Genomic DNA, 144,179 nt, shown 5'->3' with positions numbered 1-144,179 from the left:
GAAAGGTGTTCAAGGCTTGTATTTTCCCTCTAGCTAGTTGAGCCCATTTCTAAGGGTATCGGTTTTGAATGAGGTTGACCTGAGACACGCTATGTTTTTATTTTTCCTTTTTAACCTGATGTTAGTCAGGTGAATGAGGCAATTTCATCAAACAAACAAATATTCAGCTTTCTCCCTTCAGATATCCTCCAGTCAATATGGAGATAAACATGAGCTTGCTATTTTCCTTTCATGGAAATACCCAGTTCTCTCAGCTACCATCAATAGTAGTGGCTGGGAGAAGAATGAAAAGGGGTCTGAGTAACAGAAAATTAAGGTATCCCTACAACAAACTTGCTAGCTGGAAGGCGGTATCACACGTTGAGCAACAAGCAAAGTGGGGGGTTTTCCCCTCTTGAATCTGCAGCCCTAGGAATAGAGTTTAATATCTATCTATCTATCATCTATCTATCTATCTATCTATCTATCTATCTATCTATCTATCTATCTATCTATCTATCTATCTATCTATCATCTATCTATGCTTATATATGTTAAATTATTGTCCATTGGGGTCTTTATCCATTTGGAGTTTTACAGTTCCACTATATCATGTCTATCTTAACAAATTGGCAAGTGGGGAGGAGAAAAAGGGATGCTACTGTGACCTCATAACAAGAAATGTGGTAAGCAAGACCAGCTTTCTTGCCTGCTTCCCAAGAGTCTTTGAAGAAGGAGTCCACGTGTCTTCTGCTCTGCCTCAAGTGTCTTGTGCTAGTCTGCCTCTCACTCCAGGCCTTTGCAGCTAGCTTGTTTGCCATGTTAATTTTATTTATTTATTTGTTATTTTGCCTTTAGTATTTTTACAAATAATGAACATATCCAACATACTTCTTTTTCTATTGTCCTCACAACAGCAACCCTGAGAGGTGGGTTGGGATGAGAGAAAAAGTGACTGCCCAAAGTCACTCAGCTGGCTTTCATGGCTAATGCGGGACTAGAACTCATGATCTCCCACTTTTTAACCTGGTACATTAACCACTAGACCAAACTGGCTCTCTAACGGTTGTAACCACTCATTTTACATCACTTTAAGGCATAAAATAGATTAGCCAAGCTCAGGAAAAACTGATTCAAAGAAATCCCACAATTCATCAAGGATCCTCCATTGTTAAGATGTGATTTATTTATTTTATTTATTGGGTCTATATGGCACTCCAATCGAACAGGATTCTGATCTTCAGAAACTACCAACTATCTGTACCAGATAAGTCTCTAATCCTTTTGCCATATAATTGCTTGCCATTTTGTCACCTCAGGCTATCTCCTTATCTGAAGCCACCAATGACTCTGGTGGGTTGGAAAATTCTGCAGTTGTATGCTTGCTACATGTGAGCCAAAATCCTTCTTTTCTCCCTTCCCAATAGCACAATAAAACCTTAGCTGGACATTAAGAAACCCTCAGACTGGTAGATGTTTAATATTGTCTGCTAAGTGAGTTTTCAGATCCATATCTCATGGCATGAGAGTATATTTTCAATCTGCCACAGATATGGAGGAGGGAAGCAGTAATAAAAATTAACTGCTTATAAATGACAACAGATTGCTTGTAATTTTCATAAAGAACTTACCATTGTATTAAGCTCTAGCTCAAATGACTATTGAGTTAAAAATATATTTCAAATTTGAGAAATGTGATATGTGCTGGAGCACAAAGAATTCTAAAGGAGAGAAATTATCTAAAAAGTAACAAAGAAGTAGGCTCCATTTTTAGCAATGCCCAAGGGAGATCATGTAATTGATGTTACAAAGGCTGCCAGGTACAATTCTTGGACAATTCACTGGAAGCTGCATTTCACATATCTTGTAACATATCAAGGTCCCCAGTGGCTCCGACCAACTCAGTTTCAAAAATGACACATACTCTGTACAAATCAAGTATGTGTTGCTACATAACAAAAATCTACCATGGATAAGTGTAGGTTGAATCCAGATTGTCAATTCTAGAATAGATCTAACTGCCATAAATGCTGAGCAAGTGGAATCCCAACCCATACTAAGTTCTAGCATGTGAAATAAATCATAACTGTCAAAGAATTAAGAGGCTGATGAAAAATAATGTTCGTTCTTTACCAGAATGGCCTTGATTTTACATAATAAAATGGGCTCAGGATAATTTATTTTAATGTCTTAAGAATTTTACTTGAGAATTTTACTTGAGAATTTTAGTTATACATTTAAATGTGAAATGAAATTAATCCCAGACTTTGCATTTGTCCAGCAGACATCTTTCCTATTGCAGGTAAGTATTTTTTTTTAAAAAAATAGTATCTTGTGTTGGTATGAATTCTGTTAAGGGAGTTAAAAAGCTATATAATTGGTACAGTCAGACTATAAATTAAGTTCCACATTTATACAATATTTCCTATTGTTGAGAAACATAAATAGTAATTTATAATTAATATTTATTAATTATCTCCCTCAAAAAAATCATTTTATTATTTCTAGCACTTTTCATTTGATGAAAAAATAGAGATATTTGCTCAAATATTTGTGAGTTGAAACTTCCCAAATAGTTAAAGTGTGTGGGCTTCATTAATTGACAGTAAGACTATGACCACATGGAAAAGCTCCACCCACCGCAATGAGGCTCTCTTTTTTAATGTCTCCAACTCCCTCCAAAGTTCACATCTGGGATGCATAGTATTTATTTAATACTCAATGTACATCTCATATTTTCTCTTGAGACTTCTAAATGGTTCTCCTAATTTTAGCCACATAATGACAGTCTCGTGGTGTAGATTGGACCGAGAGAGAATAGCTGGCCAAACCCTTCACAATAATGCCTTTTTAGACTAGAAGTGGGGAATTAGTAACAGAACAGCCACAACAAAGTAACATCCTGTATTATTATTTTTTGGTCTGTCCCTTCATTTAAGCTTTGGAATGATTTTCCTGAGCCACGCAGGCAGCTTGTTCAAGCTGGACTTGCACTAGAGGAGTCAATTTAAGAGTAGTATTTAGGTTTTTTCAAACATGCCTTTTTTCATAACCCCAGCCTCTGTGCAAAATTACAACAGAGTGAATGCAAAAGTGCTTGTAATGAACTCTATCTAATCTAAGCTTTGGGGTTCATTTAAAAATTTCCAGTCAGATAACCAACTATGCAGGTGTTTCACCTGCAAGCTTCAGCCAGACAAATTGGCTATTGATACTTGTTCACTGGTGAACATTCTTTGAGTCATCTCTATCCTAACATTTAATCTATTAATTGTAGGAAAAAATATCCCCAAATAAAATAGAGGGGTAACCAGTTTGTAATGTATAGGTGGCTATAAAAAGTATTGTGTTTAAAAAAAAATCAGTAGCCAGTTGCCCTGCATTAAGACTTCCAAAATTGCTGCAGATGGACAGTTCCTAGCAGGAGAATTCTGAAGGTATTATGAAGCTGTTTTATCATTGCCTCCTCCAAAGATTTTTCTGTGGAAAAGGAGACGATGAAAGAAGCAATGGGAAAGAAAAGGAGGGTGGCAAATAAAACAGCATGTAATTTGGATTCCTCATTAAAAGTTGTGTTTGAAAAACATAATTGCATGATGAAAATCTGGAAGCATCTTTATCCGCCAAGCCCATTTGAAGAAGGCAAACTGAATGTCTCTGCCTTTCCCAGCTTTTATTTTTCTTAGCGTTCCTGGTCTGGCAGATGAATTCTTATATCTACACAGGAAGAAAAGTGCCTAGGGTAGAAATAAGAAATCTAAGGTGTAATAAACTAGCAACATAAACACTCATTTTCTTCTAAAGCACTTCGAAGGCAACCCTTACTCTGTCTGCCCTGGGAAGAATGGACTTCAGTGGCTTTGTTAGAGATAATAGCTGGAATGTAGCATGTCATGTAGCATGAACAACCTGCCTCCAGAAGTGGTGAATGCTCCAACACTGGAAGTTTTTAAGAAGAGACTGGACAGCCATTTGTCTGAAATGGTATAGGGTTTCCTGCCTTAGCAGGGGGTTGGACTAGATGACCTCCAAGGTCCCTTCCAACTACTTCTTCTTCTTCTTCTTCTTCTTCTTCTTCTTCTTCTTCTTCTTCTTCTTCTTCTTCTTCTTATTATTATTATTATTATTATTATTATTATTATTATTATTATTATTATTATTATTATCTACCCATTAATAGCTGAACTAGGACTTGTCTACCCAGCAGCATGGTCCCTGTTTGCTGAAATAACATGTGGAGATGCAGGGCCAGGAACAAACAACAGGAAAGACTTTGGGATGGGATGGAAATTTTCATATTTCTTTCACAATCACTTCTCTCCTGCGAACATTCCTCCAGGCTGTCTCTCTGCTCCTTCCCGCTGCTTGTCTAATTGCCAGCTCAGAACTCAGCAGGGAAGAAATAATTAAAAGACTGTTCCTGAGGGGATAGCATGAGAAGAATAAAAGTGGAGTCACCATGTCTCTTTTATCACATTAGTTCACCAAGCCAAGCTTGTAAATAGAGGTCTGGCTGGTTGGCTCCACAAGGTTTATCTTCTTATTATGGACCATTGCAAGTGGGTACATCAGTGCAGAAAAGGCTTTGTTAAGGGCTGACCAAAAAATAGGATAGCAAGCAATCTAAAACAAAAGTGTGCTATAATTATATCAAAGGTGAGAACTGGGTGGCCTTCAACCAGATGTTAATAAATGAAGTAATTAGGACATCAGAATAAACTGTGTTGATGGAAGCTTCTGCTGCAACTTCTGGAAGGCTGTAGAGTCCCCATCCTGATTCAGAAAGACCTTGTGTATAAAAAGAAGCTCTAATTTAGAGACTGCTCCAAATTAAAGTGCAAGAAGCCAAAGCTCCCTTAAATATAGCTTAGATCTTCACTGACCCATCCCCCAGGACTTTGGGGAGCTGCTTTCTGAAGTGAGCCTGCTTGCCTCCAAAGAAAAAAAAAGGAGGAGGAGGAGGAGGAGGAGGAGGAGGAGGAGGAGGAGGAGGAGGAGGAGGAGGAGGAGGAGGAGGAGGAAGAAGAAAGAATTCAGGGTCTGTCTTATTGAGTATACTCTAAAAAGCTGAAGATTCATGAAGATTTGTGAGCAGGAATTATCGGAGTGAAAATAAAAACCCATTAAAAAGCAATTATGTGAAATCCAAAACAGAAGGAAGTGTGTCAAGAATTCTAATTAGGAAACGTAATGCAATTCTGTCCATACAAGGTGATATGCTCTTAAGACATAAATATCAAAGTGCTCTAGGCCAGGAAATATAAAGCAGTGACTTCAGCTATCTCTTGTGTATAATACTGTAAATAAAAAGTACATTTAAAGTGAATTCTGTTTATATGTGTTTTTCCAGGCTTGTGCCTGGAAAAACACGTATAAACAGATTTTAAACAGGAAGTTTCATGCTTTGTATACTTTGGGGTGATTTTAATGGATTAGTATGCATGTATATATGCATGAGGTTGATAAGGCTGCCCAATTCTCTCTCTCTCTCTCTCTCCACATACACCATGATAACAAATACAATCATATATATAGTGAGCTTAAATGGACTCCAGAAGATGGAGTCCTACGGGAGAAGGGCGGTATATAAGTCTAATAAAGATAAAGAAAGATTATATATATATATATATATATATATATATATATATATATATATATATATATATATATATATATATATATATATATATATATATATATATATATATATATGCTTCTCCCAGAAGAAGGAAGCAGAAGCCACCAGCCTGATGATGACGGATGGGATTCCGTCGAAACGTCGCCCCTACATCTTTAGTTCTACGCAGGGAAAAACCCGAATAACCAAAGATCCATATATATATATATACATATATAGTCGGAAACAACTAGCACGCATGTGCGGTGGGACCTTTACCTTTATCACACACACACACACACACACACACACACACAGAACCAATCCTAGGCATAATAGATGCTCACTCTCCCAGCAAGGCACGTTCAATTATCATAAGGGATGGGTGTCAGGAAACTTGTTCCAAAAGGCAGGTAGTGCAACAGAGAAAGGCCTAAATATTTAATTAACTTAAGGATCCCAACCAATTTGCATCCAGAGTCTTCCTCTGTGAGTAGAGTCCCAAGCAGACTCTGTCGTGCTCAGTGCTTTTTTTCTAAAAAAAAAAAGGTGCTGGAACTCTCATCTTGGCAGGCGCAGGAGGCGGGAGGGCAGGGGGATGGCGCTGCTGTGGTCATGGGTGCGAGGGGTGTTGGCAGTAGGCTGCCCCCCGGGGCCAGAGCCAGTATGGCTAGTGCTGTGGGAACAGCAGGGCCCACTCTATATGGCGGGGCTCCGCGGGGCGGAGGTGGTGTGGGCCAGGCAATGCAGGGTGGCCACTAAGGCGCGCAGGGCGAGGCGACAGTGGCGCAGGTCCAGCATCAGGTAGGCCACCAGCCTGGCTGACATGGGTGAGCACAAGGAAGGAGTGCACATGGACTCCGCAGAACCCACCTCCCACTCCTTGTCCTCTCTTACTTACCTAGTTGAGATGGTGTAGTTGGGCAGCAGGGAGGGATGCAAACTTCCTGCCAACTCGCCTTTGCTGCAGACAACTTGCCAGTGCAACGTTTGCCGGCCAGGTCTTTTGGCATGCTCAGTAGCAATTCCTCTTGGCTTTTGAAAGCCAATAGGCTTTTGAAAGCCAATAGAGGGAGTAGCATAGCTTGTGCAAAAGCTTTTTTGTGTGTGTGTGCAAAAAAGGGTGCCGGAACGCCATTCAGAGCGTTTGATGAGAAAAAAAGCCCTGCTTTTATGTTTTAATCTTATGATTTTAAAAATATTGTAAGTTGCCCCAAACCTCGCCATGTGGATTGCATACAAATATTATATAATCGGTAAATAAAGGTAGAACATATGTTAAATATACATCAAATGATAATATGCTTCCCAACAAAGTCAATTCTTGCTCAATGACAGACCAAAGAGTTAACTCGGAAAGGCAAGAGGAAAATCTAGAAGAGGTCTGTGCAACTTGTAGAAGGCAAAGGCCCACACTGATAAATTAAAAATCTTTGTGGTCTGAAAAGGAATGCTGGTGGGCTAATCAGTGATTTGGTGACTGTAGAGGAGCATCTACAGTGTTGGAGCTCATGGTCATAGTAAGCCATGGAGGCACTAGGCAACATGACTTTCAGGGCAGTGATGGTGAGTTTATTACTTAAAAAAAAAGTGTGTGCTCTTAGGCTGCATGTACAGGCCTGGTCTAGAATTTATTTTGGAGCATTCAACTATCTAGAGCAGGCATGTCAAACTCATTTTGTTTGAGGCAACTTCTTATAAAAGATTGCCATTAATTTGTTTTAATAAAATAATTTAAATCAATTTTTCACTTGATTTCAAATTAAATGAATTATATTGGTTGACAATGAGATTTTTTTAGTACAATTGCCAAATGCAACAAACTGGTTTTAGGTATATGTGTGCACTAATTATTTCAACACCAATACATTTTAACAACATATTCTATTTGTAAATGAATGCAAATTATACATTTTTTGTGCAAAAAGAAAACAAAATAACAGATTTAAGATCTGTTATCATTAGTTATCCTTAGATAAAAAATAATTCCATCATCCAAAATTTTGTTATACTGCATTTAACGAACAGATGCTTTGGGATTAAAAAAAAAGACTGACTACATTTGATTGTGTATCACCATGGCATTAAAACAAAATTCGAACAGCGTATGAAAAATAAAGGTTCCCTAACATCTGCTGGCTATATCTATACATTTTCCTTGATAGCACTCTATTGCCTTCTTTTTAGACTTTTTTTCAACTTCCCAGCTTAAAAAAGATAAGGCACAGGGAGCTGAAAGTTACAGAGACAAACAGTAACCTGCTAAGCAACCTGTTCACACTCGGCCTTTCTTACCCTCCCACTTTTAAATTAGCCTGTACAGATTGCATTTCCTTCGATTTGAGCCATCTGAAGGCCCGTTACTGTGATGCATTCTGCTGCTCTGCAACCTGGCTGCCTGAGGAGAATTTGGCTCTCCGGAACAGTTTCCTTCAGCTCTGTGTGTGTGTGTGTGTGTGTGTGTGTGTGTGTGTGTGCAAAAAAAAGGTGCCGGAACACCATTCTGAGCGTTCTATGGGGAAAAAAAGCCCTGGATATATCACATATAATTGAAGATTGTAATTAGTTGCGTGCGCACGTTCAGCAAGTGTGATGTATTTGTGCTGGCATTTCTAGGCCTCTTTCCAACCACATCCAGAAAAATTTGTAACAAACATTGCAATTCTTAAGGCCATGTTTGGTATTTCCCAGCAATCTGTTACTGGAAGGAAAAAGCAATCCTTGCTGTGTTACTGATCCCAGAGAAGCATTTGCATGTATGCAGGTATCCTTAGGGTGCCATAGTTATGGATGAGAAATATTGGTTGCAAAGTTGGCATTTCTGGATGTAATACAGGTATTTAGGACTTATTTTTGTTTCTTTGCATGTTTGATATTTTTAAAAAGGCATATGCTACTGACTATGCTTATGCACATATGTAACATCTTTTGCTAGGTAATACATGATCACTACTTGTCCAAAAGTTTAATGTACAGATAATGCCACCAGAAATTATTTTAGCCTTTTTAATAAATGTTGTCATTGATGTTAAGCTCACCATGGAAAACATCATATATTGTTATGTATATACTAGGTCAATTATTTAAAGACTGAAGTGCAACATAACTAGATTCTAAATAATCTATTTTTCAAAACACACAACAGTCCAAACAGTAAAAGTAAAATCCAAATTAAGAATATTTCATTCTTAAGAATTATTTAATTTAAAGTGGTTTAGTTGTAATAAATGGTTAGATTCAAAATAGTTTTCAAAAGTATGTACAAAAGATACTATTTTTTTTCTAGCATCAACTAAATTAGTCATATTACATTGAGAAAAATGTTTCTCATTTCTTTCCTGTTACCTTTATTAATTTCATTGCAGAGATGTTAACATAGAAAATAGATTATTTTGTTATCTAATTTTACCTTCCAAAAGACAGAAGCAGATGAAAAATCTGAGGTTCTTTCCTGTTGGCTTTTTTGAATTAGCTGTTTTAGATTCTAAAAGTTTAGTTCCTAGGGTAGGCAACCTTGGCTCTTTTATGACTCAAGGACTTCACTTTCTAGAATTCCTGAGCCAACATGGCTCAGCTTGGAAACTTCTTCCTTTCCCCTCAGCATGGCTGGCTCAGGATTTCTGGGAGTTGAAGTCCATGAGTCATAAAAAAAGGGCCAAGATTGCCTAGCCCTGCAATAGGCTTTCAGAGGGAGCCTTTTTTTTTTTGCAAAAAAAGGGTGCCGGAATGCCGTTCTGAGCGTTCTATGAGAAAAAAAGCCCTGGTCGTCATCCATCCATCTGGAAGAATCAATTTTGGTGGTGGGTGGGAAAAGACACCTAGAGTTCTGGCAGGAACTGCTTAATGAGATCCAAAAGGAAATTGCATTAACTATTTACCATCTATTGTCTACTGTCTACCTGAGCAAGCCATTCTTATGACTTCTAGTATTGCTTCCTCGGTGTAATGGAATGTGAGAAAAATCTTGGAAAATGTATATGTGTGTATTGGGGGGGGATATCCCTAAGGTAATGATTAGATAAAAGAAGGAGTAGCCTACAAGTGAGTAACTAACTAATCAGTGTGTAAAAAGAAAGGATAGGAGATTTGCACTTTCAGAATTACAAAATTCTGTTAATGTATCCTTCCAATAAAGTAGAATTAACTAAACTTGTGTTTCTTGTCTAGTCTACTTGGGTGGCTGACAATGACTACTCTCAGGTCTCCTCAGTAAAGGGAAGACCACTAGAGCCTCATATGGGCTGCAATAGCAACACTAAATGTCCACAGCAGTAACAATATGAATGTTTGAAGGAGGGGAGAGGGTATAGACTTTTCCCAGAACCCTGTGGTCTGGTAATAGAATAAAACTGAAAAACGAACATTTGCCTAGGGATAAAAAAAACAACTGTGATGGCTTTGTGCTATAAAAACTTTCAAATCTTTCAGTATAATTGACCCTCTTTTTTCCAGGTAAAGAAGTTCATAATTAAGCTAGGTGCATATGGTCAGGCCTAGCCTGGTACTTACCTGTAAAATCTCCAAGGGAACTGAGGAATGCAGAATATGACTTTTTTTTCCACAGGTGAAACTGTGTGAACCTCTTTAGCCACACCTTAAATACCTTTCGGCGGGCTGTGTGGGAGAGCAGATTAAATTGCATAGGAGGAACCCAGGTCTGTGTTGTGGACCCTCCTGGGTTAAATATACAAGGAAATGCTGTCAAGTAAATGTCTGTTTTCCTGGAGACTTATCAACAATGTCTCCTTTATTTATAGTTTTTCTCTGGGCTTCCTCACAAAAGGATGGTGGCTTTATTTTACGCCACACTTTTATGCAACCCTTATTCAGTTTCACACATCCTAAAATTGTGTGGGTCATAAAACGATCCTGTTTCTTCAGGAAGTTTTTTCCCTCCTTGCCCACAACTTTCAAATGGTGTGTGATGAATAAAAACCTGGGCATAAGTTTTAGAAGCTATTTTATTTTTTTGTGGTATTGTTCATCTGGAGCCACATTGGAATCAAAAGAGTGCAATATAAAACCAGGTACACCTGCCAGTTGCAATGTATGGCAGTGAAAGTTGGACCATAAGAAAGTCTGAGCGCAAAAGAATTGAGGCCTTTGAACTCTGGTGCTGGAGAAGACTCCTGCGAGTCCCTTGGACTGCAAGGCGATCAAACCGGTCAGTCCTAGAGGAGATCAACCCTGACTGCTCTTTAGAAGGCCAGATCCTGAAGCTAAAACTCAAATACTTTGGCCACCTAATGAGGAGGAAGGACTCACTGGAGAAGAGCCTAATGCTGGGAAAGATTGGGGGCAATAGAAGAAGGGGACGACAGAGAATGAGGTGGCTGGATGGAGTCACTGAAGCAGTAGGCGTGAGCTTAAATGGACTCCAGAAGATGGTAGAGGACAGGAAAGCCTGGAGGAACATTGTCCATAGGGTCGCGATGGGTCGGACACGACTTCGCAACTAACAACAACAACACACCTGCCTGTCAATTGACCTCATTGGGAAATAATGACTGTTGCTTTAGCTGAGGTAAAAATGTTCAGCGGACATTCAATTTCACTTAATTCAGTATGGGAGAAACATTTAAACAGAACATCCCAGCATCACTGTTACATGCACATTTTATGTGGGATTTCAAAACACTCAAGATAGCAATCATCACTGCTTAATCAAAGTCCGCCTCTTTTTTTTTAACATGCATTGTGATCAGTTTTGATCACATGTTTGTGGCCTTGGTCTTGACTTTTTGATATCTCACTTTTGCCCCTAATTAAATGATCAGAGTTTTGATTTCATCAGGACATTATAAATGTTGTGCATAGATTACTTAAAATTTGATGCAGTTTTCAAAGTTAGACATGGCTACACTCTGCAGTTGTGGCTCTTGCATATGCCAAAATTGATGCATGGCACATTGGGGCTTCTGCTATAGCTGACAGCTTACAAAAGGACCTGTGTAATTTATGAAAAAAAGATATTACATCTGTAGATTTGATTTGATTTTACTTATTTTTTTACATTTTTATTTTGCCTTTATTACTTTATAAGTAACTCAAGGCAGTAAACATACCTAATATTTCCTTCTCCTCTTCCTATTTTTCCCACAGCAACAAACCTGTGACGGGGGATTGGGCTTGAGGGAAGGTGACTGGCCAAAAAGACACCTAGCTGGCTTTCATACCTAATGTCAACGCTGCTAACATTGAATGTTATTGCTTGACAAGAGATGAAGAAGTAGCCATTTCATATGTTAAACTTGTGTATTGCTTTAAAAGATTTAGTTTAAGGTTGGGAGGGGGAACAAGTAGGATTGCACCTTTCAAGGCCATCTCTAACTAGAGAAGATAAGACCTTGGCGATTTTCTAACGGAAGGGAAACTGATTCTTTAAATTAATTGGAGAATATGATTAATGACAAAATTAGAAAGGTGGACAATTGTGTTTTAATATATTGTGCAAGGGGTGGAGATTTCAGATTCCAGCTTCCTTCGAGCAAGCATTTGCCAGTGTATTAGGCTAATAAAGGACTTTTAAGGTAAACAATGCCTCAGAGTCACTTGAAAAGCCCATAGGTCGGAAACCTGACACCTAATATGGGACTAGACTTCACAGTCTCCTAGTTTCCTGCCTGGTGCCTTAACTACTAGATCTGATTTTGGATGTGACATGAAAAACTGGTGTGTGTGTGCAGACACCTACCCACACTGTGTGGTTCTAGGGTCAATTAAACTGAGCAAATAAAGAAAATTAGCTTCTCTGAAACAATCAAGTCATTTTAATAACAAATTCAAGCCCTAAACCACAAACTGAGGCTGCCAAGAAATGGACTGAACACAAACCTAGAACAGCAAACGTCTTGACTATTTAACGACAGCAGATCGTGCTTATTAGCTACAAACGGCTCAATGTCTAAAGGGAAAACTCAGAAACGAGAAAGAGGGACAGAAATGAGCAGTGTGGAGGAAATCAAGATTGGCTATTTATCTTTGGCCGAAAGTAAGAATATAGGTAGTTATCAACTTATGACCACAATTGGGTCATAAGAATGTCAGTCTCTAAGTGATATGATTATTAAACGAGTCACAACTATTTTTTTTAACCGCAGTTGTTAAATGAATCACTGTGGTTGTTAAACAAATAATGTCATGAAGCAAATTTGGCTTCCCCCATTTATTTTGCTTGTTGGAAGCCACCTGGGAAGGTTGCAAGCCGCAACTGTGACTGCAAGAGGTAGCAACAACATCGTGGCTGAATGAGTGGGGGAAAAAAATGACAGGTCGGATTCCTTCTAAGGAAAACCCAGATTCTCTGAAGGAGTCTGGGGCAGCTGTACCATGTGAATTGGATGGATAGTTCACTGGAAAGAACAATTAACCAACGTCTATTAACATTCTCTCATCTCCTGACTCAGTGTAAGTGAATTTTAGTTGTATCTTTAAATCTCTCCAAGCACATTTCTTGCTTATTGGCTTTCAGAATTGGAATCCTTACCTTTGTGAACAGGCTGGGGGAGGGTGTTGTATTTTGCCAATGTGGGTTTTGCTTAGAACAGATGGTATGATGACTGATTTTTAAAAAAAACTTAAATTTGGCTCAACATTCCTTCAGTCGCTCACTCCTCTAATGATTTGCCAGTGATTTCCTCTAGTTCTTCTACCCCTTTTTCCTTTTACATTCTGTATCCAAGAGACAGAATCACATAATGGAAAAAGGTCATCTATGAAAGGAGCTGAAATGATAAGGACAGAAACTGTTCTCAGAAATGTATCACTTGTGTCAAGGTTTTCCCCCCCCCCCATCAAATATTTGCATTTGCCTATGGTTTTTGGCACCTGCCGAAGTAAACTCTTCCTTCTCTCTCCTCTAATCAGATAACATGTTTGAGATTTTAATCTGTACAGAGGCAGGTCTCTTTTTTTTAAAGAAAAAATATTAATTTCCACTTTAGATTTTTTATTAGATTACCTTTTATTTAAAAGGCCAATTACAGACTTCACTGAGATTGAATAAAAGTTATGGCTGCAAACATCACTAGCCTTTATGAAAAGCAAATACAGATAGTTCTTGATTTATGACGTCATTTAATGACCATTCACAGTCACAATGGCCTCACAATGGGTGCTTAACCGCTGAAGTAAATTCTTCCTCTTTTCTTTTTCCAAATCTAATAAAATATTTGAGATCCTAATCTTCATGAAGGTAAGTCTCTTTTTTTAAAGAAAAAGATGAACTTCCTCCTCATAGTTTTTTAAATTAGATTTATTCATTTATTTAATTTCCTATTTCTGAACTGCCCATATCAATTATCCTTTTTTAATATGCCAATTACAGACCACTCAGACTGAATAGAAGTTATGGCTAGAAAACATCACTAATCTTTAGGAAAAACAAATATGGATAGTCCTTGATTTATGGCAAGTTATCTAATGACCATTCATGCTCACAAAGGCCTTACAATGGATATAGGTTCTCCTGCTTGAGCAGGGGGCTGGATTAGAAGACCTCCAAGGTCCCTTCCAGGTCTATTCTATTCTATTCTATTCTATTCTATTCTATTCTATTCTATTCTATTCTATTCTATTCTATTCTATTCTTGCGGAAGTAAACTCTTCCTCTTTTCTCTTTCTAATCTGATCAAATGTTTGAGATCCTGTTCTGCAGGAAAGTATGTCTTTCTTTTTAACCCTTTTTTTAAAAAAAGAAAAGGATTAACTTAACTCTTTAGATTTTTTAAATTAGATTTGTTTCAATGCTAATTATAGACTTCACTGAGATCGAATAGAAGTCCTGGCTGCAAATATCACTTTCTTTAGGAAGAGCAAATAAAGGTAGTCCTTGATTTATGATCAGTCATTTAATAGCCATTCACAGTCACAATGGCCTCAGCATGAGTGCTTTACAGTCTAGAAAGCAATACCGGCCATCCGCCATTGTGAAACCTTACACTGGCCCTACCTCCAGGTTCATTACTGTAGCTTGGATGCTTGTTGACCTGTTTACATTTGTAACTGGTTACCAAGTGCCCTGAGATCTTCTGATAGCTATTTGCAATCTTCTCTGCTAACTTTCCTAGAAAGTCAACATGGAAATCAGCAGGGATGGTTGCAAGCAGAAAGGGACATTGGCTTTAAGGTCCATTTCTCCAACATGTAAAGGGATGTTTTTCTTCCACGTACTGGAGGAAAGGACTTCAGTTCTGGCAAAAATGTTATCAAACACCAGCATCCTGAGCCTTTTCAGAACAAAGGTATTTGCTGGCTTTTCAGCAAGCGCCATGGTATCTCCCGAAGGGAAAATGCTAATGTACCAAATACTAGCATTCTTAGGCTTCCAGAATGATGGCATTCACCAGTTGTTTTTCCAGATCTGAGATCCCTTCCTCCACCATGCTGAGAATTTTCCCGGTGGCAGAGTGGACCTCATATCTGGCAGAGATGATGGCAAACACCATCATTTTCACAATCATTCTCCTACTGCACTAGGGCAGGGATAGAGGTTGGATCTCCTGGGTATGATAAGAGGCCTGGACTCTCTCTCCAGTGTTTCCATTAAGAATGTGTGCAGTTACTTAATAACCACAATTCAGAGAGCCGGGATTGTGGTCATTGAGCAAAGCAATCATGTGGAGTCTCACTTAACAACCGCTTCACCCAATGACCAAGATTATGGGCTCAGTTGTGGTTGTGTAAGTTGGAGGGATACCTGCAACGATATAACTTTCTGTAGTTAGACTGTCACAAAATTCTTGAAAACAATTGTAGATCCTCCACCTGACTTTGTGAGCAATTTGCATTAATGGTATAAATTCAGACAAGTTCCTGGCTGGGTCTGCCCACAATTATTCACTTTATAAGCTGTTCTTATTTTTAATAAAGATAAAATTGTTTTCAGAACTGCTTCAATAGTTCGGAGAAGGTGGGTTCATAAGCTTCACGTGTGTATCTTCTATAAACATCTTTTCATGGATGTACCATAGATTGGAGACTTGTAGAACTAGTTTTTCAGAGTTATCCCTGGAAGCATTAAAGGTCATGTTTGTTCTGAGCATCGTGAAGGCACTTGCCAAATTTCACTAATCTTCTAAATATGTCACTGTTTAACCCAAATTTTTCTTTCCTTTCTTTCCTTATTTCAGCTGTACTGGGATTGAAATCTGTTAATCTGAACAGGAAAGTTTCCAGGTAGCTTGTTTTGAACAAATAAAGATAAGCATCTAATTTGCTACAATGAGTTTCTGTGAAACTTGGTTGGCTTGCATTTCCTTCTTTGACTGACCCACAAGACAATGATTGTCATAGTACCAAAAATGCAAAAAAACACAAACAAACAAATGGTTTCTTTTTCCTGGATTTTGGCACAATGAAACGGCTTTTAGCAGAAATGCTACACTCCATGTTTTCTACTTCCAAACTAACATGGAAAGGGAAATGTTAAAGTCACACATTCGCCAACTGTTGAGATGTATTTAGCCTAAAATGCATAGGTAAGTTACCACAATTGCCTTTAAAAGTGGAATAATGTTTGTGCACCAAGAAACTTGCTCTTTGACATTACATGAATACAAGACATTAAGGATGTTGGAGAATAGCATTGGTGCAGAAGGACTCTTAAAAAAAAAAGAGTGAGCACGGAAGGAAGAAATGCTTTTTGTTTCTTGTGTGACTTGTCTAATCTCAGGCTGCTTCCAGACAAATGTTCTATTGTTCTATTAATTAAGTAACCTCATCTTCTTTTTTTCTAGCTCACTGATATTTCTTAGAATTTCTTCCATCCTCTTTTTTTACTGCAGTCCCTTCTGATCAATAGCAATGATCTATTTGGAAGTATGTGAAAAACGTGTTTTTTTCCTTAAATAGATAAACAAGCACCTTTAACTATAGCTCAACACCTGTGTTGGACAGAGGGCTTGATCAAATGAATGAACAAAACATGCCCAAGGCTTTCTAGTCAAAAAATGTCACATTTTTAGTGCATTAATACATATTTTTTGTTACAAGAATATGGTAGAAAGCAACAGGTAGGCATTCTTATATATCAGGTCTCTATCTCACCACTGCCTTTCATCCATAATAATGAGTAGGACCCTTATTATTTCTTTATTAAGCATTTCACATGCTTTAGAGTATGATTCTAAGAGATGTCTACTCAGATGTAAACTGAATCACATTTAATCCCAGATTAAAACACGTGATTAAAACGGAAACCTTGATGTGCTAGAGAAAATGACACAGGAGCTCCTAGGGAGATAAATTACTTAACAAATTACTTAATACACTGCATAACTCCAGTTTCAGTTCCCTCTTTAAGATTCTCAGGCAATGAGTAATCAATATTCAGAAGGTGTTGAGTAAGTAAGATTGAGCCTGGGGTGAAATATGTGTTTGCAACTGGCTCTAGATTTTTTTCAATGCTTGGTCCAAAGTGCCCAACATCATGCCAGGCTCTTCCAGGTTCACTTTATGCCAGGCCACACTTCCATTTGGAATTGTTCTCTGTGGTGTAGCTATTAGCACACCAAAGTGTTCAATCAAAGTATAGCTAATTTACATCTGTTGGCTCTTTTGCTCTCTAAAGAGTATGTTAAATTGCTAAGAGCAGTGGTGGCCCAGTGGTTAGAAAGCAGTACTGCAGGCTAACTCACTGCTCACGCCAGGTGTTCGATTCTCACCAGCTCAAGGTTGACTCACCCTTCCATCCTTCCCAGGTCAGTAAAATGAGGACTCAGATTGTTGGGTACAATAGGCTGACTCTGTAAACTGCTTAGAGAGGCACTGTAAAGCACTATGAAGAAATGTATAAGTGCTATTGCTATTAGCTATATTGAGGGGCAGGGAAGAGGAGAAACCACATCAGTACTGCAGGCTAACTGCCCACTGTCAGGAGTTCTATCATGACTGGCTCAGGGTTGACTTAGCCTTCCATTCTTCTGAAGTGGGTAAAATGAGGATCTAGATTGTTGGGGGAAACAGGCTGACTCTTGAGAGGGCCCTTAGAGAGGGCTGTAAAACACTATAGCTATTGCTATTGCTTTTTTGCCCCTAACATCGCCATACAGCCTCCCTATAATAGCATAACAAACCCTCCCATCCAAGAAAAAAGGCTTAGGTTTTCTCTTCCATCAATTGCACTCTGTTCCATCACTAGCATAGGGTAAATACCATTAAACTCAGTAACTTACCTCTGAGTAACCTTTGCTAGGCATCTTTCTTCCCATTTCTCACCTACATTTTAAAATTTAAACCCAGTTGGGAGCCAGCACGCAGCCTATTTTGACTGATCAGAGAGAGCTTAGCAGAATTCTTAAAAAGAGGACAATTGGGAAAGCTAGACTGGGAAGTCAAGAAAAACTCCTAGAGGAAGACAGGGGCTAAGGGCTTCCATTCTGCTGCTAAAACAATCTCATGGAGATGTCCTGTGGATCTGAGCTCAGCTCAAGGGAGATTTTATCTTTATTCCATTAAAGCAATAGCAACAGCACTTAGGCTTATATGCCACTTCACAGTGCTTTACAGCCCTCTCTGAGCGGTTTACAGGGTCAGCCTATTGCCCCCAACAATCTGGGTCCTCATTTTACCCACCTCGGAAGGAAGGAAGGCTGAGTCAACTTTGAGCAAGTCAGGATCGAACTGCTAGCAATCGGCAGAGTTAGCCCGCAATAGTGCATTTTAACTACTGCACTGCCACGGCTCTTGAAAATAATATTGATCAAAATCTGGAATGCAAGAGCTCTGTCTCTCACCCACAAGAATTCCACCAAGGCTATCTTTCTTTTTCCCCCAAACACATTGATTTTCTTTCAAACTGAATGAAAAACATTGAGGAAAAAGTGCTGAAGCAATTTCTGGTACAATACGAAAAGAAATTGTCCCACAAACTTTCTCCAGCTACTACGGAGTTGGCTTCTTCAGGTGTATCCAAGGATACAGACGTACAGTAGTTTCACAGCTTATCCCAGGGGATACTTGTTTAGTGATGAATGAATGTATTGTACCTCATACTATTGCTCTGATACCCAGTGAGCAAATGTACATACTGTGAAATGTGAAATGTAATATGTAGTATCATTGTGTTACTGAAGGCCAGTTTTTCAAACGTTATGAAATGGGAAAAACTGATCACAGGATCTTTATTGTTTTATAATATCACTACTGAATCCCACTGATTAGTGGGCAATAACTGGCTTGATCAAAATAAGCTAGACTGGATCATTTGGATATATGATTCTATGCGGCTGACATCAGCAAGGGATTTGGACTTTGAGTTCAGTGGAAGCTGGATTGCATCTGCTTTTCAAAACTCACTTTTTAGTGAGGTATACAAGCCTGAATTTCAATTTCACACACACACACAAACACACACACACACACACACACAAAGAGAGAGAGAGAGAGAGAGAGAGAGAGAGAGAGAGAGAGAGAAAGAGAGAGAGAGAGAGAGAGAGAGAGAGAAATTAGTTGCTCTGATTTCTTGTATTAACTATGTTGAGTTGCTGATATGCCAACGGCATATCTTTCCAGATTTAAAGCTGTTATGTTTTATAGACATTTGAACCATTTTAATTATTGACCAGCATGTGAATAATTAATCATGCAAAAAACATTAGCCTAATGTCTTTTAAAAGAATATTCTTAGTTTGCTCTAGCTAGACATTACAAGGTCAGGGTTGCTTGTAAGAAGAATCTATATTCTTAACCTTATAAAAATTATTGCTCTACATTTTATCCATCTGGTTAGAAAAAGTTCAGAGGAAAGCACTTATTCACCTACAGTTTCCAGTATGGTGTTAATGGCTGTTAAAATAGGTTCTAGTCTACCCTCAGCAGTGGAAATTTCCTGATGACTTTGTCTCAATTACAGACTGTGTAACGTTGGAGGACAGAAGGCTGTTTTTGCAGCCTTGAGTTCCTGAATAAAAGGAGGAATATAACATGCTGACTATTGCAGGGAGAATACTGTCTACAATAGGGGTCTTCAAACTTGGCCCTTTTATGACTTGTGGACTTCAACTCCCAGAATTTCTCAGCCAGGCATGAAAAAACAGACTTGCAGAGGGATTTATGTACTAGTGATGAGCATCTCATTGCCAAAATATATAAACTGTTGTTGAAAATGAATAGGATTAATATATGTCATATGGTATAAGATTAAATGGGGAAAAATTGGATATAACTTTATGCTTGATCAGTGGGAAGATATGTGGATAAATGGAGTGAAATTTTCACTGAACTATAATTTGAAAGAATTTTTTTAGTAGAATGATATATCATTAGTATTTAACTCCTGAAAAATTATCAAAGACATATCAGGGAATATCAAATAAATGTTGGAAATGTAAACAATGTGAAGTCCTCTTTCATCATGTTTGGTGGATATGCTGGTCTGTCAAGAAGTATTGTTTGATTCAGGAAATTTTAAAAATGAATGTAAAATTAAAACCAGAAGTTTTTCTTTTAGGTGTCATGGATAAAGATATTGAAAAAAAACATGGGGTTGTTTTTATATATGATAATGGCAGCAAGACTTTTAAAAGTAATTGGCAAAACTGATTACTTTGATGAAAGACAAAATCTAGCTTTCTTATTAGTTGGAAAACACTTTTGGATATCTTGCTTGAGAAAGATAAAAATTAAGTTTTGATTTTAGGATTTGATTATTGAATCTATTATGATTATAGAAATATGTGTCTTTCATTTTTATTATTAAACATATATATTATATATTTTTAAATGTCTAGGTTTAAACCTAGAGTAAGGTTATTTTGTTACATAATTCTAATGCTATTTTGATTGCCTAATCTGTATTTTTATATGATGGATTTGTTCTTTTGTTTTAATTTAGAGTGTGAGGTTATTCTACTACTGTACATATACAGGTATTTGTATCTATACTGAAGAAAGTTGGAAATCAATCTTTTTTTTGTGTCACTTTTTAACTTTCTCCCTTTTGACCTCCCTTTCACCATTTTTTTGTTATTTGTATTTTATCTGTTTGTGAAACCTAATAAAGTTAATTTTAAAAAGAGATAAGCTCCATCTACAGTTCTTTCAAAAAGCGAAGCAACCAAAGTCAAGAAAAGAAGCAAACAGACCTAAGCACATCCTTTCTCATCGTGCTCCTCTTAACCAACCCCAGATTAGCAGAAACTAGCACCAGATAAACAAGAACAATAAAAGGAGAAACAATCATCCATTCAAAGAGCAATCAAGGAATAAACTTTATCCCAATTAAAGCTGATAAGAGGACACACTACTATATTTAAGCAGTCAGCAAAATTTATTCACATGGGCACTGATGATGTCACCTAGCTCGCTAATGAAATGTCTGCAGGAAGATAAGCAAGCTCAGAAAACAGCTGGAACTCAACAACTCAATCCTGAGCTAAGTATAATATCAGTCTATGGCAATTTCAGTGTTGATTTGCCAAGGAAAGATAAGATTTCTGATATCTCTAGAAGGCATTACCATAGTCTTGACAAGGTCCACTAACTTCAGTAAGCAGTGGTGGTTACTTTTGGCCTGGGTTCAAATAGTATGTTAAGTCTCCATAATTCAAACTGTTTTAGCTTAATATATAATTTGTTGAGCCATGGTGGCTTAGCGGTTAGAAAGCAGTATTGCATCCTTCCAAGGTCAGTAAAATGAGGACCCAGATTGTTGGGGGCAACAGGCTGACTCTAAACTGCTTAGAGAGGACTGTAAAGCACTGTAAAGCAGTATGCAAATCTAAGTGCTATTGCTATATTATGTAAGCCACTGTTGCCTATAAACCATGACTGATAGTTGAACATGCTCTGATAGCTGGCATCTAGAGGATCTTGGATGGTCTCAAAAAGCTAAGCAAGGATGGACAAGGGCAATGTTTGGTTGGTAGCCCACTAGAAAATACCAAAGAACAGACTAGGCGAGGGAGTAGAAAATGCATGCTGGAAGATGATTTAAATCGTTTCTATACCTTGCCAAGGAGATTACATGGATATGTCCATGAAGTCACCTAAAAATAATTTTTGATGGTAATATTATGCAAAACTTTCCAACTGTGCTTAGTTTAAGAAACCATGGTTTACTTTGGTCACTGAGGCAGGTCCCCATAAAAAAAGTTTGGAGACTAAGGTTATTTTAATTATTTATATTTATGGGGATATGCATATTCTTTGTTCTGGTCCTCATGTGGGTCACCTAAGACATCTCACAACCTTGGCTGAAACATAAATAAAGCGTAATTGGAAACAGTTTTCTGACTTCATGGCTAAGGAAGTCTCCTGGTTTCTAACCTGGGTCCTTAACCACTAGTCCAAACTGGCTGAAGGTGATGATGATAATGGATCTTATGTAGAAGTTAGGGGGTGCAGCATCATAATGCATGTTTCGTCATTTTGGTGTGACTATAGTTAGGCGAACTTTCAAAATGTTTACTCTGATATTTTGTAATTGTTGAAATAGAATTTGTTCACACATATTTTTAAATATTTTTTTATCATGTCTTTATGGTTTTTATAAATAACTCAAGGTGTGTACAGACCTAATACTCCTTCCTCTCCTATTTTCCCCACAACAACAACAACAACAACCCTGTGAGGTGAGTTGGGTTGAGAAAGATTGGCTGCTCTAGTTTACTAGATATGAGCTTCTGTACACTCAGTCAAATATACTGAAGTCCTTGGATTGTTGTATCTTGTCCTTAAAGGCAAACAAAAACTTTGGTCTAAAGTCTATTTGTAAGATCACCATAATATTAACTTCATTTTCTTTTTCCTTGGAAAAAAATGGGCAAATTTTACTACTGTAATACTTCAAACACAGTTCAGTATTTCTTCAGCCTTCTCCTTCTTTCTGTTGTTCTGTTGTTTTTTTCAAATGGCTGCTTTATTTTCATATAGTTTTTTGAACAGTCAGTTATACGATAACAGCTTATTATACAACTGAGTGTTGGATTAAAATCAATGAACTATGGTTTTATTAACAAAAATAAGAACAGAGCATATTTAGAAGTAGTAGGACCACTTTCAGCCCCATTAGATGATTGTGTTCTATAAACAACCAGGACCTTTTACATTTAAAATTTCTCTGCCGTGAAGGACAAAGAACTATTTACTTTTTTAAATCTCTGCTGTAGCTGTATTAACAATCCCACCTCCATATAATTATGAATAATGACAAACAAGGCTATTAAAGAAATAGGTAACTGATTGCTGTTCTGCTAATGCAGTTATGAAAGTAATTGAAATTTAATTGGTTGGTCACTATATTTTAATTAATTCAAAGAGAAAGAGAGAGAGAGAGAAAGCTGATCTAGAGAAACGAGGACTTGTATATTTGGGTTTAAAAAGTGTATTCTTCATTAATCAAATGTGGTATTGTTAGGTTCTGTCATTTCTAAAGAATGTGAAATAGGAGATCAAACTACGCATGTGCATTTCCCAGCTTAATATGACTTTCTGTATACTTTTCTTGTACATGTTTATGTTACTACTGTATCATTATAGAAGTGTGTTTTGTTTGTAATCACCTATAATGTACACATTTCTGTGGATTTTCCCATAGAGTGTGCATTTTATGTATACTTTCTAAGCTGAGAACCAAACCAGTATGGACTTTCTCCCAATGTCTCCGCTTGTTCTGTAAGATCTGATAGGGTGGCATTCTTCACATCCCCTCTGTTAAGCAACACCGTCTGAAGCGCCTTCTTGCCTTCTAGAATAGAAATTGCCTGGAAATCCAAACGAGCCAACTCTACTGTCCTTAAATATGCCTTGAAATCTTGCATTTCCCCCCAAACTATAGGTTAGTGGTGGCAAACCTATGGCACGCATGCTAGAGGGAGCACTCAGAGCCCTCTCTATGGGCACATGCACCTCACTCTTTGGCTAAGATTTTGCAGGAAAAAGCCATTTCTCAAGCCCCTTCCTAGCCAAAACAAGCCTCCGGAGAGAGAGAGCTGTTTTCAGCTTTGAATTATATCAAATCTGACACCAGAAACAGACTAATAGATGACCTGAGTGCTGCATGTGTTGCTCTCAAACTTACAAAGTATAAGCCAAGGTTAGACAAATTATCAGCATGCATACAACAGCAAAAATCACATTCATTGTTCAAAAGCATGCCAAATGCAAACTTTTACCTTTCAGTAAAAAGTTGCTTGTGTCATTGAAAGCTTTGTTATTGTGTTTTCTTTGAAGACAAAAGATATTAATGTAGGAGTTGTTTTTTCTAAACTAAAACCTCAGTATTCAGATTCAATTGCCGTGTTGGCACTTTGCGATAAATAAGTGGGTTTTGGGTTGCAGTTTGGGCACTCGATCTCTAAAAGTTTCGCCATCACTGCTCTAGGTTAAGTAGGGTGCATTTGGGGTTTGTCATTTTCTCATAACTATCTCTCTCTCTCTCTCTCTCTCTATCTATCTATCTATCTATCTATCTATCTATCTATCATCTATCCATCCATCCATCCATCCATCCATCCATCCATCCATCCATCCATATCTATCTATCTATCTATCTATCTATCTATCTATCTATCTATCTGAGATAGATTAAACAAACACACACACACACACAAACACATATGCACCCGCGCACGCGCGCGTGCGCGCACACACACACACATTTTGGGTAATGTTTTTAATTTGCATACTGCCCAGATTCATAGTGGGTTGTGTGGACTTATAAATTGATATTATAAATACATAAATAATACAAATACTAATTTTGGCCTATATGCTAATTTATTTTGTGGGATTGTGTATTTTCTTAAAGAAAATCCAATTATGGATTGTTAAAAAATTCAGAAGATGGTAGATCCTATCACCCTACTTGCTATACGGATTGCAGATGACATGCAATGCTGGGAAGGCCCGAGGCTGCATATATTTAATGGAGGAGGCAAAGATTCCTACTGAGGGAGATCCTATTGGTAGAATGTTTCAATTGAAGCATGTCATGGCCTCCAGTCCATATGAGATTTGCTATCTTTTTATGTGCTTTTTGGATTTCCTTCCAGGTGCATTTTATTCTGAGTAAGAAACATGTGGGACTTTTAGTGAAATAAAAAAAATCTCAACAATAAAAAAGAACATTCCAATCCTCCTACTCACTTTTCATAGCCTCAGTCAGATCACCATCACTTTACTCATTATGGAAACCACTATGCCGCAGGGGTAGGCAATCTTGGCTCTTTTATGACTCGTGGACTTCAACTCCCAGAATTCCTGAGCAGCCTTGCTGGCTCAGGAATTCTGGGAGTTGAAGTCCACGAGTCATAAAAGAGCCAAGGTTGCCTACCCCTGCACTATGGAATTCCCCCACCTCCTACCCCAATTCCAGTAAGCATTGCTTCTAGATACCACTGTTTGGTCTGTCCTCACTGGAGGCTCCACAGGAATCTTCCACAAGGGGTAAATTTGTTTCTCCAAATGTTTTTGACTGCAATTTCCTTAATCCCCGATTATTAGTCTTCCGCACTCTGAAGAAGATAAATGCTTGGGGAAAGATTTCTAAAGAACTTTATGGCCAGCAATGTGACTCAGTGCAATGCAGCACAATGAGTTTTATGACTCATTAATAAGACACAGATCTGACTGCATCCAATTTGTTTAGTAGATTTAAAAAGGGCTTTATATAGAAAAGGATGGGTCCTTATTCCAATTCTATGTTGTGCATATGCAATAAAGTAATCTATCAATCCCAATTATGTCTCCTGTGATAGGCATTGGTTCTCAAAACTTCAAGCTAGAATTTTTCCAACTCTACCTGGAGATGGTTGAGCTTGGTTTTATCAACAGTCTAAAGCCCCAAGCCAGTGGGTAGAGCATTCATCCCATTATTGGTATGGGAGTTCTGAAACATTGAGGACTATTGCAAGGGAGTCTTAGTTCCACCTGTTATAAAATGGCTTTTCAGATGACAAAATGTTATTTTTAGTTTTGCTTTAAGGAACCAGAGACCATCATGAATGTTCTCAGCAGAAATGTTATCTGTTTCCTGGTGTGAGCAACCCAAAGAAGACCATTCCAGCTCATTCTTTCACGAGACTTGAGTAGGAGCGGTGTCAGTAAACCAATGTGAAAACAGCCACTGAAGAAAGGAAGTAAGTTGAGATCTTGCCGTCATCAATTGCAGAGTTGTTTTCTCAGCTCAACTCAAATGTCATGGAAAGTTAGGAAATATATTATGAAAAAACATTTCCATTACATGCTTCTTCAGAAAAACTTTGAGTAGCATATCTTAACCTCTCTCTCTCTCTCTCTCTCTCTCTCTCTCTCTCTCTCTCTCTCTCTCTCTCTCTCTCTCTCACTCACTCTCTCTCTCTCTCTCTCTCTCCACACACACACACACACACTGTTTGTGATCTTTGGGCTAATGAGTGTAAAAATAACATGAGTTTCAAGGGAGTCTCCTAACTATCTATCCTAAGCACTATTCTGTATCATACTGCTGTTAAGGCAAGGGTTAGACAGGAAAAGAGAACCAGTTTGGTCTAGTGGTTAAGCTGTTGGCCTAGAAATGAGGAAGCTGTGAGTTCTAATCTCACTTTAGGCTTGAAAGCTGGCTGGGTGACATGGGCCAGTCACTTCCTCTCAGGCCAACTCACCTCATAGGGTTATTGTGGGGAAAATAGGAAGCAGGAATATTATACATGTTTGCCACCTTGAGCTATTTATAAAAATCATAAAGGCGGAATATAAATAAATAGATAAAAAGTAATAGAACTAGCATGCTAGACAGTTCCTTAAAAATCAGAGCTACCCATCTTTTGTTAGGAAAATGACCACTATTATAGGAGATATCTGAAGATATCTGTGGAAGAATAATTTTGAGTAGAAAAAATGTGCTTCTCTCTTCTAAATATCTCGATTGCACATAATATAATCGAGATTCAGGTGTATTTACATATGCTATAGACATAATAGGGACGCGGTGGCTCAGTGGGTTAGGACGCTGAGCTTGTCGATCAGAAGGTTGGCAGTTTGGCGGGTCGAATCCCGAGTGCCGCGTAACAGAGTGAGCGCCTGTTACTCGTCCCAGCTTCTGCCAACCTAGCAGTTTGAAAGCACATAAAAATGCAAGTAGAAAAATAGGGGCCACTACGGTGGGAAGGTAACAGCGTTCCGTGCGCCTTTGGTGTCTAGTCATACCGGCCACATGACCATGGAGACGTCCTTGGACAAGCGCTGGCTCTTCGGCTTTGAAACGGAGATGAGCACTGGCCCCTAGAGTCGGAAACGACTAGCACACATGTCCGGGGGAACCTTTACCTTTACCTTTTTGTAGACATAATAAAAACAGAGACTGAAATTAAGAATCAGTCATTCTGTCTCAGCCCAGCCAGAGTTGTAGCTGTGGGGAAGCCCAGAGGCAGGAAAGCTACATATGCACCTGAACAGAAAAACAGAATAGATATCCAACAAATAAATAAACTTGCCATAGGAACACCATAAACTGGACCGCTGGCCCATATAACTAACCCTAATGATTAGTTTAGCCTCAAACACACCAAGCTGTTGTAGTTAAATAGATAATCTATGATCTATTTATCATCTATCTATCTAATACCTGTCACCTATGTGTCCATTAGCTCTCTCCTCTTCAAGACAAAACAAAAATTCAGCAAAAGAAACGAAAGCACAAAAATAAGGAAGTGACACCATTCCTTGTGAAGGCTAGTAAGACTTAGAAAATGTTCATGTCTCAATGAGTTGGGTCATTATAAATCATCTGCAGCTGCTGGCACATAGACATGACCTTGTAACCAAAGGAGGGAGCAGCTGGTTGAGTCAGCTGTATGATGCAAAGTCAGCCAGATAAAAGAAACAGGTTTTGACTGTCCACCACTTTTGTGTAGGCTGAGGAATTTTCCAGTTGAGATGCTTAAGCTGCTTACCTCTCGTTTTGGGTTGTAGTCCATTAGAATTCCTGATTGAACTTTGAACTGTGATTAACTTGCCCATGAACTTGAAGAATACCAAAAGAAACCCCTTCAATCTTCATTTCCTTTCAAAGGTGTACCATCTGGGACTAAGACGAAGGCTTGGAATTTCTGACAGATCAGTACTTGGTGAACAGAGTAAAAATGTGATTGTGGGTTAGTAGCTAGAAAGTTAAGCTGCAAATTGGAAAAAACAACAACAAAGTTCAAACAATAATTGCTCAGCATGCCGGTAAGAGGTCTTGCAACAATGAGAGAAAATTGTCCTTACCGCATGAGACAATGCAGACACACATGGCCACATTTATGATGCTGACTCTTGTATACTAAAAAAAAAAATCAGCATAGAGGGAACTTCCATACCATCACCATTTCTGTCCTCCTTAACGCTCCCAAGTGCACTATAAAATCCCCAAATCTCATGTCTCAATGAGTTGGGTCATTAGGAATCCATGCTGAGGAATTGCATGGATTGGCCAATACTCCTTCCAACTGGCCAATGGGAGACACCCCCCCCTGCAAAAAAAATCAATGCTCTTTACATTTTCCATCCTTCCTTTCTCTGCTCCTCATTTGATTATGGGAAGAAGAAAAAAATAAGGCAATTGCATGCAGAAACAATAAAATGTCTCCCACCCTGAAATATTTGAATATTTGAAACCAAAAATATTTGAGGAGGGAGAGGAGAATTGCAGAATGCTTTGACCCCCCCTCCCCCAGGAGGAAGGGGAAAGTTTGAGCCAGTCACTCTCTCTCAGCGCAGATCACCTCACAGGGTTGCTGTAGTGGGGAAAATAAGAGAGGAAGCGTTTGGGGTAGGTTCACCACCTTGAGTTATTCATAAAAATAATAAAGATGGGATATAAATAATCAAATAAACAAAAAAATCGCCTTTTATGGAGACTGAATTTCTAGCCCTTTTAACGCTAATAAATATTTTTTTTAAAAAAAAAACTAAAACTAAGTCATTGGATGTGAACAGAATGGATGATTTGGCTGACCATCAATAGAGAGAAATTGTGTCTTTCTTCCCGGTATATGTGCCAATGAGCTTCAGATCCCTTTCTTAAATTTCTTTTTATTTCTTCAAAGTGGGGAGAGAGCAGCGGGGGGCGGGGGGTGGTGGAAAGGGAAAGAAGAAAGGACAATTTTCATGTACAGAGAGAATTTATCTGATCATATCTCAGATCAGCCAAGGCATCTGATTAAATCAACTGCGGCATCCTATTTTTATAATCTTGGGGCATTCTTTTTCTACTGTAAGATGAAAAGAGGTGCTCCTTTGCATTCTAAAAAGAAACTGTGACCTTTCAGCTTGAAGATCCTGCTTTGTGCCCTAGGGGATTGTGATCCCCTTTGCATAAAAACAGAGGCCATTGAGCAAGGCTTTGCCCAACAGCATCTTGGATCAAAGCAGATTGTTTTGTTGGCACCAGTTGACTCAGATTTTATCAAAATTAACTCAAAAGGGGTGGAGAAAGAGGCCACAGAGGAGAATGCTTTTGAAAAAAGAATTAAAAAAACCCATTGCAATGCATCATCGTTCCAATCTCAGAATCAGCGTAGCCTTGTACTTAATCTCCTGAATAAAACAGAATGAGATTTAACGTGAAAGCTTGCATTTGGGGAGAAAAAGTAATTTCTTTAGATCGCTTAATCAGGCCGTGCTAGATTGGCCATCATGAGAGACAGACCCTGGATAATTAGGAAATTTAGTTTCAGTCAATAAATCATAGTTCTTAGGGCCATGGTGAACCATTCAGTTTCTTTTCAGGTCAAGGTTAAAAGATGACCTTTGTAATCTGACATCTCAGGGTTTGTTTATGGTTAAATATTATTGCTTTAATCAAAGAGATTTACTAAGCACTATGTGTTCTGTTTTTTATGACTTTGGTCAAGAAATGGTAATCTTGTATCAGTTGCTTTCTGACAGCACTCATACCATATTCATAAACATCTTTCAGCCACATTGGATAAAAAATGAATTTGTAAAACAAGTAGTTTTTTATTATCAGATGCTGAGTGTGACATCTGTCTGATATCCTCTTTGTGATATTTGAGTGTTACCTTCATTTGGACAGGTATAGAATAGGTGGTTAGGGTTAGCCTAACCTTAATCCTGGATCAATAGTAATGACTGTGAGAGGGATCCTGGAGTCCTAGTGGACAATCGCTTAAATATGAGCCAGCAGTGTGCTGCAGTCACAAAAAAAGCTAACACAGTCCTAGGCTGCATTAACAGAGGGATAGAATCAAAATCACGTGAAGTGTTAGTACCACTTTATAATGCTTTGGTAAGACCGTATTTGGAATATTGCATCCAGTTTTAGTTGTCACGATAAAAAAAAGATGTTGAGATTCTAGAAAGAGTGCCTAGAAGAGCAACAAAGATGACTAGTGGACTGGGAACAAAAACATATGAAGGAGGGTTGCCAGAAGTGGGTATGTCTTGTCTAATGAAAAGAAGGACTAGGGGTGACATGATAGCAGTGTTCAGTGGTGGGATTCAGCCAGTTTGAACCAGTTTGGTAGAACCGGTAGCTAATTTTTTGTTGCCCAGGACCAGAATGGACTTCCGGAAGCAGCATCCACACAGGAATTGATTGTTCACATATTTATTTATTTATTTATTTATTTATTTATTTATTTATTTATTTATCTATACCGCCCTATTCCCGAAGGACTCAAGGCGGTTTACAGGGCAATATTTAAAAGACAATATAAAATTAAGATAAAAAATAGAATTAAAAAGAATTAAATTAATTAATAGCCCGACAATAAAACAATGTTAAAAACTTGAAACTAAAAACCCCCTCAGTCCAGGCCAGATAGATCGAAAAACCAGGTTTTCAGGTCCCAGCGAAACGAGCGCAGGTCGGGGGCAGTCCGGAGTTCCACAGGTAAATCATTCCAAAGGGCAGGCGTGCCCACAGAGAATGCCCTCCCTCTGGGGATCACCCGCCGGCATTCCCTGACCGGCAGCACCCTAAGGATGCCCTCCCTATGGGAGCGCACAGGACGATGGGAAGTTGATGCTGGCAGCAGGTGCTCCCTAAGATAATCTGGGCCCATGCCATTTAGGGCTTTATAGGTCATCACCAGCACCTTGAATCTCACCCAGAGGGCAACTGGAAGCCAATGCAGCTCGCGGAGAAGAGGTGTTACACGGGAGTATCGGGAGACTCCCATCACAACTCGCACAGCCGCATTCTTCACCAGCTGAATCCCACCAGTGGCAGTGTTACAATATCTAAGTTGCTGCCAACAAAGAAGAGAGGGATCAACCTATTCTCCACAGCAGCTGAAGGCAGGACAAGAAACAATGGACTGTAGGAAGAAAAGTCTCCATCATGGTCCTTCCAAGCGGGGAATAAACATGGCAACTGCTTTGGGAAGAAGGTTGTAGTTTATTGCAGAGGAAAGGCAGACAGAAAGATGGATCCAACAGGAAAAGAAGGGCTGAGCACATGTGGGTAGTGGGTTTTTATACCCCCTGGACTCTATTGTCTGGAGTTATTTCCTGTTTCAAGCTTTGTATTTCCTTTGTCACGTATTCTGTCCTGAGCCTAGGTGTGCCACTCTAGGATTCTTGCTGGTTGTCTGTCCCAGCCCACCTCCCTGGGGCAGGGGTATGTAGATTTTACAAGTCTGAAGTCTTCTTAGCTTCAACCTTCCTGAATGGTTTACATCTGCATTTCTATAGAGTTGGTTTCCGGTTGGGGGAGGGAGACTTGGGGCTATTAAGAAAACCTGGGCATGCTTTTTCTGTCTCTTGAAGATCCTTTTAGGAAATATATTTTCCTGCCCTTTTAATATTTCCTTCTCTGGGGAGCTGACTTCCCACAGGATGAAAACTAATCAAGGAGAAAAACAAGGAGAAACTTCCTGACACTTAGAACAATTGATCACTGGAACAGTTTGCCTTCAGAAATTAGGGATGCTCTTTTTAAGATGAGATTGGACAGCCACTTGTCTGAAATCATAACGGTCTCCTGCTTGAGCAGGGGGTTGGACTAGAAGACATTCAAAGTCCCTTCCTTATTCTGTTATTCTATTTCTATCCAGCAAATCAACATGTAATATTAGAGGATATCTTTGGCAATCTCACTCACACTAATATTCATATGCCAGCTCTTGACACCCTCATCTACTATTTATTGTAAGACCTCCAAATAAACGATAAAAGGATACAAAGGAAAAGTGTATAGGAAGATTTTTAACAAAAACATGGAGGATAACAAACTTACATTGTGTAGATCTAATTAAAAAAAGGTACAGTTAATTTCAACCAACTGCAGCTGCATATCCATCTCCTTGGTATGTTGAGCCTTCCTGCCTGGTGATAATAGAATAATCTAACATATTTGAATGACTAAAGATTAGGGCAGGTTTATAGATTGACTGAAGAGCAGGGATCTGGACATTTATTATTTCTTTAAAAAAATTAATTATAATTTTATTGAAAGTTTTTACATAATTAAATAACAAACAAGAACCAATGTAAAAAAATAATAATAGAACAAGTGTTTGAAACAGAGAGAAAAAGAAATAAATAAAGAAGCAGCTTCCAATCTTTAGAAGTTAAAAAAAACTTTTATCTTTTCTCTCCCTTTAGAACTATATTACATAGTTCCCTTCTTCCCATATTAAACCACCCCCAAATCACGTTCATTTTTATCCAATTTCAGCAAAAAGTCCATAACAGGTTTCCAGTCTTTCATGAAAATAATTGTTTTCCCCCCTCTAATTAAACAAGTCAATTTTGCCATCTCTGGAAGTTCTGTTGTGTTCATAATCTATTCCTCCATTTCTGTTTTTTTTTTCACCGTTATGCTTATACATTAAGTAGCCTTGCTACAGTTTCTGTATATGGACATGTTGTCTACAGTAGCCTGTTGTGCTCCATTGCTGACCTGATCCAGTGGGCTTTTCAACCATGAACATCCAACATACAGAGAAGGCATAAATAGAGGAATGGCTGATTTTACCTATTGCAATTTAGGTATTTCTCTACATGATAAGAAACATAAATATTCAATATGAGAAGCTTTATCTATGCATCCCATACCAAAGATTCTAATAATGCAGAATAGTCAATGCCTTTTTCATTCTCTTTTCTTTCTTGGTATCTGCCAACTGTATAGCAGTAAGACTTACCAAATGACTACCTTCCCCCCCCCTCCAATGAAAGAGTCACTACAGTAGAATTTTAACCATTATTTTATTTAATAATTGCAATACTGCTACTATTACTACTAATAAAAATGGTATGTTCTAGTAGAGTGTGAGAAAAAAATGCTTGAAGACCTAATTCCACCCACTCTCTCTTCCTTAACATTTTATGTCCTGAAACGGGGCTGCAGCCTCATAATTCATTAGCATCTTTATAATGTAAATGTGGGCCAACATGGAAATGTGGTATTTGCATAATGAGGTTGCATGGAAGAACCTACAGGTGAAGGTTTAATGAATAGCTTGCCTGGGTGGTAAAAGAGAAAGGAATGGCTGTACACCTTGGTGAGATAAGCTTGTTGATTGCTATGGCTACTAACTCTTGAATCTTGATTCCCAAACTGAAACACATTTACAGCAGCAGCAGCCATTAAAAATACAAAACAACAACCTTCCGCATTCATGGCCTTGAATGAATTAAGCCTGGGGCCAGAGCGGGGATTAATAACACCCCTCATGTGAGAAAAAGAGATAAAATGGGAGGAGGGGTTATACAGTATTATTCTGTTTCCTTTTAATGAAATCCTATATTGTCCAAATGCAAATAGATTACACTTATCCTTCCTTGTGCAGGGCATCCAATAGGTACAATTATTTTTTTTGTTGTTGTGGTGACGGGTGGTTAAAAATCAGATAGATTAAAAATAGGAAGGCTGCTTGACAGGCTTGTGTTTTGAAATGAGTGTTGCCAGATTCCTAACCCTACTTTTTTGGGATCTCTGTTCACAGAGCTGGAACCCTACAGATCAGTTTTAAAATCTAAGTATCCTGACAATGGTTGATACAATCGTTCTTGAATACCCCCTTTAAAAAAATGAAGATACCTCCCCTTCATTTAATCCCAACTGCAGCATTCAGCGATCAATATATATATATATATATATATATATATATATATATATATATATATATATATATATATATATATATATATATATATATATATATATATATATATATATATATATATATATATATATATATAGCTACCTCCAGGTGCAGTGTTAACTAAGTGGAAACTCCAAACTCAGCAGCCTGACCACAGCCTGCCCCCTTCTGGAAATCTGGCTAATTCTACTCTCTTGGAATGTCTGAGCTTTTTCTCCTGCTTTCAAGGAACAAACACAAAATTTTGATTGTGAGGGAAGGCGCAGAGTGGTCACCTCTGACGGCTGATGATTCTGACTGAGGCAACTCCCTCCATTCTCTATGTGGCTCAGAAACATATCTGAAAACATTCTTTTTAATGCCACTAATAAAAAATTTTTTCTAAAAAACTGCAGCAATGTATATGCTCCCTTTGTACATTTCAAACTAATGATCAAAAACCTTCTGAAAGACACAGTTTTATTTGGGCTTGATGTGTTGTATGTATCCTACCTTCACGCAGTAAAACAGGGGTGTCAAACTCAATTTCATTGAGGGCCGCATCAGCATTGCAGTTGCCCTCAAGGGGCCAGGTGGGTGTGGCCTACTGGGTGGGCATGGCTAGAGTGCATATGGCCTACTGGGTGGGCGTGGCCAGCTCTACATCATTCGCATCAAGGGTGCCTATTGGGGCCTGGGCAGGAGTGGGACAGATCTGAGGGTCTCTGACAGGAGGAGGGTCTCTGGGCCAGGGCCAAGGCAGTGGGGGCCGTTCCCTCACTGTTTCCAGGATGGCTTCGCGGGCCACATGAAACCACTTCACGGGCCGGATCTGGCCCCCGGGCCTTGTGTTTGACATGTCTGCAGTAAAACAAACGATGCTTTAGTTTGTGAATCCAGCTAAAAGGAAGCACCCAAAGGATGTGACTTTGAAACCAAATCAGTTGAAGTGAGTGATATGTTTAGCATTTCAGAAATCATTCACTTTACCTGCTGAGTGACTTCTGTCTATGTCCTGGAGAGTCTACACCAGTGGTGGAAAACCTATGGCACGCGCCTCACTCTTTGGTTAAGATTTCACAGGAAAAAGCCATTTCTCAAGACCCTTCCTAGCCAAAACAAGCCTCTGGAGAGAGAGCATTGTTTTCAGCTTTAAATTACCGTATATCGAATCTGACACCAGAAACAGACTAATAGATGACCTGAATGCTGCATGTGTTGCTCTCAAACTTACGAAGTATAAGCCAAGGTTAGACAAATTATCAGCAAGCATACAACAGCAAAAATCACATTCATTGTTCAAAAGCGTGCCAAATGCAAACTTTTACCTTTCAGTAAAAAGTTGCTTGTGTCATTGAAAGCTTTTGTTATTGTGTTTTCTTTTAAGACAAAAGATATTAATGTAGGAGTTGTTTTTTCTAAACTAAAACCTCAGGATTCAGATTCAATTGCCGTGTTGGCACTTTGCGATAAATAAGTGGGCTTTGGGTTGCAGTTTGGGCACTCGGTCTCTAAAAGGTTTGCCAGCACTGGTCTATACACTACAGAGTATATGAACCTCCTAGCCAGGTTTATGGGCTTTTCTTATATGAGATATTTTAATTTAATATTAATAGTTTAAATCCCTTTTTCTAAGATGGAATACAGAAGTGTAATTTTACAGATGAAAAAGTTGATTTTGAACTGATGTGAAGCCTGTGGAAGAAAACCAAGCTAGATGGATTTCTTGATAATGTGTCTATGTATATCTGTAGCAGGAGGAAGGGGTTGAGAAGCAAGAACACATGGCTGTCTCTTTTGAGTGATGAGCTCCATTTCCAGGACCCATTATATTATGTGATTCTTCTAATCAATATATGGTAGCTAATTGTTAGTGCCTTAGTTTTGTTGATTTTCTGGACCCCTCAACCCCAGCCTTTGCCTCATGCAAAATAACCATTTAAATTCTCCCCCCCCCCAGCCTCCAAGATTTTCAGTAAAAAGTAATGGTATCAGTCTGTTGATCCTCTTGACTCCTCCAGCCTTCCCTGATAAGGGAGATCAGTTATTCCGCTTTCTTGTCCTTTAACTAATTATGCAATTTTGCATCTGAAACAAGGGGAAAGGCTGACATGAGGCAAATAAAACTAAGTCAACTTTTACAAGTTACAAAAATTACTTGGTTGTGAATAGAGTACTATAAGGAAAACAAGAGAAGGCAGAATTTCCAAAAAAATCACTCAAATTGGTTATTTTCCCCCCCTCTTGAATAAGATCTTAGGTTTCACCGCAGAAAGGATGATTTGAGAGTGATCGATGTTGGGTCCTCTTGTTTGGAAGTCCACAGATAGGTCCTTTGTCATCTTCTTGCTATTTTATCCTGAACATTTATATTTGGCTGATAATCCCCAGGTTTGGCCTAGTCCAGAGGTCTTCAAACTTGGCCCTTTTATGACTTGTTGACTACAACTCCCAGAATTCCTCAGCCAGCTGGGAGTTGAAGTCCACAAGTCATAAAAGGGCCAAGTTTGAAGACCCCTGGCCTAGTCTAACAGTGCCTCCTAAAGTAGCTGGTAAGTTGATCCCCTGCTAAGAGGCCTGAAAATATGGATTTTTCTTTCCCAGAAAAACATCTCCCATGTAATTTTTATAAAAGAGAATGGACTCTCGTTCTCCCATACTTTCAATGCTCCATCCAGGTTAATTAGGAAGGTGGGTTTAATCCCTGGGTCATTCCTGATTTGTAGGCTAGTCACAACGCATCAGAAAAGAACTACTGCCCTTGACTGGAGAGTCACAATCAATCTCTCCAGAGTCTGGCTTTTTAAAAATCCCCTCATTTAATTAGGCTAGAGTTTGAAGAGCTGAAAGAGGGAGCCAGGTAGATAAAGAAGAACCTTCCTATCAGCAATCAGCCAAAGTCTCAAAATTCTCCCCCAGCCTCCTCTCGGCAATAAATATGCATTTTATTCAAGGAGGTAATTAGTAACTCCTTCTGTTTGTGATTGCTGCCTTCCCTCGGTTTCCCTGTAGTTCTCTTTTCCCAATAAACTCTTTTGAATATTTAGATATTTGACTCCCATTGACTCAAAAAGGGAATTTATTACACTCTTCTCTGGAGGCAAATTATCCCCTGGCTTTCAGAATCTTCCTTTTGACTTTCCTAAGGCTCATCAGGAAAAAGGTCGGGAGGTTCAGCTGCTACAGTACTTATTTTTTGCTGAGTATCCCTTGGGAAAAGATATCAGCCAGAAAGCTTTGAAATCATCTTCCCTCCTGGGTTGAAACACCACCAGTGGGGATCCCCAGGCCCACAATTCCTTGCAGAACTGCATTGCTATCCTTGCAATTTTTTTTGCTGAAGCAGCATTAGAACTGGAGGATAAACAAGGCTGCTGCTTAAGACTCCCCCCCAAAAACCCAAGGAATGGCACCCTGGGAATATGGGCACACTGCAATGGTTGAGAGGGGTCTCTGTTTAAATTCTGAAAATACAAAGCTTTCCTTAAAGGTAAAGGTAAAGCTTCCCCAGCGTGCTAGTCGTTTCCAACTCTAGGGGCCGGTGCTCATCTCCGTTTCAAAGCCGAAGAGCCAGCGCTTGTCCAAGGACGTCTCCGTGGTCTCTATTTTTCTACTTGCATTTTTACGTGCTTTCGAACTGCTAGGTTGGCAGAAGCTGGGACGAGTAACAGGCGCTCACTGTTACGCGGCACTCAGGATTCGACCCGCCAAACTGCCAACCTTCTGATCGACAAGCTCAGCGTCCTAACCCACCGAGCCACCGCATCCCTAAAGCTTTCCTTACCTGTGCTTTATATAAATGTCCTTTGTCCTTTCTGCATTGAGATTAGTGGTGAAAATATTTCATTTTCAAAAAGGAAGTCAAACCCAGTTTCAATATGTTCTAATTAGTTCTCCCATCCATGTGCAGAATTAAGACATCTAGATTAGCTATTTTGAAGAAGAAATATGTTTTTCAGGCCTCTAGGATAATAATGGTTATATGATATTAGGACAAGGCTTACAAATATGATTTTAAAAGACAAATCAGATTACAAAACAGAATCTATGTAGGAAGGGCAAAAATGATCTAGGAAGCAATTAATTTGGTGGAGGGTGTGTGTGCTTTTAGAGTCTTCATTTAAAATTAAGAAAGAAATACAAATAAAGTTATTTTAAACCTGGAACCAATTTGACTAAAGTGCTGTCTTTACATGTATATAGTTTTCTAGTACCTGAGCTACAAAATAAAGTGGAACATACTTATAATTAAATGAAGAACATACAGGCAGACCTCTCCCCATCATCAAAAAAAATCTGAAAGACACCCAGTTTATTTGAAATTCAGCCCCAAAGATGAAAAGACAGGGAACGGAGGCTGACCTGATATTCATACTCAAATTCCTCTTTAAATCTTGCACTTTGGAATAATAAACAGATTGTGAATCTTTTTCACTCACATTAGCAATCATCTGCGAATTTTAACTACTGTATTGTAAAAATCGACTAGGCTTTTATTTAACAGTGCTTTAGAAACTTATCAGTTCTAAACTTGAAAACAGTGTGATTGCTCCATAAATAATCTGGATAATGTAACTCTGTATTTTAGTCTTTAATAGGAAGTGTTTCATTTATACAAAAAAAAAACTACGTTGAAAGCTTTGATACGCTGAGATTTGTAATTTTCTAAATCTTTTTTTAATTATATACATAATAAACTTTCCCATCGTCGTTCATGAAAAAAATGCTGACTTCTCCTGGTGAGATGTGGTGTCAGGAGGATCCATGATTCCTTCCAGGTCTAAGGCAGGGAACTGCACTTGTGTTTCAAACCATCTGGCTACGGTGAGAAGCTGAAGCTCATGAAAAGCACGGCCAATAAACTGCAAACCAATCGGTAAGCCTTTTGCTGAGAGGGCGGAAGGAACACTTACAGCTGGCAACCCTGAAAGACAAACAAACATTTCTTTCTTTCTTTGTATTGCCTGATGAGAACATACAGTACAACAGCAAAACTAAAGCAAAAGCCTCTCTCTCTCTTGAAGGCAAATATTTAATTTAGCTTTGTGGCTTTTCAAATTGTATTTAATTAAGTTAAAAAACAACAATAACAACCATCATTCATTCTTCAAACATTTCTTTTCTTTTATAGGCACAGATAATAAGTACTTATGATTTAGATTATATAATGATTTAACCCTAGATCTCCAGTGTCTGGGGGAAAATGTGGATGATTGATGCAAATTGTCCTTTACTGGGGCATGAACAAGGTTTCATCATTCCAAAGTTCACATATTCTTCCTAACTACTCATCGCTATATCCTTGGATTAGAGTTCCAAATACGCCAAGTTTAATTTCTCACTTATTATCCACTAACTCCTACTTGGATAAACTAATGTGAAAAAAATCACCTGAAAATGTTTGGTTTTTTTCATGTGGATTTTATCACAACAAATTATCACCTTGCTAAATGGGTAAATTCAGCAACCACATATTTATTTGCTTATAATTGCTAATTTAGAAAATTACATACAAATGCTCAAAGACATAATTGATCAAGCTTTGGCAGAGTACTGGTGTAACCAAACTTCACAGTTGTTATTTGTTACAATTACAATATGCCTCCAAAACTCCTTATGGCATAAACATCACTACATTATTTCCTTCCTCTTGTTTTGGATCATTGTTTTGTCTGATCAAGTTGATCTGAAAAAATAAAATCAGACATAATTTTGCAAACTTTCAGTTGACCTAGTATAGAGATATATGCAAACTTGGACAGTGTGCCAATTAGCAATACTTTGAATAGCTACATGTGGAATATTGCAGCATCAAGTAAGCCAAGGTTAATCACTTCTGACTTGCACACTAGAAGTCTGACTTGGCACCAGGTCTTTGCTGCATTTAATGTCTTAATGTCTTTAGTTTTTCAGTTTTAATATGGTTTTATATATTCTTTTAACTTTTCATTGGGAGCTGCCCAGAATTGGCTAGAAAATGGGTGGTGACATAAATGTTTTAAATACCGTATTTATTGGCGTATAACACACACTTTTTCTTCCTGAAAATAGGGGGCAAATGATGTGTGCGTGTTATACGCCGATATAATATTAATGACCCATAGTTATTTATTTGAAATTTAATTTTTTTCCTGAAATTTCCTTTTTAAAATGAGGTGCGTGTTATACGCCGGTGCGTGTTATACGCCGATAAATACGGTAAATAAAAATAAATATTGTGTTGTCACTTGCAATGTTATGATGGGAAACTCTATAGCGGGGGTATCAAACTCACCACCTCACGTGACATATCACAAATTTTTCCCCATTGCCAGAACTAGGGTGGGTGCAGTTTCTGCAGGACGCATCTGGCCCATGGGCTGGCAGTTTGACACCCCTGCTCTATAGTGAATAAGTTTTGTAAAGGACCAGATTTTCCTGAAGGTTGGAAGCTTTTATATATTGAGTAAAACAACTGCTGCCTGGTTTTAATTCACGAAATAAAGAGAATCTATAAACTTCCACTTTTTTTCTCACCAGCCATGTTGGCAGCCTGAGTGAAGATATCATCCTGTGCGCTGCGAGTCCTGTTGTCTTCCTGGATGAATTCTTGATACAACACAGCTTGATTCAAGGTAGTTGGGGTGAGCAGGATATCCACACCAGAACGGAAGAGTTTTGCAAAATCATTAGCTATGAGTCTTCTCACTTTCTGAGCTTTGATGAAATAATTCTCATAATTCCTAAGGGGGAAGGGAGGAAGTCCCATAAGAAACCAAAAAAACGTACAGTGAACCATCCCACCAGGCTCAAGGTTGACTCAGCCTTCCATCCTTCCGAGGTAGGTAAAATGAGGACCCAGATTGTTGGGGGCAATAAGCTGACTTTGTAATAATGCCGCTTGGGGTGTGTGTGAAAGCCCTAATAAGCAGGCATATACATAGAATGAAGGCTACTGCTAAGTTTGTAAAGCCGCCCTGAGTCTTTGGAGAAGGGCAGGATATAAATGGAATTAAAATAAAAAAATAAAATAAAAAATTATTCTAGTTTTCCAGCTGGCTAGGCAATGGGTGGGTGGCTATAAATTGAAGCAGGACCCTGATATTTCTAAAGCTATTAATAAAACAAGACATTACTTCTAAAGCCAAATCAGTAATAATAATAATAATACTGATTTGGAAAGATGAAAAAATCTTGTACCCATGGGTAACTTCTCCCTTATTCGAACAACAAATAAAATGTCGGCTTTGTAACTTTGATCTTTAAAATGGGCAAAACGTACTGTTTTAGCAAGAAGTAGTTCCCTGATAGAATTCTTCCCCTTACAACATCATTAAAGCCTTCCCGGCGTGTGGCTGCAATCAAAGTTTCCGTGGACTGCTCAGCGTTGCTACGATGCCCTAAAAGGAGGAGCAATCAGCAGTTGACAAATACATCCCCACAACATTCAAGGCTGATTAAACTACACAATCCCTTTCAGTATAAAAGGCTATCTAAGGCTGACTTGTTATTGCTGCTAAACCTCTTACGCTTCGTTTACTCATCAACCCCAAAGCTAAACATTTCACATGGGTTTTAAGAGTTAGTAGTAGTAGTAGTAGTAGTAGTAGACGACTTTATTGTCATTTCAACAATATACAGTACAGTACACAGTGAAATGAAACAACATTTCCCCAGGACCAAGGTGCTACATCCTATGACACATATCAAAAAAAGAACAGAACACAAACTACACATAACTCTAAACTAAAAACTTTAAAAAACTACAAATACAAGTATTTATAGTTCCAGTTTCTTCGTGTTGAGAATTCTAATGGCTTGTAGGAAGAAACTGTTACACAATCTGGATGTCCAAGCCCAAATGCTCCTGTACCTCTTTCCAGATGGCAAAAGAGTGAAGAGTGTGTATGAGGGGTGTGTGTAATCAGCCACAATGTTTCTGGCTTTACGGATGCAACGTGTGATGTAAATATCCATGACAGAGGGAAGAGCAACCCCGATGATCTTCTCTGCCATCCTCACTGTTCGCTGTAGGGTTTTGCAATCCGAAACGGTGCAATTTCCAAATCAGGCAGTAATGCAACTGCTCAGGGTGCTCTCAATAGTCCCTCTGTAGAAGATTGTGAGGATGTGTGGTGGAAGCTGTGACTTCCTCAGTTTCCTCAGAAAGGAAAGACACTGGTGGGCCTTCCTTGTTATGGAACAGGTGTTGAGGCACCAAGTGAGATTCTCCGCCAAGTGAACACCAAGCAATTTGGTGCTCCTTACGATCTCCACGAAGGAGCCATCAATGTTCAGTGGAGAGCAGTCATATTTTGTCCTCCTGAAGTCAACAACCATCTCTTTTGTTTTGTCTAGATTCAGAGACAGGTTGTTGGCTTTGCACCAGTCTATTAGCTTCTCCAGCTGATCTAGCAGTTGGAAGGATTGAGCTGAAGCTTCTTCACCAAATATTTCCTGCACAAAAAGGATGGCCATAGGGACGGAAATCCTCCCCAAAGATGTCTACAATTTTTATGTCTCTTTTTCCTGATTCTTGCTGAAGAAGGAAAACAAGAGTGAGTGAGCGAGCTAAAATTAAGTGTGGCTATTGATACCTTACCTAGAATACTTGGATTAACATATTGACACAAGCTAAGATTTATATGCCAACATGAAACCAAGACTGTATTCATTCCTGACTCGAGTACAAGATCACAGTAGAGTTTAAGTGTATGTACTTTTTGTTGCAATCAGATCACTCCTCAAAGGACAAACCTGAGACAATATTTCCTTAAAGATAAAAGCACTCTTCCAAAAACATAATAAAGTTATTTCCACCATTCACCAAGCCTCAACTCAATTCAAGGAGACTTTTCTTGTTTTTTTTTTTAAAAAGCTTTGGTAGGCACAGACTTTGTCACCTATAATTAAACATTTATTTCATTACTGGTTCAAAGTTGGCTCACTCTTTATAAGTCGTTTGTTACTCTGGAATGTATTAGTGGATCCTCATTTAATTATCTCATTCTGTGTGATATGATTCATAGACAGGTGTATATAAAAAGCTCAAATTTTTCTTTTCATGCATGTTGATGAATTTAAAAATATTTGGCTTTAATTTTGAATGCAAAATCTTCTAGTGATGCAGTTTTCTACAGCTGAAGCTTCTCAAGTTAGCTGGGCCTAACTAGATTATCCGCCCAGGTCTAAGTATTTTCTACTTTTATGCCTCGGTGAGATACTCCAAGAAAGGTCAATGTACAGCATTTCTTCTCTAATCCTATTGTATCCTGGTACAGGTTTTCTCTAATTTCTGAGGCCATTATTTCCAATTATGTCTTTCACTGCTAGGTGCCAAATTATCAACAAATCCACAATTACGAGTTGGAATAATTTTTGTACCAGGAAGCAAAAGAATAGAAATACAACTTCCTGGAATGTCTCAGAACATTACTCATATTCATAAAATGCTAAATCCAATTTTTTCTGTTGTTATCTCAAACTTTAGTATAAGATTAAGGAGATATGCCACATATCAGATTCCTCCTGCTAAAATGCTTTAACTTCCTGTATTATCAACCACAATTTCTTTTTATTTAGTGACTTCGACCAAGACTCAACCAGCAAAATGAGGACCCAGATTGTTGGGGGCAATAAGCTGACTTTGTAATAATGCCGCTTGGGGAGTGTATGAAAGCCCTAATAAGCAGGCATATACATAGAATGAAGGCTACTGCTAAGCTTGTAAGCCGCCCTGAGTCTTCGGAGAAGGGCGGGATATAAATGGAATTAAAATAAATAAATAAATAAATAAATAAATTACAAGATCAAACTGGCTCTCTCATATACTATACTAAGCCATGATATAATTGATTTGGCCCTGTTTTACCTGGTTGTTTGTAACTGGTTATTATTATTATTATTATTATTACAAATAACAGTGTAGGGTTTACACATTTTGTGAGTGCAACTCTTTTCACATGGCTGTACCTGCAAGCTTTGTTAGGATTAGGCAGATGAACAAGTTATTAGTAGAACGTTGCAAACCAAGAAATCATATTTTATAGGGCCCCTTTTTGCAAAATAAATTGTCGGTTGAAGAACCAACATTCTTAATAATATACTATCTTTTGTTACCAAGATTTTTACTACAGAGTTTGGTTGCCAATAATTAAAGTTGAATATTGAAGAGACGACTAAATCTTCAGCTGTAAGAAGGCTTACCATATTCCAGACCATCAAATCGAGCCATATTAGAAGCTACCTCTGCTGCACATAACACATGATAACAGACAATGGAATAGGAGGTGTGGGGCAGGCTCACTTCCATCACTTTAGCTCCAGCTCTCTCAAAGAGGTCAGCTGCCTTGGACCACACAGCTAGAGTCTCACTAGATAATCCTGCAGTATGGTATTCCTGGGAGGGAGGAGAAACCAGAACGTTTATGTACAACCGGAAGCATTTCATAGGGTTCATCTGATATGAAGATGTCAAAAATACTCAAGTGAATTGCGGGATGACAATGAAAGGTCCTGTGTTTTGAGAGGGAAATTGCTCTCTGGATTATAAAGGTAAAGGTAAAGGTTTCCCCGCACATGCGTGCTAGTCGTTTCTGTTCTGAACCAGCCCTCTTCTCGCACCCCTAATCAAAGGAAGAGTCTGGAAAGCGTCCAAGATCAAAAGGCTTCTGCCAAGTTTTAATTACACTGTTACAAAAATACAAGAGCTTGACTTCTCAAACGAAAAAGTTGCTTTCAGCAACTAGCCCCTCCCCAAACACTTCTTTTATAGAGAGCTCAGGGCGTGGTCTCCCTGTGCCTCCTCCCGAGGAGTCCCATAGCCTTCCTTTGTTTGTCCCTGCTCGTCTGCCTCCTGCGTCGGGCGTCCTTGAACAGGGCCAGCTGTGGGTCATCATCCTCCGCACTCTCGGGCTCACACAGCTGAGAAGAGGTTCCCGGCTGAGGACTCTGCAAAGTCTCCAAATCATCATCAGCCGGTTCGTTTCCCTCCTCCCCCACATCTGAGTCCTCCGATACATCGGACCCGGCTGTCGGGCCCACAGGCTGGCCCTGAGTCACAACAGTTTCCGACTCTAGGGGCTGGTGCTCATCTCTGTTTCAAAGCCGAAGAGCCAGCGCTTGTCTGAGGACGTCTCCGTGGTCATGTGGCCGGCATGACTAGACGCCAAAGGCACACGGAACGCTGTTACCTTCCCACCGTAGTGGTCCCTATTTTTCTACTTGCATTTTTATCTGCTTTCGAACTGCTAGGTTGGCAGAAGCTGGGATGAGTAACAGGCGCTCACTCTGCTACGTGGTCACCTTATTTTTGGAAAATGCTGGGATAACATGGGCTCTTGCTCAAGAAACAAGAATAATATTAAGTAATGTTAAGTAATAGCAGTAGCCATTCTAAGTATGGAATGAATAACAATGCTAAGAACTTGTTCTAAGACATTTTATAAACCCCAAAGTAGGCTTAAGAAGCTTTGGAAGAGTATACATCTTCTAAATGGGGCTTTACTCAGTTACTCATGCCTTGCTCACCACTAGAATGTGTCAAGCTATGAAGATTACTTGTGTTAGAGATGCCATGCTGCTTCCAGCTTGCCTACAGTTGTGAGGGGAAGGTTTGGAATGCACAGGTGGATTATATCCGGATGGGAACCAAGGTCACCAAAGAGATGTTGTGGCAAACAGAGATCTTCATCTCATAACCACTGCCTGAGGATTAATTGGACAATGTGACCTAAACTGTTAGAGAGGGGAGGGAAAATTTTATCCTTTTCCCACCATATTGCTAGAGCTGATTTTCAACTGTTTAGTGCCGGTATGCTGTACCCAATAAAGATTTGCATTAGAGATGAAGTCCAGAGTCACATTTGTATACATTTGTTAAATAAATACATACTAACTAGACACAAAAGAAATTTACAAAGCAAGGTTTAACATTAAGTTCTTCTGTTACACAATTATCAAACCTAGTGCCATCCTCTTATTTTTTTGTAATAAATAACTCCGAAGCACATTAATCTGTAGAAGTCAATAGCAAAAGGACGCTCCGCGGAAGTAAGCTGCCATTTCAGCCATGTTCTTTATTAAATAAAGAATATATTTTTAACATGTTCCAATGCCATGTTCATTAATTCTACACACTTTTCTTTCTGTAACAGTAGAATTAATTTCTGTTTAACAGCCTCCATTAATCTGAACACTCTCCAGAAGTATGGACTCCAGTTCCCATAAATCTCAAACAGCCATGTGGCTGGAAATTATGGAGGTGAAATTCTCGATGTCTGGAGAGTGCTCTTGGAGAAATTTTATTTATACTTTTTTTTAAAAAAAACCAATTCTCAATTCATTTAAGTAGTGAATGGAAAAATAATAATTCATAGGCCTTGGTCTTATATTCAGAATGTGAACTTCATTATCTAAAAATACAAACATAAGCTTTGAATATCAAGGTTTTGGTTTTGAAATTTAAATTTTTGTAAAGGGAAAAAAAAATCCTGAAAGAAAAACACCACACTTTTCTTTTATATTTTTACTCTGGCACTGGCATATATCTCTTCAGAAGACAAAATAGGTATTTGGAGTTATCACAATACAACCAAAGATTTCACAATCCTCTCTAAAACATGCAATACATACTTTTATTCTTGAAATATGAGATGGCCACATTGCTTTTCATGTGTTGTGAAGTACAACTCCTAGCATCTATCAGCATTACCAGTAGTGCCTGTGGCTGCTGGGAAGATCAGTTTACAAATGAAGGCGAATACACATGTCCTAGGACAGGGGTGTCAAACTCAATTTCATTGAGGGCCGCATCAGCATTGCGGTTGCCCTCAGGGGGCCGGGTGGGCGTGGCCTACTGGGTGGGTGTGGCCTACTGGGTGGGCATGGCCAGCTCTACATCGCTCACATCAAGGGTGCCTATGGGGCCTGGGCAGGAATGGGACAGATCTGAGGGTCTCTGGGCCAGGGCCAAGGCAGTGGGGGCCGTTCCCTCCCTGTTTCCAAGATGGCTTCGCGGGCCGCATGAAACCACTTCGCGGGCCGGATCTGGCCCCCGGGCCTTGTATTTGACATGTCTGTCCTAGGATAATGTTACAGGATCCAATATGGGTAAGGCACCAGGTGGGGCAGACATGTCTCCAGATTTTACTAACTTAATCGATTTTGCAGTATCCAATCTGGCTCGGTCAGCGGGACCGGAGGTTTAGTCTTCTGAACTTTTGGACTTGTGCTGGAGCCCATCTCCAGGGAACTTCTCTCTCGTCCTGGTAACTGACCCAGATTGGATCTGCAAGTTAAGTTTAGTAATATCTGGTGACACGTGATACTGAATCAGTACAATCAATACAAAACTCAATGCCAAAGAATAATACATTCAGTGCTATACTCTTTAAATTAGGAATTAGGGACCTGTGTAAGGGAACACCTATTAAATCCCTCTGATTATTCATCATCCTAAGACTGGCAGAAGCTGTACTCCAGCAAGACTTGGAGAGGCACAGGTTTTTAGTCTTCCATACAGGCTTTATTAATTTTGTAAATTGAAAACATGAATCAAAAGATAGAAGGGTATTAATTTAATTTAATTTATAATTTAATGGTCACTAACTTAAATGCTCACTAATTTCCTGATTTAAGGCAATTTAGTATTACATTTAATGTACCTTAATGCTCACTAATCATATATCCATTTACCTTAGGAACCCCAATGCAAAGATTTTTCATATCTATCAAGTTAGGTAGCTGAAATGGGCAAAAGGGATCTTGTACTGTGGTCGAATCTTTTGGGTCATGCCCACCAAGAACACCTGAAAGAAATGGAATGACACCCATGAGATAACAGGAAAAAGAGAACTGCTAAACAAACTTGGGACAGATACCTAAGGAAGCACATAATTGTTGTACCTAACACAGCAGCTGCATCATCAACACATCTGGTTAAAATGCCTGGGACATCCATTGAGTTCACAAGTGGGATGAGACCATAACGGGAAATGAGGCCATAGCTGGGCTTTAAACCAACAACTCCACAGAGGGAGGCTGGGTTTCTTGTGGAACCTCCTGAATCAGATCCCAGAGCTCTGTAATTGAATGAAAAAACATGGGAATCAGAAGCAAATACAAAACTGTATCCCGTTAGGTTCTCCTTTCACATCTGCTATCTGAAAGCCATTTTTGAATGGATGAACGAATGAATGCACATACAATTACATTTTCTTCTAGTTAACTCCTGAAGACTTCATGGAATTTTCTCAACAACAGGACACAGGTGCTTCACCATTACTTTCTTCTGGGATTTTTTTTTCACCCTATCCTGCTGCCTGAAATTTATTGATGGCCTCCTATCCACGAATTAAGTATGTCTGACCTGACAAGATTGACCAGATATTGTCATCAGCTGAGGCAGAAACAAACAAGTTACACTTAAAATGTGTGCGACCAACCAGTAATTTTTAGCTTATGCACTGGACCTTTTATCTTTCAGCTCTCAGAAGAGGCACGTTTGCATTCCAATGTATCTTTAATTCCATTATAATTTGGAAAGAACTTTAAATGGTACTTGAGCAGGACATAATGCATTGTTGATATTCATCAAGTACTTGTCCCCGGTTAAGGGCAGTCCTCGACCTACGTCCACAATTGAGCCCAAAATTTCTGTAGCTAAGTGAAACGTTTGTCAAATGTGTTTGCCCCATTTTACGACCTTTCATGCCACAGTTGTTCAGCGAATCACTGCAGTTGTTAAGTTAGTAACCTGGTTGTTAAGTGAATCTGGGTTCCCCATTGACTTTGCTTGTAGAAGGTCTCAAAAGGGGATCACATCACACACACACACACACACACACAGGATGCTGCAACTGTCATAAATATGAGTCAATTACCAAGGGTCTGAATTTTGATCACATGATCATAGGGGTGCTATAAGAGTTGTTAAGTGTGAAAACTGGTCATAAGTCACTTTTTTTTCAGTGGTGCCGTTGTAACTTTGAACGGTCACTACACAAACAGTTTGTAAGTGGAGGGCTACCTGTATTACAATGTTCTAAATTCAACGTTGTGAGATCCTCTTACGCAAAGCATGTGAAAGATGATACCGCAGCAGCACTGCCGCCGGAGCTTCCTCCAGTTATCAGCCAGCCAGGATCCTCGTGTTGAGCAGGGGACGTTGGTGCAGATTTTTCTCTGTACTGTCTTGAATAACTCCAGGGGTTCCGCACTGGCCCAAAGGCCCCATCTGTGCTTCCGGACCTGTACTTCCAAGTCAAATGGAAATTTTAAGAATTATGAATGAGTAAGTGGGCTATTTTTTTTTTGCCTTTCAGGAATTTAATTCAACTCACCCCATAGCAAATTCATCTAGGTTTGTTTTTCCAAGCAGTACAGCTCCTTGATCCAGCATTTTCTGAACTACTGTTGCATTGTATGGAGGGATATAACCTGAAAAACAAATGTAAATACTGGATTGGCTAAGACTCTATCTTATAATACTTAAGAGTGTTTTACCTGTGTGACTTATTTTATTAATCTGATATATCTGATTCTCGCTTTTCAGTCAAAAAAAGGTGGTGCGTAATGATACACTGTCATGAGAGAAGTTCAAGCTATAAAAGCAGTGCTGTAGTTTGGACTACATTCACATCACTAGAGCAAATTTCTGCTTTTATAATGCAGCCTTTCTCTTCTCTTTCTGCAAAATACTGATGGGGTGAGGCTGCAAAAGGGGATCCTGTTCTGCTGGTGGAGATATTCCATAAGCAGGAAAATATCACTGGATTTCAACTGCAATTTACAAAGCCTGTAGTAACAACAACGTAACTACATCAAAATTTTGTCTGGAACAAAAAGCATAATAAAAGTGTTGTCTTGTGAAGAGATGGATGAGAAACTAATTTAATAAATAAATAATGCAGAAATAAATAATCAGAGTCTTTCCAAGCAGACTCGATAAATAAGGCACTATGGCTCAGTCTTACAGCATTTATTTATTTATTTATTTATTTATTTTATTAGTTTTCTATACCGCCCTATTCCCAAAGGACTCAGGGCGGTTTACAGGGCAATATTTAAAAGACAATATAAATTAAGATAAAATAGAATTAAAAAGAATTAAATTAATAATAGCCCAACAATAAAACAATGTTAAAACTTAAAACTAAAAATTTGGCATGTGGTTTGCCAAATTTCGGTTTCAATCTGTCATTTGAGACAGGAATAGAAAAATTTGTCTCTAAAGCACAGAGAATTTCTGCCACTGAACATGGTTAATATTTGGTTAGATGAACCCATGATTTGCCTCAATGGCAGGCAGCTATCTATGGTCCCATGCTTCTACATAAAAAAATATTTTACTCTTGAATCCTGTTGCTGTCTTGCCCATAGCATCAGGAAACCAGCAATTTCATCCTGAATTAGCTGGTACTAGGAACTAATTGCTTGGTTTCCTGCTCTTAATGACAGAACTCCATTTCCTGCTCACTTAGTGGCCACATAGATTAGTTGAAGATTAGAAAATTAGTCTGGAATGTCTCAAAATCACAAGGGTTGCATTTTGTGGCTAACAACTGCATTTTCTTATTAATTATATTGGAATTTTTTCCCCTACCTTTTTCCATTACTTTGTAAGAAAATATTATTTTGAATTTGCTGAACTTATGATAAAGCTCTGGCATTGCTATCAAAATGATCAAAGGCTTCGCCATTAAAGCCCTTAGATTAATGTGAGACAATTCAGACACTAAGAATCAGAGATCTAAAGTGTGGACTTGTTTTTTAAAAATTGAACTTTACCTTTCAACATCTTGGATGCGCATGTTGTTTCAATGCCAGCAGTGCTGAAGTTGTCTTTCACAGCAACAGGAATACCATCTAAATCACCCAATGGCTGACCTTCATTATGAAGAATACAAGGTTAATTAAATCAATGTTTTGTCAGAGTTACTTGAGACCATTTTTCTAGTAATAATAAACAAGGATTTTTTAAATACGGTATGACTCCACAATACCATACAGGTAGACCTCAAATTACAACTGTAATTAAGCCCAGAAATATGGTTGCAAGTCACGGCAATCATTAAGCAGATCGCCACATAACTGTGTCTGACTTTACAACCCATTAGGAGAACACAATGGTTGCTAAGCAAACCCAGTGCACCCTAAGGATGTTTGAAACTGCAAGTTTACACTGGTTTACAGCAAAAAATAAATAAAATAATTTGTGGTTATGTCACTGCAGGATGCTGCAAATAGCTGTAAATGAGGGTCGGTTGCCCAGTGTCTAAAATGTGATCACATGGGGTGTGTCTGTGGGCTGCCATTGGAATTTTGAAACTGCGTTTTAAGTAGTCTTGGAGAGGTCCATTGTAACTTTGAAGAATCACTAAACAATCAGTTGTAAGTTGAGGATTACCTGTCTGCACAATATATTGACTAAGCCATAATGCAGAGGTCTCCAACCTTTCCAGGCTCATGGCCCGGAGGGAAGGAGAGTAGTTTTAGAATTGGTGCATGCACATGCATACATGCAAATGGCACCGCACACCCTGGCGTGGCACTAGCAGCCCCATTTGCCAATCCACAAATGGGCTGTGCAACCCGCCTGGGGCTAGCGGCTCCATTCGTGCCTGTGTGCATGTGCAAATGGGGCTGTGGGTGGTAGTGTGAGTGGGGAGGAATGTGCGCGCACACATGCACGCGTCAACCAGCCATTTCCACAGTCCACTGGCCAAGAGGCCATGGCCTAGTAGTGGACCACGGCCCTTAGACTGGGGACCCCTGCCGTAAAGGCTTGATTCATACATCACAGTAAGCCATATTTTTGGGTTTGTATGTCATGCTAAACACAAACAATACATATTATGGCTTATTGTGTGAACTAAGTCCACAACACTAGTTAAAGGGAACAGTTTACATTATTTTGGAATTCCATATTGATACATAGGTTCAACAATAAAATCTCTCTCTTGGATACAGGAATATCTATGAAACCTAATCTAAAAACTACCTGCTCTCACATATTAAGTCCTTTCTGTGGAGGATGACAACATTTAAACCAGCAAATATATGCGGGCCATTTACAACCTCTGAGAAAACCAGAGAAAAATGTTACTTTAATCTCCATAGACAGTTACTTTAAACAAACAGAAGCGAGATTTTTCTGTTGTATAAATAAGTAACTTAGTGGTATATTTCTTATGATAATCCTTAATTATTGCTCTTGAGGGAAAAAAATTAGGCTCAGACGCTAACCATTTTAGAAGAGAGCAACTATTTGGTAGCAGTATCTTACCTTGTCTGTATCTCTCCTCTGACGCCTGAGCTTGTTTTATTGCTGTGTCTTCTGTTACTGTTATGTAAGCATTAAGAAATTTGGTAGTTTTTATTAACGAGAGACATTTCTGACAAAGTTCAATTGAACTAATATGACCTTTCTTTAGTGCTGCAGAAATCTGAAATGGCAATGAAAAAAGAGAAAGAAATACAATAATTTGAACAGAATAAGTACTGTAGTAATTATACAGTGAAGAAAGAGCATGTATAACTTTTGATAATTAAAATACATTAATGCAAAAGAGAGAGAAAGGGGGGGAAAGTAAAAAGAGAAAAACACCCATATAATATCCATTTAGTATTAATAAAGAATTAATTCAATTCTAGGTAACAAATTTGTGTCATGAATCCATTCCACAGTACCAGGAGGATAAATTTCTATTTATGTAAATTATTCTTTTTCACTGAGCCCCAAGATCAGTGTAACCAAAACTCTTCATAAAATATATTTTAAGAATAAAGTTTAACATCACATTTACATCCTTAACCACAACATTTTTTCTAAAGTTGTATTAACATATGCTATATCTGAAACAAAGACAAATGGTAAGAGGAGATCATGAGCCAAAGAACTCTCAATTTTCTTACAATGCTAGCCAAAAAATGAGTTTCAACTCCTTTTAAGAGTTCTTTGAGGACTTCAACAGACATATTTTCTGATGAATTAATTTCTATCAGTTCCCTCCAGGTAAACCAGACAAGAAACTTGATCAGATGAGCCAATTCTGCTTCATTATTATACTACCACATTAACAAAAACTTGTAAATCTGAAAGCACAAATCTCCTGTTGAATATTTTTAATTGCCTGATCCATCACTAAGTTTCTTTCTCTGACCATTTATGCAACTAAAGTCTCTTCCCTCTTGTCGGATAATTTTCTAGGCAGCATCTCTTCCCTTAATCCCGTTGTGGCAAACCTATGGCACACATGCCAGAGGTGGCAGACAGAGCCCTTTCTGTGGGCACACGCGATGTCGCCCCAGTCCTAGGCCTTCAGCTGGGTTTTATAAAACCTTTTCACTTTAGGCCTCTGCCGCCGTGTGCAAAAAAAAAAAAATTCATTCAATCAATCAATTTTAACATCTCACGGGGAAAATAAATCTCGTAAAGTTGGAATTGATTGAACTTTTTAGTCCCAACCAGTCTGCCATTATCACCGCAGCCATGCCCACCCAATTGGCCACACCTACCCAATGGGCCATGCCCACCTGGCATCTGACGATATATAAGTGGGTTTTGGGTTGTAGTTTGGGCACTCAGTCTCTAAAAGGTTCGTCATCACTGCCTTAATCCCTCAAGGACACACACACATACATACATACATACATACACACACATATTTGCCGAGGCAATAGAAATAAGAGATCCACAAATAAATGCATTCCAGAATATTAATGTAATGGTAGAATCCCTATACTTATTTATGTAAGAATGAATGAAATTTTGATATATTCTGCAAAAGAAGGCTCTCTTACAAGAGAGGTATTCAAACATCACCTGGATTATTCTTGATTAGATTTTTAAATTTCTCCTGCTTTTGGCAGATCAAGTCATAGACTCAGTAGGCCCCACTGCTATCTTAGACTGTGCTCCATTTTTAACTACAAATACTAATAAATCTTCTCAATAAAAATCTTATCATCATCAGGACATCGTAATTTCAGGTAGTCAAATAGAGACCCTTGCAACCTCTCCATTTTGTACATACATAGCTGCCTGTGTGCAAATATGAATATATTACTTCATTCATTCATTGGCATCCTTCAGTCTCGAGAGACTATGGTATCGTGCTCTGGAAAGGGGTCCTAAAGCAGCATTGAAAAAAGCATAATATACCTACAAATGAAATGTTAATTTATATTCGTAGCCCATGTATAAGATGCCATATGCTAAGTAAATAAATAACTTACAAGTAGCATAATCCTGTGCCTGAAGGACCTCAATGTGTTCACTGGGCAGGTTACTCTTATACAAACTGTACAGGTTATATTCTTACTTAAATATAAATAGATGGTTTATTTTGTATGGATTTAGTGAGAAAGTCTGGTATTTGTATCATGTTGAGCATAAGTAGCTATTTGAGTGTGTGTGTGTGTGTGTGTGTGTGTGTAAAAGGACTACTGACTTTTTTTTCCTTTTGCACTGCCAAGATTGCAGGCTACATTGCAAAAATCCGGAAGAACTACTATTTGAACTTTTCATATCACTTTGCTGTCATCTACTGGTCATCTGGATTTCTACCACCCACATCTGTTCTCTTAGCCTTACTACAACAGCAATCTAAAAAAAAAAATCCTAGAAATGCGGTACCGTCATGCAATACTGAAAATACTGAATTATGTGGATTTCTACCCTTTCTATATCAAGTATACTTGGAACAAGAGTCTCCCCTAAACGCAGAAAACGAATCCAGATCTTGAGACAGAAATAACTCCCGGAGCAGCCAAAAAAACGACGCACCTCTCGGAGCGAGGCGCGCAGCATCTTGCCTGGCATCCCGGGATCGAAGATTTCAAGGGACCGCGGACCTTCCTCGCTGCACGAACCTCTGTTATTGATACGGCAGGAAGACACCTATGGGGGCATCCATCTTGGTAAGCATTTCTAACATTGAGAGCGCTGATTGGCTCAGCGCTCACAGCATCAAAGCATGCTGGGTTTGTATTGGTCCAGACGCCGGAGCCCGTCAATCGGTGTCTGTGTGCTTGCATAGGTTTTGGGTGACCTGGGGTATCAAGCGCTGATCTGCAGGAGATTTAGGATTAAGACGGTAGATCTTTGCGGGGGTTGAAAGCCATAGGAAGAACATTGTGGAGGGGTGGAGAGAAGTATTTCAATATTTGGGGCCGTTTTTCTGCTGGTGGAAGAGATTAGTTTCAATCGCTTTGAGGACTTGGTGCATGGGTGTTGCATTCTGGAATTGGAAAGGAAAAAAAATAGTTTTACTTCCTGTGAACTTTAGCGTTCTTTTGCTCACCAACCTGGAGGATCAATGAAAGCTATTTCTGTTTTTTCTCCTCCACGGTTTTTTTTTCTTGTCTTGTGAGAAAAAAGAAACTAAGGGCAGATTTTTCACAAATTGTAAAGGAACAAAATGATGATTTTAAGATAAAGATACACTTTTCTAATTCATTACAAGATTTTTCAAAGCAGAACAAAAAAGGCTTAACATTTCTATTGTCTTTTGCAATAATGTTGCTAAAGGGATACACACTTAGCAGGAAAGTAGGTTCTAAATTGTTGGGCTGTCTTAGCCTGGCTGGATTGAGGAAGAGTTTGAGTCTACAGCCGCTGAGTAGAAAGTTCCACGTTTCCTATCAAAGATGCTTAACAATGCCTTCCTGGGTGATTGACCGCTATGGGAAAAACGATGTACTCCGACTCACAAGTAACATGATATTTCCTGCAATTCGCCTCCCTAATGAAGTTATTATTAAAGTTCATGCTGCAAGTTTAAATCCCATAGATGTTAACATGCGAAGTAAGTAGATGTTATACATTGCATATTATAGGTATAGATCATAGATAGATAGATAGATAGATAGATAGATAGATAGATAGATAGATAGATATGAACATCAGTGAACTAACTAAAAGTACAAAAATAAATTGTATGGATGCTTTCTGTACTTTTATTTCAGTCCGGATGGAGTCTGATGTTAATTATCTTTTTTAAAAAACAAATTAGGCATGTGGAACATTGCAGTAGGCATGTAACTGCTCTAATAACCAGTTTTGTGCCAGATGTTTTTATTTTACTGTTAGTATTGTATGAATTTGTCTTGTAGAAAAAAGTTACAGAAAAGCTGATTAATACAGAATTCCCTTGTCACCTTAAACCAGGACTACCAGATTGGAATTGTAAAAATTCAAACAAGTACTAGATGAAAGCAAATCAAAATGTCTCTATTTCTTTGCGACTTTCTACTGGTTGTTAAATATTTGCAGCCAAGATATAATAATCCTGCCTTAGAGATTTTCATAAATAAATTGTGCCTTGAGCTTCTTTGGAGTTAGGTCTCTTAAATGTTTTGAAACCAGTATCCTAATATTATCTACAGAGTGAATATTGTTGGAGACTTAATAATTTTCATGGAGTGCAAGTGACATTTAATAGAATAGGCCTGGATTCTTGCACTGTAACCTTAACTGTGTCTGCTTAAACATTTTCATTAACTTAATTTTCTCTTAATCCAGTCTAAAAGGGCATAGAATTATCTCCATTGACATCTGCTCTTTGACTTTGCTCATTCCTTTGTGTCCTACTTGATTTTACCACTTACAAGGAAATGTGACCTCATTTTCTCTTGCAGTCAGATCATCCTATTAGGATATGCTGAGCCTTGCTGGGGAGATTCCCCTTCTGTTTTCACATTGGGTTATATTTAAGAGTAAATTTAAAAGTGGGAAATGTGCAGTAGGAAGCACCAGCAAAAATAATAGTTCTATTGTTATCTTCTATTAACCACACTTTTGTTTACAAATACACAATTTAAAACTTCATTATATACTAAACTAAACAGATCCAGACAAATCTGACAACCCTTTGGGACAGGCTGATGGGACTGCAGTTTAGAGAAAGAAATTCACTTTTTCTAGTTTAAAAAAGCCAAACTGGATACTGGATTATATCTGTTTATACTGTGGCTAAGACTCTAATCTGATGTCTATCTCAGTCTCAGTTTTCAGTCTGTAAAATGGGAATACTCAGTTTGGAATGAATAAGGTATGGGAATATTGCAAGCAAATAGTGAGGAAAAGAAGTATATAAATCTCATTAAAGGCTCATCAAATTGATTCCTGTTTTTCCATTTCTTTTAATAGATGGCTATGGAGCTCGTGCTCTAAGAGCAAAACGAGATCCGTTACTCATTTCAGAAAAAGGCAATGAATTTCCTCTAGTTCTAGGTCGAGATGTTTCTGGGGTTGTTATGGAATGTGGACAGAATGTTTCCTCTTTCAAACCTGGAGATGAGGTAATGGAAATTTGAAAGTAGAATCGTAGAATTATAGACTGCATAAGTGGAAAGGATCCTAATCCTTCTTCCTCTTTTATACAGGAATTTTTAAACCACCATGGCAAATTATCTAGCTCCCATTTGAAAACCTCCAATGAGGGGATTCGACCACTCTAATTTGTTTCATTTCTTCATTCCTCTCATTATTATGATGTTCCTCTTAATACTGAACCTGAATCTCTTTAATTTCAGCCCATTGTTCCTTGTTTTACCCATGGTTTCAATAAAAATCAGATCTGATCTGACCCGTATGTAAAAGCCATTGACTGCTAAACATGTACTCCTTGACTTATCATGGTTTGTTTAGTGACTGTTCAAAGTTAAAAAAAAAACACTGAAAGAAGTGACTTACGACTGTTTTTCACATGACCGTTGCAGCATCCCCATGGTCACGTGATCAAAATTCAGTCGCTTGGCAACTGGCATGTATTTATGATGGTTGCAGTGTTCCGGGGTCCTGTGATACCTTTCGCCACGTTCTTACAAGCAAAGTCAATGGGGAAGCCAGATTCACTTAACTGTATTGCTAACTTAACAATTGCAGTGATTTACTGAACAGTGTTGCTGAGAAAAAGTCGTAAAATGGGGCAAAATTCACTTAACAACTGTCTTGCTTATCGACAGAAATTTTGGGCGTAATTGTGGTCATAAGTTAAATATTGCTACCTGTAACATTTTCCTTGTGTCTCCTCTTTAGAAAGGTAAGAATGCTAAATTCTTTCAATCATTCCTTGTAAGGTTTGGCTTCCAGACCCTTTTTTATCTTGCTAACTTCATTCTGAACTTCTTAAAACCTGTTAAAAGTCCTTGTTTAAAGCATGGGGTCCAGAACTGGACACAGTTTTAACTTCATTCCGAACTTCTTAAAACCTGTTAAAAATCCTTGTTTAAAGCATGGGGTCCAGAACTGGACACAGTTTTAACTTCATTCCGAACTTCTTAAAACCTGTTAAAAATCCTTGTTTAAAGCATGGGGTCCAGAACTGGACACAGTTTTAACTTCATTCCGAACTTCTTAAAACCTGTTAAAAATCCTTGTTTAAAGCATGGGGTCCAGAACTGGACACAGTTTTAACTTCATTCCGAACTTCTTAAAACCTGTTAAAAATCCTTGTTTAAAGCATGGGGTCCAGAACTGGACACAGTTTTAACTTCATTCCGAACTTCTTAAAACCTGTTAAAAGTCCTTGTTTAAAGCATGGGGTCCAGAACTGGACACAGTTTTAACTTCATTCCGAACTTCTTAAAACCTCTTAAAAATCCTTGTTTAAAGCATGGGGTCCAGAACTGGACACAGTTTTAACTTCATTCCGAACTTCTTAAAACCTCTTAAAAATCCTTGTTTAAAGCATGGGGTCCAGAACTGGACACAGTTTTAACTTCATTCCGAACTTCTTAAAACCTGTTAAAAATCCTTGTTTAAAGCATGGGGTCCAGAACTGGACACAGTTTTAACTTCATTCCGAACTTCTTAAAACCTGTTAAAAGTCCTTGTTTAAAGCATGGGGTCCAGAACTGGACACAGTTTTAACTTCATTCCGAACTTCTTAAAACCTGTTAAAAATCCTTGTTTAAAGCATGGGGTCCAGAACTGGACACAGTTTTAACTTCATTCCGAACTTCTTAAAACCTGTTAAAAGTCCTTGTTTAAAGCATGGGGTCCAGAATTGGACACAGTTTTAACTTCATTCCAAACTTCTTAAAACCTGTTAAAAGTCCTTGTTTAAAGCATGGGGTCCAGAATTGGACACAGTTTTAACTTCATTCCGAACTTCTTAAAACCTGTTAAAAGTCCTTGTTTAAAGCATGGGGTCCAGAACTGGACACAGTTTTAACTTCATTCCGAACTTCTTAAAACCTGTTAAAAGTCCTTGTTTAAAGCATGGGGTCCAGAACTGGACACAGTTTTAACTTCATTCTGAACTTCTTAAAACCTGTTAAAAGTCCTTGTTTAAAGCATGGGGTCCAGAACTGGACACAGTTTTAACTTCATTCCGAACTTCTTAAAACCTGTTAAAAATCCTTGTTAAAGCATGGGGTCCAGAACTGGACACAGTTTTAACTTCATTCCGAACTTCTTAAAACCTGTTAAAAGTCCTTGTTTAAAGCATGGGGTCCAGAACTGGACACAGTTTTAACTTCATTCCGAACTTCTTAAAACCTGTTAAAAATCCTTGTTAAAGCATGGGGTCCAGAACTGGACACAGTTTTAACTTCATTCCGAACTTCTTAAAACCTGTTAAAAATCCTTGTTAAAGCATGGGGTCCAGAACTGGACACAGTTTTAACTTCATTCCGAACTTCTTAAAACCTGTTAAAAATCCTTGTTTAAAGCATGGGGTCCAGAACTGGACACAGTTTTAACTTCATTCCGAACTTCTTAAAACCTGTTAAAAGTCCTTGTTTAAAGCATGGGGTCCAGAACTGGACACAGTTTTAACTTCATTCCGAACTTCTTAAAACCTGTTAAAAATCCTTGTTTAAAGCATGGGGTCCAGAACTGGACACAGTTTTAACTTCATTCCGAACTTCTTAAAACCTGTTAAAAGTCCTTGTTTAAAGCATGGGGTCCAGAATTGGACACAGTTTTAACTTCATTCCAAACTTCTTAAAACCTGTTAAAAGTCCTTGTTTAAAGCATGGGGTCCAGAATTGGACACAGTTTTAACTTCATTCCGAACTTCTTAAAACCTGTTAAAAGTCCTTGTTTAAAGCATGGGGTCCAGAACTGGACACAGTTTTAACTTCATTCCGAACTTCTTAAAACCTGTTAAAAGTCCTTGTTTAAAGCATGGGGTCCAGAACTGGACACAGTTTTAACTTCATTCTGAACTTCTTAAAACCTGTTAAAAGTCCTTGTTTAAAGCATGGGGTCCAGAACTGGACACAGTTTTAACTTCATTCCGAACTTCTTAAAACCTGTTAAAAGTCCTTGTTTAAAGCATGGGGTCCAGAACTGGACACAGTTTTAACTTCATTCCGAACTTCTTAAAACCTGTTAAAAATCCTTGTTAAAGCATGGGGTCCAGAACTGGACACAGTTTTAACTTCATTCCGAACTTCTTAAAACCTGTTAAAAGTCCTTGTTTAAAGCATGGGGTCCAGAACTGGACACAGTTTTAACTTCATTCCGAACTTCTTAAAACCTGTTAAAAGTCCTTGTTTAAAGCATGGGGTCCAGAACTGGACACAGTTTTAACTTCATTCCGAACTTCTTAAAACCTGTTAAAAATCCTTGTTTAAAGCATGGGGTCCAGAACTGGACACAGTTTTAACTTCATTCTGAACTTCTTAAAACCTGTTAAAAATCCTTGTTTAAAGCATGGGGTCCAGAACTGGACACAGTTTTAACTTCATTCCGAACTTCTTAAAACCTGTTAAAAATCCTTGTTAAAGCATGGGGTCCAGAACTGGACACAGTTTTAACTTCATTCCGAACTTCTTAAAACCTGTTAAAAATCCTTGTTTAAAGCATGGGGTCCAGAACTGGACACAGTTTTAACTTCATTCTGAACTTCTTAAAACCTGTTAAAAATCCTTGTTAAAGCATGGGGTCCAGAACTGGACACAGTTTTAACTTCATTCCGAACTTCTTAAAACCTGTTAAAAATCCTTGTTTAAAGCATGGGGTCCAGAACTGGACACAGTTTTAACTTCATTCCGAACTTCTTAAAACCTGTTAAAAATCCTTGTTTAAAGCATGGGGTCCAGAACTGGACACAGTTTTAACTTCATTCCGAACTTCTTAAAACCTGTTAAAAGTCCTTGTTTAAAGAATGGGGTCCAGAACTGGACACAGTTTTAACTTCATTCCGAACTTCTTAAAACCTGTTAAAAGTCCTTGTTTAAAGCATGGGGTCCACAACTGGACACAGTTTTAACTTCATTCCGAACTTCTTAAAACCTGTTAAAAGTCCTTGTTTAAAGCATGGGGTCCAGAACTGGACACAGTTTTAACTTCATTCCGAACTTCTTAAAACCTGTTAAAAATCCTTGTTTAATGCATGGGGTCCAGAACTGGACACAGTTTTAACTTCATTCCGAACTTCTTAAAACCTGTTAAAAATCCTTGTTAAAGCATGGGGTCCAGAACTGGACACAGTTTTAACTTCATTCCGAACTTCTTAAAACCTGTTAAAAATCCTTGTGTAAAGCATGGGGTCCAGAACTGGACACAGTTTTAACTTCATTCCGAACTTCTTAAAACCTGTTAAAAGTCCTTGTTTAAAGCATGGGGTCCAGAACTGGACACAGTTTTAACTTCATTCCGAACTTCTTAAAACCTGTTAAAAGTCCTTGTTTAAAGCATGGGGTCCAGAACTGGACACAGTTTTAACTTCATTCCGAACTTCTTAAAACCTGTTAAAAATCCTTGTTTAAAGCATGGGGTCCAGAACTGGACACAGTTTTAACTTCATTCTGAACTTCTTAAAACCTGTTAAAAATCCTTGTTTAAAGCATGGGGTCCAGAACTGGACACAGTTTTAACTTCATTCCGAACTTCTTAAAACCTGTTAAAAATCCTTGTTAAAGCATGGGGTCCAGAACTGGACACAGTTTTAACTTCATTCCGAACTTCTTAAAACCTGTTAAAAATCCTTGTTTAAAGCATGGGGTCCAGAACTGGACACAGTTTTAACTTCATTCTGAACTTCTTAAAACCTGTTAAAAATCCTTGTTAAAGCATGGGGTCCAGAACTGGACACAGTTTTAACTTCATTCTGAACTTCTTAAAACCTGTTAAAAATCCTTGTTAAAGCATGGGGTCCAGAACTGGACACAGTTTTAACTTCATTCCGAACTTCTTAAAACCTGTTAAAAGTCCTTGTTTAAAGCATGGGGTCCACAACTGGACACAGTTTTAACTTCATTCCGAACTTCTTAAAACCTGTTAAAAGTCCTTGTTTAAAGCATGGGGTCCAGAACTGGACACAGTTTTAACTTCATTCTGAACTTCTTAAAACCTGTTAAAAATCCTTGTTTAAAGCATGGGGTCCAGAACTGGACACAGTTTTAACTTCATTCCGAACTTCTTAAAACCTGTTAAAAATCCTTGTTTAAAGCATGGGGTCCAGAACTGGACACAGTTTTAACTTCATTCCGAACTTCTTAAAACCTGTTAAAAATCCTTGTTAAAGCATGGGGTCCAGAACTGGACACAGTTTTAACTTCATTCCGAACTTCTTAAAACCTGTTAAAAATCCTTGTGTAAAGCATGGGGTCCAGAACTGGACACAGTTTTAACTTCATTCCGAACTTCTTAAAACCTGTTAAAAGTCCTTGTTTAAAGCATGGGGTCCAGAACTGGACACAGTTTTAACTTCATTCCGAACTTCTTAAAACCTGTTAAAAATCCTTGTTTAAAGCATGGGGTCCAGAACTGGACACAGTTTTAACTTCATTCTGAACTTCTTAAAACCTGTTAAAAATCCTTGTTTAAAGCATGGGGTCCAGAACTGGACACAGTTTTAACTTAATTCCGAACTTCTTAAAACCTGTTAAAAATCCTTGTTAAAGCATGGGGTCCAGAACTGGACACAGTTTTAACTTCATTCCGAACTTCTTAAAACCTGTTAAAAATCCTTGTTTAAAGCATGGGGTCCAGAACTGGACACAGTTTTAACTTCATTCTGAACTTCTTAAAACCTGTTAAAAATCCTTGTTAAAGCATGGGGTCCAGAACTGGACACAGTTTTAACTTCATTCCGAACTTCTTAAAACCTGTTAAAAGTCCTTGTTTAAAGCATGGGGTCCAGAACTGGACACAGTTTTAACTTCATTCCGAACTTCTTAAAACCTGTTAAAAGTCCTTGTTTAAAGCATGGGGTCCAGAACTGGACACAGTTTTAACTTCATTCCGAACTTCTTAAAACCTGTTAAAAGTCCTTGTTTAAAGCATGGGGTCCAGAACTGGACACAGTTTTAACTTCATTCCGAACTTCTTAAAACCTGTTAAAAATCCTTGTTTAAAGCATGGGGTCCAGAACTGGACACAGTTTTAACTTCATTCCGAACTTCTTAAAACCTGTTAAAAATCCTTGTTTAAAGCATGGGGTCCAGAACTGGACACAGTTTTAACTTCATTCCGAACTTCTTAAAACCTGTTAAAAATCCTTGTTAAAGCATGGGGTCCAGAACTGGACACAGTTTTAACTTCATTCCGAACTTCTTAAAACCTGTTAAAAATCCTTGTGTAAAGCATGGGGTCCAGAACTGGACACAGTTTTAACTTCATTCCGAACTTCTTAAAACCTGTTAAAAGTCCTTGTTTAAAGCATGGGGTCCAGAACTGGACACAGTTTTAACTTCATTCCGAACTTCTTAAAACCTGTTAAAAGTCCTTGTTTAAAGCATGGGGTCCAGAACTGGACACAGTTTTAACTTCATTCCGAACTTCTTAAAACCTGTTAAAAATCCTTGTTTAAAGCATGGGGTCCAGAACTGGACACAGTTTTAACTTCATTCCGAACTTCTTAAAACCTGTTAAAAATCCTTGTTTAAAGCATGGGGTCCAGAACTGGACACAGTTTTAACTTCATTCCGAACTTCTTAAAACCTGTTAAAAATCCTTGTTAAAGCATGGGGTCCAGAACTGGACACAGTTTTAACTTCATTCCGAACTTCTTAAAACCTGTTAAAAATCCTTGTTTAAAGCATGGGGTCCAGAACTGGACACAGTTTTAACTTCATTCTGAACTTCTTAAAACCTGTTAAAAATCCTTGTTAAAGCATGGGGTCCAGAACTGGACACAGTTTTAACTTCATTCCGAACTTCTTAAAACCTGTTAAAAATCCTTGTTTAAAGCATGGGGTCCAGAACTGGACACAGTTTTAACTTCATTCCGAACTTCTTAAAACCTGTTAAAAATCCTTGTTTAAAGCATGGGGTCCAGAACTGGACACAGTTTTAACTTCATTCCGAACTTCTTAAAACCTGTTAAAAGTCCTTGTTTAAAGAATGGGGTCCAGAACTGGACACAGTTTTAACTTCATTCCGAACTTCTTAAAACCTGTTAAAAGTCCTTGTTTAAAGCATGGGGTCCACAACTGGACACAGTTTTAACTTCATTCCGAACTTCTTAAAACCTGTTAAAAGTCCTTGTTTAAAGCATGGGGTCCAGAACTGGACACAGTTTTAACTTCATTCCGAACTTCTTAAAACCTGTTAAAAATCCTTGTTTAAAGCATGGGGTCCAGAACTGGACACAGTTTTAACTTCATTCCGAACTTCTTAAAACCTGTTAAAAATCCTTGTTTAAAGCATGGGGTCCAGAACTGGACACAGTTTTAACTTCATTCCGAACTTCTTAAAACCTGTTAAAAATCCTTGTTTAAAGCATGGGGTCCAGAACTGGACACAGTTTTAACTTCATTCCGAACTTCTTAAAACCTGTTAAAAGTCCTTGTTTAAAGCATGGGGTCCAGAACTGGACACAGTTTTAACTTCATTCTGAACTTCTTAAAACCTGTTAAAAATCCTTGTTAAAGCATGGGGTCCAGAACTGGACACAGTTTTAACTTCATTCCGAACTTCTTAAAACCTGTTAAAAGTCCTTGTTTAAAGCATGGGGTCCAGAACTGGACACAGTTTTAACTTCATTCCGAACTTCTTAAAACCTGTTAAAAGTCCTTGTTTAAAGCATGGGGTCCACAACTGGACACAGTTTTAACTTCATTCCGAACTTCTTAAAACCTGTTAAAAGTCCTTGTTTAAAGCATGGGGTCCAGAACTGGACACAGTTTTAACTTCATTCCGAACTTCTTAAAACCTGTTAAAAATCCTTGTTTAAAGCATGGGGTCCAGAACTGGACACAGTTTTAACTTCATTCCGAACTTCTTAAAACCTGTTAAAAATCCTTGTTTAAAGCATGGGGTCCAGAACTGGACACAGTTTTAACTTCATTCCGAACTTCTTAAAACCTGTTAAAAATCCTTGTTAAAGCATGGGGTCCAGAACTGGACACAGTTTTAACTTCATTCCGAACTTCTTAAAACCTGTTAAAAATCCTTGTGTAAAGCATGGGGTCCAGAACTGGACACAGTTTTAACTTCATTCCGAACTTCTTAAAACCTGTTAAAAGTCCTTGTTTAAAGCATGGGGTCCAGAACTGGACACAGTTTTAACTTCATTCCGAACTTCTTAAAACCTGTTAAAAGTCCTTGTTTAAAGCATGGGGTCCAGAACTGGACACAGTTTTAACTTCATTCCGAACTTCTTAAAACCTGTTAAAAATCCTTGTTTAAAGCATGGGGTCCAGAACTGGACACAGTTTTAACTTCATTCCGAACTTCTTAAAACCTGTTAAAAATCCTTGTTTAAAGAATGGGGTCCAGAACTGGACACAGTTTTAACTTCATTCCGAACTTCTTAAAACCTGTTAAAAATCCTTGTTAAAGCATGGGGTCCAGAACTGGACACAGTTTTAACTTCATTCCGAACTTCTTAAAACCTGTTAAAAATCCTTGTTTAAAGCATGGGGTCCAGAACTGGACACAGTTTTAACTTCATTCTGAACTTCTTAAAACCTGTTAAAAATCCTTGTTAAAGCATGGGGTCCAGAACTGGACACAGTTTTAACTTCATTCCGAACTTCTTAAAACCTGTTAAAAGTCCTTGTTTAAAGCATGGGGTCCAGAACTGGACACAGTTTTAACTTCATTCCGAACTTCTTAAAACCTGTTAAAAGTCCTTGTTTAAAGCATGGGGTCCAGAACTGGACACAGTTTTAACTTCATTCCGAACTTCTTAAAACCTGTTAAAAGTCCTTGTTTAAAGCATGGGGTCCAGAACTGGACACAGTTTTAACTTCATTCCGAACTTCTTAAAACCTGTTAAAAATCCTTGTTTAAAGCATGGGGTCCAGAACTGGACACAGTTTTAACTTCATTCCGAACTTCTTAAAACCTGTTAAAAATCCTTGTTTAAAGCATGGGGTCCAGAACTGGACACAGTTTTAACTTCATTCCGAACTTCTTAAAACCTGTTAAAAATCCTTGTTAAAGCATGGGGTCCAGAACTGGACACAGTTTTAACTTCATTCCGAACTTCTTAAAACCTGTTAAAAATCCTTGTGTAAAGCATGGGGTCCAGAACTGGACACAGTTTTAACTTCATTCCGAACTTCTTAAAACCTGTTAAAAGTCCTTGTTTAAAGCATGGGGTCCAGAACTGGACACAGTTTTAACTTCATTCCGAACTTCTTAAAACCTGTTAAAAGTCCTTGTTTAAAGCATGGGGTCCAGAACTGGACACAGTTTTAACTTCATTCCGAACTTCTTAAAACCTGTTAAAAATCCTTGTTTAAAGCATGGGGTCCAGAACTGGACACAGTTTTAACTTCATTCCGAACTTCTTAAAACCTGTTAAAAATCCTTGTTTAAAGCATGGGGTCCAGAACTGGACACAGTTTTAACTTCATTCCGAACTTCTTAAAACCTGTTAAAAATCCTTGTTAAAGCATGGGGTCCAGAACTGGACACAGTTTTAACTTCATTCCGAACTTCTTAAAACCTGTTAAAAATCCTTGTTTAAAGCATGGGGTCCAGAACTGGACACAGTTTTAACTTCATTCTGAACTTCTTAAAACCTGTTAAAAATCCTTGTTAAAGCATGGGGTCCAGAACTGGACACAGTTTTAACTTCATTCCGAACTTCTTAAAACCTGTTAAAAATCCTTGTTTAAAGCATGGGGTCCAGAACTGGACACAGTTTTAACTTCATTCCGAACTTCTTAAAACCTGTTAAAAATCCTTGTTTAAAGCATGGGGTCCAGAACTGGACACAGTTTTAACTTCATTCCGAACTTCTTAAAACCTGTTAAAAGTCCTTGTTTAAAGAATGGGGTCCAGAACTGGACACAGTTTTAACTTCATTCCGAACTTCTTAAAACCTGTTAAAAGTCCTTGTTTAAAGCATGGGGTCCACAACTGGACACAGTTTTAACTTCATTCCGAACTTCTTAAAACCTGTTAAAAGTCCTTGTTTAAAGCATGGGGTCCAGAACTGGACACAGTTTTAACTTCATTCCGAACTTCTTAAAACCTGTTAAAAATCCTTGTTTAAAGCATGGGGTCCAGAACTGGACACAGTTTTAACTTCATTCCGAACTTCTTAAAACCTGTTAAAAATCCTTGTTTAAAGCATGGGGTCCAGAACTGGACACAGTTTTAACTTCATTCCGAACTTCTTAAAACCTGTTAAAAATCCTTGTTTAAAGCATGGGGTCCAGAACTGGACACAGTTTTAACTTCATTCCGAACTTCTTAAAACCTGTTAAAAGTCCTTGTTTAAAGCATGGGGTCCAGAACTGGACACAGTTTTAACTTCATTCTGAACTTCTTAAAACCTGTTAAAAATCCTTGTTAAAGCATGGGGTCCAGAACTGGACACAGTTTTAACTTCATTCCGAACTTCTTAAAACCTGTTAAAAGTCCTTGTTTAAAGCATGGGGTCCAGAACTGGACACAGTTTTAACTTCATTCCGAACTTCTTAAAACCTGTTAAAAGTCCTTGTTTAAAGCATGGGGTCCACAACTGGACACAGTTTTAACTTCATTCCGAACTTCTTAAAACCTGTTAAAAGTCCTTGTTTAAAGCATGGGGTCCAGAACTGGACACAGTTTTAACTTCATTCCGAACTTCTTAAAACCTGTTAAAAATCCTTGTTTAAAGCATGGGGTCCAGAACTGGACACAGTTTTAACTTCATTCCGAACTTCTTAAAACCTGTTAAAAATCCTTGTTTAAAGCATGGGGTCCAGAACTGGACACAGTTTTAACTTCATTCCGAACTTCTTAAAACCTGTTAAAAATCCTTGTTAAAGCATGGGGTCCAGAACTGGACACAGTTTTAACTTCATTCCGAACTTCTTAAAACCTGTTAAAAATCCTTGTGTAAAGCATGGGGTCCAGAACTGGACACAGTTTTAACTTCATTCCGAACTTCTTAAAACCTGTTAAAAGTCCTTGTTTAAAGCATGGGGTCCAGAACTGGACACAGTTTTAACTTCATTCCGAACTTCTTAAAACCTGTTAAAAGTCCTTGTTTAAAGCATGGGGTCCAGAACTGGACACAGTTTTAACTTCATTCCGAACTTCTTAAAACCTGTTAAAAATCCTTGTTTAAAGCATGGGGTCCAGAACTGGACACAGTTTTAACTTCATTCCGAACTTCTTAAAACCTGTTAAAAATCCTTGTTTAAAGAATGGGGTCCAGAACTGGACACAGTTTTAACTTCATTCTTAACTTCTTAAAACCTGTTAAAAGTCCTTGTTTAAAACATGGGGTCCAGAACTGGACACAGTTTTAACTTCATTCTGAACTTCTTAAAACCTGTTAAAAGTCCTTGTTTAAAGCATGGGGTCCAGAACTGGACACAGTTTTAACTTCATTCCGAACTTCTTAAAACCTGTTAAAAATCCTTGTTTAAAGCATGGGGTCCAGAACTGGACACAGTTTTAACTTCATTCCGAACTTCTTAAAACCTGTTAAAAATCCTTGTTAAAGCATGGGGTCCAGAACTGGACACAGTTTTAACTTCATTCCGAACTTCTTAAAACCTGTTAAAAATCCTTGTGTAAAGCATGGGGTCCAGAACTGGACACAGTTTTAACTTCATTCCGAACTTCTTAAAACCTGTTAAAAGTCCTTGTTTAAAGCATGGGGTCCAGAACTGGACACAGTTTTAACTTCATTCCGAACTTCTTAAAACCTGTTAAAAGTCCTTGTTTAAAGCATGGGGTCCAGAACTGGACACAGTTTTAACTTCATTCCGAACTTCTTAAAACCTGTTAAAAATCCTTGTTTAAAGCATGGGGTCCAGAACTGGACACAGTTTTAACTTCATTCTGAACTTCTTAAAACCTGTTAAAAATCCTTGTTTAAAGCATGGGGTCCAGAACTGGACACAGTTTTAACTTCATTCCGAACTTCTTAAAACCTGTTAAAAATCCTTGTTAAAGCATGGGGTCCAGAACTGGACACAGTTTTAACTTCATTCCGAACTTCTTAAAACCTGTTAAAAATCCTTGTTTAAAGCATGGGGTCCAGAACTGGACACAGTTTTAACTTCATTCCGAACTTCTTAAAACCTGTTAAAAATCCTTGTTAAAGCATGGGGTCCAGAACTGGACACAGTTTTAACTTCATTCCGAACTTCTTAAAACCTGTTAAAAATCCTTGTGTAAAGCATGGGGTCCAGAACTGGACACAGTTTTAACTTCATTCCGAACTTCTTAAAACCTGTTAAAAGTCCTTGTTTAAAGCATGGGGTCCAGAACTGGACACAGTTTTAACTTCATTCCGAACTTCTTAAAACCTGTTAAAAATCCTTGTTTAAAGCATGGGGTCCAGAACTGGACACAGTTTTAACTTCATTCCGAACTTCTTAAAACCTGTTAAAAATCCTTGTTTAAAGCATGGGGTCCAGAACTGGACACAGTTTTAACTTCATTCCGAACTTCTTAAAACCTGTTAAAAATCCTTGTTAAAGCATGGGGTCCAGAACTGGACATAGTTTTAACTTCATTCCGAACTTCTTAAAACCTGTTAAAAATCCTTGTTTAAAGCATGGGGTCCAGAACTGGACACAGTTTTAACTTCATTCTGAACTTCTTAAAACCTGTTAAAAATCCTTGTTAAAGCATGGGGTCCAGAACTGGACACAGTTTTAACTTCATTCCGAACTTCTTAAAACCTGTTAAAAGTCCTTGTTTAAAGAATGGGGTCCAGAACTGGACACAGTTTTAACTTCATTCCGAACTTCTTAAAACCTGTTAAAAGTCCTTGTTTAAAGCATGGGGTCCAGAACTGGACACAGTTTTAACTTCATTCCGAACTTCTTAAAACCTGTTAAAAATCCTTGTTTAAAGCATGGGGTCCAGAACTGGACACAGTTTTAACTTCATTCCGAACTTCTTAAAACCTGTTAAAAATCCTTGTTTAAAGCATGGGGTCCAGAACTGGACACAGTTTTAACTTCATTCCGAACTTCTTAAAACCTGTTAAAAATCCTTGTTAAAGCATGGGGTCCAGAACTGGACATAGTTTTAACTTCATTCCGAACTTCTTAAAACCTGTTAAAAATCCTTGTTTAAAGCATGGGGTCCAGAACTGGACACAGTTTTAACTTCATTCTGAACTTCTTAAAACCTGTTAAAAATCCTTGTTAAAGCATGGGGTCCAGAACTGGACACAGTTTTAACTTCATTCCGAACTTCTTAAAACCTGTTAAAAGTCCTTGTTTAAAGAATGGGGTCCAGAACTGGACACAGTTTTAACTTCATTCCGAACTTCTTAAAACCTGTTAAAAGTCCTTGTTTAAAGCATGGGGTCCACAACTGGACACAGTTTTAACTTCATTCCGAACTTCTTAAAACCTGTTAAAAGTCCTTGTTTAAAGCATGGGGTCCAGAACTGGACACAGTTTTAACTTCATTCCGAACTTCTTAAAACCTGTTAAAAATCCTTGTTTAAAGCATGGGGTCCAGAACTGGACACAGTTTTAACTTCATTCCGAACTTCTTAAAACCTGTTAAAAATCCTTGTTTAAAGCATGGGGTCCAGAACTGGACACAGTTTTAACTTCATTCCGAACTTCTTAAAACCTGTTAAAAATCCTTGTTAAAGCATGGGGTCCAGAACTGGACACAGTTTTAACTTCATTCCGAACTTCTTAAAACCTGTTAAAAATCCCTGTGTAAAGCATGGGGTCCAGAACTGGACACAGTTTTAACTTCATTCCGAACTTCTTAAAACCTGTTAAAAGTCCTTGTTTAAAGCATGGGGTCCAGAACTGGACACAGTTTTAACTTCATTCCGAACTTCTTAAAACCTGTTAAAAGTCCTTGTTTAAAGCATGGGGTCCAGAACTGGACACAGTTTTAACTTCATTCCGAACTTCTTAAAACCTGTTAAAAATCCTTGTTTAAAGCATGGGGTCCAGAACTGGACACAGTTTTAACTTCATTCCGAACTTCTTAAAACCTGTTAAAAATCCTTGTTTAAAGCATGGGGTCCAGAACTGGACACAGTTTTAACTTCATTCCGAACTTCTTAAAACCTGTTAAAAATCCTTGTTAAAGCATGGGGTCCAGAACTGGACACAGTTTTAACTTCATTCCGAACTTCTTAAAACCTGTTAAAAATCCTTGTTTAAAGCATGGGGTCCAGAACTGGACACAGTTTTAACTTCATTCTGAACTTCTTAAAACCTGTTAAAAATCCTTGTTAAAGCATGGGGTCCAGAACTGGACACAGTTTTAACTTCATTCCGAACTTCTTAAAACCTGTTAAAAATCCTTGTTTAAAGCATGGGGTCCAGAACTGGACACAGTTTTAACTTCATTCCGAACTTCTTAAAACCTGTTAAAAATCCTTGTTTAAAGCATGGGGTCCAGAACTGGACACAGTTTTAACTTCATTCCGAACTTCTTAAAACCTGTTAAAAGTCCTTGTTTAAAGCATGGGGTCCAGAACTGGACACAGTTTTAACTTCATTCCGAACTTCTTAAAACCTGTTAAAAGTCCTTGTTTAAAGCATGGGGTCCAGAACTGGACACAGTTTTAACTTCATTCCGAACTTCTTAAAACCTGTTAAAAGTCCTTGTTTAAAGCATGGGGTCCAGAACTGGACACAGTTTTAACTTCATTCCGAACTTCTTAAAACCTGTTAAAAATCCTTGTTTAAAGCATGGGGTCCAGAACTGGACACAGTTTTAACTTCATTCCGAACTTCTTAAAACCTGTTAAAAATCCTTGTTTAAAGCATGGGGTCCAGAACTGGACACAGTTTTAACTTCATTCCGAACTTCTTAAAACCTGTTAAAAATCCTTGTTTAAAGCATGGGGTCTAGAACTGGACACAGTTTTAACTTCATTCCGAACTTCTTAAAACCTGTTCAAAATCCTTGTTAAAGCATGGGGTCCAGAACTGGACACAGTTTTAACTTCATTCCGAACTTCTTAAAACCTGTTCAAAATCCTTGTTTAAAGCATGGGGTCCAGAACTGGACACAGTTTTAACTTCATTCTGAACTTCTTAAAACCTGTTAAAAATCCTTGTTAAAGCATGGGGTCCAGAACTGGACACAGTTTTAACTTCATTCCGAACTTCTTAAAACCTGTTAAAAATCCTTGTTTAAAGCATGGGGTCCAGAACTGGACACAGTTTTAACTTCATTCCGAACTTCTTAAAACCTGTTAAAAATCCTTGTTTAAAGCATGGGGTCCAGAACTGGACACAGTTTTAACTTCATTCCGAACTTCTTAAAACCTGTTAAAAGTCCTTGTTTAAAGAATGGGGTCCAGAACTGGACACAGTTTTAACTTCATTCCGAACTTCTTAAAACCTGTTAAAAGTCCTTGTTTAAAGCATGGGGTCCACAACTGGACACAGTTTTAACTTCATTCCGAACTTCTTAAAACCTGTTAAAAGTCCTTGTTTAAAGCATGGGGTCCAGAACTGGACACAGTTTTAACTTCATTCCGAACTTCTTAAAACCTGTTAAAAATCCTTGTTTAAAGCATGGGGTCCAGAACTGGACACAGTTTTAACTTCATTCCGAACTTCTTAAAACCTGTTAAAAATCCTTGTTTAAAGCATGGGGTCCAGAACTGGACACAGTTTTAACTTCATTCCGAACTTCTTAAAACCTGTTAAAAGTCCTTGTTTAAAGCATAGGGTCCAGAACTGGACACAGTTTTAACTTCATTCCAAACTTCTTAAAACCTGTTAAAAATCCTTGTTTAAAGCATGGGGTCCAGAACTGGACACAGTTTTAACTTCATTCCGAACTTCTTAAAACCTGTTAAAAGTCCTTGTTTAAAGCATGGGGTCCAGAACTGGACACAGTTTTAACTTCATTCCGAACTTCTTAAAACCTCTTAAAAATCCTTGTTTAAAGCATGGGGTCCAGAACTGGACACAGTTTTAACTTCATTCCGAACTTCTTAAAACCTGTTAAAAATCCTTGTTTAAAGCATGGGGTCCAGAACTGGACACAGTTTTAACTTCATTCCGAACTTCTTAAAACCTGTTAAAAGTCCTTGTTTAAAGCATGGGGTCCAGAACTGGACACAGTTTTAACTTCATTCCGAATTTCTTAAAACCTCTTAAAAATCCTTGTTTAAAGTATGGGGTCCAGAACTGGACACAGTTTTAACTTCATTCCGAACTTCTTAAAACCTCTTAAAAATCCTTGTTTAAAGCATGGGGTCCAGAACTGGACACAGTTTTAACTTCATTCCGAACTTCTTAAAACCTGTTAAAAATCCTTGTTTAAAGCATGGGGTCTAGAACTGGACACAGTTTTAACTTCATTCCGAACTTCTTAAAACCTGTTAAAAATCCTTGTTAAAGCATGGGGTCCAGAACTGGACACAGTTTTAACTTCATTCCGAACTTCTTAAAACCTGTTAAAAATCCTTGTTTAAAGCATGGGGTCCAGAACTGGACACAGTTTTAACTTCATTCTGAACTTCTTAAAACCTGTTAAAAATCCTTGTTAAAGCATGGGGTCCAGAACTGGACACAGTTTTAACTTCATTCCGAACTTCTTAAAACCTGTTAAAAATCCTTGTTTAAAGCATGGGGTCCAGAACTGGACACAGTTTTAACTTCATTCCGAACTTCTTAAAACCTGTTAAAAATCCTTGTTTAAAGCATGGGGTCCAGAACTGGACACAGTTTTAACTTCATTCCGAACTTCTTAAAACCTGTTAAAAGTCCTTGTTTAAAGAATGGGGTCCAGAACTGGACACAGTTTTAACTTCATTCCGAACTTCTTAAAACCTGTTAAAAGTCCTTGTTTAAAGCATGGGGTCCACAACTGGACACAGTTTTAACTTCATTCCGAACTTCTTAAAACCTGTTAAAAGTCCTTGTTTAAAGCATGGGGTCCAGAACTGGACACAGTTTTAACTTCATTCCGAACTTCTTAAAACCTGTTAAAAATCCTTGTTTAAAGCATGGGGTCCAGAACTGGACACAGTTTTAACTTCATTCCGAACTTCTTAAAACCTGTTAAAAATCCTTGTTTAAAGCATGGGGTCCAGAACTGGACACAGTTTTAACTTCATTCCAAACTTCTTAAAACCTGTTAAAAGTCCTTGTTTAAAGCATAGGGTCCAGAACTGGACACAGTTTTAACTTCATTCCAAACTTCTTAAAACCTGTTAAAAATCCTTGTTTAAAGCATGGGGTCCAGAACTGGACACAGTTTTAACTTCATTCCGAACTTCTTAAAACCTGTTAAAAGTCCTTGTTTAAAGCATGGGGTCCAGAACTGGACACAGTTTTAACTTCATTCCGAACTTCTTAAAACCTCTTAAAAATCCTTGTTTAAAGCATGGGGTCCAGAACTGGACACAGTTTTAACTTCATTCCGAACTTCTTAAAACCTGTTAAAAATCCTTGTTTAAAGCATGGGGTCCAGAACTGGACACAGTTTTAACTTCATTCCGAACTTCTTAAAACCTGTTAAAAATCCTTGTTTAAAGAATGGGGTCCAGAACTGGACACAGTTTTAACTTCATTCTGAACTTCTTAAAACCTGTTAAAAGTCCTTGTTTAAAACATGGGGTCCAGAACTGGACACAGTTTTAACTTCATTCTGAACTTCTTAAAACCTGTTAAAAGTCCTTGTTTAAAGCATGGGGTCCAGAACTGGACACAGTTTTAACTTCATTCCGAACTTCTTAAAACCTGTTAAAAGTCCTTGTTTAAAGCATGGGGTCCAGAACTGGACACAGTTTTAACTTCATTCTGAACTTCTTAAAACCTGTTAAAAGTCCTTGTTTAAAGCATTGGGTCCAGAATTGGACACAGTTTTAACTTCATTCTGAACTTCTTAAAACCTGTTAAAAATCCTTGTTTAAAACATGGGGTCCAGAACTGGACACAGTTTTAACTTCATTCTGAACTTCTTAAAACCTGTTAAAAATCCTTGTTTAAAACATGGGGTCCAGAACTGGACACAGTTTTAACTTCATTCTGAACTTCTTAAAACCTGTTAAAAGTCCTTGTTTAAAGCATGGGGTCCAGAACTGGACACAGCTTTCCATGTATGATTTAATTAGTGAAGAGTTCCTTGAGGCTACTACTTCCTGTTCAGAAATCTGGCTTCTATCATTTTGTTAATGCATCTGAAGATTGCATTTTACCTTTTTAGCTGCTGCATCGTGCTGCTTCTTTAAATTCAGCTGGCAGTATATTAGCACTTTCAGAATTTTCTCACATAAGAAAGACAGTCCTGGATAATAAAAGCAGAAAAAAAAGAAAGAAAAAAATCCGTATTTTGAGTGGATTTACAAATCATTAGCACAGAAACCAATGACTTCAACAGAGATTTACATTTAAGATGGAAAGGAGTAGTATTTTTCTCTTTTACTGCATTTTATGGGAACAAAAAACTTGCTGAAAACTTTTCCAGAATGGAGTGAGGAATATGGATTTTAAGTGCTTGCTTTAGATACACCACCTTCTACAAGTAAAAAAAAATGGGTTATTTTGTGGAAACAAAATATTTCATATTCTTTATTTTCCAGGTATGGGCAGCAATTCCACCCTGGAAACAAGGTACCTTGTCAGAGCTTGTTCTAGCAAGTGGAAATGAGGTAAGTCAACAAAGTTTTATTTTCAAATGAAATAAACATATGTGTGAATGCAAAAAAAAGTTGTTTTTTAAAATAGCAGTAGCACTTGGACTTATGTGCCGGTTCAAAGTGCTTTACAGCCCTCTCTATGTGGTTTGCAGAGTCAGCCTATTGCCCCCAACAATCTGGGTCCTCATTTTACCAACCTCAAAAGGATGGAAGGCTGAGTCAACCTTGAGCCCCATCGAGATCCAACTCCAGATTGTGAAAAGAGTTTGCCTGCAATACTTCATTCTGATCACTGTGCCTAATATGTGTTATTTCTATATTTACCCTTCAAATGGTAAAAAAAAAACCCCTTCGAAGTTAAAATATTAAAATAACATAGAATCTCCACTCGGATCCTCATACTGTAGTATTATAAGCATTTCCCTCTTTTCTCTTTGGCTTTGGAAAAGAGAGTGGAAAGGAGGAATCTGACTGGGTGCTGCAAAATTACTGTGCTTTATTTGGCCAGCTAGCAAAACAAAAGCTCTGCAGGATAACCAACCGCAAGACAGATAGAGAATATGCATTCTCTTGCTTGAGTTTATGATAGAATCAGATGTGCGTTCTGTCAGTGCAGTTCATTCGTTGTGGAGACGGAGAAGGTTACAGAAAAGACCCGTCGCTTACTGTCAAGTCTTACTTGCCATAGGTGACCTACAGGTTAGGTCAGGGGTCAGCAACCTGAAACAGTGAAAGAGCCACTCGGAACTGGTTCCCTCACAAAAGGAAAAACTGGGAGCCCCAAAAAATGTGTGCATATGTGTGCATGCGCAGAACTGGATTTGACTGAAGAGTGGAGCCAAGGCGAGATATGCACCTACCCTGTATATTTGAATTGATTGGTTGAACTTTTTTAGTCCCACTTTTTTTTTGGACTGCACATGGCAGAGGACTAGGAGCTGCAGGAGACAGCTGAAAGAGCCGCATGCGGCTCCGGAGCCACAGGTTGCAGACCTGTGGGTTAGGTAGTCCTTGCCTTACAACAGTTCATTTAGTGACCGTTCAAAATTACACCGGCGCCGAAAAAGTAATAATAATAACAACCAGGGCTTTTTTTCTAAAAAAAAAAAAAAAAGGTGCCAGAACTCTCATCTTGGCGGGGGCGGGTGGGGCGGCGCTGCTGCGGTCACGGGCGTGAGGTTTTGGCGGCGGGCTGTCCCCTGGGGCCGGAGCCTGCGCGGCTGGTGCAGTGGGAGCAGTGGGGCCCGCTCTATATGGCGGGGCTGCGCGGGGCGAGCTGCGGAGGCGTGTTGGCCCAGGCGATGCAGGGTGGCCACTTAGGTGCGCAGGGCAAGGCAATGGTGGCACAGGTCCAGCACCAGGTAGGCCACCAGCCTGACTGACACGGGTGTGCACAAGAAAGGAATGCTCATGGACTCCACAGAACCCACCTCCCTTGTCCTCTCTTACTTACCTAGTTGAGATGATATAGTTGGACAGCAGGGAGGGATGCAAACTTCCTGCCAACTCACCTTCGCTGCAGACAACTTGCCGGTGCAATGTTTGCTGGCTGGGTCTTTTGGCGCTTTCAGCAGCAATTCCTATTGGCTTTCAAGTAGCATAGCTTGTGGGAGGGAGGGAGTAGCATAGCTTGTGCAAAAGCTTTTTTTGTGTGTGTGCAAAAAAAAGGTGCCGGAATGCCATTCAGAGCGTTCAATGAGAAAAAAAGCCCTGCTTTTATGTTTTAATCTTATGATTTTAATTTTTTTCTATTGTAAGTTGCCTCAAACCTCGCCGTGTGGATTGCATACAAATATTATATAATCGGTAAATAAAGGTAGAACATACGTTAAATATACATCAAATGATAATATGCTTCTCTACAAAGTCAATTCTTGCTCAATGACAAACCAAGCAAACTTTGCTCAGAAAGGCAAGAGGAAAATCTAGAAGAGGTCTGTGCAACTTGTAGAAGGGAAAGGCCCACACTGATAAATTAAAAATCGTTGTGGTCTGCAAAGAAATGCTGGTGGGCTTATCAATGATTTGGTGACTAGAGGAGCATCTACAGTGTTGGAGCTCGTGGTCATGGTAAGCCATGGAGACACTAGGCAACATGACTTTCAGGGCAGTGGTGGTGATTTTATTACTTTTTTTTTTTTAAAAAAAGTCTGTGCTCTGTCCAAGGGTGCTTGGCAGGCTGCATGTACAGGCCTTGTCTAGAATTTATTTTGGAGCATTCAGCTATCTAGAGCAAGCGTGTCAAACTCATTTTATTTATTTATTTATTTATTTTGAGGCAACTTCTTATAAAAGAATTGCCATTAATTTGTTTTAATAAAATAATTTAAATCGATTTTTCACTTGATTTTAAATTAAATGAATTATATTGGTTGACAATGACATTTTTTTTTAGTACAATTGCCAAATGCAATAAACTGGTTTTAGGTATGTTACTGGAAGGAAAAGGCAATCCCTGCTGCGTTACTGATCCCAGAGAAGCATTTGCATGTATGCAGGTATCCTTAGGGTGCCATAGTTATGGATGAGAAATATTGGTTGCAAAGTTGGCATTTCTGGATGTAATACAGATATTTTGGACTTATTTTTGTTTCTTTGCGTGTTTGATATTTTTAGAAAGGCATATGCGACTGACTACGCTTATGCACATATGTAACATCTTTTGCTAGAATACATGACCACTGCTTTTCCAGAATGTGAAAAGTGAAAGATTGTGACTAAACAAAATTTTAATGTACAGATAATACCACCAGAAATTATTTTAGCCTTTTTAATAAATGTTGTTATTGATGTTAAGCTCACCATGGAAAACATCATATATTGTTATGTACATACTAGGTTAATTATTTTAAGACTGAAGTGCAACATAACTAGATTCTAAATAATCTATTTTTCAAAACACACAACAACACAAAACAAACATTAAAAGTATAGTCCAAATTAAGAATATTTCATTCTTAAGAATTTTTTAATTTAAAGTGGTTTAGTTGTAATAGATGGTTAGATTCAAATTAGTTTTCAATAGTATAAAATAGTACAAAAGATACTATTTTTTTCTAGCATCAGCTAAATTAGACATATTAAATTGAGAAGAATGTTTCTCATTTCTTTCCTGAACTTTATGAAATCATCATTGCAGAGATGTTAACATAGGAAATAGATTATTTTGTTATCTAATTTTACCTTCCAAAAGACAGAAGCAGATGAAAAATCTGAGGTTCTTTCCTGTTGGCTTTTTTGAATTAGCTGCTTTAGATTCTAAAAGTTTAGTTCCAAAAGAAGTAACCCTGTAAATATTTTTAATGTCCTCTAGTGCAGGATAGGCAACCTTGGCTCTTTTATGACTCGTGGACTTCAACTCCCAGAATTCCTGAGCCAGCATGGCTCAGCTTGGAAACCTCTCCCTTTCTCTTCAGCATGGCTGGCTCAGGATTTCTGGGAGTTGAAGTCCACAAGTCATAAAAAAGAGCCAAGATTGCCTAGCCCTGCAATAGGCTTAGGAAAGCCAATAGAGGGAGCTTCTTCTTTTTTTGCAAAAAAAAAAAGGTGCCGGAATGCCGTTCTGAGCGTTCTATGAGAAAAAAAAGCCCTGATAACAACAATATAATGATGATGGTGGTGGTGGTGGTGATGATGATGATGATGTTGTTGGAAGGGACCTTGGAGGTCATCTAGTCCAACCCCCTGTGCAGGCAGGAAACTCCGTACCATTTCAGACAAATGGCTGTCCGGTCTCTTCTTAAAAGCTTCCAGGGTTGGAGCATTCACTGCTTCTGGAGGCAGGTCGTTCCACTGATTAATTGTTCTGTCAGGAAATTTCTCCTTAGTTCTAGGTTGCTTCTCTCTTTGGTTAGTTTCCATCCATTCCTTCTTGTCCTGCCTTCAGGCGCTTTGGAGAATAGCATGAGTCCCTTTTCTTTGTGGCAGCCCCTGAGATATTGGAACACTGCTGTCATGTCACCCCTCGTCCTTCTCTTCATTAAACTAGACATACCCAATTCTATCAACTGTTCCTTATATGTTTTAGCCTCCAGTCCCCTAATCATCTTTGTTGCTCTTCTTTGTACACTTTCTAGAGTCTCAACATCTTTTTTACATCGTCCTTCGGGAGAAGGGCGGTATAGAAATATTAATAAATTAAATTAAATTAAATTAAATCGTGGTATTCCAAGTGTGGCCTTACCAAGGCATTGTAAAGTGGTGTTAACACTTCACGTGATCTTGATTCTATCCCTCTGTTAATGCAGCCTAGCTGTACTGGCTTTTTTGGCAGCTACAGCACACTGCTGGCTCATATTTAAGTGATTGTCCACTAGGACTCAGAGATCTCTCTCACAGTTACTACTATTAAGCAAGATACCCCCTATACTATACCTGTGCATTTGGTTTTTCTTGCCTAAATGTAGAACCTTACTTTTTTCACCATTGAATTTCATTTTGTTAGATAGCATCCGATGTTCAAGTCTGTCAAGATCCTTCTGTACCTTAAGCCTATCTTCTGGAGTGTTGGCTATTCCTGCCTGCTCGGTGTCGTCTGCAAATTTGATGAGTTCCCCATCTATCCCCTCATCCAAATCGTTGATGAAGATGTTCAAGAGCGCTGGGCCCAGAACAGAACCCTGGGGCACCCCACTACACACTTCCCTCCATGTAGATGCAGTTCCATTGAGGACCACATGCTGAGTATAGCCAGTCAGCCAGCTACAAATCCATCCGGTGGTGATGCTGTCTAACCCACATTTTTCCATCTTGTCAAGTAGTAGGTTGTGATCTACTTTATCAAATGCCTTACTGAAGTCCAGGAAATTACATCCACAGCATTCGTCTGGTCCACTAATTTTGTCACTTGGTCAAAGAATGCAATAAGATTTGTCTGGCATGATCTGTTTTTGACAAACCCATGTTAGCTTTTGGTAATGACTTTGTTTGCCTCTAGGTGTTCGCTGATTCGTTGCTTGATTATCTTTTCCAGAATCTTCCCAGGTATTGAGGTCAGGCTGATAGGTCTGTAATTTCCTGGATCCATTTTTTTCCCTTTTTTGAAGATGGGAACTACATCAGCTCTTTTTCAGTCCTCTGGTAGTTCCCCAGTGCTCCAGGAAGTGACACTTATGGCTGCTGTTCACACTTACAACTATTGCAGCATCCCCAGGGTCACATGATCAAAATTCAGATGCTTGGCAACTGGCGTGTATTTATGACGGTTGCAGTGTCCCAAGGTCATATGATCACCTTTTGCAACCTTCTTGACAAGCAAAGTCAGTGGGAAAGCTGGATTCACTTAACAACTGTGTTATTAACTTAAAACTGCAGTGATTCACTTAACGACTGTGTCAAGAATGGTTGAAAAGGGGGGCAAAATTCACTTCACAAATGTCTCACTGAGCAACAGATACTTTGAGCTCAATTGAGGTCGTAAGTCAAGGACGACCTGTACTACCTAAAGGGTTGCTATTCATTTTGTAGAATTAATTATCCTGAGGTGTCTTTCCAAATACAATGTTTTTCTAACTGCTTCACATTGAACGCATAAGAGATACATGTATGAATTTGACAAGTGAGTGTTCATTTGCTTTCTTTGTTTTTTTATTAAAGAGTTTTACAAAAACAAGATTTTACAATATATCCCCAAATCCCCCCCACCCCAAACCCGCCCACTTTTCCCCCCCTCCACTTCCCAGAGCTAAATACAGGATTATTGTTATAATAATCATATTCTAAATAAAAATTATGCATAATATACAATTAACCAAATTCATAATGTGCTTTAACTCCCCTTTAACATATCTACCTACAAAGTACCAATAACAATATCCCACTAAAATCTACTCATAAGCTAAATGGAACTTTTTAGTCCCATATTTGTTCTGAATATAATCTATCCATCTCCTCCAAACTGAAATATATCTTTCCTGTGAATGATCTTTCAAGTAAGCAGAAATCTTAGACATTTCCGCAAGATTCGAAACTTTAAACACCCATTCTTCTATAGTAGGCAAACTATCCTTCTTCCAATATTGTCCCACCAGTAACCGTGCTGCTGTTATCATATTCAACATCAAATTAGTTTCTTTAACCTCACAATCTACAACAATACCCAATAAAAACAATTGCGGAGAAAACTTTATCTTTCTCTTAAAAATCTTTTGAATGTTCCACCAAATTTTAATCCAAAAAGCTTTTATATTTCTACAAGTCCACCACATATGAAAATAGGTGGCTTCTAAACTACCACATCTCCAACATTTAGACTGTAAATTAGGATATATGTTAGACAACTTCTTGGGATCCAGATGCCATCTATAAAAACATTTCTGACCCAAATTATCTCCCAAGTGTCCAATGAAATTGGTTCCTGAATATTTTGTGCCCACTTTATCATACAATCTTTAACTAATTCTGTTTCCGAATCCAATTCAATTAAAGCATTATATATCCTCTTTATATGTGCACAATTTAGATCTCTAATTTGTTTTACTAAATTTTGATCTATAATTGTGATGCCAACCTTTTGATCTAACTTCCACCTAGCTTTCAATTGGGTATATTGAAACCAAGAGTAACTTATGTTTTCTTGTCTTAATTCATCTAATGATTTAAGTTGCCAGTCATTCCTTTGCAATCTAAGTAATTGGTAAATCTGTATTTAAGGAAAAAGTTCTGATTGAGGGAACACAGGACAATGTCTCCATGGGCTTATTTTTGTGCAGATATCAAGGAAACCGAAGTGTCTCACTCACACTGAAGCTGCGTCCTTGCCTTACGTTGGCCTAACAACATGGTCTGCAGTGTCCAATGCTGGGGGACTTGATGCAGAAAATTGTCCTGACAAAAGGTAAACAGCCAGATGATCTATCAGAAGTTGGTCATGGACTCTCTTGTCCAAAGTAAGTCCTCAAGTTTCTTTTGGATGTCTGTGAGTGTGAGTATTTTCCTCCTGATTCAATTTTAGCATCTCTTAAAGCAGAGATTCCCCAACCCTTTTTGCACTAGGGATCCGTGCCATGGAGAAATGTTTTTCCATGGACCAGAGGGGGTGTGGTTTTGAATACTGCCTGTATTCTGAGGATGGAGCTTTGCTTGTTTGTGTGGCCCGCTTGTTGGCATGCTGTGGATCGGTCCCAGTCCACGGACTGCGGGTTGGGGACCCCTGTTTTAAAGAATAACAGATTTCGTGCTTTTGTTAAATAATACTTCTTTGAACATAACTAATTTAAATATCTTATATCAGGCATAGGAATATGCCACAGATAAATTTAAAAAATTCTTCATCTGTATAATTTTTTCAACATTGCTAGATTTTATTCTCTATGCCAGTATTAACAAAGTGTAATCAATTTACCTATTGATTACTCATAATATTTCTACTATGTTGATATATTACCTGCAAAACATTTAAATATTACTGTCTTGTGCTTTAAACTTGCAATATTTTAAATTTAAGGTTACCTGAAATGTAGGTTCCTCTTAATTTATGGTTTCTTAACGCTGCACTATATAAATTGAGTTCCATAAACACAGTTTGCACAATAGGCATTTTTATCAGTTTAATCCTTTTGATTACTAGATATAAAATTACACAGAAGTTAATATTTTCATTATTTGTAATTGTTCTTGCTTCATAGAATATTGATCATAGGTGCATCAGGTGGAGTGGGTACCTTTGCTATACAGGTAAATATGTTAAATCTGAGCATCTTGGCAGAATTTTTCCTTGTTTCTTGAAAGAAACTAGAATAGAGTCTTTTGCAATTGTATGAATAAAAAAATGATGATGATGGTGGTAGAATGGACCTTGGAGGTCATCTTGTCCAGCCCCCTGCGCAGGCAGGAATCCCCATACCATTTCAGACAAATGGCTGTCTGGTCTCTTCTTAAAAACTTCCAGTGTTGGAGCATTCACAACTTCTCGAGGCAGGTTGTTCCACTGATTGTTTTGTCAGGAAATTTCTCCTTAGTTCTAGGTTGCTTCTCTCTTTGATTAGTTTCCATCCATTGCTTCTTGTCCTGACTTCAGGTGCTTTGGAGAATAGCTTGAATTACCCTCTTCTTTATGGCAAGCCCTGAGATATTGGAACACTGCTACCATGTCACCCCTTGTCCTTCTCTTCATTAAACTAGGCATACCCAATTCCAGCAACCGTTCCTTATATGTTTTAGCCTCCATTTTGTTACTTTATTTTCACATTTATAATAGTGGCTACAATAAATACTGTAATACTACCACTAAGAGTATTTGAGCTCTGCAGTCAAACAAATATTGGCAATTGCATTGTAGTGTATAGAGATTCTTAGAAAAACTTCGACAGTGCGTTATGTGAATTTGTACATGTGTTAATTCAGGTTAAGTGTTTCATGAATCCCTGCTCCTCAATCATTCCTTTGTGGGAAATTGCTGCAGAATGAGATAATTATTAGTGCAAAATAGAACATAATTAAAAGCAATGCAGCAATAAGACTCTCTTTGGGAGTTAAAGTTTTTTAAACATCATTTGCAGGTAGTCCTCAACTTGTGACCTTTGTTTAGTGACTATTTGAAGTTGCAACAGACCTCTGCAGGGCTACTTATGACCAGGATTCAAAGTTGGAGGGCTGCCCCTCCAAAAATCACATTTTGGGTGCTCAGCAGTTGCCCTGCCTTTATGGCCATTTGCAGTGCCCTGTGGTCACATGATCACAATATATGACTTTTTTTTCCTGGAAATCAGCATTTACTTTTGGTTTCTGACAAAAAAAAGCTCATTGCGGACAGTGGATTAATTTAACAACTGTAACATTCCCTTAATGTTTGCTCTATGACTGCTGCAAAAAAGATGACCACCTTATGACCGACTTAATGACCGGCATGACTTAACTGCTGTAATTCTGGACACAATTACAGTCATAAGTCAAGGTCTACCTGTATTGTAAAGCACATGAAGAGCTGTCAAGTACATTTTTGGAAGATACTCAAAAGCACATAATTGGAGCAGGGGGGAAAAAACAATTCAAGACACAGTGATGCTGTTGCATTATAAGGCTCTTCTAGTTGGGCCACACCATTTCAGAAATGAGGAAGCAAACTGGAAAAAAATTGCAGAAAGGACAACAAACAAGTTAATCTTCCCCATTCTGCCATCCTGAGGTGTGGTGGGTAAGATGTTAAGGATGAAAGACTGTGGAAAATGCGACACTGCCAAGTATCCCCCAAAACAAAACAGCCCTTGCTGTAAACTTGAGCTAGAATCAGGGAAGTTTCTGTAGCCTTCATAGCAAGTGAGTCGAATCATTTTTGTCTATGTGGATGTAGATTTCTTTTCCTTTTTCGTCTTCTCTCTTAGTTAATGAAAGCTTGGGGTGGTCACGTCACAGCAGTTTGTTCCCAGGATGCCAGCGCATTGGTAAAACGTCTTGGAGCAGATGATGTAATTGATTATCAATCTGGAAATATGGAAGAACAGCTCAAAAGTTTACCCATGTATGTAGTAATGTAATTAAACCCTAACCCTAACCCTATTTATTTTCTGGATACCTTGCAAATCAACATTGCTATTGCTAAGCACATTGATTTGTGCTTTAAATTGTAAGCCGCCCTGAGTCTTCGGAGAAGGGCGGGATATAAATGGGATTAAAAATAAAAATAAAAAAAATAAATATTTTCCACAAACCAGAAATTTACTTTCAGATGGCCCCTGTCCCTAAGGCAGGGGTGGGCAACTATAGCAACTTCGAGACCTGTGGACAAGAATTCCTCAGGAATTCTGGGAGTTGAAGTCCGCAGTTCGTGAAGTCACCATAGTTGCCCACCCCTGTTCAAAGACAACTTCTTCCTCACCTCTTTTGAGTATCTTAATAGGAATTTTATTTGCTTCTAGCATGGTTTGTGCCTCTGTTTCTTTACAGGGGGAAAATACCTGTCATGTTGAGTCACTTACTCTTTGAACATTAATTGGTGCGTGCATTTTTCTTTTTAGGTTTGATTTTATCCTGGATAATGTTGGTGGATCTACTGAAAACTGGGCTCCTAATCTGCTCAGAAAGTGGTCAGGGGCCAGATACGTGTCTTTGGTAACACCCTTTTTAGTGAACATGGACAGACTTGGCGTAGCTGATGGCATGCTACGGACTGGCATCACTATTGGCGCAAAAGTTTTGAAGGTCAGCTAGGAAATAAAAAGTATTTTTTTGCTTCCCCCCCCCCTTTTGCTTACGTAAGTGGCAGCTCACTAAAATGTTTGTAGAAGGTTATGCAGTTTTGCTTCCTTTTTGGTAAGCAAAATTTTCTTTCTTTTTCTTTCCTTTACAGCATCTTTATAACGGGATCCATTACCGATGGTCATTTTTTGCCTCAAGTGGTCCTTATCTGGATGAGATTGCAATGCTTGTTAATGCAGGAAAGGTATGGCTAAGCTAGCAATTTCACTTTTGCTATTTAATGAACCCTTGTTGTTTTGGTTCAAGCTTTTCTGCTAAGTTTAGCAGGATAGCAACGCGCCAGCCAGTGCACTTTCTGCTGAATATCCCTAGTGGTGGGAGGGCTGTCTGATTTCCCATATTGTACTACCTCAGCTTACCAGAAAAGATGTAATTGGCAGAGTGTGGTCCTCTAGCTTTTTAATTCCCTTGGGGTTGACCCCTTCAACCCAATGTCAGAAAGAATTCAAGAGCATTAATGGATGCCTACTGCATCGGGAAAGTCAGGCCTTCCTTTATATAGGCTTTGGTTTTTAATTTTATCCCAGGTTAGGGGTTGTTTTTTGCGGTTTTGAGGGGGAGGAATTGAATTTCTTTCCCCTCCCCTTGAACTATTCTTCTCTTTTCCTTTATTATTGGATACTTTAGAAAAACAATAGGCAATGCATAGTCAACTAAGTTAGCATGCTGACCTAGTAAGAATTGTTAAATAATAAAAGGTCACCCAGATGGGTTTATCTACCACATTCCAACATCATGCTCTAATTTACATTGTGTCTGCCTCTTCCTTTTTTTTTTGTCTTTGAAACTTGGCCAAAGGTATATAAGCTGAGATTCTGCTTTTGTTTGGCAAGCTGCCAGTGCTTTGCTGGGAGCTTGGCGTACCCTACAATTGTTTGCATGCTTAACAAATTCATGTTGTATGTTCAGAGTGATTTGGTTGCTTTAGGTTTTGGTCACACAACAGTCTTGTCTGTCAAGGCCATTCTCTATGCCCTTTATATCCCCCCCCCAACCTGCTAGCTCTTCAGTTTTGATAATCCCTGTTTATCAGCTTGTTTGATAAGAATAGAATTATAATGTTCATGCTATATTTCACAATACTTTGCATATGTTACCTAGCTGTACTCCTTTGAATGACCATGTAGAATTAGGGCCTACTCTTATTTCCCAAAAGCAAATTAGGCATTTTAGTAAAGATGTCATAGTGTGATCATTGTATAGGTAAATTCTTGATAAGCAATTCATCTGCTGTTGCTGTAAATTATATAATGCAGTGGTGGAAAACCTATGGCACGAGTGCCAGAGGTGGCACTCGGAGCCCTTGCTGTGAGCATGCACGCCGTTGCCCCAGCCCTGCCTCCCCTCGAAGCTCCCCAGCAGCCACCCCCGGAGGAGAGTCACCCCCGGGTGCGGCCCATGCAGAGCAGCGCAGCCAAGCACATGGCAGCAGGTGATGCTGCAGGGCGTGGGCGGAGGGCGTGGCCACCATGGTGCTGCAGGGCCACCTGGGTGACCTCTGGGTGGCCCTGAGGGCAGGAGGGGTGAGGGCGGAGTAGGGTGGGGGTGGGTGGAGTGGGGTGGGGCGGGGGCGGGGCAGTTTCGGGCACTAGGTCTCTAAAAGGTTTGCCAACACTGATATAATGTATCTTCAAGGTTGTTTCCTGTCATGTGTGAATTTGCAGATCTAACAACTTTTCCTGTAACAAATTGAAAAAAGAACCCAGTGGATTCTTATTATTTATAGAATGACATACTTCATCTAAGTAGGTCCTTTCAAGCAAAACCAGCAAACTGACCATGGCTGCGAGTAATCCTGGAAATATTACAGATAGAATTTGGCCAAATGGGCAAGTCACATTTCTTTTGTAGTTGGGAAGGTCTTGTCATTGCCTTTGTATATGAAAGAGAGAAAAGGGGTGGCTTTAAAGTCATCCGTTTGCACAAGACCAGAGCACGTGAATGCTCTTACTATTGAAAATGTGGTTGGCATGTTTGTGGATGGCTAGTTTTCTTTTGTCATAAGAATAACAAAGAATAAGTACCGTATATACTTGAGTATAAGCCGAATTTTTCAGCCCACTTTTTGGGCTGAAAAATTCCACTTCGGCTTATACTCCAGTCAACAAAAAAAACTTACCGAGGACTTGTGCGCGGCCGAGGCTTTGGTGCTTCCGGGATCGCGCGCACCTCTCCCAAGCCACCGCCGTCCGCAGACCTGCCGAAGTTTGGGGAGGTTTGGGGAGGTGCGCGCGCACCTCCCCAAACCTCCCCAAACGTCGGCAGGTCTCCGGACCTCCGTGCCCTGCCTGCCTGCTTCTTTCCGCTGCGGAAAGAAGCAGGCAAGCAGGGCGCGGAGGTCTGCTTCTTTCCGCAGCAGAAAGAAGCAGGCAGGCAGGGCACGGAGGTCTGCTTCTTTCCGCTGCGGAAAGAAGCAGGCAAGCAGGGCGCGGAGGTCTGCTTCTTTCCGCTGCGGAAAGAAGCAGACCTCCGCGCCCTGCTTGCCTGCTTCTTTCCGCAGCGGAAAGAAGCAGACCTCCGTGCCCTGCCTGCCTGCTTCTTTCCGCTGCGGAAAGAAGCAGACCTCCGTGCCCTGCTTGCCTGCTTCTTTCCGCTGCGGAAAGAAGCAGACCTCCGCGCCCTGCTTGCCTGCTTCTTTCCGCAGCAGAAAGAAGCAGGCAGGCAGGGCACGGAGGTCCGGAGACCTGCCGACGTTTGGGGAGGTTTGGGGAGGTGCGCGCGCACCTCCCCAAACCTCCCCAAACGTCGGCAGGTCTCCGGACGGCGGCGGCTTGGGAGAGGTGCGCGCGATCCTGGAAGCACCGAAGCAAGTCCTCGGTAAGCTCCGGGCGGTCACTTGCTTCGCGTCTCCTGAGGGAAGGGGGGGCGACTGGAGCGGGCGTGTTTCCTCGCCTGCTGGGCGCCGCGATTTGCCCGGGGAACGCGCGGGCCCCGAATGGCAGCGTGGAGCGAGGAAGCGGACAGCCAGGGCTTCCCCGAGAGCCGCGGCCACACAGGGTATTCCTGTGTATTCAGGCTTGCAAAATGGCGGATCGAGCCTCTGCTGGCAGCAGAGGCTTGCAGAGCGCGGATCCAGCCTCCGCCGGCGGCGGAGGCTTGCAGAACGGCGGATCGGCTTATACTCGAGTCAACAACTTTTCCCAGTTTTTGGGGGTGAAATTGGGGGTCTCGGCTTATACTCGAGTCGGCTTATACTCAAGTATATACGGTATTTGCTTAATCTTTTGTTTGCTTTCTTCACAAGGGGCAGCTTTTAATGTTGTATAGTTTTATGCTTCCTTATTTGGAGAATGATCTTTATTTATACTTATTTATACAGTATCTATCTATCTATCTATCTATCTATCTATCTATCTATCTATCTATCTATCATTTATTTATAGAGTAAATATTTATTTACTGTATGGCATATCATACATGGTATAGCAATATATATTAACATTTCACCTACTAAAAAATAAAATATAAATATAAAAAAGTTCAATGCGCAAATACCAATGTCTAGGCCATCTAACCATTGTAGAGTAAATAGTTTCATATTTGTTCATTGAGAAAGCAATTGTGATGTGAATTTTAACATTTTTGCCATAAGCTAAATAAATAAATATTTGATTATTCATTCAGTCAGTTTCTATAGCCATCCAGCTTAATCAAATGACTCTGGGTGATTTACAATTCTAAAATTATAAACAATTAAAACAGCTAAACAATAATAAAACTAAGAACATTGAAAAAAACCCAATACAAATAGCAGCTGAGATAATTGTTCAACTAATACAGTATACTATAATAAAACTATATTATAAAATGATGGCCAACTTTTAAAATTTAGTTATACAATATGTATTCTTATTTCTGTTTTGGTGTGTTGATGTTGAACTTGAGGAACTGCAAATTTAAATAGGGAAGCCTGAGAATTTTCCTTCAGACTGCAGCATACAAGCATACTGATTGTCCTTGGGAATTGTTTGGAGGAAACATGTAACAAGGTTTTTTTGTGGCAGCATCTGATTACAAAATTTTCCCACCAATGTGGTGAAATCCCTGAATGTTTAAAAGGGAGCAAAAGTAAGTTTATTCTAGTTAGGGCTGAAAAAGAAGATATATCTCAACATAAATATATGATATGAAAAATGTGACAAATAAATGGATAGTCTATTGGTAAACTGTAAAAACATAAAGGTTTTGAAATGGATTACTGTTTGTGCCTAAGTACCGTTGCATCGTATTGCCAATGTTTTTGATGAGACAGTGTAGTTTAATTATGTTTAATTAGTTTAATTCAATGTGGCTATCTTTGCTGTGATCTATGTGCTTTTTCTGTTATTTGTTCAAAAGATGTTGCTCTGAGGGAGAACTTTAGCAGTCTGCCCTCCAGTCTTTTCATTAGGGAAGCTGCAATATGACACTGGCTCCATCCAGAGGGAGAAGGGAGTAAGAGAGCCAAAGAACCAGGATGAAACCAGAATTCTTGCTAGAATGGGGTTATTTATCCACTGTTATTTTTAAGAACAGTATTATGATTCCTTCTGAGCCACAATTCAACCAAATGTTGATTTGCAGGGCAACCAAGAATATCAACATGAGGTAAAAAGAAGTGGCTTTTGAAGTCAGTAATTTCCTCAGTTTGAGTTTCATTACTATCATAAGTCATTAATGGATGTTGTTATATATATATATTGTCTGGGCAACTGTCTTTCCTATCCAAATACACAGAGCTTTTTTATTGACTATGTGCCATTAGGACCCCATAAATAGATTTTCTCCATAACAATCTATACCTAACCTAGTCTTTCAGGTATTCTAATGGTATAAGCCCAGTGCCACTACTGTGTAGCTGAGTTCATTCATCTCGCTGCTGGTTGTCCTCTTCTTTTCACCTTTTGCCAACATGAGACCTTGTTCCAGAAAGTAGGTCTTTTCATAATGTGCTTGAAGTATGAAAAATTGATGGTTTCTCTTTGGGCAGTTTCCATGGCTTATTCTGATATCCAGTTTGTTTTTTTACTTCTTCATCTTTGTTTCCTGTTTTCGCATTCATTCTTAAAGACTTCATTAAGTCCAATCCACAGTTTCTCAGATTCCCTAGCAAGGAGATTCAGCACTTCAGAATAATTCCTCCCTGAAAATGGTGGTAAATGCTCAAAGTTGTATTGTGGAAACTAGTTGGCTTTTTTTCTTCTTCTTTAGCATGGAGTGGAACGTGTATTTTAGCCATTTGTGATCAGCACCTCACCTTGTTTTTGATGCAACGATAGAGTCCATTTGATTTTTATGTATCCCACCTAGTGATGTCCATATACACAGGCCTCACTTTGGCTGTTTGAAAACAGTCTTAGCTGTGAAGAAATCACTGTTTTTTGTGTTGTCATAAAACCTGTTTCCTTGAATTGTCAGTGTTCTCTCCAACATCAGAAATAAGAGTTATCAAGAGTTTCACATGTCCTCATTGTTCTATGGCAAGGCAAGGCAAGGCAAGGCAAAGGAAAGAAAAACCCAAGACGGAAGGGAGAGGAGGGAGATCCTAGTACAGGGGTCTTCAAACGTGTCCCTTTTATGACTTGTGGACTTCAACTCCCAGAATTGCTCAGCCAAGCATGCTGGCTGAGGAATTCTGGGAGTTGAAGTCCACAAGTCATAAAAGGGACACGTTTGAAGACCCCTGTACTAGAGTCTGGAGAACAGTGCTGAAACTCATGGGAAAATATGCTCTAAATCTCTAAAGGGTCTTCAAACTTGGCCCTTTTATGACTTGTGGACTTCAACTCCCAGAATTCCTCAGCCAGGCACGCTGGCTGAGCAATTCTGGGAGTTGAAGTCCAATAGTCATAAAAGGGCCAAGTTTGAAGACCCCCTGCTCTAAAGGAAGCACTACAAAACTCACTATTTCCTGCTTTTTTGAGCCCCACAGTATCACTGGAAGATATAGTGTTTTGACTGTGGAAGGACATGTTCCTTTAGTTTATCAATATGTGTCAGTGGAACCCAGAGTATAAAAGTACAGTTGTACCCTGCCACAACTGCAGGATACATTACTCTTGTCCAACCAAATAAGGTTTCTATTTCAAGGGTCTGTTTTGATTGCCCTCCTGTTCTTTTAAAATCTTGATTTATTTTCTCCATATTTGTGGGTGAACAAAACTGAGGGTTTTGTTAGCGACTCCTAATAATCTTGTTACATCAGGACACTATTTTGCCCAGAGCATGATCAAGATAAGAATTCAGTTTGCTATTAATATATAGAATTGATTACATTAATGAGTGATGGACCAATAATGGACAATTGTGTAGTCAGAATTCAGTAATAGTTCTTTGTGGATGTATACAACCCTTTTCTGCTGGGGAGGCCTTGGTCCTTCTCGGGTTTGGTCATTTGTTTGCAGACATTTCATTACCTGATGAGGTAACGTGATCATGCTGGTGAATCTAGTATTTGCTCTCTAAATATATATAATTGTTTTCCTCGGCCAGTGTTGGTGGCAATCTCCTTGGTAGTACCTTGATTAGGTTATTTTCTACTTGATTGTTTGTCTGCTTCTATGTCGTTGGATTAGGCTATTGTTTTCTGCTTAATTATTTATCTGGTGTTAATCTCTGCTTATCTGGGTGTTGGCTGCTGAAGAGGATGTGTTCTGACCTTTTTTGTTTCCTTCTTAGGGGTTTTTTTTTGGGTGTCTCTTTTGAATGGTGTGTAAATGTAACACAAAGATAGTGTTTTCATTGTCTTGCTAATCTCCTTTTACTGTCACATCACCACCTGCTGACTCGCATGGTTGTGTGTACCGAAAGAAATATTTGTCTTAGTCAGGCTGTTTGGAGTAAACAGTGAATGACATATTATACTAGGTTACACGATCAGCCCTTTTCAGGTTTATTGAAACAATGAGTCTGGATCAACCAGCCAGATAAAGGGCTTAATGTACCAAAGTGCTGTGCTCATCAGTCCCAGCCCTCATTACGCTTCCTGTCAATGTTGAAGGCCAGCAACCCAATCGTATTGTGGTCTGCAATAATATAGCACAAGGGAACTAGTTTGCTGTAGCCTTGAACAAAAATCTGTTTAAGCTGAAAGCAACTTGCTTCTTTGAAATCCCCCTCCCCCCCCCCCCCCGCGCCCAATGTTGTGGGCATCATGGAGTAGTAAAATTGTGCCCTCTAGAGAACAAACCTGAAAATTACATATTTTTTTAAAAAAAATTACATTATATGTAATGTTTTCACATAGTAGTATGAGTATAGCTTCCAAAAGAAAGTGTTTGGAAATTGGAAACCATAGTTTGGGTAGCTTCTTCAGTCTTTTAGCTCTTCTTTAATCTATTTACCCCTTCTTGTGTACTAATTTGCTGTATTGTAGACAAGAAATGAAAAAGTATTTCATTATTCTGAATGAAATCACCTTGAAGTAGCTCTCCCCTAGTAAGTAGACATTGAACTAAGTGGTGATTTTTATGAAGAACCTTATCCCGGCAAGAGATGTATTTGCCCCCTCTGTCATCAGTTTCAATTTGCTTTATTTAGGGTAAAAAAAACATAGCTGCAAACATATGACAAGAATTAATTCATATGTGTGGGGGGTGGGGGTGAACAGATGCTCAGCATTTATTCCATAAAACTCGTGGTTGTTTGGATAACATAAATATTCACAATAAAGAACTTCCTTAAAACTGGTGGGAGGGAGGGTATTGAAAGTATTGCTAAGCACATTGATTTGTGCCTTAGATCAGGGGTGTCAAACTCAATTTCATTGAGGGCCACATCAGCATTGCGGTTGCCCTCAGGGGGCCAGGTGGGTATGGCCAGGGTGGGCGTGGCGTACTGGGTGGGCGTGGCTAGAGTGCGTATGGCATACTGGGTGGGCGTGGCCAGCTCTACATCATTCCCATCAAGGGTGCCTATGGGGGCCTGGGCAGGAGTGGGACAGATCTGATGGTCTCTGGCAGAAGGAGGGTCTCTGGGCCAGGGCCAAGGCAGTGGGGGCCATTCCCTCACTGTTTCCAGGATGGCTTCGTGGGCCACATGAAACCACTTTGTGGGCCGGATCCGGCCCCCGGGCCTTGTGTTTGACATGTCTGCTTTAGATCATAAGCCGCCCTGAGTCTTCGGAGAAGGGCGGGATATAAATGGGATTAAAAACAAAAGTATAACTAGCTTTTGTTGCTTATACTTTTTCACCTCATCTACAGTATTGCTTTCATAATTAGCTTCATGCGCAACAATAGATAAGCAATCAATCATTTGAGAATTTGTTTCATTGCTGTAGAGTTCTGTTGAAAGGCTTTTGAAAGCTTCCGTGACACCTCTTGTGAGACAGGCAGATGTTACAGATCAATTACAAACATACTGAAATTGGTGGCAGTTTTAAATAACGGTATTTTTCTTCCATGTAGATACATCCAGTTATTGACCAAGTCTTTGAATTTTCTGATGTTCCTATGGCCTTTCAGAAGATGGAAAGAGGGCATGCACGTGGAAAAACAGTGATCAACGTAATTAATAAAAAGTATTGAAATCTTTGCTTCTGTGATATTTCTTCGTAAAAATTAATTTTCTTAGAAATTCCTGTGCTACAAATATTCTCTTTAGCCACTTGTAGGAATTCCTACTTCAAAACAGGAACATACTCTTTGGAAGTATTCTACTTTCGTATTAGCCTTTTAACATTTTCCAACTGAAACTCATAGAATGTTTTTGTGCAGTCCCTTGTTATTATTTAATAATAGCGGGGTGGATGGGTGGAGAAATTTTAAAAAACCCGATTATCATGCATTAGTATGAAGTTGTTGGGAAGCTTTAGAAGTTATAGTATTTGTAGAATGGCTACATTGGACCAGAGTTATATGTGGTTGAAAATGTTGGTCGCTTTAGATATAGATATCCGAATTTAGATATATTAGTCTCCTGGTTCTATGAATATTAATTACCCTTACAGGGTGGAATCATGTACATGCAAATATATGTTAGGTTTGTCCATCCTGTTGATCCAGCCATTGGTGGGATTTCTATTCAGAGTTTATGTGGGTGTGTGTAAATGCAGTGATGGTTCTCTATGGTAATTAAAATGTGCTTTTTGTTTATCTAAACCAAGGGCTCTCTATTTCTAATCAATGTTGTGATTACCATGTATATTACCTTTAGAGCAAATGGCTGAAATTCTGCATAGCAGCAGTTGCTACATTGATGTTTCCTGACCATTTTGTCAGAATTCCTATGTATGTAAAACGAAACAGATTCCATCTGAGTAATATTTATTTGTAAAATACATATGTTTATACAAGGGTTTGGACACAAAGACATTTTCTGCAAATACCACACCCTAAGATAGTTTCTTTATCAAAGATATAAGCGGCAGTTTCAAAATGTCACCAGAAAAATATAGCAGCTACATGATTGTTGCAAACAGTTATACAGTAGACTGGGGGGTCAAAGTAAACATTTTAACATTTGGATTGAGTATTATAATTTCCCAATAATGGCAAATTAACACAATACCGGTTTCCAAACAAATCAGTGCAGCACTGTTAAATCCTTATAGATTTTCATGACATTTGACTAAGCAGCCTAAGGGCACTGCTAGTTATGACTTCAGATCTGTGTTGGAAGCTAATTGAGCCCCTACTGATTTCTCTGTGTGGCATAGCCAGGCACTTTCCAAAGCACCAGGCTTGGCTACTTCCTGCTGCAGTGGCAGGTTTTTGTGTGGTATTATTGATTGTGTGTGTGTGTGTGTGTGTGTGTGTGTGTGTGTGTGGGGAGAACACTCAGCTTCCTGCATGGGCTTCAAGCAACATCTGTTAATGCTCCAAGATAGTTACTTGGAAATGCTGCTTTTCAAGTGGTTTGTGTACATGGTAACACAAAGAGCAGAAATAATAGTTACAGATCTGGAAAGAGCAGTGAAGACTATTGATGGAGGAGTTATTTCTAATTTCTCTTGTAAAATGCAGTAGCAGGATTAGACATTCTGAAGAAATGGGGATTTATTAACAGTGTTTTCTATTCAGTAGTATTGTGCAGTTTTGTCATTAGCGATGACAATATTACAAATAAGTTTTGGTGGAATTTTTTTACCTGCCAGAATTGCAACATATAAATCAATTTTTACCTTAAAAGTGGGGTTTGTTTTACTGTAGAAACAATTGGGCTCAAGTAAAGCCAGCCTGAACATTAAAATAACTGTTCTTCAAGAAGCTACTAGGTATAATATTCAGATTAGATTTTTCTGAATTCAAATTTTGAGACCAATTTTCATGTTAATGATCAGTGCAGCATTAGAGGAATGTGGATGCAAATAAGGGGTGTAAAGCAGGAAAAGTTGTACATTGAATATTGAAATTACATGAATACAGAATCAGAAATACACGTAGTGAGCAAAGAAATAGGGAGATATTTCTTAATGCAGCTCATTAAAAAGCAAGAACTGCTATGCAAGTCACATATAGCTCGTTACACAAGTTAAAGTAAATCATTTTAGAATAGAGAAACAGTATACTAGCCATGTACATAGACAGTAAGTGCAAATTGTGTAAAATAAGGCAGCAATGCAGATAATTGGCATTTTTAACCGACGGAAAAACTTAGCAACAAACGTTTGTTAGGCACTAAAGCATTCATCTATGACAATTCATTTATTTTAAAATAACCTGAAATGATTTAGATTTTACATAAATAACTAATTTATTTTTTGATAGCACTGAACTAGTTAGCAATGAGTTATCGCTACAAAATAGTCCAGTGAAATTTTAAAATATTCCAAATTCAGTCTCAGCTCCAAGCATGGAGCACCAAAACATTTACATCTACTTTTAGAATTGCACATTAAAACGTTAGTAGCCTTAGTGATACAAAAGAGCTGCTTGTGATGCATCTTAATGTTTGTAATAAGAAAAGGACAGAAAAGTCTAAGACTATTTCCTTTCAACCCAGAATATTTATACCGTACAAAATTTCATTCATGGCAAAGTATGACTGAGCTTTCCAGACCTGTCATTTTCCTTGTATCCTACCTAAAGAGTTGGAAAAGAGAATCTGAAACGGAGTCCGTTCTAGGCATGTTATAGCTCCATATTTACTAATTTTCTCACTTCTGGTTTGGTCTGCCCCCCTGCAGAGCATGGAGAACAGTGGGCTTGAACAAAAGAATGAAACAAGGCAGAGTCAACAAACATAATAGAAATTAGGTGACGTGACTGCCATATAGGGCTACTCTACTCTTGGATGCAGTGATGGAGTGCAAATATTACAATTTTTGTTTCTTCAAATTATCAAGCTGGTTGGAAAATCACCATTTGTCTAATTCACTTCTCAAGTATTGGGTTGCATCTCAATCTGCCTTTTAAATAATCAATGGTTCCCAGCACTGCGTTGGTTTGTCTTCACAGGCTGTACTGAGAATTAGGTGGTTTTGATCGTAGTGTTGTCCACCTAAAAATGAAAAAAAGAGTTTTAATTTAGTCAGATTATTATGATTTACCTTTGGATTGAACATTTCAGATATCCTAAAACTTCCACTCCTATTTTTTTGCTTAAAAAATACTTCAAAGATATACTCTTCATTTTATTTCATTCTTCTGATTGGCTGTCATATAAATGTTTTCTGCATTTGCCTTGTTTTGCAAAGGTATTTCAAAAGCACGTTACATGGTGTAAGGTAGTGCTCGATTTACCACCACAATTAACCCCCAAAATTTCTATTGTTAAACAAGACAATTGTTATGGAAATTTTGCCCTTTCTTGCCAGAGAGTTGTTAACTGAATCACCACAGTTGTTAATTTAGTAACAGGGTTGTTAAGTGAATCTGGCTTCCCCATTGACTTTGCTTGTCAGAAGTTCACAAAAGGTGATTACATGATCCCAGGACACTGCATATTTATGTGAACCAGTTGCCAAGTCTCCAAATTTTGATCACATGACCATGGGGATGCTGCAACAATCGCAAATGTGAAAAACAGTCATAAGGTTTTCAGTGTCATTGTAACTCCGAACGATCACTAAATGGTTGTAAGTCGTGAGCTACATGTACAAGTGTTTACTTATCAAGCAAATATTTTTGGCTTTAGTTGGTGGGGGTGCTCCAAATTTAGAAATCTGTTTTAGAACCATAGGAATGTCATTTCTCAATGTTAAATATAGCTACTTCTAGAGATGGATCAAAAGAACTACGGGAATTGCATGTATATAAAAAATTATTTTGTAGTAATTTTGGAGTATACCTTTTTTAAATTAAATGTCCATTCCGCCTATCTTCTCTCATGGATCATAGGCTGGATATACTGGTACTTCAGGCAGTTTCTTATTGAAACCTTGGCCAGATCTCCAATGTCTTCAGCTTCATCAAGCTAATTTTGTAACCTTTCTAGATTATACACCTCAAATCATGGTTGAAACAATGGTGGGATTCAGCCAGTTCGCACCACTTTGGCAGAACCAGTAGCTAATTTTTTTGTTGCCCAGGCCCAGAATGGACTTCCGGAAGCAGCACCCACACAGAGAACTGGTTGTTCACATATTTGAATCCCACCACTGGGTTGAACTGACACAAATATTTGCCAGTTTTAATTCTCTGTGATCTGAAAATGTTTTTCTTAACAGATGCTTTTTGATTAGGAGAATCAGTGCGTTAATTCTGCTGCATGCAAGTGCATACTTTTGCATTCAAATACTAGGGTAGGGCCTGTTTTTTTGTCTGCAGCTGGAAATATAGATATGTGCCATCTGTCTTGTACTTGCAGGACAGATGGTAAAAGCACCTCATGATTGAAAATAATCCATTCCTTACATATTAAATATATAGAATGTTCAGAAGCATTTTGGTGTATTTCATGGGGGTAGCATATAAAGAAAAATTGTTATCGATGCTATTTATTACAAAATCCCCACAAGCTTATCTGTAAAAATATAATCAGCAAGAAGACATTTTGGTAATGTATGAGTGGGTAAAAGATATGAGGTATAAAATTAAGACTTGAAATAGTTCCATTTATTAGTTTCCTGAAATGCTAATGATATTTTTATTTATGTATACTTCTTATTTCTAACCTGCTCATCTTCCTCAATATATGAAAGTTTAAAGTATTGTTATGCAGATTAGTTCTATGAAACATAGCTAGTTCCACCTGGGCCTAAAATCCATGAAACTGATGGATTTGTTATGAATAGATATACTCACTCATGCTGTTATTGTTACCTCCTGTGTCCTCCAGAGGGCACTCTTACATTATGAAAGTAATGTATAAAGTTGTACACTAGGATAGGAATTTATGTCCCAATTAAGGCGTGTCCTTTAAACTTTGAGGAGTCACTACATACCATGTTTTTTTAGACTGATAACCAAAACAGCAATGTAGAAAGGGCTTTGATACAAATAACACATCCTATATTTATTGCTGAATCACATAGTGATTTTTGTACGTTCACATCTATTCCAATGCTCAGAGCTTAATCAGACTTGCTATAAGATAAACTTGTTCTCCTCTGGGGATAGGAATTGTTTCAGAAGAGGTTTTTTTTTCCTGAGAGATCTCATGTAAATAATGATTACAGGGTCATCATTTGATTCGTCACATTCATTTTACTTGGGAATACTCTACAAAATGAACACTTCTTCAGCTTGCATTAGGTATAAGGGTTCAAAAGCTGCCTATTTAAAACCGCTTCTTCATTACAATTTTAGAAGAAAAAGTCTTGTGTACAACCAAGTCAGAAAATCAACAAAAAGCAATAGTGTCCCTTATTTTAAAACATTGTCTTGGATTTCAAAAGACACTAATTAAACACTTCCCATTAGTTAAGCACTGGGTGTGTGTTTTTCCCCCTTTGGGGTCATTATGGTTTTATTTTTATTTTTGTAACTGATGATTTTAAAAAATTACTCCAGTTTGTAAATTAATACTAATAATTCATATTATTCATATAAATACAAATTCATTATTTATAAATAATTCAAGGTGACTGAGTTATTCTGCTATTATTATTTGGACAATCAATTATAAATGGAACTTTATCATACTTGTTACATGAGTTAAAATGAGGATCTTATTTTTGCATTTACCATATGAAAATTAATTTTCGTTAAACGAAGTTCATAACGTATCACTAAAAAGTTCTTACCTTTAATATCTAATGCTAAATGTGGTTTCATTTTGCTGTAAATCTTGCCATTAGAATTAAAACTCCAGTTTTGCTTTTTGTCATTCTGCTGAAGAGCCAGGCCCAGCTTTGTACCAGGGGTGATCAAATTTCCTACAATCGTTAAGCAGAGATCTTCTGACCCCTGTGCAAGGAAACAGCATCAATTAGAGCCCAGTTCACACTATCATATAAGTAAATGGTCACATGCTTGGATAAAAAAGAGTTGTGTCTGAAAGGTCACACTGAGAGTCCTGACAAGCACTGATGATGTTACCTAGTTTGGGTAATGAAACGTCTGCAACAAAACAACCAAGTTCAGAGGCCATCAAGGACCCCTCATGTCAACCCTGAGCTACAAATATTCTCCTATATTAGCAGATATTTCTATTTACTACTTGAAAATTTATTCATGCCAAAATGATTCCCTATATGGTGTTTAAAGATTTCAACTTCGTTACTTAAATAAAATATATCTTTGTAGAAATGCTGCAAACATTCACAGTATTTTAAAAACAAAACTATCCAGTTACTTGAAATTCAAGATACAATACATCACATTTATAGTTCAGTTCACATAAATTATTTTCTCACCCATTCACGTTGCTTAGCATCACTGAATTGCAAGTAAGCAATAGGCCTTAGCCTCTGTTTAAACATATACAACTTTTGGAGCTACTATAATGAGGCCTACTCTATTGAAAAACCTGTTTGTTTTTTTCTCAGCCTAGTGGCCTCCTTTTAACAGGAGATTCTATGAGGTTGTGCTTCATCACTAAAGAATGGCTTCTTCCCAATCCTTGCTAAGGATTGGTTACAAGAATTCCAGCAAGAATATGCTCAAATGTAGAGAAATCGAAGCCACGTGACAAATGTTACCAAATATCAGAAAGGATAACACTGAAAACCCTTTCATGTTGTTTTAGGTGGGGCATTAAAATTAACACCTTCACTTTTTTAGTCTGTTGTAAGCTACAGCGTACGTCTTCCCATGTCCAAACATGCTCTTGCAAAGGAGGAACCCTTTTTCGCTCTGGGACTGGTTCACAAAAGGATAGTTGAGAAATCTCCCCCTTTGGAAGGATGCTTTGGGAGACATTACCCAACTGTAAACAAGAGATCGCTACAGAGCTTGTCACTTGGCTGTCTTCACTGTATTTGATGTTAACGATCCTGTACATTGTTAAATGTGAAGACTGCAAATCTGCTCCTAGATCAATTGGTCAGATTTAACGGACAGGCAATTAAATAGAAAGCCTCGATGTACGATGGAAGTTTGTAATTTGATTCAAGAAGTGCAAACCGTGTTCTGAAGAATTGGGAATCAAGTAGTTCAAGTGGTTTTTGGCATCTGACAACAAATAACTAGATAAATAAATTAGTAACTGAACAATTATTTCTACTCTCAAAAGCTGATTTTTTACAATTTTACAGACAATTCTCTTTTGTTGTTAACTGCTATGGGTCAGCAATAGCAGACATATAGAATTTGCCTTTCTGAAAAGCTCAAAACCCTAATCAATGTAGCTGAAGAAAAGGCAAAATAAATAATAATCACACAGACTCCTCTTCCTCATTCCTAGCTAATTCCTGAATATATGTGCAGTGTTGTGAAAAATATGACTTTAATTCATATTTTTAATCACCTTGATAGTGCCTGAAGACAAATGTTCAAGAAAAGAGGGGTGAGTCTAAGATTCAACTGCTAAGTAATACAGTATAAACCAGACATGTCAAACACAAGGCCGGCGGACCGGATACGGCCCGCGAAGTGGTTTCATGTGGCCCCCGAAGCCATCCTGGAAACAGTGAGGGAACGGCCCCCACTGCCTTGGCCCAGAGACCCTCCTTCTGTCTGAGACCCCCAGATCTGTCCCACTCCTGCCCAGGCCCCCATAGGCACCCTTGATGCCAATGATGTAGAGCTGGCCATGCCCACCCAGTAGGCCATACGCACTCCAGCCACGCCCACCCAGTAGGCCACGCCCTCCCTGGCCATACCCACCCGGCCCCCCGAGGGCAACCACAATGCTGATGTGGCCCTCAATGAAATTGAGTTTGACACCCCTGGTATAAACAAATAGATTAATGAAGGGGGAAACATATAGTCCTTTTTTGTTTTTAATTTTAGGAACTGTTATGGAACCACATAAGTAGAATAATGTCCTATTTTAGAAGAAAACAACAGACTAGTTAGTAGATTGGGCATTATCAGCACCCAAGCATACTGAGACTGGCACCAAGGCCCTTGGGTCATGACCAAGCCTTCTGAGATAATTACTTTGCCATTGCCGAGGCCTACAGGGATTGCCTACAAATCTCTGCCACTTTTCATTTCCTACCCTATTTGCTTACCCAGCAGGTAACACTTTTAGAGAGGAACCAACCCAGCTGCTGCAAATTTAGCCTCTTCAAATGCAATTTTGCTGGATTAAGCATATCTAGAAGGAAGGGTGGTTGGCAGCAATGACACGCCGTGCAGATTGCGTCTTTTAGCTTGGCACAAGAGAGGCATCAGCTGGAGGCACTGTGAGAATGGCCTAGTTCCCAATCCTGCTAAGAACTGGTTATAGCCATAATTAATAGGAAGAAGAAACTTAACTGTAATGAAAACTAATGATAGAAATAGCCGAAGAATTTAAAAAAAGAGGCTTGTTGCTCACAGGCTGTATTTATTAAGTAAGTCAACAAAAAAGAGAAACAAGGGTGGATTCCTTTCAACTACTTTTTTTCTGTGGGGAAGCAATACCTGTTTTCTGTTTGTCTTATGGAAAGTCTGTCAAATATGCTGAATTGTATTCTACAGCAAGACATGTTTCATATAGAACTTTACCCTACACTTGATGAATCCATCTTGATAAACCCAGATCTGCTCGCCAGATTTATTGTCTTCCACAGCTTGTATCCTCAGAAGACTCAAGTCATCCATATTTCCATCAGCTGCCATGAACTTTCCGGTGTCTTTGTTTCTGAGTCTGAAGTACACTTGTCTCTGTAATGTAACTAGTTTTCTTTAACAATAATAAAACACCTTCACGATTTAGCATTCCCCCTTTTCTTTTAAACTAACGTTAATATTATTAAAGGAAACATAACTAAAATATATGTACACATTTGTAACTACAATTTGAATATTAATTTTACTGTACATTTTTATCTTATTTCATATTAGAAACAACATGCAGATTAACAGAATCCATTCCCGAGACTTGACTGATAATGTACACATTGAAAACATGATTTTCCCACATAGAAATTGATGCCTAAATAACTTTTATGAAGAAGACTTTCATGTTAAGTATTTAGGTTTTCCATAAGGAAGTAAAAATGAAATCTATTAAATAGTTGGGACATTTTAAGTAAATAATCATACCTATTACGGTATATTTTTTGGAGCAAGAGCATACGAATTTTGTAAAAGAGAAGAAACATGGCAATATGTTTAAAATGTACTACCCAAAATTGGAAAACTGAATTAAATCCTAATTTCCAAGTTTAAAATTTTTTCACTGAGAACAAGAAATGTGTGATTTCAGCATTCAGTATAAAAGATATTTCTAAAACCTTAAAATGAGAAGTGGAATAATATTCATTGGTGTGAAATACTGAATAGATTCACTAGTGATTTTATTCAGTGTTACATGTGAAAGGCAATATGCTTACTTTTTGATTCAGAGATGTAATTTTGAATAAAACTGGATGGTAGAATGAAAACCACCATTTAAAAATCCCAAAAGACCATAGATATTTCTGCAGCTCATCATATTCACAGAAGATAAAAATCACATGATTTTTATCATTTGATTCAAACGGTACTCAGGTGGAATATTAACACAAAGAAAATATATTGGAAGAGAAGTTACATGATGATGATGATGATGTTGTTGTTAGCTGCGAAGTCGTGTCCGACCCATGATGATAGAATGATTAAAAAAAACTTTGTAACAAAGCTTTGATATCCCAAAATGGGCTGTAGTAAGTCTCTTACCTGCAGTAAAGGTCGTAGAGAACCAATTTTGTGGTAGCCGCTTGTCTCTTTCCAGTTTGGTATTTTTTTAGGCGTTAGTAAAATCTGACGGCCTTTATAATTATGATGTTCGTAAATAATCCATCTGGAAAAAATCTCTAGTAATTATATCTGTAAAATCATGCTTTTGCTAAAATATCCCTTTTTAAAAAGTTCGTAATAGCATGAAACATCATACAGGTAATCCCCGAGTTACGAGCGTTCACTTAACACTTGTTCGAAGCTACATGATGAGCGCCCCCTAGTGTTTACGAGCAAGTCCCAAAATTACAAATATTGTAGCACCACGGCAGTTGTTTGCTGTTATGAGCGACTTCAGTGGCTTTGCAACCATCGCCCTATTTCCCCCCGCACTCCTCACAACTGCTTCCCCCTCCCTTTCTGCTGCGCCAGACTCACCTTGCAAAAGTCCTCTCTGCCACGGTTTCTTTCCCTTTGAGGGAGAGGAAAGTCAGCTTGGAAATGTTTTTGTGCCAAGAATGGAAATTTCTGGAGTCCATGATCTCGTGTGAATGTTTGAAGTTGCGCCAAATCACGGACCTCAGAAAATTTCTATGTGACAGGTGCCTGTCTCCTGCTCCTGCCCCCAACTCCTTTCTGCCTGACAGCAAGCCTGAAGCCTTCAACTGAGGGAGAAGGACATCGGGGCCCCTCACACCTGCGTCCAGACCGCCGGAGCTTGCTGCGTTGGGGGAGAAAGTAACCCCGTTGTCCCTAGAGCCTCAGAGGCCTCCTCTAAGTGGCCCGGAAAGGAGAACGGGGAACAATTCTGTGTGGCTCTGGAGGTTGGATCCAGCCCTTGAAGGACTGCTCTAAGCTGCTGCTGCCCAGAAAGGAGTTCTGGAGGTTGGATCCAAGCCTCGGAGGGGTCTTCCAAGCTGTTTACACCAGGAAAGGAGGTTGGGTGGGGGGGCTTCTGAATGCCTCTGGAGGTTGGATCCAGCCCTCGGAGAACTGCTGCAAGCCGTTTGCGCCCAGAAAGGAGCTTCTGGAGGTTGGATCCAACTTCTGTAGGCATGCAGAAGCCCCCCTCCCTGACCTCCGTTCCTGGCGCAAATGGCTCGTAAGACCCCTCTGAGGCCTGGATCCAACCTCTGGAGGCATCCAGAAGGCCCCCCCATCTCTGTTCCAGGGGTGGTGGCTGCATGGCTCCAGAGTGGGGAGGAAGAAGGAGGTAGGCACTGCAAAGCACGAGAATTCAGGCACCCATTCTATGCGAAAGAGGATCAGTGCCTGAACTCACACGATATTACAGCACCCAGGGGCTTCCATCGACTCTCCTGTCCCTCAAAAATAGGAACCGCGGCGGACAGGAGACGGATCTTTTCAAGGTAAGTGAGTCCGGTGTGGCAAGAAGGGAGGGAGAAGCATGAGGTATCTTAGTGGGTTGGGTAGGCCTTGGGAGCCTGTTCCATCCCTAGGCCCCCAATGGCCTTCCCTACCCTCAGATACCTCATGTGCACTTAATGAGGCGTGTGTGTCTTAACGAGCATGAAGTGATCTCGTTCGAGATACAAGATTCATTCTATGAGTTTTCGAGTTACGAATGGAATATGCAGGCTCCATTACACTCGTAACTCGAGGACTACCTGTAGTTATCTATTACAGGTATATTTTAGAATCAATTTCAAGTATATCATTATACTTGTCAATATATTTCCCATGACATTCTATAAGAGATCTTCCAAAGTCTTTTTTATGTCTATTTTATATTCAATAATGTTCGAATCTAACAAAGCCATTTTCACGTTTGAATCTAATAAAACGACAATGTTTAATAGGCTCTTAGAAAACAAGGTGGTGTCACCAAGAAATAGGAGCCTCTCTTTGTTCTAGCCCTCCCTCATTTGTAGAATAACATAGTTTTATACTGATTCATTACATTAATTTCCAAAGGATCTGTAGGAGCACATATTAACACCTAAATAATTATTATGTCTGAATTCTTGAAGCATGGTTTAAGGTTAAGATTTGAGATTGGCTTAAAAATCAAGGCATTTATGAAGAATGAGCTAAATCCAGTGATGGGTGAGCAGATTTTTCCTCCTGCAATCTCTGATTCCCCAAATTAGTTATGCAGACTTCCAGAAGCCGCTAGAATAGATTTTGAGAATGCATAAAGAAGTCTATTGACCTTTTTCTGTTGAAAGAGTTTTAATGGAGATGTTTCTACCTTAAGGGAGCAAGATAGAGATACTTTTCTTCCTTCAAATATACAACTAAACTATGTTTAACTTTTTTAAAAAATGGTATAACCTGCATGGTGGAGAGTGGAACATAATATCTACCTCTAGCAAATCTGTGATAAAAATCTTATCAATTGTGTGAAATTAAGTATTATTTTTCTGGGATATTATATTAAAAACACAAACACAATTTTGCTATTTTCTGTAATATAAGCATCTAAGAAAAAATTGGCTTGGTTTGGTTCCCTGGGTAAATCTGAAACCAGTAAATGTCAATTGTCTGTTCCTAGGTTGACAAAAAGACAGGTATATTATATGCTTTCATATAGAGACCGGAACGATATATTAAAGCAAGCATTATAGGAAATCGTATTTAAATTCTACAAATAATAAATGTTCAAGTTCAAACTGTAACTTACATGCCACCCTGGACTTCTACTGAAGCAATATGAGGATTGTAGCCAAGAAACGGGAAATTTACTATTTCTGTAATGAATTCAAATTTCTTTCCTCTGAAGTTTTCTTTTTCAAAAAGGGTTATAACTGGCTCAGAAAGTTCCTGTGGTTTTAAAAAAAGAGAGGTCTTAAGTTATTGTTTTGACAGCAGGGAATTATAGTGCTAATATTCTAGATATAAAAAATGATGTAAACATGTAACACTGTGCGGGACTTTTTTTTGCAAAACTGAAAATATATATATTTTGAATAGAATAAACACGTTATACCTTTTCCCACTTCCTTTATTGGGAATTGTTCAGTCCCGAGGAATAAATCGACATCTTTAAAGTTTTATGTTCTCCTAAATAATTTATTTAAGTAAAATATTTATCTTTTCAAATAATTCCTCCATATAAAACTGTCCAGATGGCAAAGTCTAGAATAAAGGACTTTACTCATTGAAAAGTTATTCCAGGTGTGGGAGGAAAACAAGGAGGCGAAGCAAGGTGATTACTTACAACCACACCTTTCATTCTTGGCTGACATTTTCATGACTCAGCAATAGCTGAGTTTCCAGAATTCCCTTGCAAATTGTTGGCATCTGGAACATTTACAGTTCTTTATTGCTAGTACCACAATGTTAGAATTCCAAAAGACTTGCTTTCTCTGAGGAAGAATTACTAATAAAACCATATAATTTTCCAAATGAAGCCTTCCAGCCTTCTATGAATCGGTGGTATTCAGATTTCTTGGACTTGGTGATTCTTAGTGGACTTTAGTGATTCACTGAGAGTTCATTTGCAAGGAGCTAGTTTTTTTTCCCCGGGAGGAATCTTTTTTTTTATTTAAAAAGTTTTACAATACATTTTGACTTTAATCCCCCCTCCCCCACCCCTATCCAACCCTCCCTATCCCTCTCCCCCATTCCCTCCTCCCCCCCCGACTTCCCAGAGCTAAATACAGGGTATAAAATCGAAAAACAAACGTAAACACCCCTATGTTATCAACAATAAACTATAAATTCTATCTCCCTCTAGCTCACGTAAAATGAATACAAACAATATTAATATTACAAATAAAGTAAAAAAGAAAAAAAGGAAAACAGAAAAAGAACTTTACTCAGAATAAATTTTCTTAATCCCAGTCCTTATTCATATTAATTTAAAAAAAAACACGAAAAGAAAAAAAACTTTCACCTGCTATTTGCATTCTCCCACCTTTTTCTAATTTCCAAACAAATTCTCAGTTACACGCCAAAAGCGCCTATCTCTGTTAACCTAATAATCTCCGACCAAACTAAACTATAATCAAAAATAGTTCTTGCATGTATCACGCCAAATGTCTCGCAGTTCCTAATCATCCTTGAGTTCAAATAAAAAGAGTATAAAAAGAAGGTTTAGGCAGTCTCTAAGACAACTTATTGTTAATTAGGAGCTTGCGTACCCATTCTTAGTTCAACACAAGTCCATAACCCTAATATACTTTTCTAGCAAGCAAATAACATCAATCTTAAATTGTGTAAAATATTAAAAAAAAAACTTTTTCTCCTCTATAATAATTTTACTCCATTGACATTCTAATTTAAAAATTTAATCAGCAATCTTAACGCCCCAAAACTTTTGGAGCACATCTGTCATGACCCCCAAAACTTCTTTAGACCGCTCCCGTCCCCCATCTTCACTATAAGCACGCTTTGGAGATTCCATAACTTTCTGCTGGTCTTGCTCTTGCTCTCGTCTCGCTCTTCTTAGGGCGGCACGTGTCATCTTCTGGCCTCCTGCAGCATCCGATGAGACTGTAACTTGATCCCCTCCAACACCATTGTCCTCTGTCTGTCTATCTGCAACATCTTGAAGCTTTCCCACTCCGTATCCTTTTGCAGCTTCCAAAAATGATAGGGGGGTTGCTTTTAACACATTACTATAAAAATCACGTGCCTGAGCCACAGTAACCAAACGATATCTTTTACCTTCGTGCGTCGCCACCAATCCAACTGGAATCTCCCATCTAAACTTAATATCATGTTTCTTAAGTTCCTGTACTAGAAATGCAAAATCTTTCCTTCTCCTTAGGATCTTCAGAGGGATCTCTTTTAAAACCAAAACTTCTTGCTCAGCCACTATCAATTTAGTATCATAAGCAGCTTGAATGACTTCATCTCTAATTACTCTCTTTGTAAAGTAGACCACCACATCTCTGGGTAACTTCCTCTGTCTTGCAATCCATGAATTTACACGAAAAACTTTGTCCATATTTCCCTCAATTTCAGATGCTGGCTGGCCCAGTACCCCTTCCAGAGCCTCAGAGATCAGCTGCTTTAAATCTTCTTTACCATTCTCCTTTAAACCCCTGATTCTAATAGCATACTGCATCTGATGATATTGAACAAGGCTCAATTCTCCGTCCATTTTATCCCTTATATTTTCATTTTCTAATACCTTTGCTTCTAATATAGAGTTCTTTTGACTGAGATCCTCCACTTTTACATCCAGCTGTTGCACACATTCAGCTACGGATTCAACCATAGACAAGATGTCCACCCTCATTGCTCTCAACTTCTCTTCCATCTTCTTCTCCAATTTCTCCATTTTCTCCTCCATTTTCTCCTCCAGCTTTTTCAACTTTTCATCCATCATATCAGACATCAATTGTGCATGCTTTCCAAGAGCATCTTGTAAATCCTTAAGCGTCAATACCGGGGGAGATGCAGGAGGAAGCAAAGCTTGCAATGAGGTCTCTTGCACCAGGGAAGACCCCGCATTCCGAAGAGCTTTAGAAGTTTTAGCCGCCATCTTCCCCCACTTTCACTTATTGCGCACTTTCACTTTAAAGCTATAAAATCCATTGAGCTAGAGAGTAAAGATAAGAGTACACATCACCTTGACCTCCTGTACCGCTCTGCCTGCATCTTGATAATCAAAAGTATTTCCTTTTGGCAGGGGTGGTTGCTAACGCCTGGCTCTGCTCCAAAAATCCCAGAGCAGAGGCGCTGCGCAGCTCGTAGCAACCCAGGCTTTGGGGGGGGCTCAGCCTTCAGCCGCCCAAGCTCTCAGCTCAGGCAGCCCCGGAGAGCTCAACCCCTACCTGGGGCCTCACCCCTCCTCTTCTCCCGAGGGGGCTTCAAATCCATCTAAACAGCTGATCGGCGCTGTTTACGATGGAAAAACACAGCTGCGGAGCGGGCAGCCCAAAAACGGCTGTCTTCGGCGTCGCGTCGCCACCGGAAGTCGCAAGGAGCTAGTTTTATGTATTATATAACTGACTTTCTGCAGCAAGTATCTGCCATTCTGAACCATGTAAAATAGACAATTTTTTCATTTTGTTAATTTACATTGGCGTATAGTTTTATTCTGTTTAATAATCAGATAAAAAGTGCAATGCATAACCTTACTTTATCTACACATCCCTTTAATTCTATAATAAATACCCGACTGTTGTGTGGAAAAATCATTTTATATTCCTGAATCATTAAGCAAAAACCAGAGCACCCTTCAGTACAAGTTCAAGTTACCCTAATGCTAAAAGTAATCTTTGCTTTGCAGTGGAAAGTATTCTGTTCAAAAGGGTACAACCTTTTTTCAAATTCAAAACAGACTTGGTTGGATTCTTCAGGAACAAATTAACACACTCTTCAAAAGTAGGATTATCTACTCAGGTTGAATTAAGCTTTCATCTAAGAAAAACTGAGGGGCGTAAACATGTTGAAATTCCAGTCCATGTTTATCATCGCTGTTAATACCCACACAATTATCTTTCTCTCCCTATTTTGTAAAATCTCTTTATTTTTCTTTCCGGTATTATTCCAGCCAATTAGTAACATACTGTAATCAAGAAAACATTATGGAATTATGGAGTTCAACTTAGTGACGTCTTCTCATATTGTGCTACATAATAAAGTAGTCGTGTCAAGTATGCTGCAACATCCAGGGAAATCTTTTGCTCTAATTTTATCTCATACACATACATCCCAGGAAGGCATAGATTAGGGGTCTTCAAACCTGGCCCTTTTATGACTTGTGGACTTCAACTCCCAGAATTCCTCAGCCAGGCATGCTGGCTGAGGAATTCTGGGAGTTGAAGTCCACAAGTCATAAAAGGGCCAGGTTTGAAGCCCCTGGCATAGATATAGCTATAGGCATATGATGCCTCTAGCCTGATCATATAAAGATGGAAGTTTGGTTACTATTTCTGTACTCAAAGAGTACTTAGCAGAAAAGAACCTTCTCCTCTATTGAACTCATTGCATACTTTCACTTATTTATTTTATTTATTTGATTTGTATACCGCCCTTCTCCCTAAGGACTCAGGGCGGTGAATAGTGACATAAATATCAAAATGCACAAATACAGAAATTGAAAACAAATTAAACCCTAATGCCCAAATGCAGAAGATAAGTTACATTAAAACAATAATTACAACAGAACCTGTCAGACCAGACCGGATTGCTGAAACAGATAGGTTTTTAGGTCGCGTTGAAGCTGTTTTACTTTTAATTCAACTCCAGTACTAGAAACTGAGTTGGTCTAGACAGGGGTCTTCAAACTTGGCCCTTAATATGATTTGTGGACTTCAACTCCCAGAATTCCTCATGTCATAAAAGGGCCAAGTTTGAAGACCCCTACTCCAGAGTGAAAAATACTTCAAGCCACTGAGACAGGGGAGATACATTTTTGTTTTACATTTTTATTTTTGTTTTTATACTATTTATAAGCCACATCATCCTAAAAAATTCGGGGGGCGGCATATATTAAAAAACATCACATTTTAGTTGCAAAGTCAGCTCTGAAAAAGAAGACTGGGTTATCAAAGAATTAACTATTATATTTGTAAAAATTTTTGACTAATGGAGTTATAGAATAATAACTTTCTAAATAAATTAACAATCTGTAAATACTTAAAAGTATCCAGAATAAAATATGTTATTACTTAGGATTATAATTCATATGCTCTCACTGCTGTGCCTCACATAAACCATTCACATATATTTTGAAGCCTCACCCTTTTCTAACCTGCTTGGCTATAAAACTCCCTTTTTATAACTTACAATATTTACAACTTGTAAAGACTTCAAGCATGTTTGGGGTAGGCAACCCATTGCAGACAGATCAGGATAGGCTCCTTCTTCTAACACATACTGATTCCCAGAGTAATTTTCTTTATCGTAGGCAATCCAACTACAAGAAAAAAAATGTAAGTAAGAACATAAGATAGATTTTAAATAATTTCAAGATTGAAAACTTGCTGACAAAAGTGCTGGGCCAAATGCAGCAACTATTTAGTATTTCTATTCATTATTTCTATTCTATTATTTCTTTGGTGAAGACAAGGGACAGAAATCAGATTTTTAAAACAGCAATATGAAATTGGAACGATTTACAAAATTGTCCAACCGTTTTCCTTCCTTTTTCTCCTTAATTAAAAGAGAATCCAGAAACACTTTCTAAAATGTAAAAGAAATAATTCAAACAGGGCAAATCCTTTGGATCTGATGAAAGAAATGTAATCAGGAGCACTGTAAAATAGCTACAGTCTTAAAATCCTTAGAAAAGAAGATGGTTTAAGTCTTACTGACAAGTCCTCTGAGTCACATTTCTCCCTTCAAATGCAAGGCACCAGTAAGTCTTATTTACTTCTATGGGAAACAATGTTGATTAAAACATCTTTCAATGTATTTTTGGACTCATCCCTCTGTCATTCATCTTAGGTATATTTTAACTTATTAAAAACAAAAAATACAGGAAACTCAATATAGTTGTGGTTGCCCATAAACACCCCATAACTTAGAATGGTTTTGTGCATCAGCATAAAAGTATGTATCCATCCAGCCCAGCCTAGATGACCTCCCTTTGCGCCTCTTTCAAAAATGTGCTTCCATAACAGCTTGTTGACTAGAACACCTCAAAGTAACTTTTCACTCACCTGCCAGATAATACCTTTGAAGATTTAGCAGGAAATTCCACAATTTGAGAAACATCTTTCTCAAGCATTTGACTGCTGCCTTGGAACTCTGGTTCTGAAAATAACTGGACCTTTAAAGGTAACACAGATCACACATAGATTAACAATACATCTAGACATAATCCGTCTTTTCTCTCTTGATACAAATGAGCTGTTTCAGATATGCAGTCTTCTTTTCTTTTGCTGTTCTTTCCTGGATTATGTTTATATTCTGCAAACTATTCTATCAGCAACTCTCCCCACATCTCAATTCTTCCCTTTTTTTTTAAAGTCACTATACTTCTGACTCGGCTTCCATTCCGTATTGCCTGTGCAAAATATTTGGTTAATTTTACCTTAAATTTTCCCACATGATCATTGATGATATCCTAAAAAATATAGAGAACAAAGAATAAGAAAATGACACCAGAAAAAATAATTATGAATGAGGAGATACATTTTAAAAACCTGTATGTTTTTCTAAAAAAGAGGAATCTTCTTACCAAAAGTATGGGTTGAACTGAAGATATCCTATTATTCTTTGCCCCCCAAGCTTCATAGCTGGGGTACATTCCTTTATCAAGAATATATTGTTCTCCTGTAAAGTCAGGGTTTTCATAAGCCACCCACCTGAAAAAATGTCAATTATAATATACTAGGATTTTAATGGAACTTTACATTTTTATATATATAAAAAGAAAAAGTTAATAAAAGAACAGAATGACATTGTTGTATACATAGGTTTTTTTTAAAGGAACACGATTTGCCTTTGTACATAATTTTCTTCAGTCCATGTAACAAATAATTCTGTTTTTTTTTTAAAAAGGACTCAATACCTATTTCCATGCATGATTTGTAGGAAACTGCTCTGTTCAGACTCTGCCATATACATTTTAGGAAACCTTTATACTTTTTCCTATTATTATGCAATTTGAAGACACCATCCTACCTCCTCTAGGAGTATCTCCTACTGAACTCAATTCAGTTTCAGGACTGACATGTTAATAATGAAGTTAAAGCTATTTTTTATTGTTACCTGTGATTTTATATATATGTTCCTTTTGCAAAGTTTTTGTATGTTTCGCTTCCCCTAATTCTCCAAGTGTTACAGCAAAAATATCACAAGATATATATATAAAAAGCTAGGAGAATGGCATATTACATGGCTGTTATGTGTTTTGGCCTCTTCTTTTATGTTTATCCTTTTGAATTTTGTTTAACTACTTTGGTAATTAGTTAGTTAATGTTTATTCTGATAGACAGCTGTAAATTGCTTGGCCAAAGTGACAAGATATGAACAACATGTTAACCACTAAGTCCAACAAGGTGTGTTTGCACTTTAACTCAAGAGTTTTGAAAACAGTTCAGGCCTGGCTGATTCTCAAAGATATGAGACTTTTCATTCTACAAACACCATGCTACTCTTATTCATGAATGCACAATTGAAAACATTAATATAGTTTTATACTGAGAATCTAAATAAAGAATAATGATTTCTTCACTCTGCAGTAAGACTATCAATGAAAATGCATTGCATGATTTGTGCCAACTATAATTTACCTCATTTTTAGTATTACATATTCCCTTAATTTGTGCTTTTCTCAAGAAGAACAAGCACAGTACTGTATCCTGCTTGTGGAGCTGCTATTGCAGGACAAACATTTTGAGTGTCCCTTAAACTGTTTAAATAGTAGGCATGGTTTTCAATGAAAAGACACGCTCAGGGTCTCACAAGTGAAGTTGGTTTGCAAAGAGAAAGCCAAATGTCACCATCTTGCCAGACAAGGCGTAGTTTGTTAAGTAAAATCATACTGCTTGTTTGCTAATTTTAATTATGACCCACTTTAAGTCCTGATAAATTTCAAGTGAGGTTTTTTTTTCCTGTACTTAACTGTATAAATTTAATGGTTTGTATATAGTTAAGAGAAAGCAAACATGAAGAAGCTAGAATAGCACTTTCTTCAAATTATAGTTGACCTGACCCAACCCTTATGCTTCACTTTCTGTTCATATCTAAAAGGACAGAGGCACCTTTGCACTTAGAATGATCTATTTGTTGTTTAAATTCCAGTATTTTGATGGAATTTGAGCAGCCAGAGGTTTTTTTTTTTTTAATCACAGTGGGTTACCCAAAGTGAGTTCCACTGAAGTCAGTAATAATTCCATGATCAAATGTTGTGCAGTATAAACCTTTAAAGGAAAAGTTGGGGGAAAACCCAGAAAATTCTGAGTTGGGATATATTCCATAGGAACATCACAAAACTAGATGTCCTTGGCGAATACAAGTTCTTCTCTTGCTTTGATTTCATTCATGGGAACTCAATGTAGTGTAAGAAGACTAATCTGAGTAGGATTAGGAACCTGTGTTAATCACCACTCCTGAGTCAGAACAAGGACATTTGTTTATGTTGCCAGGCACTTCATCTTGAAAGTGCTTTGACATAGTTGCCAAACTATGACAAATGTATTCCTGGAGGGAATTAAATATTTATGTAAAGTGGCAGAATAGTGCAGCACACCTTTTGTCTCCGAAAGGAAGAAAGCAGTAAGTAGGTTTGTAACCTATTACGCATATATAATTGCAAAAATGTACCTTACAAGATAAATTTCAGAGCACTGAAAGTTTTTACTTAGGGCCACGGATCACCAACATATTAATCAAACAGTCTTTAAAAAAACCTTGGAACACTTAACTGATTTTAAACTGAATATGAGCCAACAATGTGATCTGGCTGTAAAAAAGGCAAACTAGTTTTAGCCTGTATTAACAGTTATATAATTTTCAAATTATGGAAATGGAAAAATCCAGTCTATTCTCCATAGTTGAGATATTGCTTCCATTTATGTGCTGAATTCTGGGCACCATGTTTTAAAAGGATTCAAAAAATTAAACAAATTCAAAGAAGGATACTTGAAATTATCATGGGACTAGAAACATGCTCACTAAAGAGAGATTAAGAGTGGTGGGCATATTTGGTTTTGAGAAAAATGCCTGAGAAGGGAGTAATTGTACTTCAAATAATTGAAAGAATGTTATATAGAACTTATTTTCTCTTGCTCCAAAGCACAAGAACTCTGCTCCAGAAAAAATAATGGATTTAAGTTACAGGAAAACAGATTCTAAGAGAATGTTAGAAAAAAAGTTCTTAATACTAAGAACAGTTCACCAGCGTTACAAACAACCGATGGACAGAGATATAGTGGACTTCCCTTCATTGGATTTATTCAAGTGGAGGCTGAAGAACCATATATTTAAGATACTTTAATTTAGATTTCTTTACTGATCAGAGGAGTAAGCTCAGTTGCTTTTATGACTTCTTTCAACTCTGTGAGCCTATGGTTCTAGTTTAATCTATCATCTTCCTAATAACATTTAAAATTCACCCAAGAAACTGCACATTTTTAAAAAAAAACAACAACCTGTTTCATAAGGGAAAGCTTTTTTCCTTTGGCATTTTAATATGAAGAGTTTTTGCTCAAAATGCTAATGAATATAATGTCTGATGCACTTGTATTTTATTCTCCTACGTCAACATTCACCATTAAATTTAAAAAGATCATCTTACTTACACTCCACTAATCACATTTACGGATTGTGTCCTTAATCCATAGCCAGTATCCTTCAAATTTGAAATAATCCCTAATACATTTATACTGGAACCTTTAGTCCCAAAGTCTTTTTCAGTGTACATTATCATGTGAGGGTGCATCAGATCCTGAAGAGAGAAAAACCAAAAGAAGATAAAATAGAGAAATGAAGAAAAAAAATAACTGTTTATCATATAAAAACAATTCCCACTTGATTGTATTATTGTTGCCTTGTATATACTATAGATGTGGTAGGAAGACTGGGACAGTGTAAAGAGGAAAGCAACAGTAAGACGAAACTTGGAGGATTAAAAAACCCCAGAATGAATGCCTCAGCACTCTCTTGGAAACTGCCTTCACTCTTTACAGATATTAGGAATATCTGGTTTGAAGGTATTTAGCAGATTAATTGTTCAAACAAAAGAAATCCTCTAGAGCAGACATGTCAAACACAAGGCCCGGGGGCCAGATCCGGCCCGCGAAGTGGTTTCATGTGGCCCCCGAAGCCATCCTGGAAACAGTGAGGGAACGGCCCCCACTGCCTTGGCCCTGGCCCAGAGACCCTCCTTCTGCCAGAGACCCCCAGATCTGTCCCACTCCTGCCCGGGCCCCCATAGGCACCCTTGATGCCCATGATGTAGAGCTGGCCACGCCCACCCAGTAGGCCATACGCACTCCAGCTGCACCCACCCAGTAGGCCGTGCCCACCCTGGCCATACCCACCCAGCCCCCCGAGGGCAACCACAATGCTGATGTGGCCCTCAATAAAATTGAGTTTGAAACCCCTGCTCTAGAGGAGGAAATTAACCCTTAAACAGCCTTCAGCTAACTCAGTGCCTTCTGGATACATTGGAACATCAGTGCCCAAAACTCTTAGTTAGCAGGCCCAATAGCCAACATATCTAGAGAGCAGCAAGTTGGAAACAAGTACACTCAATTGCTAATGGCACATTTCCGTTGATGCTCCAAAGTCTGTAAAGACAAAGTTGCCTTGTAGCTAAAAGAATCACAGTGAAAGAGCAATGAGAGCCAACCTCATCGGAAAAACTAATTTCAATGACATGAGCAAATGCTGCCTTAGCACTTTCAGTGCTGTAGGTAATCTGGATGCTGGCTAAAACAGGCATCTGAACACGGGTACTTTGCTACAGGCATTTCTCTCCTCAGCCTTTTAATGCAGGAAGTGGTGTACTTGCAAACCCTCCCCTTCTTTCCTATACCAGTTGGTGACACTACATAATTACATTGGAGTGGTTGTCCTGGCTCTCAACAATTTGCTGATGGATCCATTAATGGGAATAAATACAAAGAGAGGGGAGAGAGCTCCACTTCCCTATTTAGGAACAAGGAAAAAAACAACAACCCCTGTTTGATTCTGGTGTGGGGATATGCTTTCACGCCTCAAGAGGAGGAACAAGAGAGGCTCTGCATGGCTGTTCCTTCCACCTTTTTCGGACTTCAGATTAGCCTCAAGTTCTGACTGATTTTCACCTATGCTGTTTTAGCGATCTGGTTTCTCTGTTTTCAGAGAATGCAAAAAGCTTAAATTGCTATCATTATCAGTCCTCCTGTCCTACTCCCCTTCTGCTATACATGACAAATACACAGTCGTTCCTTGCACGTCCATCTGTACAGCCTGGGATTTCATCAGAATCATAGGCAGCAAAGCAACCGTTCCCAGATAAGCAGGCAATGGAACAAATCCTTCAGATACCTAGAATGCCACAGGGACGAGGCTCGGGAAGATACACAGTAAGTAATATGTTGGACTACAGTTCACATCATGCCAGTAACCAAGACCTCTGCCGATGGTGTTTGGGAAGTTGGAAGCTGCAGCCCAACGGAACAGGAAGGAAACAGGTAGGAAAGCATGCAGCATTGCTTTTCAGGTTTATACTTCAGATTCAAATACAGATAGTCCTTGACTTCCTGTATAACACTTCATTAGGGGCCATTTGATATTACAACGGCACTGACGTATGACTGTTTTTCACACTTATGACCATTTCAGCATCTCCGTGGTCAGGTGATCAAAATTCAGAGGCTTGGCAACTGACTCATATTTATGATGGTTGCAGTGTCCCCAGGGGTCATGTGATCACCTTTTGCAACCTTCTGACGAGCAAATTCAATCGGGAAGCCAGATTCACTTAACAACCGTGTTACTAACTTAACACCTGCAGTGATTACCACTTAACGACTGTGGTAGCAGAAGTTGTAAAATGGAACAAAACTCACTTAAAAAAATGTCTCACTTAGCCACAGAATTTTTGGGCCCAATTATAGTTGTAAGTCAAGGAGTACCTGTACACATTTTCATCCCCAACTGACCATACAGTTTCAGATAAATGAATCATCCAACCGGTTCATGATCTAGCAAATGACTCACTCTTTTGCAAACATACTTTTTGCCAACTTGTCTTTACTGAACTGGGCAAAGAAGCGTAAGTGTAATGTGAAGAAGAAAGTAAGGAAGAAAAAAATTGTTCTGCAAACAATGAAAAGGGTACATTGCACTTCTTTAAGTCTATGCCAAGATTATATATTCTTAAACTTACCCCTAGAACAGGCCGTAGTGATTGCAACTGTTCATCATAACCACCCCAGTCCGTCCATTCCTGGTATTCGCCTTCTTCCAGTAAATACTGATGCCCTTCAAACTCTGGCTTCTCATAAGCAACCCAGCTACAAATAGTGAACAAAAATGGAAAACTCAAAAATAAGTGTGATTGTTAAAATGTCATCTTAAAAGGACCAAAAATGGAGCATGAAATAAACTTACCAACATTTTAAATTAAATACAAGGAGAACCCGCATTTCAAGGTAAAATTTTAACTCTGATTAGATTACCATGAGTAACGAATGGTATTATACTGTCCAAACTTACTCAATTTTAGCTAAATTTTAAATCAGATTGGTAGGAAAAAATAAACACAGATTCATATAGCTTCAAAAAAATAAATCACTTATGTTTTTATATTAGCATTATCTACTGTATGGCATTTATGTTTACTTAACAGTGATGATAATTCAGTCATTTCATTTGAACATATTTTGAATGCACCTAGACCTGCACTATTTGCCATCATATTAACACAATTTTCAAAAACCGCTCTCGAATAAATAAATAAATAAATAAATAAATAAATAAATAAATAAATAAATAAATAAATAAATAAATAAAAAAACATGAATGGTTTTTACTATTATAAATGCTTTACTGACTTCTTCAGAAGGTCAAAATCTGTATTTTAACTTCTTTAGATGTCCTAATCTTCCAGTTTAATGACTAATACTATGCTACTGTTTCCACAACAGTTATGAGTAAAATCACAGGGGTTTTAAAATATTGTTTTCTTAAACTGCACTTTAGAATCTAATTTCTAATTCCAGAAAGGCATGGAGTGGTAGTTTCAACTTCCCAAACAGTCCTGCATTTTAGGAATCTTAAAGGGTTTTAAAGATTTTCTACAACTTTTCTAAATACTTGTGCCTTTAATGTGAATCAAATATTTTAATGCTGGCTCGCTAATTTATGGATTAGATCCAATCAGCTATATTATTTGTGATATAACCAGCTTAAATCCCATTAAATCAGTGGGCCTACCTTAAATATGATTTAATCTGGATCCAACTGTATATGTACCCACTGTTCCTGAATGACACAGATGGCAGCATATTCTGATGCTGTAGATTCTGATTTAATTATATTCTTTCATAAACCTGCATGCTGTGAACATGGTCCATCTATCACCTTCCTAAATCATATATTTGTAAGATTTATGTCCCACCTTATGTACAGGTAGCCCTCAACTCACAACCATTCATTTAGTGACTGTTCCAAGTTTAAAAAACACTGGAAAAAGGGAGTCACGACCTTTTTTCACACTTACAACCATTGCAGCATTCCCATGGTCATGTGATCAAAATTCAAACATTTGGCAACTGATTCATATTTATAACGGTTGCAGTGTCCCAGAGTCAAGCAATCACGTTTTGCGACCTTCTGACAAGCAAAGGGAAGCCAGTTTCACTTAATAACCATGTTACTAACTTAAAAGCTGTGGTGATTCACTTAACAACTGTAGCAAGAAAGGTCATAAAATGGGGCAAAACTCACTTAACAAATGTCTCACTTAGCAACAGAAATGTTGGGCTCAATTGTGGTCGTAAGTTGAAGACTACCTGTACACAGCACTCACTCCTCCATTTTTTTTCCTACCAATAATCCTGTGAGGTAGGTTAAAAGAGCCTTGGTGGAGCAGTGGGCTAATGCCTCCTTAAGTAACACCAGCTGCCTGCAATTAGTGCAGGTTCGAGTCCCACCAGGCTCAAGGTTGACTCAGCCTTCCGTCCTTCCGAGGTAGGTAAAATGAGGACCCAGATTGTTGGGGGCAATAAGCTGACTTTGTAATAATGCCGCTTGGGGTGTGTGTGAAAGCCCTAATAAGCAGGCATATACATAGAATGAAGGCTACTGCTAAGCACATTGGTTTGTGCTTAAAATTGTAAGCCGCCCTGAGTCTTCGGAGAAGGGCAGGATATAAATGGGATTAAAAAAAAGAGAGAGAGAGTAATTGGCCCATAATTATCTGTGAGTTTTTGTAGCTTGAAGGTCCTACTCCAACACCTTAACCACTACATCACATTCAAACTCAATGCTTTTTCTCAGCTTGCATACTTCCAGGAGATGTAAAATGAGATGTTATCATTTTCCCCCCTTGTACCTACATTCCTCCCTTCACTTTTATGGATCCTATTGATGTAAGCAGCTCATTTCCCAACTCTTCAGATTCTTCAGTACTGTTTCCTTCCATGGCAAGAGCTGTTAATTCTGAATCCAGTTCTATATGTTTTCCTTCAAAGAATGGCTTTTCATAAACAATTACCTTAAGCAGAGGTAAAGCTTACAGTTAGACATTTGCTTTCTTATAAAACCTCAAAATGCTTTCATATACATTATGGCAGAATTCCTCTGAAAAACCTTGTGTGCAGCAGCCAGCATTATTATTTCAGATTCAGAACAGATAACAAAAAGACAAAAGCATTATATAAGACATTATGTTTGTTCATAACTGAGAAAACATTTAAATCTGCAACACCTCACTCATAGCTCTTCAGTCACCAAAAGCGAATATATTTTAATAATTTAATTTAATAATTTAATTTGTATACCGCCCTTCTCCCGAAGGACTCAGGGCGGTGAACAGGGCAATACATAATAAAAAACAGGATACAAAAATTAAAAAGTGATTAAACAACTATGCCCGTAATTAATACATAATTAATACATAATATATGATTTACCAATGAAGTCAGAGGTCTGAAACCAGCTATCACCATCTGTTAAAGGAAGACTTCCACCAGAGAAATATATTTCTTTTTCTTTTACACCCACACCTTCACATCTTTTCCAGGGTATCCGGTGAACAAATATGCCAACATTGCACTTAAAGATACAGATTTGGAGACACTATCTAAGGCAGTATTTCTCAATTTCACTAACTTTCAGATGTGTAGACTTAACTCCCAGAATTCCCCCAGGCAACCATGATGACAGGGGAATTGAAGTCCATACATTTGAAAGTTGTTGAGATTGAGAAACATTGATCTAAGGGTATCTTAGAAAGCATAATTTGTCAGGATATACAGTAAATAAATAACATAATCAGTGGCATGAATGATTGGTAAATGAATAGAAACTCCTCTGGAAAAAGTGATTACAACTTCATTATAGTTTAAATATAAATGACCCACATTCAATAAATAATACATTTGTATATAACTATTTTACCTTTCGGCTTTTAGGATATTCAACCTTGCGTCCACCCTACAAAAATTGATGGGAAAATATTACTGGAATGTTACATAATTCAGACTGTTTTAAGTTAGCAGAACAATTCAAGTATTTGAATTTTGAATTTTATTGAATTTATATACCGCCCTTTCCCGTAGGACTCAGGGCGGTTTACAGAGTAGATAAAACATCAATACAAAAATTAAGAACAATTTAAAAAATTAAATTAAATCCCTGAAAAAATATAAAACCCCAATTAAAACTCAGCAGTACCATGCATTTTCCAATGTCTATAGAAAATCTATTGATAACAATGATCCAACAGTTAAATTTGAATCACACAAATGTATATTTACTACATTTAACAGTAAGACCTCAAATAAAAGCTTAATAAAATGTCTTAGCTGACACCTCCCAATGAAAAAAAATATTTCTGATCCAATTAAATTTTTGCAAAATTCAAAATTTCAAAACTTATTTTTATTTTGAACTTGAAAAATAGAACAGGTGATTGAATGGAGGCAAAACTATTCTTTCATTGTTACAGTCTTTTGTGTGTGTGTGTATCTTATATACAGGTAGACCTCAACTTACAACAGTTCGTTTAGTGACCATTCGAAGTTACAACGGCACTGAAAAAAAGTGACTTGTGACCATTTTTCATACTTACGACTGTTGTAGCATCCCCGTGGTTGCATGATCAAAATTTGGATGCTTGGCAACTGGCAAATATTTGTGACAGTTACAGTGTCCAGGGGGTCATGTGATCACCTTTTACAACCTTCTGACGAGCAAGGTCAATGGGGAAAGCAGATTCACTTAACAACCGTGTTACTAATTTAACAACTCCAGTGATTCACTTAACAAATGTGGCAAGAAAAGTTGTAAAATGGGGCAAAATTCACTTAACAAATTTCTCACTTAGCCACCTAAATTTTGGGCTCAATTGTGGTCATAGGTTAAGGAGTACCTGTATTGTTTTAATCATCTCACCATTTTCAAGGGCTTCAGAGACCTAATATATGCCTCTTTTTTCTCCCAGCATGACAGATCAGGATATTCTCCTGGTTCCAACATTAAAGGGATTCCCTGGTAACCAGGTTCTTCATAAAGTAGCCATCTAGAAATGAAAAACAGTAGGGTGTTTACAGGAAAATTCAAAAATGTTCAGAGAATACATGATATTAAGAATGTCTCCTCTGGCTATTATCTAGATGGGAGACCGCATGGACAGAAATTCAAACATGTTTACCTATTTAATGAAAGATTGTTCATTAAATTGTTTACAGCCTACATATTATCCAGCGGATCTTGTGCTATTGTACAATAATAAAATCAAACCAGACAAACGTCCATTTAAATCACACAATTTAAACAAATGAAGCATTTAAAGGGCAAAAGGTAGGGTCGCTCTGTAAACACTAAAGCAAAAATGTGAGAGGAAAGGCTAGACTTTCACTAGTAAATGTTTTTGTTACGTGATTTTACAAAATTAGTTAATAGTAAAGGTTTTCAGGCCAAATAAGTGATAGCATTTAGCCAAGCTTGATCTCAGAAAGCCTGGTTATCACTTGAATGGAAGGTTACCAGGAAATCTAAAGGCTGTAGTCTAGACTGCAAAGTTTTTGTTTTTTGTTTTAAAAAACCACACTTATGTGTTGCTGCTAAGAAAACTACAGAAACTTTTCCTGTGGTCAAACTCATGTTGAAGGAAAGATTATATTTAGTTACAGGATTTTAAAGTGCCAGATTGGTGTCAGCGAATAGCTATAATGAAATGTGTATAAATACTTTGCCAAGACATGTATGTAGCTTCATTCATATCCACACCCACCAGAAGAAGCATTCCCAATATACCCAGTAATGCTATGATTCATATTCATAATGCACTTTGGAGAATGATGAAACCTAATTTTGTTTTTTATACTGCTATCTTCAGAAGCTGACAGAATCAATTATTGTATAATTAGACATTATACATTTGCCCTGTCTGAGAATTCAACAGCAAATAAACCTTTTTGTATCCTTGACAGTTTTGAAAAATATTGCTGATAAAGAAGTCCTTGCATAATGAAAATGTATACAACCTAAGACTCAATACAGCAATAGAATCTCATTTTAGCTTTTTTTATTCATGTTTTAGTTTATCAGATTTATATTCTTTCTTTCAATCTGGCATAAGACTTGCTGTCTATAAAGTTACTGTTGTACTTTCTAAATATTTCTTGTCTGCACACATTTCTCTATACAATTTTAATTTTCATATCTATACCCATACCCTTTATCTTGGATACTCAATGATTCTAAGCAAGTTTTAATTGATCACATGTACTCAGCAACTACCCGGGAGGCTAGAGCTATTCATCCAAGGGAATTCTTCATTCAGTAAAGTGCAAACTTCCACATAGTTTTATAAAGATTAATGCAAAATTATTCTTGGGCATGTAATAGCTACAACCAAGATTTCAGTCTAGATGCATTTATGCTCATAAGAAGACCAAAGATATATTAAATAGCCACCAAAATGTCTATCAGATATTGTATCACAAAATAAGCTACCTACAGTACGTATATGTTATATTTTGTTTTGTTATCAATGAATCATTCCTGAAATAACTATCATTTCTAAAAACAAACAAACTGTGAGCTGTAAGATATGTAACAGATTCAGGGGTTATCCAATAACTACGGCTAATATACATATTCACATACTTACATGCCCCAAAACACTTGGATAGAACAAGTCTTCGGAGAAGAACCAAGTCGCGTTTCTTCAGTATCATCAAAATATGCATTTACTAAACCTAATCCTTGTGGTTCTGTAAATAGGTCAATTCGGCAAATTCTATAATCCTGAAAATTTATAAAATTTAAATTAATTGCGAAGTCGTGTCCGACCAATCACGACCCCCATGGACAACGTTCCTCCAGGCCTTCCTGTCCTCTACCATCTTCTGGAGTCCCTTTAAGCTCACGCTTACTGCTTCAGTGACTCCATCCAGCCACCTCATTCTCTGTCGTCCCTTTCTTCTCTTGCCCTCAATCTTTCCCAGCATTAGTCTCTTCTCCAGTGAGTCCTTCCTTCTCATTAGGTGGCCAAAGAGCAGTCAGGGTTGATCTCCTCTAGGACTGACCGGTTTGATCGCCTTGCAGTCCAGGGGACTCGCAGGAATCTTCTCCAGCACCATAGTTCAAAGGCCTCAATTCTTTGGCGTTCAGCCTTTCTTATGGTCCAACTTTCACAGCCATACATTGCAACTGGGAAAACCATGGCCTTGACTATGCGCACTTTTGTTTTAAATTAAGTAGGCATAGCCAAATTGCTCTTACCTTGTCAGTTCTGACCTCTAATAGCATCTAAAAGCATCATGCCCTGTTCACCTGTCAGCTTGGCTACTGGAATGTGCTTTATATGGGGTTGCCATTCAAGACCACCCAGAAGCTTCAGTTGATCCAGAATGCAGTGAACAAATAGTGATGGGCATGCTTCTTATGGCCCATGTGACACTCTGCTTTATAAACTGCACTGGTGGCCAGTGTGTTTCTGGGTGCCATTCAAGGTGCCGGTTACTACTTATAAAGCCCTACGTAGCACTAGGCCTGGATATCTGAGGGACCACCTGTCTTCCTGGCCAGGTCAATCTGACAGGGTTGATCTGCTCTGGGTTCTATCAATTAAACAATCTATCGGCATCCCTGAAACACATCTTTTCTATAGCAACACCTCTTCTCTGAAATAAGGTTCCTTCCGAGATACAAGCGGCCCCCGCTTTATTTTTATTTTGAAGGGGCCTGAAGATGGGCTTCTTCACCCAGGTCTTTGGTGAGGATGATTACTGACCCTCTCTTTCTTTTCCTGGCCCACCTCTAGGTTTGTTTTCTCTGCCATTTCTGTTCTTTTGTATTGGTTTTCTGGTTCTGTGTTGTTCCTTTTTCAAAATGGAACAATTTGTAATCCACCCCAGAGTACATATTATTAATTATAAATACGGAAATGAATCAAAATCAGAATCAAACACATTAAATCATGTGTGAACGCCAATACACATCCCCTACTAAATTACAACACTGCGTTACTCAATCCCATCAAACTAATAGTGCATATTTCATAAATACTGATCTTACAATAATGATAAAGATATACAACTGCATTTCTCTGTATTTTAGGGCGCTTCAACTGTACCTAAATGTTGGTGGAGTTTCTCTTCCTATACATATTGAATCACTTCAACATTCAGAAAATTAATTTTTCCATAATAAGATTGTCTTTGATAGGATATAGAATCCTCCATGTGAAAATTAAAAGAATGGAATGATATAATTAGTCTATGCCATTTATCATGGCTGATATATGTAGTCTATCTGATATCTTTCCAATTTCCCTCTTAATTCCTATATTTATTCAACCATAAAGGGACTAAAAGGGACTATCATGGCCAACTGGTTAAGATGATGGGCTTATCAACTGCAAGGTTGGTAGTTCGAAACCAAGTACTGCATGATGGAATGAGCTTCCGTTACTTGTCCCAGCAACTGCCATCATAGCAGTTTGAAAGCATGCAAATGCAAGTAGATAAATAGGCACCACTTTGGTGGGCAAGTAACAGTGTTCCTTGTGCTTTTGGTGTATAGTCATGCTGGCCATATGACCATGGAAGCATCTTTGGACAAAGCTGGCTCTTTGGCTATGAATCAGTACCGTCCCTTAGAGCTGGATATGACTGGTAGGAGAAACCACTAAGGTGCCATTTAATCTTTAAAGCAGAGGCAGAGGAAGTATTTAGGTATTGGTTAGCATACACTGTGGCTTTGTTTAAAATCCCATCACCTAGAACACAGAGCTGTTCACATAGGTTTATCTTATTATCTTATCTTATTTTTCTTGGTTCTAGCTGGAGAATATCACACTATTACATATGCACAAGATTTATGTATAATTTTTATGTATAATTTACTAGAGTAAATCTGAACAGCATTGGATAGAACTACAAATAAAATCAAATTCTGCTTGTTGTAATTTCACTCTTTACTTGCCTTTACTACATGCCTGACTGAACCAATTACAATAGGCTCAGGAGCTTTGCATGTATCTTCATTGTCAAATGCTTCTTCCCCCCAGAGATTTGAGAATTCGAATTCTCCTTCTTCCATCGGAATAGAAACGCCTTCAAAATTTGGTTTTTCATACAGGATCCAACTGTAATACAAGAAGACAAATAAAACTATTGGCATGGATCAAATACCTATTAATTCCTATTGACAACTGTTTATAATTTTGAACAAAAAAAAACCTTAATATGATTTTTAAAATACTAGTGCAAAATTATTATAAAAAGTAACAAACAGGTGGTTAAAGATTGGTGCGCGTTTCTACTTAAATGAGTGGCTCATTCGATGATGAACTAGCAACAGCAACAGCACTTAGACTTATGTACCTCTTCACAGGGCTTTACAGCCCACTCTAAGCAGTTTCCAGTGTCAGCATTATTGCCCCCAACAATCTGTGTCTCATTTTAGACTCGGAAGGATGGAAGGCTGAGTCAACCTTGAGCCAGTGAGGATCGAACTATTGGCAGTGGGCTGAATTAGCCTGCAATACTGAGTTCTAACTACTGCACCACCATAGCTCCAACTGGTGAACTTAGGTCATACAAATCCCTTCACACGTTCCCAGTTCAATCCTAGGCTGTGTGTGTCCATTATATAATAGATATAGAGGTACATGATGGGGGGAGAGGGGAAATTAAGGAGGAACTGTTGTTCTATCAGTAGATAAACAGAACCCAAATATCCTTCATATATATATATTTCTGCTTTATTTTTAGGACAAAGAAATCATAGTAATTTTCTATATATTCTCTATGTTATGAAACTCTTTTGTCCACCCAGTCTTTTCTCCACCTATGTATCTGATAAACAAACTAAGATTGTGGGTGCTTTTTCTCCAAATGGACACAGTAATATGCTTAAATCTACCAAGATTCCTGACATTAATGCATAGAACATGACTCATCTACAAGGGCAGCAATAGTACTGAATGACTCTTTTATGTACTTAAAAAAATAATCAATGTACATAGTATAACTAGTACTGTGCATATGCATGACTACTAAAATAATCAAGTATTGAAACATACTAAGAATAAATCCTCTCATATAATCCTGCTATGTAAATGTAACAATAAACCCATATAATTTACCACAAAGCAGTTGAGTGAGAAGGTGACTAAAAGTAACATCCTACTTTCTTCAGCATACGAGTATTAACTTGTTTGACATAAGGCAACAATCGCTAAGAGAGAAGATCTTGCTAGTGCTTGAGGGAGAGTGATGCCATTTTCAAGAGATCAGAATGAAGATCAAGAAGATAGGCTGGGAAATAGAAAATAGATATCCAGAAGTAATTCCAAATAAAGGCAGAAGTCAAAGCAAGCCAAACCTCAGGTGCAAGAAGTACAGAGCTTAAATCAGATTTTAATGCCAATTTCTTTTTTTAAAAAAAGTGGAAAATAACCCTCTCAATTGTGTCCAAAGCCACATAGTTAGTGAGTAAATTAAAAACAGGCAGGCAAGCAAACAAGCAAGCTGTAAAAAAGAATTGAATGAAAGGATGTACTATAAGAAGGCGAAAAGAAAGGTGACAGAATAATATTGTGTCTCATATACTAGATTTTATGTAAGGTCACCATGTTTATTTGTAATTGCTAATTACTTTAGCAATTTAGCAGTAATTATGGACAGGAGTCTATGTCAAGGAGTCCACTTGTGCAATTTGGAATTAGCACTGCAGTCTTTTGATCTCATAATGCTGGAGCTCATTAGCATTTCTTTTGCCATGGTGCCTTGCCACCTTGCTTGTTATACTACATAAAAGGTTACAGCTCCCCCACAATGCCAGCCTTTTCCTATTTCTCCCAATGATGTCAATTTTAAGCCATCAATGTGGAGGAACTCTGAAGAGGACTAACTCATGGGATGGGATGGGATGTTACTAGGAATTGAAACGTGTATTGCTCTTTTATACTTTTCTATACAGAGCATAACTGAACACCTGGTCAACTGGCAAATATAAACAGTGGAATGTTTGTTTAGGTTTTGAGAATTTCACATAGAATGAGTGTATCAAGCAAGATGTTTGAAAAAAAGACATGTAGCATATTATCCTGGCAAAACAAAAGGAAAGATACTAACAATCGTTCAAAGCGATTGAAAACAATTAAGTGCTCAGTCATAGGCTGCTGTGGAAATTTTTGAAATCTTCTACAAAGCTAAACTTAATGTAAGCATTTCAATACTTTTATTATGCTTTTATCGTTTTACCCTATTCATCAGCTTGCCAGCATCTTGTGAAAGATGGCAGATTTTAGAAATGAATTTTAAAATGAAAATAAATTCTTGAACTATTTTAATTCTATCACTTTAAATTAAAATCTAATTCTAGATACAAACATGATAGCCATGTCTTCTGCTTCAAACCAAGCTCTTTTGCCTTATGTAAAAAAATTCTTATTTCTATGACATCCTTGAACTTCTTCATTAGTTGCATTCTCTCTATCCTTGGCTTTATTAAGGCTTTAATAGTTGCAGCAATTCTGCCATAGAAAACAGATCATTATTTGATAAATGCAGTAAAACAAGTCCAGGAAAAATCTTTAAGAAAGTCCAGCATTCAATAGCATTTAAAGCTAGATTTCCGATTATTTTTTTCCCAAGGCAGAAACTAGTACTCATTTGACAGAAATAAGACAGCATGTAGCTTTTAAAAGTTATAGGCAAAGCTTTTAAAACATCAAAGAAAGAAGAATATATAAGCAAAGCTAACAATAAAGGTTCTATAAATATTAGATTATACATGTTACAACGCTTTAAAACATGTCTTAAAAACACTTCAGAGTAAACTTGTTTAGTCAAGCTTAGCTAGAAAACAGGCATGAAGCCAACCAGAAAATTTGCTGAAGAAATAAAGAAAGCCACTTTTACATAGAAAGGGAATAAGCAGCAATGTGGCAGGATACACAACGAAAGGAAATAAGTAAGAGACTAGAGACCACTCTTCTTACCATCCTCGGATGACTTTAATTAAAATCACAGGTGACAATTCCCAAGAGGTGCAATCCAACACATCGTGAAAAACTTCAAAGCTACCTTCAGAAGCATCTGGTTTATTGTAAATCATGATCTGTATTTTTTAAAAAGAAATTCAGTCTCATTTAATCTAACAAGAAAATTACAATAAAACAACAAGCATTAATGAAGGAAAGCTCTCTTACCTTTCCAGGTCTAGGATTAATTTTATTCTGGTTTTTTCCTGAAAATGTCTGTGGAAAGCAAAGGGGAATAAACTGTAAAAAAATCAAGCATGAAATTGATATGTTCTATTTTCACAGCAGTCTTAACACTGAGCTCATAGCTCCAGCCTCACAGCACCGCAGCATATCCAAACTGCTTTGGTAGAAATTAGTATGGAGACACTCATGGTATGGATATTTGTCTTTTTCTATGCTTTAATTTGGCGGGAGGGAATGGGCATGTAACATATCTTCTCATGCAGTGCAAAGAAATATTTTGGACCACCTCAAAAATTGATCTAATTTTTTTCCTTAAATTTAGAAATATTTATAAAACATTTTTAGTGTTAAAGAATGCTGGGATCCTCTGAGCCTCCTGGCATGTACAAGCCTGATTCCCAATAAGCCTAACTTTGGAACTTTTCAAGTTTGGGATATCTCAATGAAAAGAAGCCCACTATGGGCTGGGCAATCTTGTACTGATTGTTTCTTGTACAGAAACTTAAAAGAGAGTTGCTAGCCTTGGAAGGTACCAGAAAACAACATATGTGCTCTGGGATTATTTCAATGATCATAGGATTCACCTGTGAAATTCACATTCAGTACAGTTAAATTTTTTTTAGTATTTCTCAGTATGATGGAATAAACCTTCCTACATGGATTTATCCATAATTTACATAGTTGAAAGTATAACTATTCCTGCATCAGACAAGTTGTCCCTACAAAACATTGATCAAATGCAAATATGTATACTGAACATCCTTTCAATTTACCCATAAAGGCCTATTTTTTCCTGCAAGTTTCCAAGACTGATCAGAGGGTTAAGAGAGAACTGTGCCCTAAGAATACATCTTTATCAGCTAAATGTGCTATATCTCTTCTGTTATTTTGTGCAAGTAATTTTTTATATTAATGCAGTTCATCCCGTTGACTATACCATGTGGAACAGTTAGTACAGTGAAGATAGGGTAAAACATCTGAAAATCGGTACAAAGAACCTTTTTAATTTAATTTATTATAAGTTAAAGTAGTTTCTAAATAAATCCTAAATATTAAAGATATGGAATTAGATTGTGATTATTACTGTCAAGGAGATTGCTGTCAAAGGTTGGTATGTGCAATAATTGATTAATATAGATAATTGTGGAATGGAAGTTCAAATTCATGAGGCAAATTTTTTTTCTGGACTTGACAGTATTTATGGAAAGCACAGAGGATGGCACTATGGCCACTAGTATCTTTTACCAGTCTAAACTATTATATTTATTTAGAGAATATTGATCTCATCTTAGCTACCTGAGCAACATATATGTATAGACACTCATACACATATCGCTAAGCAATTGCTGGGCTTATACTATTGGGATATATTATTCTAATCTGTGCCAATTCAGATTATTGTGCCATTTTCTGGTTCAATTCAAAGTATTATTAAAAGGGAAAGTAGTGTGGTGGATGTGCCTTTGAAAGGGGAGGTGGTGTGTTGAACTACAGTGAAATGGCAATTTCCCTGGAAGAAGGAAACACATTCCAAGCTGTATGGGTGTGTGAGACAAGGGTCAACATAGCCCAGAGCTGGATTGAAGATAGAGGAAGAGTTAGGATAGCCACTCCCTAGAATCTATCAGGGTACATCCATTAGGGTGAGTGTAGTATTCATTTAGTCTGGCAAGATTCTGTCTATTGGGTGTAAGTAAATAAAGAACTGAACTTTGGCTGGATTGTTCTATGCTGTTCTTGGGCTTGGCCTGATAGGCAGGTAGCAGACTAAATCCAAGACATCCGGAAGATCTGTCTATGCCAGGATGAATCTGAATCCTACACATCAACATCAGAGTCTTGGCTTGTTGGCTGATTCTAGGTACTAGAACCAAGCTCCCTTGCAAGGGACACAATATTGACATCTTCCATCTTGGTATTCAGTCACAAAACTGCAGCTTTGGAAGGGGCCATTTAAATCAATCTGCTGTGCAGTACAGGAAAATGAACGAAAGCATGCCTAAAAAAATGGATATCTAATCTCCACTTGAACACATTCAATGATGAAGAACAACTCTTGCTTCTATGTTGACTGCAATTCACTTCAATCTTTTTGCATGGTCACAGACCAGAATAAAAATTAAAATATTAAAATAAAACAGAACACAACTCTCAGTTGAACACAACTTACAGTGAGAAAATCTTTTCTAACATTCAGTCAGAATGGATCTTCTAATTCAGGGGTCTCATTTCGCTGAGACCTGAAGACCTGGCTCTTCGAGCTTTCCAGCCCAGGCTGAGTTTTAATTGGGGTTTTAACTGGGGTTTTATATGTTTTATATTTTTTCAGGGATTTAGTTTAATCGTTTTTAATTGCTCTTAATTTTTGTATTGATGTTTTATATGCCCTGTAAACCGCGCTGAGTCCTACGGGAAAGGGCGGTATATAAATTCAATAAAATTCAAATTCAAATTCAAATTCCAACCTTGGCAACTTTAAGATTTGTGGACTTCATCTCCCAGAATTCCTCAGCCAGCAAAGTTGAAGTCCACAAGTGAGAGCCTTGGTGGAGCAGTGGGCTAATGCCTCCTTAAGTAACACCAGCTGCCTGCAATTAGTGCAGGTTCGCATCCCACCAGGCTCAAGGTTGACTCAGCCTTCCATCCTTCTGAGGTAGGTAAAATGAGGACCCAGATTGTTGGGGGCAATTAAGCCGACTTTGTAATAATGCCGCTTGGGGGTGTGTGTGAAAGCCCTAATAAGCAGGCATATACATAGAATGAAAGCTACTGCTAAGCTTGTAAGCCGCCCTGAGTCTTCGGAGAAGGGCGGGATATAAATGGAATTAAAAAAAAAAGTCTTAAAATTGCCAAGGTTGAGGACCCCTGTTCTAATTTAAATCTATTATCCAAGTTCTGCACTCTGAGGCAATCGAAAGTATTGACTTCCTTCTGTTTCATAACCCTTCACGTATTTGAATAGTACTATCAAATAGTTCCTCTCTCCTGTCCACTAGTTTTCTTTTCTCAAGGATAACCATTCCTTGGTTCCCAAGTCTCTACTCATAGATTATCTTTGTTGTTTTTCTCTGAAGCTGTGATTTCTCTACATCCCTGTTGTATAGTGTCCTAGCCAAAATAAAGTAGGACTATGCAACATTGCTTTCAGTGTAAATAACTTCCAAATGTAGCTGAAAACTGCATTTACTTGTTTTTTGCAATCAGATAGTTCTCTTTAATGTCAACTATTTTAAGATCTTTCTTAGCAGTACTATTGTCAAACTAGCTCCCATTATACCTGTGCTTCTGTCTAATCTATAAATAAATAATTGCACATTTGTCTTATATTTTATTTTTACCCATGTATAGGTACAATTTTAACTGTTCTTGGCAGTATAATTTTTCCTCAGAGGGATTAGCAAAAATTTATCAAGATCTTTTCCCCCCAGAAGGACAATCCTGTGAGTAGTTTGGGATATTTTATTGTGATATGCATAATGACAACATACTGCTAAACCAGATTTTTTTTGATACGAAGAAAATGGCAATGACATTTTCAGATGAATGTTTAATGAAGGAAAAACCGTTATTCTTATAGCAACTCGCATTGCTAATTTCAGTTTTGCTTTTAAAAGTTCAAAATGACTGTACTTCACTGAAGAATAAAAACATGAGGTCAAAAATTCACTTCACTATGCAGAAATTTTCAAAATTTCTAGATAGATTGCATTCAACCCACCTCAATAGCTAAGAATTCATTTGATTCACACTGACCAGGTTTCAACCAGTTTGAAAAACTGTTTTCAAGGCTTCCAAAATTTGGCATTTGCAAAATTCTCTCTTTTTTTGCATCATCGGTTTGTAAATATTTATCCATATAGTTCGGTGCTTTGAAACCTGAAAGAGGCTAAACAGAAAATAAAACAAATGATTGGCTGCAGGTGAAATATATTTCAGATAACATATGTTTCAGGTAACATACATATATAAAATAACATAGAAATAACATGGCACATAAAATATATTTCAGATAAGATGTATTTCAGATAACATGTAGAGTTATAAAACAATTACCTCAGATTTCTGAGATACATCAAATATTAGAGGAGGTATTCCTGGAGAAGTGGCACTCTTCTGAGATGCAAAAGATGTTGTGATTGTGTTTACAGTGGTTACAGATGGGGTGAACATTTTTTCTTTAGTTATGGGAGCTAGCAGACTGGAGAAGATGGTGCTGTTTTCAAGCCGAGATCTCTTGATGTCACCATCTGTGCTGTCCTTGCTCTCTTTCCCACTCGTTTCCTGCATGAGAGCTGAATCTGCTCTACCGGGTAACTTCAGGGACTGGAGAAAAAGGCTGTTTTCAGCAGAGGCCCGCTTGGGTTTAATCCTAGCCTCAGTCTCTAAGCTTTGCAATTTTAACTGGACAGATGGAGTTAGATCTTGTGATCTGTCTCTCTTTATTCCCAAACCCAGAGTAAATATATTAGGGTCAAATATTTTCTCTAAATTGTCCTCATGAATTGGAGGCATTGCAAAGTGAGGGGCAGGAGTCTTTGGAAGTTTCTGCTTTTTCTTTTTCTGAGGTATACAAACAGAACTGTCTAGATTTTTAAGTGTTTCTGTAAACTTGGCCATATCTGAAGGAGAGTCACAAATGCCATCAGTGCTGCTGCCTTCCGAAACATGGCAACCACTGCTTTGATCTTCTTGCCCACTGTTGTTGTGTTCAAATTCTTGGCTGTCTTCCGAAATTGTATTAATCCCCTTTTGATCTTTATTTTCGATCTGAGAAACCTGGTTTAATTCTGATTTTGGGGGCGTCAGGTCAGACTGCAGCAAAGATTTATCATTGTTATTTGGAAAATAATGATCTGAGGTCAAGGAAAATGTCTCTTCACTTTCAGGAGATAAGGAAGTGGCATTCATACTCCAATTATTTGCTTCTGTTTCTTCATTCTGCAATGTAGATGAAACATTATCTAGGTCTTTGACCTTGACTAATTCTGTATCAATTTTTGTAGAAGTGAAATTATTCACTTCATTACCCTCTACTTTGTCGTTCTCATTAACTTGAGATTTAACAACTTTTCCAAGGTCTTCAATTTTTCTAACATCCTCACATGTAACGTTTGCCTCAATCTTTCCCTGTGACTTAATGTTGACGTCTGAAGAGATTTCTTTTACTTTTGTGCCATTTTGCAGTAATTTCTGAGGATGGTTTCCTTTATTTGTTACTCTGTTAGTCTGTTCACTTTCAGTTTGCTGTCGTCCAAACTTCAACTTTGCTCTGCCAACAAATGTATTTGATACAGAACCTCTTTTTGAAGCAGGAGCATCAGCAGATTGATTTTGATTATTTTGTTTGCTTTCAAACATAGATATTTTATTGGCAATACTGAAGTTAACTTTAACTTTGTCTATAGAATCTTGATCATTTTGCGTATCTTCCAGGCTTTTCGAAGCTTTAAGGTTTAATTCAACATTCTTTGGTTTAGCTGGCCTGTAAAAATAAAGTAATAAAAAGTAATATTTTTTTAAATAATATTTACTTAAAGGAGAATTTTCTTCTAAATTTAATTTATGGAGCAGTTATGCCTGTGTTTAGGAATTACTGTATTTCCAAATAAACACATAACAACTTGTACTATATATTGCGCTGACATACTTCCTATTAATGGTAGAATTATAATCTTGTTTTCTAAAAGCAGAATCCTAAATAAGTCTCATAAGAAGTATTTCCCACTGAGTCATTTATTTTAATATGTATAAAAATGTACAAAATGATACTCTAATAATTCAAAGGAATAGTAAGATGAAACTGATTCTAAGTGAACCTGTGACAAAATTTTAAATAAAGCCTCAGAAAAAGTCACACAAAGCAATGTAATTTCTTAAGCCACATGTTAACATAGGAACATTGGTTTTTTAGCAACTTATTGATTCCTTTTCTTTTACTGTTAAGTCATAGGCTTTAGTGCATAAAAATTACGTTTACTATTGGAGGCTTTCACTTTTTATTTCTGTTAAGTCATGAAGTCCAAATATGTTCACCATTTTCACTTTGAAAAGTTCTCTCTCTTTTGGCATTTTTTAAAAATCAATTTTGATCATATATTTCTTTTCTTGATAATGCTACTGGCATGCATGTGTATGTGTGTATATATATATATGCATGCCCCCCCCAAATACACTATAAGAGAGAGGAGTGTGAGGTAAATTTGAGATCTTTATTGTTGTTTTAGAAAGCTACCATAAATTATACACACACACATACATTTGACATTTATTCAAAAATATCTTTCTAACCTTTATTTTGTACTCTTAAAAAAGCTTTATATTATCTTATTTCACTTTGTCCTTTACATACTAAGGCTTATCAATGAAGCAGAGAATTGAGGATTCAGGTGCTTTTGCATATTGCTATGACTCATTAAATTCATAGTTTTGTGTTCACTGAGCAGAAGAGACGAAAGGTTTCTAGTCCAGACAGACCTGAAGTAGATGAGATATGTAAATTGAATTAAATCACTATGTTCATTTACTAATTCAGAACCAAAGGGTTTTTTTTAAAGAAAGCTGAAAATGACCACTTTCTCTGGAACAGCATCTACAATCTTGCAATGTAATTTAAAAAATAAAAAGTGATACCAATGTTTTTCTTCTCTTCATAAGAATAAGGAAGCATAACCCTGTTCAAAAATTAATTTGTAAGCAATTAAATGGAAAATGCTTAAGTCCTTCATACTTATAATTTTTTTTATAAATTCCTAAAGGGAATATCTTGGAATTAGTGTTAATAACTTCAAAGAGTTAGAATGGGATGCCAAATTTGAGGAACATTGGTTAAAGAAAATTATAAAAGAATAGGCTATCCCTTGAAAGATGTTGAAGCTAATTTTTTGTTCTATTCTAATGGAGCAAAGGAAGCCAATTCTTGAACCATTTAAGGTTCTCCGAGTGCAATAGAACACACAGTGCCTACAGCAGTAATTCATAGTCTTTGCTGGAAACTATATCAACGGATGTGTCAGAACTGGAAAGCAATGCAAACTGATTGCAGATGATTGCTCACCCGAGGATCATGAAAAATGACACTAATATCTTCCTGTCAAGCATATTTACATAGACATACATACCATTGACTTCAACATAATTTATTTCAAAGTATGGCTGTTTTTCCCCCCTAACCTAATAATTCTTACTCAGAAGTGCTGCCAGTTTTAGTCCTAAGAAAATATATTTGCAATTCCAAGTGTGTTATACACATTTAGTTCAATTTCAGTGAACTTAAATTCAGTGTAAATGGATTTAGATTTATATTATGGATATATAAAGCACAAATATGTAAAACATCCCTCCTTATATTGATGAAGTGGTCGCATCTCCTGGAAAGCTCCACATACTTTCTTCAAGACATTTTTCAGGTTGCATGTATGTACATGCCCTGACAATATTTCACCTGGAATTGCTGACAAAACAAGGCTGCTCTGCATGCAAACACATGTGAAGATAACCTTGGAAAACTTTTGAAGTTTGAAGGTTACCCTGGCAACCCCAATGGTTTGAAAGAAGGTTTTCTTCACACCAGCATACTTTATGAAATATTTCTTTTAATACTTCGCACAGTCCTAATTTATGGTGCAATTTTGTAATTAAGTGCTAAGAAGTATCGGTATGTTTAAAGAAGCTTATTTTATATATTTGTATGTGAAATGTAAATATGGACCAAACTGTTGGGTTGGCCACAAATCTTTTACATAACAAAACTACCAAACTGTAATTTTGAATGTAGCAAAAGAAAAGTATTGAGCAAATTGGAATATCAACTATATTAGTTTGAATTCAAATAAAATAAATCAAATTTAGCATGGGATTCAAGGTTACTATTTCGCTTCCAGACAAATATTTGGATCTATCAGGGAAGAAATACAATAACAGAAAAAAACAAGAGATGTACATTTTGGGAAATATCTAGAATTGTATGCTGGTTATCGGACACTGGTATTTATAAATAGAAACAGCTCTTGCTTCTCCGTTCTGTTAGCCTTTCTGAGAAACCAATTTGGATTGAAGTTTTAATATAATACTATTTTGGATATACTTATTAAGAAGAGTAGCTAGATTTGCCTATTTTAAATGCTTAACACCAGAGATACAAGATACTGTATGTCAATTTATACATAGTAGTACTGTAATTGTCTTCCCAGGTTCACAGAATATACAAAACCAAAATTAATTAAATATATAAATTATAGGACCAATTTATAATGCTATCATTAATTTTTTGTTTCCTGCACAAATTTAATTTTCAATTTGTATATAGCATTATACTTACAGGTTTTGTGAGCAAAGTTTATAGGTAGGCCAAAGATAAGTAATTTATTAATTAAATGTGATGACTGCCCCTAATCTATTATTGCAGATCATATCAGAGTGCACAGATACCTTATATGTTTTTTTAAAGGGCAGCTATGCTTCCTCTCTCCCTCCTAAATCAAGTTTAAACCATAATATATTTTACTTTTCAAAATCCGTATATGGATTCCAAATAAAACATCTTTAGTTTGCGAAGTTAAGTGTACTTTCAGATGCAGTTTAAACCTGGAGGGATAGGTGGGTAAATTCTTCTCTTACAAATCATACAACTGTACCTGAAAAAATGTCATGGATTCACTTATCCTATCTCGAAGAGATCTCATGTAAATTAATATGGACACAAAACCCATGTTTTTAAAACATTGCTCAGGGAAGCCATCTCAATTTTTGTTTTTTGTCATCAGGAACATTGCTTCAGAACATTATGTTATTCCAAATGTACTATACATGACAGAAAATAAGGCTTACAACATTATTTACAGTATTAACAAAATCCATCACTCTGCAATTCAGTTCATCTGCAGCAGGATCACTTGAAATGTGTCTTTCAAGATAAAACTCCATGTGGCAAAGTTTCATTTGTAATTTATGAACTGAATAGTTAAGAATCTGTGCAGTTGATTGGGTAATTGGTTCACATATATGTTTATTATGTGTAAAATCTGCATATGAACCTGTACCATTTATCTACAAATTGGCACTAAAATTCTTTTCCACGTACAGAATTCTATCAAATCATCTGACATAGAGACAAGTTGTTCTTGAGCCTGAAAAAACACTAACTTGTAATGATAGATTGGAAACCATACAGGTACACTCTGTATTCAAACTATAACATTCTTAATACAAATAGAAACAAGATTGTAACTGTCCAAAACTAGGTTTCTGCCAACTATTTCAGAAATGCTATCTTTAGTTAATGACAAGATCCAACTGACACCACCGTTGCCCCAATATTGTTGTTCTGGTTTTATAGAAAGGAACTTTACTAGAGCTTGCAGCTGGGACAGAGAGGATAATGGCAATGGGGAGAAAGGCAGAGGACCTCTAGATGTAATTGTCTCTTCAGTGGATGGAGGGAAGGGGAAATTTTAGAGAGGAAGACAGTCAGGGAAATATTTAAGAAGCATTAACCATCTCCAATTAGCTCCACTCTGCTCATGGCTAATGTTTTTATTAAAACAAAAAACAACTCCAGGAATAAATTTAAATGAGTAACGATGGTTAAGGCAACCATCCATTGCAAGAAAGCATAAAGAAATTTCTCCTGCTCCTAAAAGATTTTAGATAATATTTTAATATATAGGTTGCCCTCAACGTACAACCACAATTGAGCCCAACATTTCTGTTGCTAAGCGAGACAATTGTTAATTGAGTTTTGCCCCATTTCATGAACTTTCTTGCCACAGTTCAGTGAATCCACACAGCTGTTAAGTTAGGAACACGCTTGTTAAGTGAATCTGCCTTCCCCTTTGACTCTGCTTGTCAACAGGCAGGAAAAAGTGATCACATGACCCCGGAACACTGCAACCCTCGTAAATATAAACCAGTTGCCAAGCACCTGAATTCTGATCACATGACCATGGGGATGCTGCAATGATCATAAGTGTGAAAAACAGTTGTAAGTCACTTTTTCAGTGCTGCTTTAAATTTGAATAGTCACTAAGTGAATGGTTGTAAGTAAGGACTACCTGTATTTAGCAAAATATTTTTATAGCTTGGTGCTGGCTGTAATAAGAGAGAAATGCAAGAATAGAAAATGGAAAGCACTACTATGCATTGTGCTTCATTAACGAAAGTGAACAAGATGAAAATATTCTAATTGCCATCAGCTACATATGTTGTAGCAAGTATTTGTAATTATAGTGCTGGAGTTTCTTTCTGACAGTTGAAGTATATTATATTCACTTACATCCAAACAAGTAGAATCCATGCATAAAGGCAGATATTTAGCAGTTAAAATCCCAGCTTACTGAAAGATAGGTGACGTGGGTGGCATATAAGTAAATAACGAATATTTCATTTCATCATATGTAAAACATTGAACTACTTACAGGCTAATTTTTGTTGTGACTGTTCTGGAAACGTCAAGGCATATATTCCTTGGCTTTGCTTCATCCAAATCAGAAGAAATATGCCTTCCATTGCCTTCTACCTCATCATTTTTATGCCTGTCAGCCGGCAATATAACCTTGCCATTGGAACTTCTGACAGAATGCAAATCTTGAGATTCGGTCTTCTCTTCAGGTGGTGACAAAGTGCTGCTATTGCTCACAATGCCTAAAGGAGGAACTACAATGTTTTGATCAGAAGGCAACTCCTCTACTGAAATACATTTGGATGTTGGATTATTATCCATTACACTGTCCTTCTGTCTTTTGGTGGAAGGATTTTTTCCAGGGCTTTTTATGCCTATGGGTGAAGGAGGACCTGCATCAGATTGATTCTTTTTTAAGGATTTCTTTTTATACAGGGATGAGGCCGGGCTATGCTGCTTGGACTTCTCAAAACCCTTATGATTACTTCCAGACCTTACATCATTATTATTCGTAGGAGATATAATCTGTTGACAAGGCCTAATTTTTCTTTCTGAAGTGCTTATTTTTTCTGAAACCATATCAGAAGGAGTACCATCAAAACCCGGCTCCTCTTTCCCAGTATTCTCACTTGCATTTCTATCCCCATTTGGCAGATCACTGGAGCTCTGAGATTTTCTCCTCTTTCCAGATTTCCTAATTGCAGGTTTTTTATCCATTATGTCTGTGCTGCTACAATCGTCGTCTAATACAACAGCTACTGGTTTGTTCAGTTTTTGTTGCTCAGTTCTACGAAGAAAAATATCCAATGTCAATATTCTAGAAGGTTGAGGATGCTCATTTTGCTTGGGTTCCACAAAAAATGATCCATCTTTTGAGTCTGCATATTCTGATTCTGCAAACGTAAGAGGCTCCACTAATTCCTTGTGGTTTAATATGATTTCTTCTAGATTTTCATCAGAAAAAGTAGATAAACTGTTAAAGAAATCTGGAGTCGTGTCTGTATCAGTGACAAGTTCGTTCTCTCCTTCCAGTGTCTCAAGTGAAAGATTGCTATCAAACAAGGTATTTTTTATGGTTTCATTACTACTTTGCCAATCAAGTGACCATTCACTGCCAGAAGAAATCCCTTTAGTGTTCCATTCTGAAACAATGTCATTATATAAAGGTGTCAGATCTTTATTGTAAAGATAATCTTCTGAATTGTCAATAGTATTCTGGGTCTTTGATTGATTCTGCTCATAAATGGAATCAGTAAGAGATTCCTCACTTTTAGATAGATCATTTAGGTCCTCTATTTCTATGGATGCCAATGGAGCTAAATTCTTATGAGGAGATTCAGGCCTGATACTTTTTGTACTTGGTTTTAAAGAAGATTCCTGTGTATTCTTGGGATTTTTTCTCCTCCCGGTAGTAAAAAAATGTCCAAACTTTCCCAAAACCGGCTTCTTTTTTTCTTCCTTTGAAGACTCTGAAGAGCGGGTTTTAGACTAGAAAAAATGGAAAGAAAGAAAGGAAGTGAGATTGTATAATAATCAAAACTTCCTTATTAAACATTTGTTCAAAATAATTAAGAAAATATATCTGAAGTATTTGTTGAATGCTAGAACCTTCTTTGAAAATGGCACTTTAACATATAAAATATCGTATTTTATAAAATGCATTAAGTGAAATCTTGTTGGGAAATCAAAGCAGATGGCAGCACCTAGCCAACTTAAGTGGACCTTAAAATAGGTTTGAAATAGTTCTGTACTTTAGTGGGAGTACATTAGAATTTCCTAGGTCTCCAAATTATACTGAGAAGTCAGAAAATATCACACAAGGTAGCAATGGCAAACCATTTCTGTGCAGTTGATAAGAAAACCACGTGGACATGACCTTACAGTTTGCAGAAGGTGACTTTAATTCAAAGCAAACTTAACAATCCAGTTCTTTGATATCAGATTAAATACCATTCCCAACCCTACCCCAGTTTAAAAAGTTTACTTCTAAATAGTCTAAATTGCTAACTTAAAAAGTTCTCTAAAATGTTACTCTTATTAAGAACAAATATCTTTTTGAATTTTCAGCAAAACGAAGGGGAACAGATTTTTCTCATGTTTGTACAGTTGTGACATTTTTAATAAGCATGTTTAGTAAACATTGTTTGGGTCATGTTAGTGCATGTGATAATTTTCAGATCATCTTTTACTTTTAAGGTGTATTTGCATTGCTCACTAAGCCATAAATTAACCACACATGTATTAATTATTGTGCTGTACAAACTAAGTCCATGTAGTTAATGGCTTAACACATACCCAAAGAAATTAGGCAGAAATTGGGCATTGGTAATTATATACAGCCAAACACAAAAATAAAAACAAGAACTAGAATAAAATCTATTTATTCTAAGTCACTAAGACTGCTAATGTTGATTAGGTCTTCTCTGAATTTCTCCTATCGGTATCTTACAGTCACAGATTTGACTGGGTGCCAGAACACACTGCCCCACAACCCAACCAAATCGGATTGAGGTGGACAGCTATAAAAAAAAATGAATGAATGAATGAATGCCTGGATTAATGAACGACATGTACTTCAGCGTGTCTGTGAATCCAACTCTTGGGAATGCAATTCTGCCTCGATGGAAGCATTAAAATTCCTTGCAACAACAACAGTTTTGGTCACCACGATATAAAAAAGATGTTGAGACTCTAGAAAGGGTACAGAGAAGAGCAACAAAGATGATTGGTGGACTGGAGGCCAAAACATATAGGGAACGGTTGCTGGAATTGGGTATGTGTAGTTTAACGAAGAGAAGGGCGAGGGGTGACATGACAGCAGTGTTCCAATATCTCAGGGGCTGCCACAAAGAAGAGGGAGTCAAGCTATTCTCCATAGCGCCGGAAGGCAGGACAAGAAGCAACGGATGGAAACTAGTCAAGGAGAGAAGCAACCTAGAACTAAGGAGAAACTTCCCGACAGTTAGAACAATGAACCAGTGGAACAACCTGCCTCCAGAAGTGGTGAATGCTCCAACACTGGAAGTTTTTAAGAAGAGACTGGACAGCCATTTCCCTGAAATGGTGTAGGGTTTCCTGCCTGAGCAGGGGGTTGGACTAGATGACCTCCAAGGTCCCTTCCAACTTATCATCATCATCATCATCATCAGAACAGCCAGCTTCGCGGAAAGAGCCAGAACCCCTTCTCCAGCTTCTTCCACGTGCTTCCTAGTAAATACAAGAGTGTTGCGGAGAAAACACCTCTCCCCAAAGTTCAAGCCAGAGCTAGTGGTGCCGCGACTGAGCCGAAGCGGTCATTCGACCCGCTGTCTTCGGCCAGCCTCTCCCCGCTCCTTCCAGCCCTGCGCATCTTTCGCTGTGGCCTCGCTTCCGAGGGAGAAACGGGGCGGGCGGGCGCGTCTCCTCGACCAGCACAGGCTCACGGCCCCTCCACCCAGCCTTTCCCTATACTCGGAGAAGACCGAAGGGCAGATTGCTCTCTCGTCTCCCGGGATTTCTCGGCAACTTCTCCCTCCCTGACGCAACGACCCTTCCCCGTCCCCGCTTCTTTCTCGGCCGGCCGGCTGGCTTACTCCCTTGTGGCTACTCACTAAGCGGCTCTTCTTCCCGCAGTCCCAGCCGCGAGTTCGATGGCCGCCTCCAAGCGACCTTCAGTCCGCAGGCAA

At 38.0% G+C, this 144,179-nt stretch overlaps 3 protein-coding genes across 3 annotated transcripts; 1 reads left to right on the top strand and 2 right to left on the bottom strand.

The window, feature by feature from the left end:
• Positions 1-38,043: 38,043 nt before the first annotated feature.
• QRSL1 (glutaminyl-tRNA amidotransferase subunit QRSL1) lies at positions 38,044-54,524 on the bottom strand. The gene is made up of 11 exons (XM_083356060.1): positions 54,380-54,524; positions 51,878-52,037; positions 50,380-50,478; positions 48,933-49,029; positions 48,664-48,840; positions 47,497-47,672; positions 47,287-47,399; positions 43,798-43,990; positions 40,874-40,991; positions 40,129-40,334; positions 38,044-38,536 (listed from the first exon to the last, which is right to left on the bottom strand). Exons 1-11 carry the CDS (start codon positions 54,413-54,415, stop codon positions 38,325-38,327), a joined length of 1,587 nt encoding a protein of 528 aa, XP_083212186.1. The 5' UTR covers positions 54,416-54,524; the 3' UTR covers positions 38,044-38,324.
• A 116-nt stretch (positions 54,525-54,640) lies between these two features.
• Positions 54,641-94,247, top strand: RTN4IP1 (reticulon 4 interacting protein 1). The gene is made up of 9 exons (XM_083356071.1): positions 54,641-55,400; positions 56,744-56,895; positions 75,483-75,551; positions 82,250-82,374; positions 83,165-83,213; positions 84,860-84,996; positions 85,493-85,676; positions 85,825-85,917; positions 94,121-94,247. Exons 1-9 carry the CDS (start codon positions 55,112-55,114, stop codon positions 94,238-94,240), a joined length of 1,218 nt encoding a protein of 405 aa, XP_083212197.1. The 5' UTR covers positions 54,641-55,111; the 3' UTR covers positions 94,241-94,247.
• Positions 94,248-94,967: 720 nt separating this feature from the next.
• Positions 94,968-141,979, bottom strand: CRYBG1 (crystallin beta-gamma domain containing 1). Its single transcript, XM_083373509.1, has 21 exons — positions 140,531-141,979; positions 134,172-135,600; positions 133,837-134,004; positions 130,101-130,148; positions 129,891-130,009; positions 126,866-127,028; positions 124,548-124,684; positions 122,825-122,951; positions 121,829-121,864; positions 120,766-120,923; positions 118,593-118,719; positions 116,017-116,162; positions 112,950-113,076; positions 112,803-112,835; positions 112,429-112,538; positions 111,554-111,683; positions 106,491-106,630; positions 103,847-103,970; positions 102,692-102,850; positions 99,841-100,003; positions 94,968-97,154 (listed from the first exon to the last, which is right to left on the bottom strand). Exons 1-21 carry the CDS (start codon positions 141,229-141,231, stop codon positions 97,066-97,068), a joined length of 4,434 nt encoding a protein of 1,477 aa, XP_083229635.1. The 5' UTR covers positions 141,232-141,979; the 3' UTR covers positions 94,968-97,065.
• Positions 141,980-144,179: the final 2,200 nt, after the last annotated feature.

This window comes from Vipera ursinii (assembly GCF_947247035.1).
Source record: "Vipera ursinii genome assembly, chromosome: 1".
Taxonomy (NCBI): Eukaryota; Metazoa; Chordata; class Lepidosauria; order Squamata; family Viperidae; genus Vipera; species Vipera ursinii.
Note: the sequence above shows the minus strand (reverse complement) of the source record. Positions and strands in the feature narration are given on the sequence as shown.

Coding starts and splice junctions, on each gene's coding strand:
- RTN4IP1 (XM_083356071.1), top strand. CDS start 55,112: ATGTTGCTAAAGGGATACACACTTAGCAGGAAAGTAGGTTCTAAATTG. Junction 75,552..82,249: donor TTCTAGCAAGTGGAAATGAG/GTAAGTCAACAA, acceptor ATTTTTGTGCAG/ATATCAAGGAAACCGAAGTG. Junction 85,918..94,120: donor TGCTTGTTAATGCAGGAAAG/GTATGGCTAAGC, acceptor TCTTCCATGTAG/ATACATCCAGTTATTGACCA.
- QRSL1 (XM_083356060.1), bottom strand. CDS start 54,415: ATGCCAGGCAAGATGCTGCGCGCCTCGCTCCGAGAG. Junction 52,038..54,379: donor TGCGCGCCTCGCTCCGAGAG/GTGCGTCGTTTT, acceptor TTGCCATTTCAG/ATTTCTGCAGCACTAAAGAA. Junction 40,335..40,873: donor AACTACTTCTTGCTAAAACA/GTACGTTTTGCC, acceptor CTTCCCCCTTAG/GAATTATGAGAATTATTTCA.
- CRYBG1 (XM_083373509.1), bottom strand. CDS start 141,231: ATGGATAAAAAACCTGCAATTAGGAAATCTGGAAAGAGGAGAAAATCT. Junction 135,601..140,530: donor GTCACAACAAAAATTAGCCT/GTAAGTAGTTCA, acceptor TTATTTTTACAG/GCCAGCTAAACCAAAGAATG. Junction 97,155..99,840: donor TTTAGCATTAGATATTAAAG/GTAAGAACTTTT, acceptor TTTCATTTTTAG/GTGGACAACACTACGATCAA.